At 53.4% G+C, this 121,896-nt stretch overlaps 4 protein-coding genes and 1 long non-coding RNA gene across 18 annotated transcripts; 2 read left to right on the top strand and 3 right to left on the bottom strand.

Annotated features, from left to right (window-relative positions):
* The first annotated feature begins 520 nt into the window (after positions 1 to 520).
* PGC (progastricsin) lies at positions 521 to 11,065 on the top strand. Its single transcript, XM_055264288.1, has 9 exons — positions 521 to 642; positions 3,106 to 3,256; positions 3,399 to 3,516; positions 4,514 to 4,632; positions 5,414 to 5,613; positions 7,319 to 7,438; positions 7,981 to 8,128; positions 9,949 to 10,047; positions 10,772 to 11,065. Exons 1-9 carry the CDS (start codon positions 584 to 586, stop codon positions 10,922 to 10,924), a joined length of 1,167 nt encoding a protein of 388 aa, XP_055120263.1. The 5' UTR covers positions 521 to 583; the 3' UTR covers positions 10,925 to 11,065.
* Positions 11,066 to 12,230: 1,165 nt separating this feature from the next.
* TFEB (transcription factor EB) lies at positions 12,231 to 65,107 on the top strand. Of its 12 annotated transcripts, none has more exons than XM_063632130.1 (10): positions 12,906 to 13,160; positions 15,711 to 15,872; positions 57,829 to 58,054; positions 58,138 to 58,392; positions 59,233 to 59,313; positions 61,019 to 61,139; positions 61,238 to 61,294; positions 61,892 to 61,967; positions 62,845 to 62,992; positions 64,008 to 65,107. In XM_063632130.1, exons 3-10 carry the CDS (start codon positions 57,851 to 57,853, stop codon positions 64,485 to 64,487), a joined length of 1,422 nt encoding a protein of 473 aa, XP_063488200.1. In that variant the 5' UTR covers positions 12,906 to 13,160; positions 15,711 to 15,872; positions 57,829 to 57,850; the 3' UTR covers positions 64,488 to 65,107. The 12 variants fall into 12 exon arrangements, with proteins under 12 accessions (XP_055118972.1, XP_063488200.1, XP_055118973.1 ...); XM_063632131.1 differs by lacking the exon at positions 12,906 to 13,160 and adding an exon at positions 14,466 to 14,857; XM_063632128.1 differs by lacking the exons at positions 12,906 to 13,160; positions 15,711 to 15,872 and adding exons at positions 24,604 to 24,867; positions 25,743 to 25,835.
* On the bottom strand, positions 56,876 to 57,950 carry LOC134735668 (uncharacterized). Its single transcript, XR_010119006.1, has 2 exons — positions 57,806 to 57,950; positions 56,876 to 57,723 (listed from the first exon to the last, which is right to left on the bottom strand). It is a non-coding gene; the product is annotated as an uncharacterized lncRNA (long non-coding RNA).
* A 16,510-nt stretch (positions 65,108 to 81,617) lies between the features above and the next one.
* LOC129473310 (nucleophosmin-like) lies at positions 81,618 to 82,566 on the bottom strand. The gene has a single exon (XM_063633240.1). The coding sequence runs from the start codon at positions 82,347 to 82,349 to the stop codon at positions 81,711 to 81,713; it is 639 nt and encodes a 212-aa protein (XP_063489310.1). The 5' UTR covers positions 82,350 to 82,566; the 3' UTR covers positions 81,618 to 81,710.
* Positions 82,567 to 95,135: 12,569 nt separating this feature from the next.
* On the bottom strand, positions 95,136 to 112,360 carry MDFI (MyoD family inhibitor). 3 transcript variants are annotated; one of them, XM_055263766.2, is made up of 6 exons: positions 112,105 to 112,360; positions 111,003 to 111,238; positions 110,553 to 110,639; positions 103,072 to 103,254; positions 99,511 to 99,735; positions 95,136 to 96,064 (listed from the first exon to the last, which is right to left on the bottom strand). In XM_055263766.2, exons 3-6 carry the CDS (start codon positions 110,626 to 110,628, stop codon positions 95,808 to 95,810), a joined length of 741 nt encoding a protein of 246 aa, XP_055119741.1. In that variant the 5' UTR covers positions 110,629 to 110,639; positions 111,003 to 111,238; positions 112,105 to 112,360; the 3' UTR covers positions 95,136 to 95,807. The 3 variants fall into 3 exon arrangements, with proteins under 3 accessions (XP_055119741.1, XP_055119740.1, XP_055119742.1); XM_055263765.2 differs by lacking the exons at positions 111,003 to 111,238; positions 112,105 to 112,360 and adding an exon at positions 110,726 to 110,910; XM_055263767.2 differs by lacking the exons at positions 103,072 to 103,254; positions 111,003 to 111,238; positions 112,105 to 112,360 and adding an exon at positions 110,726 to 110,910.
* Positions 112,361 to 121,896: the final 9,536 nt, after the last annotated feature.

Raw genomic sequence — 121,896 nt, 5'->3', positions numbered from 1 at the left:
GCAGTGCCTGGAGATATATTTGGTTGGCACAATGGGTGGACTGCTCCTGGCAGCATACCTGGTAGAGGCCTGGGATGCTGCTAAACATTCTATAGTACACAGGATGGGGCCCACAACAAAGAACTATTTGTTCCAAAATGTCAACAGCACTGAGGTTGCAAAACCCTGGCTGTAGATCCTATCTATCCCAGCACTCTGCCTCTACCTTTTTCTGACCCTTGTCCCCAAATGCACACATTATGCCTCTGGTTTGGGAACAAGATGTAATCTTCGCCACTCCATCTTAAGGCAACTTTCTCTCTTATCGCTTGCACCTCCTGGCCTCCGATGCTTGAACTAAAAAGTCAATAAGATGAAAGTCTATTGCGGCCACCCTCAAGAAGGAAAAATATACAGAAACAATTGATACACGAAGCACAGGGTACACCCTGGGTTGAAGTCATGGCTGCCCAGGGCAGGGAGGGGAGGCAGTGACTAGCCTAATCCTGGGCATATAAAAGGAAAGAGTGCCCAGGTCTTCACTCCACTGCGACTGCAGAACCCAGAGTGGCTCTTCCTCTGTGGCCAGTTGGGGACCAGCATCATGAAGTGGATGGTGGTGGTCTTGGTCTGCCTCCAGCTCTTGGAGGCAGCAGTGGTCAAGTGAGTCTGGGACCTGGCTGCTGGTGCAGGGATCCTGGGTGGGAGCCTAAAGCCCTGCAAAGGGCAACTGGGCCAGGGGATACCCTGCCTGTCTCTACTCTGGGACTTTTGCTAGGGGAAGGGAAGTCTCCCTTTGCTGATGTTGGACAGGACACATGGGTGGAAGGAGACACAGCCCCTGCCTTCAGGAAACTTCCCATCAAAGGGAAAAGCACAATCCCTTCCCCCATCTGATGAGGAAAGATGGACCTGAAACAGAGATGGTAAGGGTGACTACTGCCCAAGCAGCCCCTGAATGGCACGTGTGGATTCTTCTCACAGAAGGGAGCAATTCTTTCTGGATAAGGGATATCTTATCCAGAATCCTCTCTAAAAATTGCTTTAAGGCTGAAAATTTACTGGCAGATGCCAAAATCATCTAAGCAGAAACGCCAGTATATATAAATCTCTATACCTGAGGGGTCAGGAGAAAACTCTGGAGTAGATGGCATGGCTCACAGGCCATCAGGAAGGTGCCCAGCCTGCCATCTTGCCTGTTATTTCTCTATCCAAGAGTACTTCCTGAGGCCAAGAGCTGGCTCGTCTCAGAAACTTCTATCAATATGCATATTTGGTAGAAGTGGTTAATTACTCCTCATAGCTCGGGGTGAAGGGGTTTAGCAGAGAATTTCTGGAGAATGCAGAGTTCCCAGGGAATGGGGGTTAAGCAGAATTCTGGAGCCTAGAGCAAGGCCAGAGTGGACCCCTACGACTCCCAGGCAATGGCAGCAAGCAAGTCTGGGAAGGAGAGTGCCAAGGGGTGACTGAGCCCATAGGAAGGGACAGAAACCGTGATTTATAAGTTCCAACTCCAGAGCTGATCTGTGCTCCAGACCACACAGGCCAACTTCCCGTGGTCCTGGTGTCCTGAGAGGAGCAGTGATGGGGCCTAGACCATGCAATTAGCAGCTGGGACAGAACTAGGACTCTGTGTCCTGAGTCCCAGCTAGTGCTGTTGCCCTTACTCCATGCCCTGTCACATCCAGGTGGTGCCAGGTGCCTGAGGGCCGCCGTAGGAAGGAACTCTGGGGTGAACTTTGCCATCTCTGAAATCTTCTTTGTTTTGTTTTTTTTTTGAAACAGAACTTCACTCTTGTTGCCCAGGCTGGAGTGCAATGGCGTGATCTCAGCTCACTGAAACCTCTGCCTCCCAGGTTCAAGCGATTCTCCCACCTCAGCCTCCCGAGTAGCTGGGATTACAGGCGTGCGCTACCATGCCTGGCTAATTTTGTAATTTTAGTAGAGATGGGGTTTCACCGTCTTGGCCAGTCTGGTCTCGAACTCCTGACCTCAAGTGATCCACCCGCCTCAGCCTCCCAAAGTGCTGGGATTACAGGTGTGAGCCACCGTGCCCGGCCTGAAACCTTCTCTTAAAAATGTTAAAAATGTACATTTCCTGGGCTGGGCACGGTGGCTCACGCCTGTAATCCCAGCACTTTGGCACTTTGGGAGGCCGAGGCGGCGGATCATTTGAGGTCGGGAGTTCGAGACCAGCCTGACCAACATAGAGAAACCCCGTCTCTACTAAAAATACAAAATTAGCTGGGCATGGTGGCCCTTGCCTGTAATCCCAGCTACTCAGGAGGCTGAGGCAGAAGAATCGCTTGAACTTGGGAGGTGGAGGTTGCAGTGAGCCGAGATCAAGCCATTGCACTCCAGCCTGGGCCACAAGAGCGAAACTCTGTCTCAAAAAAAAAAAAAAAGGTACATATCCTGGGCCAGGCGTGGTGGCTCACGCCTGTAATGCCAGCACTTTGGGAGGCCTAGGCAGGCGGGTCATGAAGTCAGGAGATCGAGACCAGCCCAGCCAACATAGTGAAACCCTGTCTCTACTAAAAATACAAAAAATTAGCCGGGCGTGGTGACAGGCGCCTATAATTCCAGCTACTCGGGAGGCTGAGGCAGGAGAATCTTTTGAACCCAGGAGGCAGAGGTTGCAGTGAGCGGAGATTGTGCCATTGCACTCTAGCCTGGGTGACAAAAGTGAAACTGCGTCTCAAAAAAAAAAAAAAAGTACATATCCTGAAAAGGATAATGCCTGAAGTCCCTCTTCCTTTCCTGGGGAGGAATCTATGGGATATTTGACAGCAAAGGGCCAGGGAGATAGGAGGACCCTAGAGATGGGGTGAGGAGGGCATGCATGGTGAAATGAGCGGTTTTCTGAATCTTAGAGCAAGTGCTGAGAAGAGCTTTGGAAGAAAGAGGAGAAGAGGCAAAGGGAGGAAGAAACACACACACACACATACACACAGACAGACAGAGAGAGAAAAAGGCTGAGAGAGAGAAAAAGACACACACAAAAAGACAAGGGGGAACAGAGTGGCAGGGAGGTTGAAGCATGCAGTTAAGAGAAGGAGAGAGAAAGAGAGGACTGGGAAGAGAGGAAGGAGGGAGGGCCTTGCCTCATACGCAACCCTTCTGTAGAGTGCCCCTGAAGAAATGTAAGTCTATCCGTGAGACCATGAAGGAGAAGGGCTTGCTGGGGGAGTTCCTGAGGACCCACAAGTATGATCCTGCTTGGAAGTACCACTTCGGTGACCTCAGCGTGTCCTACGAGCCCATGGCCTACATGGATGTGAGTCCTGACCCTTCCTGGGGGTAGCCTTTTCTCTGGTGTGGGCTGGAGGGAAGGGGCAGGTCCCTCACTCCTCTGCCCATGGAGAAGCCTGGGGCCCCTGGATCCCTTTGGAACTAACAGCCTGCTCCATGGCCCCCAGGCTGCCTACTTTGGTGAGATCAGCATCGGGACTCCACCCCAGAACTTCCTGGTCCTTTTTGACACCGGCTCCTCCAACTTGTGGGTGCCCTCTGTCTACTGCCAGAGCCAGGCCTGCAGTGAGTGCTGGGCTGGGCAGAGAGGGGTGGTGGGCAGGGCAAGGCACTGATACCCTCTGGGGAGGGCCAAACTTCCAGAGGGAGCTCAGGACTGAGGGGAGCTCAGTCCTGGGGAGGACCAGGGACATGTGCAGGGCCACACAGCATGCCCTAGCCAGAGGAAAGAAGCTGGTTCTGCAGCTGGATGGCCCCTTTGCCTTCTCTGCCAATATGTATCCCTTTGCTTATGCCAGCCCCTAACCCCCCACTCCCTTTTATTCTACTGTCCCCATTCTGTTTACCCTGGGCAGTGCCATTCCATTCCACCTGACTAATTTCCAGTCCATTCCATCCCACTCCATTCTACTCCATTCTATTCTGTTCCACCCCAGTATTTACTAAGTTCTCACTGAGTGTCTCCAAGAGACACAACAGAACAATATAGGATGTGGGCTCCATACTATAGTGGTTTTGGGAGACAGGCAGTGTTTGCTTTCTTAAGGTTGCCTTGGTCCCTGCTGAAGCCTTGGCATTTGGGTCCTGACACCTTTGGCCCAAGGGGTCTCTTGATGTCCCCACCCTATGCTATGACTGGCTTCTTGATGAGTGAAGGTGGGGGGCACTTGGGGATGCCCTGGAGGGCTGGGGGGAATGCTGGGATGTGGTGCAGGCCCATTCACTTCTTCATCTGGTGAGTAATTACTCAGCACTGCTGTGAGCCAGGTGCTTTGCTGGGGACCACGGACTCAGAGCTGGGTTCTCTGCAACCCTATCCACAGGGAGGCCGCAGTCCTGAGGCATCCCAAGATTCTGTAAGTCAGAAGGGGCTTTGGGGACAAGGCTGGCCAGCTCCCATGGGTCTTCCAGTGCCACCCCTTGACTTGGCAACCAGGGATGCTGAGGTCCCAGGATGTGAGTGCAGCCTGAGCGAGAGGCTGAGGTGGGAACCTGGCAGGCCTGAGAGCTGGGCAGTCCCGCCCCGGCCGGCCTGACTCCGCATGCCCTGACTCCCCTGCAGCCAGTCACTCCTGCTTCAACCCCAGCAAGTCCTCCACCTACTCCACCAACGGGCAGACCTTCTCCTTGCAGTACGGCAGTGGCAGCCTCACCGGCTTCTTTGGCTACGACACCCTGACTGTGAGTGGGCATGGGGAGTGGAGGCTGGGGCTGTGAGCTGTAAGCTGGAGGGGACAGTTAGATGGAGTCCCCTGAAACACGGTGGAATGCTAGTGTTCTGGTGTGCAGGACAGGAAGGCAGGACAAGACAGGTCCATTCAGTCACTCCCCCAACACTCACTGGTGGCCACCATGTGCCAGGCACTGGGGCACCATACTGAACAAGAGGGACATGGTCCTTTTCCTTGAGAAGCATAAGGCCTGGGGAGCTCAGAGAAGAAGGAGATGGGTGAGGAGGTGAGTTGTGGCAGTCAAGGAAGGCTGCTCAGGAGAGGTGGCTCCTGCAACACCTGTCGAAAAGAGGCAGAGGTGGCTGGGTGTGGTGGCTCACGCCTGTAATCCCAGCACTTTGGAAGGCGGAGGCAGGCAGATCATGAGGTCAAGAGATCGAGACCATCCTGGCCAACATGGTGAAACCCTGTCTCTACTAAAAGTACAAAAAAATTAGCCGGGCGTGGTGGCGGGCGCCTGTAGTCCCAGCTACTCAGGAGGCTGAGGCAGGAGAATCTCTAGAACCAGGGAGGCAGAGGTTGCTGTGAGCTGAGATTGCACCACTGCACTTCAGCCTGGCGACAGGGCGAGACTCTGTCTCAAACAAACAAACAAGAAAACCAAAACAAACAAAAAAGAAGGGGGCAGAGGGGAGGAAGGGATGAACAGAGGCTTGAGGAGTCTCTAGGGGAACCTGGAGGAGGTGAGTGGAGTCAGACTCGTCACCTCCCCTCGTTTGTGTCCCCATTAGGTCCAGAGCATCCAAGTCCCCAACCAGGAGTTCGGCTTGAGTGAGAATGAGCCTGGTACCAACTTCATCTATGCGCGGTTTGATGGCATCATGGGCCTGGCCTACCCTGCTCTGTCGGTGGATGAGGCCACCACAGCTATGCAGGGCATGGTGCAGGAAGGCGCCCTCACCAGCCCGGTCTTCAGCTTCCACCTCAGCAAGTGAGCAACCAGCTGGCCAGTCCCCACCTCCCGGGGTGCTCCCCGGGCCGCCCTGGACAACTGAGGCTCAATGCTCAATGCTTTGGGGTTTGGAGACATCCCAGCGGGCATCTGGCTCCAGTCAGTCTTGCTCCAGGGCTTCCCTCCTGGGCTTCCTCTAGAATCCTCTCCCAGCCACCCGACCACACCCCACCCCTGCACCTGTCCCCAGTCCCCTCCGACTTGTCTTTGCATTCCATGGCCAGGAGGGAATCTCTTCCGCAGCAGCTGAACTTTGCCCTGAGTTTTGCTGCTCTGATTCTCAGCACCCCTTGGTCAGGCCTCCTGGTGGAGAAGCGGGTGGGGCAGTTCGCTCACTTCCTTCTGACTGAATGTTTTCTACCTGTATCCCTCTTTTGCATAGTAATGTATTGCTTCATCTCCTTTTATCTATTGTTCTAGCCTGGTCCTGGAGTCTTCTGGTCTAGGTCCACTGCTGACCCCTAGCAGGTTGTTATCCTTGCCAGTCAACACAAGCATGTGCAGGCATTTAGTGAGACAGGCAGTGGGTGGGGGTGAGCGGCCTGGGGCCTGCTTTTCTTTTTTATTCTTCAGAATTAGCCAGCAACTTGCTTTTGTTTCATTTTGTTTTGTTTTTTTTTGAGATGGGGTCTCGCTCTGTCACCTGGTCTGGAGTGCAGTGGCTCACTGCAACTTCTGCCTCCTGGATTCAAGCTATTCTCCAGCCTCAGCCTCCCAAGTAGCTGGGATTACAGGCATGCGCCATCGCGTTCAGCTAATTTTTGTATTTTTAGTAGAGACAGGGTTTCACCATGTTGGCCAGGCTGATCTCGAACTCCTGACCTCAGGTGGTCCACCCGCCTCAGCCTCCCACAGTGTTGGGATTACAGGCGTGAGCCACTGCGCCCAGCCTTAGCCAGCCACTTTCTAGAGACAGTTAGCTTCACTGGACTAATCTGGGGAATCTGAAGTTCAAGGACCTCACCCTGTTACTAATGTCGCTAACTTCCTCTCCACCTCTGTTTATGATTCCTCTGCGTGTAAACAGAGCAGCTCCACCCAGCTCCACACTCCAGCTACCAGAGAAGCCTCTGGAACAAACATGGAATATCCTTACCCCCCTTCACCAAGACCCTACCTGTCTCCAATCTCAGCAGAAAAGTAACAAGCTGGGCCTGGGTGGGGCTCCTGGTGACATGTCTACCAGAAGCAGGAAGCAGAGGGGAGAGGAGAGCAGAGTGTGGGCTGGGGGTCCCAACCACTAGGGGCTCCCCCAGAGGTCAGCATCATTCGGGAGCCTGAGGCACTAGGAATTCCAAGGCCTGGCCAGAAAGCCCCAGTCTAAGGGACACATCCCTGTCCCCAGGGAGCCCCAATCTAAGGGATACAACCCCATCCTCAGGAAGCCCCAGTCTGAGGGAGACACAGACTCGTCCTCAGGGAGCCCCAGTCTAAGGGACACATCCCTGTCCCCAGGGAGCCCCAATCTAAGGGCTACAACCCCATCCTCAGGGAGCCCCAGTCTGAGGGGAGACACAGCCCTGTCCTCAGGGAGCCCCAGTCTGAGGGGAGACTCAGTCCTGTCCTCAGGGAGCCCCTATCTGGAGCAGGGAAGGAGCTCTATTTCCCTGTGGAGGTGACTTCTCAGGAGGGAAGTCCTTTTCCATGGCGCTCCCTGACTTCCCCTCCACTTTCTCTCCTGCAGCCAGGAGGGCTCCAGCGGGGGAGCGGTTATCTTTGGGGGTGTGGATAGCAGCCTGTACACGGGGCAGATCTACTGGGCGCCTGTCACCCAGGAACTCTACTGGCAGATTGGCATTGAAGAGTGAGTCTGTGGTGGGGCCTCGGGGATGTGGCACTTCCTTGGAGTGGGCTTCCAGGCCATGTCACACACACACAGTCTGGCACTGCTCTGGGATGGGGCAGAGGACCGCTGAGGCTTACTCCTACAAAGCTGCAACTGCCCTCTGCAGGAGTGACAAAGCCCAGCTCAGCCGAGAGAAGAGAGTGGGTGTGGACAACATAGGGAGGGGCAGGACCTGGACTCCCGAACATGAGGGACCCTGCAGTCCAGCCCCATCATGGGCTTACAGATTAGAAATGAAGGTGTGTTAGCAACTAATTTGCTCAAAGTCCTTACAATGAATCAGTGGCCCTGGTTTTCAGTGTTTTTAGAAACTTCCTTGACACTTTTAAGGAATAGGTCCCATGGCATGATGCAGGGGAATAGCCAGACTGATCTTTGCAGGGTCCTCACTTTCCTCAAGAAAGTAGCTGTAGCTGTTTGTCCCATAGTGGTGGGGAAAGCCCGCCCCAGCTGCCCTGAACTGGGGGAGTCCTGAGGCTGTTTGTCTTCCCCCAATACAGGTTCCTCATCGGCGGCCAGGCCTCCGGCTGGTGTTCTGAGGGTTGCCAGGCCATCGTGGACACAGGCACCTCTCTGCTCACTGTGCCCCAGCAGTACATGAGTGCTCTTCTGCAGGCCACAGGGGCCCAGGAGGATGAGTATGGGCAGGTGTGACTGGTGAGGGTGTCTCTCTTCCCCAGGAGGCTAGTCCAGAGGCATTCATGATTTCTCCTGGGAACACAATAGCCAGCTGGGCGCCGTGGCTCATGCCTGTAATCCCAACACTTTGGGAGGCCAAGGCAGGAAGATCTTTTGAGCCCAGGAGTTTGAGACCAGCCTGGGCAGCATGGCGAGACTCTGTCTCTACAAGAAATACAAAAATTAGCTGAGTGCGGTGGCATGCGCCTGTAATTCCAGCTACTTGGTAGGCTGAGGTGAGAGGATTGTTCCAGCCCAGGAGGTGGAGGCTGCAGCGAGCCATGATCTCACCACTGCACTCCAGCCTGGGTGACAAAGCAAGACCCTGTCTCAAAAAAAAAAACCAGCCTAACTCTTGACCTCCATGCCTCTATCTGCCCAAGGCACTGGAAGCAGGGGGACCTGGGATGATTGGGGCTGGGGGCAGGATGGGGGCCTGGAGGCTTGTTCAGGCGGGGCCAGTTGCTTGTGCTGAAGGGGAGAGGGGGGTTACTATTAGGCAGGAATTTCTTCTGAGCTGCAGTCACTCAGCAGAAACAGAGGAAACGCTTGCTGGACTTTGGGATAAAAGCAAAATGACTGGAATCTGGGGCTGAGTATGTGAGCAACCAGGGCTGACCCTTTATCCTCCACAGGGCCGTGCCCCCCTGCGCTTGTCTGTCTTGAGTCCAGCCCAGGGTTTGTCTAATTAACCCAAGCCCACTACCACTAATTTTAATTTTGGGAGACCAGTGGGGTACTCATTATGCAGATCTGTGTTTTTCTTTTTTTCTGTTTTTTGTTTTTGTTTTTTTGAGACGGAGTCTCTCTCTGTCGCCCAGGCTGGAGTGCGATGGCGTGATCTTGGCTCACTGCAACCTCCACTTCCTGGGTTCAAGCAATTCTCCTGCTTCAGCTTCCTGAGTAGCTGGGACTACAGGTGTACGTCACCAGGCCTGGCTAATTTTTTTGTATTTTTAGTAGAGATGAGGTTTCACCATATTGGCCAGGCTGGTCTCGAACTCCTGACCTCAAGTGATCTGCCTGCCTTGGCCTCCCAAAGTGCTGGGATTACAGACGTGAGCCACCGCGCCCGGCCATCTGTGTAGTTTTTGTCGTTGTTGTTGTTGTTATTGTTGTTTTGAGACAGAGTCTCACTCTGTCACTCAGGCTGTAGTGCAGTGACACAATCTCGGCTCACTGCAAACTCCGCCTCCTAGGCTCAAGCAATCCTCCCACCTCAGCCTCCTGAGTAGCTGGGACTACAGGCGTGTGCCATCATGCCCAGCTAATTTTTGTATTTTTGGTGGAGGCGGGGTTTCGTCATGTCACTCAGGCTGGTCTCGAACTTCTGGACTCAAGCAACTTGCCTGCCTCGGCCTCCCAAAGTACTGGGATTACAGGCACGAGCCACCGTGCCTGGCCAGATCTGCGTGTTTTAAAATGCCACTTGCAGGCTGGGCATCATGGCTCATGCCTGTGTATGTGTATGTGTGTATGTGTGTATATATATATATATATATGGACTTGCAGAGAAAGAGCAGAGGTTCAATCTTTAATATGGGAAATTAAGGCAAGAGGAGTTAGGAGGCTCTGGGATCACTCCAAATCACACCCATTCTATGAGTCCATGGGTATAATGCCAGCATTACCTACACAGGACTTTCCCTTGGAGCTGCATTCTCTAGTCCAAAAACAGGCTTAGGGCTTGGGCCCGGAGCTCAGGCCTGGGATCCAGGGGCTGAGATGATGGGGCTGGTGGGTGCTATCAGGAGGAGGATGAGTTAACCAGGGACCTATTCCTCTTGCAGTTTCTCGTGAACTGTAACAGCATTCAGAATCTGCCCACCCTGACCTTCATCATCAACGGTGTGGAGTTCCCTCTGCCACCCTCCTCCTACATCCTCAGTGTAAGTCCTGGTCCCTGCAGGCTGAGCCACCATGATTGGTGGTGGGAGGAAGGGCTGGGGAGCCAGAAATGCTGAGTCTCCTGCCTTGTGCCATTTCCAACTCTGTGCTTGTACTCATTTATCTTCCCCACTCATTGATTCTAAACCCCCTTCTCTGGAACAAGGCTATGAAATAGAAGATTGTCATCTATGATCAATTATTATTAATTAGTGGGGAGAAGCACTGGGCTCTTTGTTGAGCACTTACTAGGGCAGACCACTGTGCAAAGCACTTTGCTTCATGATCCCATTTAATTGTCACAGTGTTTAATGAGGGAGATACTCATTTCTGTTTTACAAATGAAAACTTGGAGGTTCAGAGAGGGTGAGTAACTGACTCAAGGCGACACAGCTAAGGTTTGAATCCAAGTTGGTTTGGCTCCAAGGTCTAACCACCAGGCTGATCTGCTCCAAATTGGGAGCAGGAGGGAGGTCTGTGGGAAGAGAAGTTTCCCATCATGGGGAGAGGAGACCCTGCTGAGGACCACCGCAGCCTGAGTGTACCTGTTCCAGAAATCCTCCCACCCGCTCTGCTCTGGTGGCTCAGTTGGCCTATGAGCCCTCAAGGCAGAGACCCTGGCTCCCTCAGCTCTGCACTTGTGCTCCCAGCCCAGGGCTCAGAGCTGAGCAGGGCCCAGCTCATGTGTGAACAAATGAATGAGTGCTGCCTTTCTGTGTTGAGCAGAACAATGGCTACTGCACCGTGGGAGTCGAGCCCACCTACCTGCCCTCCCAGAACGGCCAGCCCCTGTGGATCCTCGGGGATGTCTTCCTCAGGCCCTACTATTCCGTCTACGACTTGGGCAACAACAGAGTGGGCTTTGCCACTGCTGCCTAGGCTTGCTGCCTCGACACGTGGGCTTCCCTCTTCCTCTTGACCCTGAACCCTCCCGGGGCATTTTATCTGTCTTTCCACTCTGGATTCAGCCTTCTTTTTCTGGACTCTGGACTTTCTCTAATAATAAAGAGTTCCTCTTTATGTTGATCATCCTGTTGTTTTTGGAAGGAAGTTTACCCTGAGTGGCTAGGAGGTTTCCTGGTGGGTCACTGTGATTCTAAGAGAAATGGGACCTAAGGCATGGCTTGGGATGGGCTCTGTAACCCTCAGAGCTTAAAGTTCATACTTTCCCCCTGGAAAGAGAAGACAGTGGTAGCGCCATCATGGGTGGGTGGGTGGCGAGCGGGGGGAGAGTGTTGCTGTGTGATGGGCAAAGAGGCCCTACTCTAACAACCTAAAATGCTCTGCTGGCTGGGTGTGGTGGCTCACACCTATAATCCCAGCACTTTGGGAGGCCGAGGTGGGTGGATCACTTGAGGTCAGGAGTTCGAGACCAGCCTGATCAACATGGTGAAACCCTGTCTCTACTAAAAATACAAAATTAGCCAGGCATGGTGGCGCACGCCTGTAATCCCAGCTACTTGAGAGGCTGAGGCAGGAGAATCACTTGAACCTAGGAGGCAGAGGTTGCAGTGAGCCGAGATTGCACCATTGCACGACAGCCTGGGCAACAAGAGTGAAACTCTATCTCAAAAAAAAAAAAATTAAATTAAATTAAAATAAATAAATAAATAAAATGCTCTGCTGACCCGATTTACCAAACTACCACCAGAACTACACCAGTGACACTGGGACCCACATGTATGTCTACTAGCAGTGTGACTAGTGGTCTAACACACCCTAGATCTAGGTGGCTGTCTCATCTGTTGATCAAATTTGAACTAGCAGTTTCTGAGGAATTCTAGATGCCTATGTGCACTTATAACAGTCATGGGGTCCTTTAGGAAGGAGGGCGATGCTGCCAGAAACTATTTCTTGGGGGGCTTCAGAAGGCCAGGGCTGTTAGGCTGATTGTATTTTTACCCAGACCCCTATGTCCCAGGATGTGTATTTGAAGAAGGGTTGCCTCTCAGCTGTGGAGAAGAGGGAGAGCTACTTGAGTCACAGAGAAATCGAGCCTATTTGCTGGAACCAACTCAGCAAGGGATCTTGTCCTTTTGGACTTCATCCCTGTCCTCCTCAGGAGCCTCTTAGCAAAAGATCCAGAGACCAGGAGCAACATGGTATATGGGGAAGGAGGAGAGAGAGGAAGAAAAAGAGGAGGGGAAGGAGAAGAAAAGCAGGGGAGGGGCAGGGGGAGGAGACAGGGAAAAAGGGGCGGGGAAGAGGAGAAAGTAGAGAATGATGCCTCCGCACCCTGTGAACTTCCAACAAGGGAAGGTGACATGAAAGGAGATCAGACAATTTCTGTCCAGCAACATGACAGCAAGCTCTGGCTGGTGAGTGGGGCGTGAATGTAGAACCCATAATGGGGGCAGGCTGCCTTCTACAGTCATATTTTACCCTGTCCTTCGCCAGGCTCACCCTGGCCTTGCCCCTTATGATCAGGGGCAGGGATAAAAGCGCAAGATCCAGGTCCTCCACCCTGCTCCTGAAGGGAAGCTGGAATTAGCCACAGGTGGAGTTTCTATGGCAACTGCACACCATCTGGGACCCTCTCTTTCTTAGACTGCCGAAGGACAGCTGGCTGCAGGTTCCTTCTAGGGGGTCGGACAGGCTACAGAATGTATCGTAGTGAGCCCTGGTTTGGGACATTACTGAGAGGAGAAAGAAAACTTGCAAAGAGGTAGAAGTGGATCAGAGGTTCCGAGTCAAGAGCCTCTTTCCCTGTAAGCCTTAGTCCGCTGAGCGGGACTACAAATCCCGGCGTGCCTAGCGGGACTGCAGCGAGAACTACGCTTCCCAGTGGGCGCCGCGGCAGAGCGGCTGAGAGGCGGGGCGGGTGCTGCCCTCTGCCGGGCGCGGAGGGAAGTGTGCGTGGAGTGACAGCCGGAGCCCGGGCGCCGGGCGCGGGGCTCGGTGACAGCGGAGGCGGCGGCCCGGGCGGGACGCAGGGAGCGGCCGCGGCGCCGACGGCGGCGGGAAGGGCGGACGGGGCGGGCCTCCCTGGTGGCGCGGGGCCGGAGCAGCCCGGGAGCAGGTGGCGGGCACAGCTTGCGGGCTAGGCACCCGAACTTGGGACAAGTTGCCGGAGCCGCGGGGCGCGGGCGGCGGACAGATTGACCTTCAGAGCGAGGTGAGCGGGACTGGGGAGCGAGAGGCGCAAGGAGGGCCCGGGACCCCCGACCCAGGCTCCCTGGCCCTTATCCCGTGGGTCCCCGAGACAGGTGGGCGGGTGGGGGATGCCGGCAGGAGAGGGAAGCAGGACCGTGCGCGCCGCCACCCACCAACAGTCCGTCCGCCCCCGGGCGCCCAGCGCGTGGCCCGAGCGGCGCTGCCCGCCGAGCCGGGAGCCCCCTCGGCCCCTCCCTTCAGGCGCGGGCCGGGGGCGGCTTCTCCGCGACCTTATGTAACCGGGCGGGAGGGGCCGGGCGGGCATGGGCCTTCCCGGCCCGGAGCTGGGAGTCGAAGGGGCGGGAGGCGTGATGGTGAACTCGCAAGAAGTTTGAGGGACGCACGGGCCCCGCGCCCACTCCCCCTCCACCGGACACGGCTGGGGCCGGCGATGCCGGAGAGGGGGTCGGATGTAGGGGAGGTGTGCGGGGGCCGAGTCTGGCCTGGCCAGCGGGGGAGTGGGAGGGCCGGAGCGGTGCCACGCCCCGGGGGCTGGGCTGATGGGGGGGCGGGTGGAAGTACCATCTCTCCCTTCCCGTCCCTTCCTCCAGCTCGGTCTCTTGAAGAAGCCGCCCCTGGCCCCGTCCCCGCGAGTCCCTGGGCAGTCTGCTTCTCCCCGTGGGTTATTCCATGACCCTGGGGAACACCGACCCCGGAGCGCTGCCTCCGTGCGCCGCGTTGTCTGCCTCCCCCCGAGTACCCAGCCGCCTGCCCGCCCCCCGAGTTTCCCCCTCCCCCCGTCTCGGTCTCGAATCCCGGAAAACACGCCCCCTTCCCCCCGATCCCCCGAGTCCGCGCCGCCCACCCCCGGGCTGTCCCGACCAGCTCTGGCCCAGCGCGTCCGCTCGCCTCCTGGAAGGGAACGGGCAGATGCCAGCTCGGCCCCCGCCTCTCGGCCCCCTCCCCGCGCGGGGTTCCGGCTTCACGCACGGCTGCCCCGAGCTGCTCCGGGCTGCGCGAGCAGGTTCGCGCCGCAGCCGCCTGGCGCGCCCCAGCTCCGCGCCACGGGGGAGGAAGGGAGGGAGCCCGGGGCGGGGCTTGTCTGCGGGAACCCTGCTGGGCCCAGGCCCCCGCCCTCCGCTCCCCGCCAGCCCCTGGCCGCTGCGCCTTCCCCCGAACCCCCCTCAGCTCCAGCCGTAGTTCTCTCGCCTGTCTGTTCTGGGGACGGTTCAGCGCGGAGCTTCTGCACTCAACTTGAGCGCAGTTTTTGGCTTAGAGCTCGCTGGGGAAGTGCAGGTTAATTACTGCCCAGCTCCCATCCCCTGCCCCTCCCCCCATCCCGAGTGAGGGGCTGCTTCATCCCTCAGGGAAAGGGACAAGACGGATGCAGGCCCCCAGTGACACCTCTGGGGTGTGGCCTCAGGCCCCTGCACCCGCCCTGGCCGAGATTCCATTGGCCCAGACCTGGCACTGTTGGGCAGCTGGGGATGAGGTGGGAGGCTGGTCTCTGGTTTCCTCCTGGGTGGACAGATGCGGATGCGCTCGGTTAGAACGCAGTTCTTGGTGCCACGACTGGGAGACAGTCCTCAGGCCCTCCCCTCAGGGAGCGCACTGTCCGGGGAGGGACAGCCAGCCATAGTTCCTGGCCGGCCAGGAGAGGCAGAGGCAGAGGAAGGGGAAGGGTCAGCTGCCTTGAGGTCCCTGCCTGCTAACCTGACGGTATGCTTTCACCATGCCGGTGTCCCCAGCCCCAGGACGATGAGCAACTCGCCTGGCTCCCTTCTTTCCGTCTGCCTCCTGGCCACGGGGCCCGGAGAGCTGGGAGCCAGAGGGTGTAAATGAAGGGCAGGGCTGTTTGGGTGACTCCATGCTCTGCTTCTCCCCGAGGGAAGCCAATGGTGCTTACCATTTACAAGGCCTGTTACAGCTGCAGGGTTATTTTGTCCTCAACTCAGCTCTGGGAGGCGGAGCCAAATGGGGACCCAGGTATCTTGGTTACGGGTGCCCTGGAAGGAGTTCAGGGGATAGGGCAGGGGACACCCTAGGTAGGCACTGAATCTAGGGAGAGCCAACTGGGCTTTTGCGGGCTAATGGCCTGGTGACTCACAGTCAGAGGTGGGCAGGGAGTGGGCCAGGGCAGGCAGGAGCCCTTCCAGGGTCCCACGTGCGCTGTCACAGGCCTCCTCAGCCTGTTTCTGGAAAGCTGAGAAGTAGGTGGAAGGGGACTCCCACCCCTCAAGCCTGGCTGCCCTTTGAGGGTCTAGCTCTTGGTCCTGAGCCCTCCTGGGGCTCTGTTTATGGCTGTAATTACATCATTAGCCAGAGTTGATAGAGTTACTTAGCACCTGCCCCCACAGGGAGTGGCCCAGCCACCCCCTGGGTTCTGTCTCTTCCTTTTCAAAGTCAACTCGGTTTCTGCAGGCAACAGGGGTTTCCCCAACCACAGCTGTCATGAAAACCAGGTTGGGCCTTTGTCCTGGGGATGGAGGGCAGTCAGCACTTGGGGCCCGGCTTGGGGCTGCCCTGGAGATGACCATGGAAATTGGGTTGGCCTCCTGTGATCGGAGGGCAGGAGTTCAGGGTTCCCAGAGCTGCCAGAGATGTTCACATCCCAGGACGCAGTGAACATATATGCATTTACGGTGTGGATCCCCATCTGAGAGGAGGGAGATGAAAACACACCCACCTCACAGGCTGTTGTGAGGACTAAGGGTGCAGCGGTGCCTGGTACATGGTGAGTACATGATGTTGCTTTCTGGGTTGGTGTGGGGTTTGTGTAATGGTTGTGAGTTTGTGTGTGTGGTTAGTGTCTAGGAATGTGGGTAGAGATGAACTGTGAATGTGTGTCTATGAGAATGTAACAATAAAACAAGATTATATTAATAGAATATTCATCTCTTCTTTTATGCTATACTGGAACAATATTATAATAAGGTTGATTATACAATAATTGCCAACATTTATCGTGTGTTTAGAGTGAGGTGGGAATTACTGTTTGCATTACACTTACTTACACAGAGAGGTTAAGCAAGTCACTTAAAATCACACAGCCTGGAAGTGACAGGATTGGAATTTTAACCTAGGTCCAATTGACTCCAAAGTCTGTGTTCTCAGTTCCTAGAGAAGACCACTTCTTCAAGGGGTTTCCCAGGAGTTCTCTCTTAAAAGGCGGGGGTGTGGTGGTTTGGGGACCTTCTTTTCTCTATCCAGGGTTTCCTGCTCTAAGCATGGGTGACCAAAGGACCTCCGGCTGGAACCTATCTTGACTGGCCAGGGAAGGAGACTGGTTCAGGCAAGACTTCCTAGGCTTCTTTGGAAGCCCCAGACACGCAGGAAGGGAGGAGGCATCCTTACTGATGGCCTCCTAGGTGCCTGGCTTTGTGCCATGCACTCCACGTCCATTAACGTACAGTGCAGCCCTCAGCAGGCCCTTGTTTAATCAGATGTGCAGAAGAGGCTGTGGGGATCACTGGGTGAGAATGGGACGGCAGTGAAAGTCATAAGAGCACTGGACCAGGAGTCGAGAGACCCCACTCTGCCTCTCACTGGCTGTGTGGCTGGGCAGGTCTCTGCTCTGTTCAGCCTCAGTTTCCATATCTGTGAATCTGGATCATCTGTGGGATTCCCTCCAAAGTGAACCTTCTACAAATCTTTGCCAAAGGCACTGGGGAGGAAGAAAAAGGAAGAGAAAGGAAGGGGTGGTGGGGGTGGGTTGTTAGGGGTGTTTGGGAGATGCTGCAGTCCACAGAATTGAGCTTTAGTTAAAGACTGGTCCTGATGAAGCAACCAGGAAGTTTCTCTTGGGACAGCCATAGCCACTATATATTGAGTACTGGACCAGTGTCACCTGGTCAGGGGGTTGTTGAGAGCATGGGCTCTGGGGCCAGGCTATGTGGCTTGCACAGCTCTGCCACTTAACACTGTGTGAGCCTCGGCAAGCTGCTTAACCCCACTGTGCCTCAGTTTCCACACCTAAAAAGTGAGGGTTCTTGCAGCACCCACCTACTAGTGCTGTCGTGAGGGCTGAGTATGCCGATATTGATGCACATGTAGTACTTAGAATAGCGCCTAATGAACTCTTATGACTCAGTGAGTTATTTATTTCTCATTCTTAAGTGAGGAAATAGAGGCATGGAGAGCTCTAGGGAAGGAATAAAGACCTGTGGGTTGCAAACAGGCCTCCCCATGTGTCTAACGTTCTATGATGTAACGCTTTACGTGGGGCTTCCCACCACTCTCTGTCCCACCACACCAGCCTGCTCTCCTCATTCAACAAGACGGTGCAGGGGGCTTGGCAATGCCTGCGGCATCTCTACTACCCCTACCCTGCCCCTTGGGTTTCCCTGGGTAGCATCTGGCCTGGCCACTGACCACGCCCTCCTAGCTGTGGCTGCCCCTTGCTCTCCTATCATCTGTCCCTCCTCCACATTGCACCAGAGTTACAGATCCCCTTGGCTGTGATGTCACTGAGGGCAGAGATAAAATCGCAGTGATAGGGTAGGATCTGGGACTTATCATGCCCACAGGAAATGCTTTGCTGTGAAGTGGCAAAGTGGTGGGTGAGAGCCAAGAGGAGCAGAGGCAACAGGCAGGGTCATCACCAGCTTTCCTTCCTGGCTCTTAAGTGTGGGCTTAAGGAGGAGAAATGAGGTCTGGCCACCCGTCTTTTGTCCAGCTTTCTTATGGGGATAGCCACCTGGCCCCATAAGATCCAGCACCTGCTTGCTGGCCATACAGGCCACCTGGTTGGCTCTTATGCATACAGCGGTGGTCCCAGAGTAAGATGTGGTGCTGTAGGGATTAATCCAGGAATTCCACTAGACTCTCCATCCAGAAACCCATGGCTCATATTCCTTCCTGTTAGCCCTTCCTTGCTCCTTCCCTATAAGCAAATCTTTCCCTCCATCAGGGCACACCTTTCAGAGAGACCGGGGCAATGTTCCATTGTACTGCAGCCTGGCTGGATATTATGATCACCTGCGGAGCTCTTAGACAACACCACTGCATCTGAATCTCTTGGGGAGGTGCCTAGGCATCTTTATTTAATTTTTTTTTTTCTGGGATGATTCCGATGCCCTTTCTCTAGGGCAGTGGTTCTCAAATTTGGGCATGCATGAGAACTCCCTGGAGGAATTGTTTAAACACAGATGCTGGGCCCCTCCCGGTGTTTCTGCAAATTCCATGTGGTCTAGAATTTGAATTTCTGACAAGTCCTCTAGTGATGATAATGCTGCTGGTCCCCAGAGCACACCTGGAAAACCACTGCCTTTGGGTCCTGCCGCTTTGCACCTACCGAGGTGAGAGCCGCCCTTCTCCTGGGTTCTGTGTCTCTGACTTTGGGCCTGGTAGGCCTGTCCCCTTTTGAAGGCAGGTCCCCAGGGGCACGGACTACTTCTGAGAAAATCTGGTATCCCCTTTACAATCAGTCCTTCCCATTTCTCCACCTGTCCCCACCTCCCATGAAACTGTCCACTGTTCGGCCTTGCAGCTCTTGGTCCCACTCTCTGGGACAAGTGCTTAAAACTGTGCACTGGTTGATGAAGGCAGGATGAGGCAGACAAACAAGGATGGCACTAGCTGAGGGGCCTCAAAACATGTGTCAGGGTCTGAAGCTGCTGTGAAGGTGCTTGGAGCTAAAGTAGCATTATTGCAGTAATTGGGGAGGTGTTCAGAGAGGACCCTCACTTTGTTGAAGGGAGGCTCTTAAAATACTTCCTGTTATTTCACTTTCCCACCCTATGGAGGGCAAGTATTTGATTCCAGCTTGAATCATAGTTGTTGTTAACAATAAAAATGATAAAGACACACACAGAAATAAGCTGTTCCCTTTTCCTTTCCTCTCCCAGACCAGAGATGCAGGGAGGGGAGGGGGAGGGCCCCTGCTGGAGGTAGTGGAGTCTCTGTCATCTTCTAGGAGGTCCTGGGCCTTGAGAGAGTGGTTGGTTGGGAGAGCCTGGGGGCTGGCCCCTGGGGGGAGGGGTGTGGAGTTGTTTGTGGAAACTGGAGGGAGTTGGGGTGAAGCCTGGTAGGAGGTGAGAAGAGGTAGCAGGTCCCACAGCCCTGCTGCAGGGGAGGCGAGGCAGGGCCGGGAGTCGGGGCGAGATTGGCATCTGAGCCAGCCAGTCCTCCGGTGACTGGGGACAGGGATTTGGTGTGTTTTGGTCCATGCCGTACCCCTAGCACCTAGAAGAGAGCCTCGTATATAGTGGCTGCTCAATAAATCTTTGTGGAATGGATGAGAGAATGGGATTGAGCCCCCATCGTGTGCCCAGAAATGTAGACACACAAAAAAAATGCTCTGTCTACCGTCTCTACCCTGCAGGCGCTTCACCAGCTGACACCCAGGGGCCTCACCCACAGGTCCACAAGGCGCCGAGCCCTCTGCCTCTGCCCTGTCTTCCTCCCTGCACAGTGATCCAGGCCCAGCCTCCTTCTGGTGTGGGTCTCACAGTCTGTTCCTGCCCACAGAGAGTCTGCCAGCACCTCCCCCAACCCCCCCTCCCCGAGTTCTACCAGTGGGTCTGTGGGGTGGGGCTCCGGTTTGTTTTCTCCTGTTTGCCAAGGGAAGTCACAGCCTGTCCTTTGCCTTGTTTATAATTGCTTTGAGGACAGCACCTGCCGCGGCCCCCCACAGTCCCTGAGGGGTGCAGAGTGGCCAGGAGGTGACACACTATACTGTCTACCCCCTGCCGCCTCTTGTCCCCTCCCAGCTCTAGCCAGGTGCACTTTCTGCTGCCTTGCCAGGACGGCGCTGGCTGGCCTTGCTTTGGGGCTAATTGGAGCCATAGAGCTGGGGGCGTCAGAGGGCAGCTGGCGCTGCCCCCATGTTGTCAAGAGGAGGGGACCGAGGCCCAGGGATTCAGCAGCACAAGGCCTTCAGTGTCAACAGGCATGTACTGAGCACATCAGAGGTACCTGGCACTGGGCTGGCCAAGCAGGGCGGGTGGGAACAAGATCACAGCTTCTCCCGCAAGGTGCCGATGTCCTAGCCAGGGAATCTTAGTAACCACAGAGGGCAGAGAGGAGCAGAATGCGAGAAGCTAGTGTAGACTAATGTACTAAACAACATAAGCGCAGCGATACCTGCCTTTGCCCTGAAGAGCATTCTCCTTGGGCCTCTTGCTGGCACAGAGACCTTGACTCAGCGTGGTTTAGGCCCTCAGCCCTTTCCACCCTCTGGGCCCCAGGAAGGGCAACTCTACTGCTCCCTGGGCCCTCTCACCTGGGGGTCACCTCTGCAGGCTCCGTTCTGGACAAGTCCTTCCTTCCAGGAGGACTAGAGGCTGCTGCAGCCTTTTAAAGGAGGCTCTGAGCCACCCACCTGCCACTTGGAAGCCCTGGGGCCATGGGGAGATGTGGTGCTGCATCAGGGCCGACAACTCAGGCCTCCTTGGACCTGCCTGTGACTGAGCCTCCATGCTTGGGCCTGGAACCTGGGGGCAGTGCCTCTGTCCCTCCCACCTCCAGAACCTTCTTTTTTGTTTGTTTGCAGACAGGGTCTGTCTGTGTTGCCCAGGCTGGAGTGCAGCGGCACAATCATGGCTCACTATAGCCTCAACCTTCTGGGCTCAAGCAATCCTCTTACCTTAGCTTCCCAAGTAGCTGGGACCAGAGGCACGTGCCACCACACCTGGCTAATTTTTAAAATTTTTTGTAGAGATGGGGTCTCACCATGTTGTCCAGGCTGGTCTCAAACTCCTGGGCTCAAGTGATCCACCCGTCTCGGCCTCCCAAAGTGCTAAGATTACAGGCGTGAGCCACCTCGCCTGGCCACAAGCCTTTTTTCTCCCCTCCACCCTCCGCCACCCTCTGAGCCTCCATCTAGTTCCACAGCATCTGCAGCCTTGGACTATCTCTCTCTCTCCTGCTCTTTGTCTCCCCTTCTCTCCTTCCTCTTTATTTCCTTCTCTGCCACCTTCCTTCTTTTGATGTGTTCAAATGATGACCAGGGCCCGCCCCACCAGTACCTTTCTCACAGTCAGCCTCCAAGTCCTGCTGTCAGGGGCCCAGAGGAATGGTCCACGGCAGGGTGAGTGGCTGCGAAGGTGCCCAGCCTGACCCAACCCCCTACCCATGGCCAGGAAGGGGTGTGTGGTGGCTGGGACATCCTGGGCAGGGTGGCAGGTGAAAGAGGCTAGAGTAGCCGGCTCCTGTGGGTTGAGGGGCAGCCAGCAGCCTGGGCCAACTGGGGGAAGGGACCCTCCCTAGACAGCCCCAAGCATTATCACTACTCCAGACCTGTGCCTAACTACAGGTTGTCAACCACTTCTTTGGATCTAATTATAGTGTTTTGCAAAACTAGGTATGGGAAGAAAATACTATATCTATTTACTTATATCTCATTCTTTTCTTTCTTTTAAAATTGTGAAATATAGCATAGTTGCTTAAAAAAGCATAAACATACACATATAATGTAGTAAATAATTATAAAAGTGAACCCCTGGCCGGGCGCGGTGGCTCACGCCTGTAATCCCAGCACTTTGGGAGGCTGAGGCAGGCAGATCACGAGGTCAGGGGTTTGAGACCAGCCTGGCCAACATGGTGAAACCTCGTTTCTACTAAAAATACAAAAATTAGCCAGATGTGGTGGCACACACCTGTAATTCCAGCTCGGGAGGCTAAGGCAGGAGAATCGCTTGAACCTGGGAGGTGGAGGTTGCAGTGAGTCACGATCGTATCAATGCACTCCAGCCTGGGCGACAGAGCAAGACTCCATCTAAAGAAAAAAAAATGAACCCCTAGGCAACCATCACCCCGGTGAATAAACAACAGAATGTAGCTTGTATGCCAAAATCAACTCATGTGCCCTCCACCCCCAGAGGTAATCACTATCCTGACTGTACGATAATCAGCTCCTTGCTTCTTTTATCACGTAACCACCTATGTCTGCATCCCTTAGCTGTCGAGTTTAGTTTTGCCTGACTCTGAATTTAATACAGATGGAATGGCACTGGACGTGTTCTTTTACGTCATGCTTTTCCCACCCAACAGTGTATTTGTGAGAGTCACTCATGTTGTGTATAGCCGTAGTCTGTTAATTTTCTTTCTTTTCTTTTTATTATTTATTTATTTATTTTTGAGATGGAGTCTCGCTCTGTTGCCCATGCTGGAGTGCAGTGGCATGATCTTGGCTCACTGCAACCTCCACCTCCCCAACTCAAGTGATTCTCCTACCTCGGCCTCCCAAAGTGCCAGGATTGCAGGCGTGAGCTACAGGGCCTGGCCTTTAATTTGTATTTCAACCTCAGTAAATAATTCTGTTAAATGGTTGTACTACTTTACTCCTTGCTAGTGGCCCATAGAGTTCCTGTTGCTCCTTAGCCTTATCAACACTTGGTCTTGTTAGACAGTTTAATTTCTGCCGTGATGGTGAGTGTGTAACATGTCTCATCCTGGTGTATTGCATTTTCATTCTCATTTTTAAAATATATAATTTTGGGGTATGTTTGCTGACATCTATAATATATTCATGCATCGGGGTATATATAAGCAATTTATAAGGAAAGAAGCATATATTGAGAGTGCTCAAAAGTTTTTACTGATAGGAATATATGATCAAAACAGTTGAAAGATGAGGGTAATATTGAATGCCAGGAAGGGGGTTGGCATGTAGCTTGGGAGTTGGAAGGTGATATTGGTCTTGTTGGGAGACCCCCTAAGTGGCAGTGCCTGCTGGGGATAAGAAGCCTCTTCCCAGAGGGTACTGAACCCACAGAGTACCCATCACCCGTCAGGCCCTCTTGCCTAGCACATCTGGCGGGGGAGAGGGGGAGACTCTCAGGCTAGAGCCCTCAGCAGGTGTACCGTTCAATTTGGAATTAGCAGGTGCCCATCTTTTAGGTGCTTCTAGGGCAGTAGTTCTCCACTAGGGGTGATTTTGTCCCTCTAGGGGACATTTGCCAATGTCTGATGATGTTGGCCAGGGATACCACTAAACATCTTAAAATGCACAGGACAGCCCCTATAACTAATTACCTGGCCCTGGGTGTCTGGTGTTGAGGTTGAGAAACTCTGATCTAGGAAAAGAGCCAGGAAACAGATTTGCCATAAACTTGCTGCATGGCCTCAAGGAAGTCACTTAAGTGATTTGAGCCTCAGCCTCCTTGGAATCTGAAAAGTGGGTAGCAAGCATTGCTGCCCCTCCCCTTCATGGGGCTCTTGTCAGGATGGGGGAGATGGTGAATGTACAGGCATTCTGGGGGAGGTGTCCCTGCAAAGGGGCCTTGTGGCTGTTGCGTTCCAGTAGAGCCAGGCTTTTCAGCACTGGCCCTTCTTCCTTGACTGTGTTCCCTGTCCACCAAGCTGGGGGCATCAGGTGACTGCTGTGAGCCTCAGTCCTGGTTCGTGCTGCTGCAGGGGCTGTGAGGCGCTTCCCCCACAGTCCCTGCGGGCCCCAGCCTTTTGATGAGGGCTGCAGAAATGAGGGGTTCTCTGGGAGCCTTGGGGCCCAGAACAAAAACATTTCCAACTTTGTCCTTAGCTGGATGGGAGTCCAAGGTTGTGGGGGTGATAAGAGGTATTTATCTTGTTCCTTATCTGAGGCCCCATTGCAGGTCTCGGGCAGCAAGGGATGGGAGCCAGAGGTCCTCCCTGGGTGCTCTGCACCCCCAGGCCTGGCTCCTACTCATCCTTGTGTCCTTCCAGAATTTGCCAGCCCAGGGAGGCCCAGAGTTGGACCAGAGTCTGGATCCATCCTCCCTGGGCCTCTCCGGCCTCCCTGTTCTGGGATTGCCTCACATTGCTGGCATCTCCTGCCTTCTCCAGGAGCCATGGCCTGCCTCATCTCCTCTCTGCTGCCCGCTTCCTTCCTGAAATCTGCACTCACGAAAGGGCCCAGCAAACTCATCCACCTTGAGACGAAGATGACCGATAATAGCTTAACCTTTCTTAATACAGGGTATTTGCTTATCAAAGATGGGAATCCCTTGGCCACCAGAAAGAAGCACTAAGTGAAATCTCTGCGCAGTCTCTTTGGCAGGCTGCTTAAAATAGTGCTGGGGGGCTGAGGAACCATTGAACTCGCATGTGTATCAAGAACAGTTTCTGCACAAGTGAAAAGTGTGCGGTGGTGTGGATCTTCCCGGAGCTGCCCAGGGCTCTGCTTGATCTCAGGCTCCATTTCAAGGTAGGCTGTAGTACGGCCTTGACCTGGGTGTCTGGAGGCCCCGGAAAAGCCCAAGGCCAAGGCTGCAGGTGTATGGCCAGTCAGGAAGATGGTGAGCTGTGGGGCTTCTGGCTAGAAGGACACATGTCTCTAGGAAGCAGGGCTGGGGTTAGGGTTAGGCCCACCCTGGACCTGGTGGGATTGGGACTCTGGTGAAATTCTTGCTGCTCAGTGTCTCTCCATCTGCCTAGGGCCCTCTGAGGTCAGGCTGGGGTCAGGGCGGCCATGAGAGGCCTCCTGTGGGAGGACCGAGGAGCGCCGTGGGCGCCTGGAGCCGGGGCGGGTGAGATTGGAGCAGTCTGTGTTGGGTAGGCTGCGGTGTGTGAGGCCGTCGGGGCGCAGTTCCCTCTGTGCTGTGAGTAATCCTCAGCCGCATTTGCAGCTCCCAGGGGATTGTGCAACTTCCTCTCGGGCTGAGGTGCAGGGGGCTGAGTGAGAAACAGCAGCCGCCGGGGAAATGAGGAAACTGAGCCCGGCCCTGGGGCTGGGGTGCGGCCCTGGGCTCCGGCCCCTGGAGGAGCTGAGCATTCCAGGGGCCTCCTTCCAGGGGGCTGCCCTCTCGAAGGTATGAGAGCACACGCGTGCATGTGTGTGAGTGTGTGCATGTGTGTGAGCATGTGTGTGAATGTGTGTCCATGTATGTGAGCCTGTGTGCATGTGTGAGTGTATGTGCATGTGTGTGGTGTCTTTGGGGAGGTGGGCGGGTAGGGATGAGGCCCCTCAGGCTGCACCGGCATTGGGATGTCTTTGGGGAGGGGTGGGGGTCTCTGAGCATGGCCAAGGCCAGGGTGAGGGAAAGAATGGGGAAGAAGGTGGCCAAGCTCCAGGGTGCGGGTTGGACAGCGTGGGAAATCAGGAGTCAGCCGGAGTTGTGCCTCGGTTTCCTCATCCCTCCAGGCTTGTTTTGAGGGTCTAGTGAGAAGGTCATGGACAGGATGTGCTTAGCATGTCACCGGCCAGGCCACAGTGAATACCCATTTACATTAGCGGCTAGGAGCATATGCTCTACATCCACCTGCTTGAATCCTGGCCCTGCCGTTTTGCAGTTTCTTGATGCTGGCAAGTTACCCTCCTCTGCTTCCTCATCTGTAACATGGAGATGACAGTTATAGTGCCCACCTTGTGAGTTCTGAAGAGTAAAAGACTTTACTCACGTGAAGTGCTCAGAATAGAGCCAGCCTCCCACTAAGTGCCTGCACAGGTTAACACTTCACCAGGACATAGCATGTTTGTGTGCAGATGGCAAAAAACTGCCCAGGGCTCCTGACGATCATTTTTGATGGTGGAAGTTTGAGCTGGAACTGAGATTGATAGTAAGAGCTCATGATTACCTGGCCTTATTCCATGTCAGGTACTGTGCCCAATGCTTCACCTGTACCAGCCCCTTCACCCTCACAGTCACCCCATGAGGGGGATGCTGCTATCATTCCCATTTTGCAGATGGGGACATGGAGGCCCAGGGGCTAGAGTGACTTGCTCCAGGGCAGCGACATCAATGAGGGAGAATGGCAGAATGGTCCACTCAGCCCACAGGTGGGTCCCTCACCCACCCCTGCCCCTTTTCTGGGTTCGAATAGAAGTATGGGAGAGGAGGAGGATGGAGGGTCTGCTGGGAGGGGTATGAGGGCTGGCCTTGCAGCCTGTGGGCTCTGGCCAGGGAGCCTTCTCTTTTTTCTGTGCCATCTCCAATTAAGTAATCAAAGTAACCCACAGCTATAAAGAATTAAATTAATATAGGGAATGGAGCCAGGTGCAGTGGCTCACACCTGTAATCCCAGCACTTTGGGAGGCCGAGGTGGGTGGATCCCCTGAGGTCAGGAGTTTGAGACCAGCCTGGCCAACATGGTGAAACCCCGTCCCTATTAAACTACAAAAAATTAGCTGGGCGTGGTGGCACGTGCCTGTAATCCTAGCTACTTGGGAGGCTGAGGCAGGAGAATCGCTTGAACCCAGGAGGCAGAGGTTGCAATGAGCCTAGATTGTACCGCTGCACTCCAGCTTGAATGATGGAGGGAGACTCTGCCTTAATAATAATGATAATAATAATAATATAGGGAATGGTTTATTAGTAGTTGGAGTTGGAAGAGACTTCCTAGGAGCGTGAGCTCACTGCCAGTGTGTAGTCTTGAGAGAGCAGTTGAAGACCACTCATTTGTGGGCATGAGGGTGCAGTGGTTCTGAATCTAGCTTCAGATTCACACAGGCCTGGTTTTCAGCTCTGTCTGAGCCAGTTACTCAGGCCTCAGGCTTCAGTTTCACCACATTTAAAATGGGGGTGATAGCAGTTCCTATCTCCTAGGGTGATGGTGAGGATGAAATAAGACACCATAGTAAAATGCTTAGCACAGGTCTGGGCTGGAATAAGTGTCTGACAGATGGATGCCATTATTAGACACCTGTTGTAGAGAGGGCGCGCCAGGCAGAGAGTTGGGCTGCACAGATATTTTTGGAGGGAGGTTTTTCGAATTGTGGATCAGGGCCACTAATTGGACCCTAATTCAGCCATGAAATCAATTTGGTGGGTCTCCATGAATATTTTTTTCAATGAAAGAGACTAGAAAATATTCAAGTGTATTGCTCAGTATCAGTAAGCATTGTTGTGTAGAACATGTTTCGTGTGTGTGTGTGTTTGTGTGTATTGTCAAATAAAGTATATTTTTCTGTGAGTCATGGTCCAAAACTTTGGCGCCACTGCATTAGAGATTCTGTCCCTCCTGTGCCATGTTTATAGAGCACCTACTGAGTATAAGGCGCAGCAGCAGTGCTATGGCCAGGGTGCCTGTCCTCAGCAAACCTCATGGTCTGACTGGAGAATCAGGGCCCAGTTCTTAGCAAGGTGGTTACCAAGACTGTGGGTCAGCAGAGGAGGGAGCCGAGTGGTCAGAGAGGGATTCCTGGGCGATGACCCTGTGTCAGGTGGGGACGATGAGAGGAGGTGATGTCTGGGGTGAATGGTTGGCCTGGGTCCTGGGGGCTGGGGCTGGGGGCCGGAGAGCTACCTGGAAAGGTGGGAGGCTGCCGTCAGTGGAAGGCTGCCGTCAGTGGAAGGCTGCAGCGTCAGGCCTGGCAGGAGCTGCCCATGCTCACTGGAGCAGGGGGTTGGGTGGAGGTTGTCTGGGGTCTCAGGATTATTCAAGAACATTACATTTATTGTGCACTTTATTTCTATGATTATTACATTGTAATATATGATGGAATAATTAATATGGGTGAGTGCTGTACCAGTCTCCCTGGCTGGGGTGGGGTGGGGTAGAGAAGGACTCGGCCTCACTGATGCCCCCTCCCCCAGCTTGCAGGATCTATAGTCACTGTGGGTTAGACCCGCATGGGCCTGGCCTGCAACCTGGCTCTCAGCTTGAGCCCTATCCAGAAGCCAGAAGACTTCCCACTATTTAGATCCCTGCCCTGGCAAGTGCTTGGCCTAGGCAGGGCCTCAGTTTCTCCATCTGTAAAGGAGGCACACTGTCCCCTGAGCAGCCAGCCTCCTGGGTGGTGATGCCCATCTTGTGACCTATTGTGGATGAACTGGCTGCAGGAAGTGTGAAGAGCTCTGGGTGGGTTATGATTGTCGTCTTTAAGGCTGGGAGGATTGGGGAAAGTCATGAGGACATCAGCTGCCTGTCTGGAGAGCCCCTGGCCTCCCTACCCTGTGACCTAGGGCGGTGGGAAGAGAAGCCTGTGACCCATGGTAGGCTGGGGATATCCCCAGCTTTGAGTGCAGGCAGCCCAGTAGGGGCCTCAGATGATGAGACCCAGATCTGGCCTAAATCTGGGAACCCCCGACCTCTAAAGCTCCACTCTTCATTGAGTACCCCAGGAGTCCCAGCTTGAGAGGCTGTGGTGGCGGGTGGAGAGGCAGTAACCTAGGACTGATTGGCAGGGGCCAGTTTCCAGGAGGCTGTGGGTGGCTTCCAACCCACTGAGCACAGAGCCCAGAGGCTCAGGCATGAGCTCCCACAGTCGAATGTGGTGTTTAATGACAGGTCACATATATTGGCACTCCTGTGTGCCAGTGCTGTGCTAAGCACTTTTATATATTTGCGAACTTTATACAATAACCGAATGCAGATCTTTCTATTATCCCATTTTACAGGTGAGGAAGCTGAGGCCCAGAGAGGTTAAATCTGTCACCCAAGGTTACCTAGCTAGTAAATGGGACAGCTGGCTTGAGGGCCTGAGTTCTGGATTCGGGATACTAGAGTTCAAATCTGGGTAGTGCCGCTTTCTAGCTGTGGGTCCTCAAACAGTGACTGAATCTCTCTGACCATTGGTTTCTTCCTCTGTGCCTTCCTCAAAGGGCTGTTGTGAGAGCCGTGTGAGGTAATGACTAAGTACATAGTACACAATAAGGGCCGAATAAATGGGACCTGCTGCATGACCTGCATGCCAGTAACTGCCTTGTGACCCTGGGCCGGGTGTCTGTCCTCCTAGGTCTCAGTCTCCTCAGTTGTGTGACACAGGGTACTGACCCCTTCCTTGCTCCTCTCAATAGGGTTGTTGAGGTTATTGGATGGGTCCTGAAGGAGACCTTCAGTGAAATAGAAGTGGTAGACCAGCGGTCCCCAACCTTTTTGGCACCAGGGACTGGTTTCATGGAAGACAGTTTTTCCACGGGTGGATGGCAGGGGAGGGTTTCAGGATGATTCAAGAGCATTACATTTATTGTGCACTTTATTTCTATTATTATTACTTTGTAATATATGATGAAATAATTATACAACTCACCATAATGTACAATCAGTGGGAGCCCTGAGCTTGTTTTCCTGCCACTAGACGGTCCCATCTGGGGGTGATGGGAGACAGTGACAGGTCATCAGGCATTAGATTCTCCTAAGGAGCATGCAACCTAGATCCCTTACATGCACAATGCACAACAGCGTTTGCACTCCTATGAGAATCCAGTGCCACCGCTGATCTGACAGGAGGTGGAGCTCAGGTGGTAATGTGAGCAATGGGGAGTGGCTGCAAATATAGATGAAGCTTTGCTCACCTGCCTCCCTGCCCACCACTCACCTCCTGCTGTGTGGTCTGGTTCCTAACCGGCCATAGATTAGTATGGGTCTGTGGCCTGGGGATTGGGGACCCCTGTGCTAGACTACTTGAATTTCCAGAGCTGTCAGGAATTCTTTAGGGTTTGCAGCTAACCACAGGTCCGGACGGATTGTGTTTGGGCCTGCTTCAGGCTTTCATGTTTCCTGGTTGGCCCCTGCAGGCATTTGAGTTGGTGGCTCCAAATCTATTCCAGGGTTTCCCAAGATGTTTTCTGTGGAAAGGTTTAGAGGTCAAGTAGGCACAGGAGACTGTAAGTCAAAGAAAAATAGGGGTTGGGGGAATGGAGAGATGATAGTCAAAGGGTACAAAACCTCAATTAAACAGGGGGAATAAGTTTTTTTCCTTGAGATATATTGTACGGCATGGTGAATATAGTAAATAGTAATGTATTGTATATTTCAAAATCATTTAAGAGTTAATTTTAAATGTTCTAGGCTGGGTGTGGTAGCTCATGCTTGTAATACCAACACTTTGGGAGACCGAGGCGGGAGACTTGCTTGAGTCTAGGAGTTCAAGACCAGCCTGGGCAACATGGTGAAACCTGTTACTATAAACAAAAAAATACAAAAATTAGCCAGGTGTGATGATGCATGCCTGTAGTCCCAGCTATGGGAGAGGCTGAGGTGGGACGATCAATTGAGCCTGGGAGGTTGAGGCTGCAGTGAGCTGTGATCATTCCACTGCTCTCTAGCCTGGATAACATAGCGAGACCCTGTCTTCAAAAACAAACAAACAGAATAAAACAAAACCACAAACAAAAAACCAAAAACAAAAATTCAAATGTTCTTACCACCCAAAATGACAAGTATTTGAGGTGATGTATATGTTAATTAACTTGATTTAATTATTCCACATGGTGCTCATAAATCATAGCATCACCTTGTACTCCATAAATATATACAACTACACAAAACCCCAAATGGTTTTCTTTGCTGTAGGACTTGCCAGAGCCTGTGATATGCTAATTTTTGTTGTACATCTCCAATATGTGGTCATGATATATACTCTAGGGTATCTCAAAGGCCTGGTGTTTAAAGCCCCATTTTCCAGATAGAGAAACTAAGACCTGGAATGAAACTTAGGAAGGGATTTTCCCAGGTTATGCAGTTACCTGTTACAGAGCTAGGGCCAGACTCCTTGCTCCTGACTCCACGGCCAGTGCTCTGCCTAGGATACCTCTTCCTCTTCCTTCTTCCTTTGTCCTCAGAGAAGTGTTGTGTGTGCTGCTGTTTCATTCCTGAGAGCTCCTTACCTTTTTCTGGCCCTCTCCCGCTGGCTCCCAGCATTAGAGGGTGTCTGTTTCCTTCTGGGCATTGCTATGAGATGGAGCTATGCCTAGTTTATGGCTGCTGGGAGATCCTTCTCAGACTAATAGATGGCAATAAGGCTTCATCCCAGCTGCAAGTTAATTCCATTTGCTGAGCCTCATTCTCCTCAATTGTATAATGAAACTCATCATCTTGTCTGTCTTCTAGAGTTTTTGAGAAGTTCAGCTATGATATCATACATGAATGTGCTCTACTAATTTTCAATCCATATGCAGATATCCATGAGTCTGACAGTTCTTATAATTTCTGGGGGCAGTGAGGACATGGGAAAAGGAGGCCCTGGCTGTGGGAGCTAGCATGGTTGGGGCCCTAAAGTTCTGATCCCCTCCCCAGGCCACAGTTGGTGTCTGCTTTTCAGTGTACTGCTGCCTCTCTCTGCTCTCAGTTCCCCTGAACATGTCTGAAGTGGGCCAGTCTAGCTGACTCGAGGGACCCATGTCACAGGTGAGACATGAAATGAAGCACGATTTTTGAGCTGGGGGCCCTGTTTTCCTAGTTTCCTGCTGGGAGTTGGTGTTAGAGTGGGGAAACAACTCAAGTGACTTGGTGCCTCAGTACAGCTCTGCCTGGAGCAGGGAGTTTCCACCAGCTTCTGCCCAGTCCTTTGATGTCCCCACCCTTCATGGAGGGTGGCCGGTCACCTGGCTTGTGGTGTAGGGTGCATGCGGGCATGCCGATGCTTCCATCAACACAGCAGTTAGGGTCAAAATGCTCCAGGTCCTCTGCTGGCTGTGGCGGACTCCGAGTGATGGGCCAGGGGGTAGGCCAGGCTGGGTTGTGAGGTGGGAGGAGGTGGTGGCTCCCTGTCAGAGAGTGTCCTCTCCTGGAGGGTGGTTTGCCCAAGTTATTCTTAGCACAGACTCATTATAGAGTCTATTTTTAGCTCTGTTTCTAAGTGTTGCCAACATCTGGTGCAGCCAGCACTAAAGGGGGTGGGGGTGGCAGGGGCTACTCTTTTGGACATTTCTGGGGACTGGAGCCTCTGGCAGGAGAGCAAGGACAGAATCTTCTACTTCCTGCACCTGCCACAGCTTGAAGCTTGGCATGCAGTAGTTGTCGTATTCATGCTTGTGCGTTGATTGCTCTCCCAGGATCTCATCCTTTCAGCTCTAGCTCCTGTGAGTGGGTGGGTGGCAGGGATGGTGTTACCACAGCTGGAGAGGATGAGCTGAAGGTGCTCATCAGATAGGCTTTCCCACATCCACCCCTCAGGGGTCCAGTTGGCCTCGGACCCCTGCAGAGAGGCCTCAGAGGAGGGAGGCAAGCCCCAAACTAGGGTGCTTGTGACAGCTACCGCTGAAGGAGGAGCCAGCAGACATTATAGGGAGGGGGTGTACCACTGGGGTGAGACTGCCTGGGGTTGAATCCTAGCTCGGCTCTTTCCTAGCTGCGTAAACTTGGGCAACTCATCAACCTCTGTATGCCTCAGTTTCCTCCTCTGTGAGATGGAGATGGGAGTGCAGTGTTGTGAGGATTAAGTAAGATAATACTGTATGAACTGCCTAAATAGAAAGTGCTGTATAATAGAGAGGTGGTGGTATTAGTAGCAGTGATAGTGCTATATTACTGAGAAGCTCCGTATGTGACATCCTGTTGGGGTGAGTTGGGTAGGAGACCTCTCAGCTTTTCTTTGAGTGAGATGAGGCTTGCAGTGGGGCTCAGAAGAAGTTGTTATAGCCAGGCATCACGACGGTGGTGATGTCTGCAAGGCTGCAGTGGGGGTCAAGAGCTATGTGCTGGGTTGGAATCTGGGCTTTGCCACTCACAGGTTGGGTGACCTTGGATGAGTCACTTAATCTTTCTGAACGCCCATTTCTTTATATACAAGAAAGAAATGATAATACCTGGGTCATAGGCATGATGTACATGGAGCATTTTGCCCTGTACTGGGAGCATGGGAGGACCTGAATCCGTGAGACTTTTTTTTTTTCTTAATTGAGACAGTCTCTCTCTGTCGCCCAGGCTGGAGTGCAGTGGCGTGATCTCGGCTCACTGCAAGCTCCGCCTTCTGAGTTCAAGCGATTCTCCTGCCTCAGTCTCCCGAGTAGCTGGGATTACAGGCATGCACCACCACACCCGGCTAATCTTTGTATTTTTAGTAGAGATGCAGTTTCATCATGTTGGTCAAGCTGGTCTCGAACTCCTGACCTCAGGTGATCCACCCGCCTCAGCCTCCCAAAGTGCTAGGATGACAGGTGTGAGCCACTTTGCCCGGCTCATGAGACTTTTTTGGGAGTGGGGGTGTTGCTGTGTCCCTTTCCCATGTGGAGGATGGGGTCCTGTTGTCTTGAGAGTCTTGGGAAATAGCTTGGCCTGGAAGCTGGGAGAGCCAGGGCTGTGGTCCTCGCTCTCCCTAAGCTGTGTGGTCCGCACATACTCCCTGCTTCCTCCAGGCTTCTGCAACATGGAGAGGCCAGAGAAAACTGTGGTTTTCAGATTCTTCCTCACGGTCCCAGAAGGTGCCTTGGGTACTGTCTGGGAGCGTGGGGGAGGCCCTGGTTGGAGGCCAGGTGGGGTGATCCTCCCCACTCCCCACGCTGCTCTCCTGCTCCTCATACTGACGCCTGGTGCTCCATGGAGCTGCTTCATCCTCATGTTTTACATATCAAGGGTCCAGGCCGACTTTGTCTGAAAATGGGAGTTCTGCTGCTAAAATCAACCTGGGACTTTCTGGTAGGTGACTCCCAGGCTCCTTGTCGTCTGACGTTTTGTGCCCTCTGACTTGGCATGGACTCCCGGAGGGGTGCCAACCTGTATATCAGGGTCTGGAGTGCTGTGGTCACTGGATTCCCTGAGGGCTGGAGTCCCTTGGGGTGTGAAGCGCAGAGGAGGCTGCCTCCAGGGCTTCTCTGGGGCCGGGCTGCCACTCAATCTTCCAGCGCTGCCTCCAGGGCCTCTCTGGGGCCGGGCTGCCACTCAATCTTCCAGCACTGCCCCAGTCTCCCCGCACCCTCGGGATGGGGGTCCCCTGAAGACAATAGTCCATCTCAGAAGCAGTGTCTCACAGGAGGGAGGGGTAATTTGGGCAGAAAGGCCCTGCCAGAGTGCTGGCATGTAGTAAGTGCTCAAGAAATATTTGAAATGAATGAATGAAATGATACCAGCAAGGCCGCACCTCTGATGTGGTGGTGAATTTCCCCCCGCCTCCCTTTTCTTCCTTCTCACCCCTGCTCCCTCTTCCCCATCCTCTGCTTTGTCTGACCAGCCTTAAGCTACCCCAGCCTGGGTTCCAGATTCAGCCTTATTCATAATCTAGAACAAAGACACTTCCCCAGTGTAAGTTACAGTTTGTTCATCTGGCAAATAAGCACGATGGGCTCAGGTTCCGAAGGCCCTTTGGTTCTCACCGTCTCTTTTCTCAGGGCATGGGGGTGATTTCTCAGGGTAGGGGTGGTAGAAGCACATGCATACACACACTCACACACACAGACATGCATGCACACACACGCACGCACACGCACGTGCACGCATGCACACACACGCACGCACACACACGCACGCACATGCACACACACACGCGCACACACACACGCACGCACATGCACACACGCACACACACACACATGCACACACAGGACTCAGTACAGTGGTCTTGGCTGGGAAAGGTCCTTGCCCTCTGACCAGGAAGGAGCCCTCGGAGCTGAGGTGCTCCCAGACTCAGCACTTTTTGGGGCCTACAGGATGTGGTGTGGCCCACTCTAGCTCAGGCTGGGGGGTTCCTGTGGGTGTCAGGGGATGGGTGGCCATCCAACTGTGTCCACTGGGTTGGGCCGCCACTGTGACTTTGTGTATGACCTTCAGGGAGTGTGGGTGGCACGCATCAGGACTCCTATCTGTGTCGTTATGACTGGGCATGAGGGAGGGTGCCACATGTCTAGCCAGCCAGGGAGCAGGGCCAGTTAGCTCCTGTTCCTGGGTGCCTCCTGGCTTTGGGGAGAATAGAAAATGATTCATGCAAAGGGGCCCTCCCTGTTTTGGCCACAGCCTGAGGAGTAAGGTGGCTTGGCTGTCTGCCTTTCCCTGCTGCCCACCAGGTGCCCGAGTTCTCCCCTCCTTCCTCGCCTCAGACCGCATTTCTCCCTGGGGGTAGGTGGCTGCCCTTCCCTGCAGCCTGACACCCTCTCAGAGACAATCAAAGGATTAGGCTGCCCATGCCTACAGCTATAAGAGTGAGTCAGCCTAGGGACCGGAGGGGATCAAGTCTCTCTGAATCCGGCAGCCAGACGGTCCCTGCACCAGAGGAAGTGGCCTGATGAGGCCTGGGCTGGGATGCTGTGGTCAGCACTGATACCAGCCGAGTGGCTTTCCAGCTTGAGAAGACCTGCCAGGGACAGGAGAGGACAAGCTCCACCTGCCCACCACCCGCCTCGCCATCCTGGCTGCAGCCAGCTGGTGACTCATTCCCCTGGGGAGTGAGCCAGCTCCTCTCCTGGGGTACCCCAGCACCCTGGTGCAGGCTGGGTGGCCAGGAGTCCTGGGTGCCTCAGAAAACCTGTACTGAGCCCAGGGCCATGGTAAGCTGGGGAGGGAGAACTGAGGCCCTCTGTATAGGGTGGGGGTCGCAGCCAGACTTCTCTTGCTCTTTCTCCCGGCCCCCGCAGACTTCACCCTCCCTCTGGCCAAAGAGGAGGCTGAAACCCCAGATTACATAATGGGTCCAAAATGCCTCGCAAGCGAGCAGCCCAGCCAGTGGCTAGACTCAGGAGTCCCCATTCCCCAGTACCTGCCACCAGGGCAAGTTCCCATTCCCTTCCTAGGCTGGGTGGGGGAGTGGGTGGTGCTTGCTCACCCCTGGAAAGAGCTGTGCTGCCTGGGAGGGGGTGGGGAGGCTTTCTCCAGAGACATGAATTCTTGGCCTGACCCCAGATACCAGCCTGCCTGCCCAGCTCCACTCCAGAGTAATGCTGGGTGCACACACAGCCCCATTGTGTGCCTGGGCCCCGTGCCTGCCCAGGGCCTGGCACCGGCTCTATCAACAGCAGTGGCTCCGTCAGCTCCTCAGCAGCCCCTGCCAGTGCTTGAGCCCTTGGGCCCCTGGTGAGGAGGAAGAGGGAGGACTAGTGATTAAGGGTATGAGTCCTGGGTGGGGTACCAGGACCTTTTGGATACTATCAACTATGAGAGATAAGAGCAGGGAGACTTAGCCCCGTTCCCCGAGGAGGAAACTGACGCCTGAGAGGCTTCAGTAACTTGCCCAAGGCCTCATGGCTAGTGAGAGGCAGAACTGGGATTGGAGCCCAGAGCTGTGGCTGAGCCCCTTACTGTGCTCGTCACCCCATCCCAGACCAGGACTCAGGAAAAGGCACGGTGCCCTCTTCCCACAGCCCCACTTTGGGGAGCCTCTTTCTCGAAAATATATGTCCCCAGGGTAGAAGAGGACCCTGGGACGGTAGGATTTGGAATCCTGTAGGACCCTGGAATGGTAGGATTTGGAGTCCTGTGTGCTTGTGAGAAACATGGGGGTTCATTTTCAAGGATGGTGCTGGTGGCCAGACAGGCAGAGCAGGTTTCCAGAGCTGGAGGACAGGCTCTGTGCCTCAGTTTCCCTGCTCTACCCATACTGTACATCCACTGTGCCTTCTGGGAGGGGATAGGAATATTGAGGTGAGGTATGGCTGGGGCTGGGGACTAGACCCCCACTCCTGAGCTCTACAGGCTGGTGCGAAGCCCCCTTCACCAACCCAGAACCCCACTTAATGCCTCATGATGCTTCTATTCTAAGTTGGGTCTGAGCCGTCCACCTCCTCAGCTTTCCCAGCCTGAAGAGGCCTCTGAGCTGGGTGAGCCTGCCAAGGGGGCGGCCCAGCTCGGTGCCATGAGGACCCTGCCTCTGCCGCAGGCCCGTGTTCCACCACCCCCCTGCCAAGGTGAGGGTGCCCAGACATGACCCTTTTGGGGCCTGCCCTGTGTTTTACTTTCCAGGCTAGGCTTATTCACTCAGAGGGGCTTGATCCCCTGGGGCTGGGGGGAGCTGAAGGGCTCCTCCCTTCTCCAACAGCCCACCCTTTTGTTCCCCTGTCTGTCCTGGGCATGAAGCCTGGCTCCCTCCTTCTACACCACCTCAGCGCTCTTAGCAAAGGGACAGGGAATTCTGCAGTGACTGCAGGATTGTGAAATGCCAAGGCTGGACCCTGGGGACGGGCAGGGAAGAGAGATGCTGGAAGGGGACACCGAGACTGTGTCCCTTCATACCCCACCTGGGAGGCCAGTCTCCTCTATTCTGCTGGCGCTCATTTTCCTGCATGTATACCATTCCCACCCACCAGTCGGCACACCTTCACCCAAGGCCACAGCAGTGGGGACGTGGAGCCCAGAGGGCCATGTCCAAGTGTCCTCTACCTGGAGCCTGTGTGGGAGAGGAGGAAACCAAGGGACAGCCCTCAAGGAGTTCACACTGCAGCTGAGAAAACCAGACAGGCGACTTCTTTGTACCTGTTTCTCATTTGTAAAATGAGTACAGTAGTATTTCCTACTTCCTAGTGTCATTGGGAAACCCAAATGAATTAATACATGATAAAGCCGAGGGCCTGGCACCGGCTCTATCATGGCTTTAGAAGCCATCCTTGATAGATGGTTTTACAACTCAATACAAGTTTTAGTAGTATCCATAGTGGTAGAAGAAATACAATATATGCTATCAGGTAATGATGTTTTTTCCAAGCTGGATTGTAAGAACCATAGGGCAGGGGCTGTCTTATTCATCCTTGTATTCCTGTGTCAGACACAGAACCAGGCTTGGAACAGAGTACGTAATTGTTCTCAAATGGTGATTAGAGGTGGGTGAAGTCAGGGTGTGCTGTCTGGAGGAGGAGGAGACCCTGGAGCAGGGCTTCCAGAGAGGAGGAGAAGTTGGATAATCTGTGGGAGAGGAACTGGGGGAGGGTCTGGGGGCCCAGATTGGGTTGGGGTGAGAAAGCAAGGAGGTACCCTTGGCTGCACCCAGTGCTCGTTTAGGGAGAGGGATCCTGCATGCTTTGGAGGCCCAACTAGAGCGCCTGGACTTTATCTGGTGGGTAGTGGAGAGCAACTGGGGGTGATGGAGCAGGAAAATGATCTTTCTGTGTTGCTCCGTCTGTTTCATTTTGTTTTTGCTCCCTTGTTCTCTGAGGAATATTTTCTTTCATTCATTTCTCCGAAGACAATAAATCCTCTGCTCTTCAGCCTCTTCTTTCTGATCCCTAGTCACCCCGTCCCAAATCCCTGCATTCTGTTCTTGGCTTCTTCTCCTTGGCCATCCTGGCCTGTTCTCCCTGCTGTGCTTTTGCCTGGCTTCCCCTTCCTTTATCTGGTCCCTGGCCCACCTTCTCTGGAATAGGAGCTGGGTGGAGTTGGATTGCTGAGAGGTGGGTACTGGCAGCATGACCACATGGTGGGAGCTGGTCTGAAGGCAACTGGGCAGGAGGATATCCTCTATTCTGCTGTAACTCTATACATCCTTCAGGGAATGATCCTGCCCCAGTTATGTGGCTAAGGTCCATTAGAAGGATCTTACTTTATATTTGTCAACCTGTTTAATGAAAATGTAGATTTCCAAAATAGATAAATTAGGGAGTGATGGGATCTTGTTTTCTCATTTATAAATTTAGTGGAAAGATCAGCACTTTGGGAGGCTGAGGCAGGAGAATCGCTTGAGGCCAGGAGTTCAAGACTAGCCTGGGCAACATAATGAGACCCCCATCTCTCCAAAAAATAAGAAAATTAGTGGGGGCATAGTGGCACACACTTGTGGTCTCAACTACTTGGGAGGCTGAGGTGGGAGGATCATTTGAACCTGGGAGGGTGAAGCTGCAGTGAGATGTGATTGCATCACTGCACTCTAGCCTGGATGACAGAGTGAGACCCTGTCTCAAAAAAAAAAAAAAAAAAATTTAATGGAAAGGGATATTGAACCAGATGGGAACAATGCAGACAACTAGTGCCTTTTTCATCTCCTTTTAAACATCCATCCATCTATCCATGCATACATCTATCCATTATATCCACCTTTTCATCCACTATATGCATCCATCCATCCATCCACCCACCATTATATCCACCTTTTCATCTGTCACCCATCCATTTATGCATGCATCCATTATGTCCTTCCATCCATTATATACATGCATCCATCAAATATTTATTGAGCACCTATCCTGTGCCAGGTACTGCATTAGATACTTTACGTTTAATCCTTACAGAAATTCTCCGAGATGGATATTGTCCTAATTTTACACATGAGGATACTGAGACCCTGGGAATTTAAGTAAGTTGATGAAGATCAGACAGCTAGAAAGTGACAGATCTGGGATTCAGCTTGACTAGGTTCAAAACACACACTCTTAGTGTTTAATCAAATGGCCTCTCTTGGTGTCACCAGTGCCTAGTTCTTTTTTTTTTTTTTTTTTTGAGACGGAGTCTTGCTCTGTCCCCCAGGCTGGAGTGCAGTGGCGCGATCTCAGCTCACTGCAAGCTCCGCCTCCCGGGTTCATGCCATTCTCCTGCCTCAGCCTCCCGAGTAGCTGGGACTACAGGCGCCCGCCAACACGCCCGGCTAATTTTTTTTTCTGTATTTTTAGTAGAGACGGGGTTTCACCGTGTTAGCCAGGATGGTCTCGATCTCCTGACCTCGTGATCCACCCACCTCAGCCTCCCAAAGTGCTGGGATTACAGGCTTGAGCCACCGCGCCTGGCCACCAGTGCCTAGTTCTAAGTGTGGAACATAATAGCTGTGTTATTGAATGAACGGGCATGCCAAGGTTCTGGAATGCTGGAGCTCTATTGCTCTATCCTAGGAGCAGCCTGGGGGCAGAAGGCAATGCTGGACTTCTAGTCCTGTTGGCATTTGCTACCAGCAACCTAATGTTGCCATCACTACCCCCGGTATGGAGGCTTCTTCTCCATGCAACTTGCAACTCTGGCAAGTCCTGTTTTCTTCTCTCTACCATCCCAGCTCTCCTTCTGAGGGCAGTCTTAACCTTCTGCCAAGTGGGGAAGTTCCAAGTACGCATTTGGCCATTGCATCCAGCTTGACCAGTCTCCCCAGTGACTGGTCTTCCCCTAGCTCACACCTGCCTCTCTCCTTCGCTGTAGGGTGGGCTAGCTTGCGTTACTCTGACCCTTTTATTGGCCCTTATTTCTAAGCTTTAGAGTTAGCTGTTCAATATCAGGTCATAACTGCCTCCTCAGGGCCCATTGGCTGAGGCAAGGATATGAGTGCAAACAGTTTATTTGGGAGGCTTCCCCAGGGAGCACCAGTGGTAGAGTAGGATTCATGAGACAGGAAGGGAAGGAAGCTGATAAAATGTGTGCGAAGGAGCAAGGTGACTGTGGGCATCTGAGGCTCACTGCCATTGGAGGCCTCTGCAGAATATGCTTTAGAGTTCCCCAGTCAAGTGATAGGTGTCTTTGGCTAAGGGGTGGTAGGGAAGGGAGGGTGCTAACTTCATTGGCTCAGGCACCAATTCAGGTGCTGGCACCTGGAAATCTTCAGGTGGGCACTTTTGACACCGTGAGGGCCCAGAGCATGTGGCTGGGGCCCTGATAGTTTTTGTCACCTCATCAAGCCCAGCCCTGGGGGTCTGCCAAACCCTCTTCTCACATCTCCCTTTCTGTGTCCAAGAGGCTTCCCCAGGCAGACCCTTCCCCAGTCGCCAGTTCCATGTTCACTGTGTTTCACAGATACTTAGGGAGCATCTACAAGGTGCCATGGACAAAAAGAGGAAGCTGTCAGGATGCCTCCAGGCGCTCACAGCAGAGGAAAGTGACCTGTGTGACTGAGGCGCCTGCCATGTGCCAGACACTAGCTCGCCCTTCCCAGGCCTTGTGCAAGGCCAGCAACACCCCTGTGGCATGGCATCCTCTCCTAGAGGGAGGTACAGACGTACTGGGCACCACAGAGCCTAGAGCTGTCTTCCACTTCCCTCCCAACTCTAGCATCCTGAGACTGTGATTGTAGTGGTTTTTCTGACTTCCTTTTCCTTTCTGTCATTGCCCCTGCCTCTACCCCTAGCCCCATGGCTGCCACGTGGCTGCCTTTTAGTCAGCCGGGAACTGAGCCTCCTAGTAGCCTCCCTCTGTGTCTCTGTCAGGAACAGGATACAATTCAGGGACATTTTGGTGGGGGAGTAATTTCGTGCAGTCTGCTCCTTGGAGAGAAGCCTTCTCCCCCTGGGCTCCACCTGTTCCCATCCCCAGCCCTCCCAGCTTCAGGCTACAGGTCTTGCAGGGAATGGGAAGAATTAAAAGAGGGAAGTGGCGTGTAGGTAAGGCCTTCTGGGGTGGGGGCTAGGGGAAGGGCAGGAGATGGGGATGGGGCAGGGGCTGGGCCTGGTGGTGTGCTCCCACTGGAGACAGGGTCCTGGGCCACAGGCAGGCACGCCAAGTCACAGCCCCTCTGACTTCTTCCTCCAGCCACCAGCCCCAGCCTTTCCCCTTGATGTTTCATTTCCAAACCAGGTTTGCTCTGGGTGCATGTGCTGGGGTGGCAGGGGTAGGAGTGTGTCTGCCTGTGCCATTCCCTACCCTGTGGGCAGGCCCAGCCATGGCAGCCCGAGTCTATCATCTCCCCACTCCACCACTTGGATAGGAAGGTGGCTGCACTCACTCCAGGGAGGTGTGTTGTTGGGAGGAGAACAGAGAGGATGGGTTCAGGCATTGGAAGGTGGGGTTTATGTCTCAGGTTTGAGCTCAAGCATCTTGGGTCCAGGGAGAAGGTGTAAGGCAGCTGCTGCCTGAGTCTCAACTCTATGGGGGAAAGCAGAGCAGCTCCGAGCCTTGGGGCTGGGCAGGCAGGAGGGCACAGAGCCCAGATGAGTGGAAGAGAATGATGACGAGACAGCAGACTTCCCGCTGCTCCTCCCCTGACCCCACCACATGCAGAGTTCAAGGCACCCCACTCCTCGCTCTGTCCTGGTAAAGGCAGAGTGCTTCTTATGGTGTTTAAGGACAGAAAGAGGGCTGGAAGTGTGTGTGTGTGTGTGAATTTTGCTTCCTGTTCCTTTCATACCTGGGTGTGGGTGGGGGGAGATGGGGGCAGGTCGGGGGGCAGCTCACTCACTCCATCTGGTGGGTGGGTGGGTGGCATGGTGGGCTGTTGGAATGTTGTCATAGGAGGCCATTTCTCCTCTGTCGGGGGGAGATGGTGGCTTCCAGTGCAGATCTTCTCCTCTGGCTCCCTGACAGAGATGGGGTGGGAATGCCAGTCGGAGTGCACATGGACAGGGCAGGAGCAAAGCTGAATTCTGGGTCTAGGGCAGCTGACAGCATTTGGGAATGCTGGGGTGGTCCCCTGTTAGCTCTTCCCAGAAGCCCAACTCTTGGGCAGGATGGGGGTTGGGGGGTGTAAGGGCGGTTGGGGGTGGGTGTAGATGTGTGTTGTGAGGGGAGAAGAGCCCCCGCTGAGTTCCTGGGCCACTGCCTGTGCTGTCTAGTGGCCTCTGCCAGCACTGGCTGCCCCGTCCTGCCCCCACCAGGCGTGACTCAGATCGAAAGCAGAAGCTGCCAGACGCTGCACAGGGTGAAGTGAGGCAGAACCAAATGTGCTATTTTGGAACCTGGTTAATTCCCCCTTCTGCCCCCCACCTCCCCGCTCTCAGGGCTCCCATCCCCTCCAGCTGTCTGGCACTTTAGCTTCCTCAAGGGGACAGTTGGGGCAGGCCTTGGTTTCCCCTGGCATGGACGTGGAAGGCCATGCTGAGGCCCCTGTCCTTGCTAGGCCCCTCTCCCTGGCTAGAGGTGCTGGATTCTGGGGACCCGTGCTCTGGGGTTGGGGAGGAAGGGCGCCCTCTCCTGGTGGGAACTCGTGGGCAGGGCGGCCCTGGCGAGATGACGGTCACCAGGCCTGGCACCCACTCTCCCTCTGCCCATCTTTGGCCGCTCTCAGGCCAGCTGTCAGCTGCCTCTCCCAGCGGTGTGAGCTGACGAGAGCTTCAGGTGGGAGCCTCTCCCGGCAGTGAATCTGAGGGTTGGGAGGGATTTCCGGACCCAGAGGGAAGATATTTTGGGGCAGAGGGCCTTTCCAGAACCCATGAAATCACACACCCTGCTGCGACCAGACCGACCCTCCCTAGTTGATGGCTCTTTTTTGGACATCCTAGGCCTGCTTGGGATTCTGGCCCCACGATTTAGGGTTTCTTTGGAGCCCATCTGAGCCTGGGGGGCCCTGTGGTGGTGGAAGAGGTCCAGGCTGCAGTGGTGAAAGAGGTCAGTGGGTTTGTGTTTCTGAGCTGAAAATGGGTGTGGAGTTGAGAGCTGTCACCTCTTCATGGACAGGGTGGATGAGGGTCCCTGGCCCTTCAGAAGCTGTGTCATTGGGAAGAGGGTGGACTTTACAGCTGTCCCGTGTGAGTGTACATGGGAGTGGGCACAGGCCCTGCGGTATGGCTGCCTCTCAGGGAACCCTGAAGTCAGAGCTCCACTCTGCTGATTACCCCCCAGCAACCTGGTGAGGAGAATGTTGGTGTACTGGGGGAGAGGGGAGTCAGCAGGCAGGTGACCAATTAAAATTTGGGTCCTTGCCAACCTCAGGTGAGCAGGACGTAGGTTTCTCATTGCTCAGATGGAGCTGGGGTTTAGGCAGGTGGGAGGCAGAGGCAGAGCCGTGTGGAGGAGAGAGTGGGCTCCTGGACCTGCTGTGGGAGCCTCCACACTCCCAGGCCTCCTGCGGAGCACACAGGCCCAGGCACACACTGTCCCAAAGGTTGTCTGCTCTCTTCTGGAGCCGCTCTTTGGGCAGGCAGGCAAGTCCTGGTGCAGTGTGTGTGTGATGGTGAGTGTGTATGTGTGGACAGTGGCTTATGTGCGAGAGGTGGTGTGTGCACGAATGGGTGTGTCTCATATGGTCTGTCTGGGTTACTTTTCCACTGGTAACCATCTCGGCTTTGAAGCTGTTTCCCCACTGACCTGGATTGTTTTCCCCTCCTGCGTGGGCCAGAGCCCGCCTGCAGCCTTGCCTTCTGGCCTCCACCTTGGCTCTTGGGCCTGAGAATCAGGCTGCTTAACTTCCCTGTGGGGCTCAGAAGGGCCCTGCCTGTCCTTTAAAATAGCTCTGTGCTTCCACCAGGGGCCTGTGCTTCCCTGCTGTGTCCTCCCACCCGCCACCAATTTTCATGCTTGGAACCAGGGAACTAAGTCCCCAGAAGGCAACAAGTAAAGTTTCTTTAATGTGCCCACACATCTCCCAGGGCAGTTTGTTAAAATGCAGATTCTGACTCAGTGGGTCTGGGTGGGGCCTGAGAGTCTGTTTCTAACCAGCAAACAGGGCGTGCAATGCCTTAAGAGGCCCTCTCCCATCTAAGGCCCTCACCGTCCAGCCAGATGGTCGGTGGTCACCCAGGCAGGGAGCTAGTACTCACAGACCACCTCCAAGGTGCTAGGCACATCACATATTTCCGTTCCATTTACCCCTTCACTGACTCTGAGGAAGGTGGCATTACTGCCATCCGGTTGTACAGATGGGGAAACTGAGGCTCTGAGAGGTTAAGCACCTGCCCCCAGTCACAGAGCTGACAAATGGCAAAGCCAGATTTGAATTCAGGGTCCAGAGCATATTCATGATCCACTAAGCCCGGCTGTCTTCCAGAGGGCGGACTCAGGACAGATGATGCGGTGGAGGTGGAGGCAGGGTCAGAGGCTCTGTTGGGGAACTGCAAGGGTAGTCCTGGGTGGTTTTGGGTGGAAAGGATGTCTTGAGGGGAAGGAGGGTTGCATGGGAGTAGTTCTAGAGGAAACAAGAGCTGAGGGGAGGCTGGTGTCCTGCCCTCACCTGCTTAGCCAAGAGCCCCTTCACTAATGGGCTCAAGACTCCCTACCTGCCTCCTCTGGCACTTTCCAGACAGACTCTCCACAGGAGCACCCAGCACACTGTGGGGAGACCAGGCGCCCCAGTTCCGCTACCTACCAACTGTGTGACCTGGGGCAAGTTTTCAGCCTCTCTGTGACTCAGTTGCCGCCTCTGTAAAACGGGATATGTGAACGCCTCCATCATGGTGAGGATTAAATCAGTAGTAACACATATCAACGCAGAACAGTGCCTGGTGCAGAGTAAGCACTCAATGTGCATAGTACTAATGCCTCTTGATTTGCACCTGAGAGAAAACAGGCCACCTTCTGTGAATTTAATGAAGTTGTCCATGCTTCTAGGTGTTTTTGTCCTTTCTTTCCCCATTCCCCTCTCCACTGTCTTCTTTTGTTTAGACCTGGCTACTTCAGTTGTACAGTGGTTGTTTCCAAAGTACTCAGAAGCAGGTTCAACTCTTAAAAACAAAGCCAGGGAGTCGTTCTTTACAGCAGACCAGCCACAGGGAGGCTGGGGAGGCTGGGGAGGCTGGGGAGGCTGGGGAGGCTGGGGCAGCTGGGGAGGCTGGGGCGGCTGGGGAGGCTGGGGCAGCTGGGGAGGCTGGGGCGGCTGGGGCGGCTGGGGAGGCTGGGGCAGCAGATGATGGAGGAGGAGCAGCCCCAGGAGCAGGGGCAGGAGCCAGGCACTGGTGGGATTGAAGTGCTTTGAGGACTTTGGGCCTGGGGCAGGGAGGGCTGAGGCGGGGGTGGCTTAGTCACTGGGACCCTGAGAGCCATTATTAGAACTCAGGACAGATGCAGGGGGTCCTGGGCCTGCGGCTGGGTTTGGGACCAGGAGCCAGAAGCTGCTCTGCGTGCCCGCTGTGTGCCCGGCTGTGCTCGTTGTGCCTGCCTCTTCTCACACTTGGAGTCAACGAGCCTTCCCTGCCCTAAACAGCTGGCAGCTAGCAGAAGACGCTGGAGTGTGGATTCTTTTCTCCTGAGGAGATGGAAAAGCAAAGTCTGGATCCTAAAGCTGCCATGGCTCTGGAGAGGGAGCTCCCCAATGCCGGGGTAGCCAGCACATGGGACAGTGAAACCGGTGCCTGGCTCTTCCCCTCCCAGCCCTGCAGGCCGATTCCACCGGACCAGCCCTCCACACATCCATGCTGCCAGAACCATCAGCACACCAGGCAGGCGGCGGGGAGCCTATGAGAGGTCCCACACAGCCTCTGCATGTTATTTGTGAGGGTCTTGAGGCCCGGAGAGGGGGACAGGACTTGCTCAAGGTCACGCAGCTGGGTGGTGCATACAGATGCAGGCCTTCCAGTCCCACTCTGGCCTTAGGGAGGCTTTTATGCTGGGCCCGTGGAGGCTGAAGGCGTCCTTGCAAAACAGACTCATCTCAGAGAGTCAGAGCTTGTGGGCCCCAAGTCCACAATGGCATGAACTAACCAGTCAGATAGAGTCTTAGGCCTCGTCTTCCCTGGGGAGGGACCTCGTTGACCACATAGGCTGATGTAGCATCCACGAAAACTTAGCTGATCTTCCCTGCAGGGGACGTGAGCAGGTTTGCTGGGGTGGGTCAGAGGGTACTTGGGGCAAGTGGAGTTTCAGTCTCTAAGCCCCTCTGTCACCCTCAGGCCCCTTTCCTGTCCTAGGAGCCATCTATGGCTGAGCCCCACTCCTCCCCTAACCCTTACCACCCTCACCTCACTATGGTCTGGTGCCAGGTCTCTGATCCCTGGAATCACATTTCTGTCTGACCAACTTCATATAGCCTCGCCTTCCGCCCCCTCCGACCCAGGCCCTCGGGTGGGCTAACCGTCTCAGTGAGGTTCAGATTTGTCACCCTCTGAGCCTCCTGGGCATGGATGTCTTGGCTATTTAGCAAAAAGTATCTGTGGGTGGGGTCTGGGAGAGCTGAGGAACATGCAGGCCTCTCTGGGGAACCTCTGTAGGATTCGCTGAGGGTGACATGGGATGAGGGGGGCGCAGGACTGAGAGTGCACGGGACAACAAGCCATCTACATGGGGACACCTTTCCTGTGGGCCCCAGGTTTCCTCTCCTGGGCTGGAGCTGGTGGTGGTCACATACCTGAGAGACCTGGGCTCAAGTCCCACTTCACTGTGTTCTTGCAGTGTGACCCCTGACAAGCTGCTTAACCTTTCTGTCTTTCTTTTTTTTTTTTTTTGAGATGGAGTCTTGCTCTGTCGCCCAGGCTGGAGTGCAGTGGCGTGATCTCAGCTCACTGCAACCTCCGCCTCCTGAGTTCAAGCCATTCTCCTGCCTCAGCCTCCCAAGTAGCTGGGACTACAGGCATGTGCCACCACGCCCGGCTAATTTTTGTATTTTCAGTAGAGACAGGGTTTCACCATGTTGGCCAGGCTGGTCTCAAACTCCTGACCTCAAGTGATCCACCTGCCTCAGCCTCCCAAAGTGCTGGGATTACAGGCGTGAGCCACTGCGCCCGGCCCTACTTAACCTTTCTGAGTCTTGGTTTCCTATCCTGCTGGTGTTGCTGTTTATCCCATCAAGTGTTTGTGGGGATGAATGCGACTGAACAGAGGCCCCTTGCGCAGTGCAGTGTGGGAGGGACTCGGAGCGTTTGCCAAGTGGGTGATAACTGAGTGTGTGGGGGTCACTGGACCAGCAGCCCTTGAGGGCCCTGCATCTCTTTCTGGAAAGTCTGATGGGTGGGATGGTGTGGAGGTTCTGAAGAAGAAAAGTGATTTCTATGAAACTTCCTTGTAGTTGAGGAGACTGGTAGGTGGCAAGGAAACAACTAGAGAACAAAGCATGGCAGACACAGGCAGGAGGCTGGAGTAGATGGAGTGCCCAGGAGGCAGGTGCAGGGGCACAAGGGGTAGGGGTTCAGTCCCACCACTCCCCAACCCAGGAGAAAGGTGGCTGCCTGCTAAGGGGATCCTTAGACTGCAAGCGGCAGCTGAGGGATGCGGCTACACGCGTGTGCACATGGATGTGTGTGCATGTGTGCGTGCATGTGTGTGAGAGAGAAGAGAGAAAGAGAGAGAAGCAGACACGGAGAGACAGAGGGTCCACATGGGTGGCTGGGCCAGTCCACGCATATCACAGGAGTGGAATCCTTTTCTAGTTTCTCCTTTCATGTTCCTCTTAGCTACGTGTCCCTCATCCCTGTCCTGCCATGCCCAGTGGCAGTCTTCTTTGCCAGGGCCCAGCTGGTCCCAGTGCGACAGGACAGGGCAACTCCCTGGTCTGCAATGGCCTTTGAAGCTGCTCTCCCTGTTGTCCCAGGCCAACAGTCTGGCCAGCCAGGAGGCGCCAGTTCCCACCCTTTCCTGTGGGATGTGAGCTGAAACTTGGGGCTGATGGGCCTGAGCTGTGGGAACAGGAGGCCATTAAGTGGGCCATGAGCTTGTGTGACCGCCCTTCCTCTCTCCTCTCCTTCCTTTCCCTCCTCCCCACCTCCTGCTGGTGCTCAGAGATTTACAAACAAGCCCCTGACTGCCCCCTGCCCCCAGCCCTGCAGTCTCCCGCAGCGCATCCCTGCAGGGGGTTTGGAAGAGGCGGTGCAGAACGCATCCTGGGGTCTTGCTCTGCTGCCACTGAAGCGAATTGTGCAGATCTCCCTTTTGGAGCCCCTGCTTCCTTATGTAATTCATTCTTTGTTTCTTGATCTTTGTTTTTGAGACGGAGTCTCGCTCTGTCGCCCAGGCTGGAGTGTAGTGGCAAGACCTCGGCTCACTGCAAGCTCCGCCTCCCGGGTTCCCGCCATTCTCCTGCCTTAGCCTCCCGAGTAGCTGGGACTACAGGCACCCGCCACCACGCCCGGCTAATTTTTTGTATTTTTAGTAGAGACGGGGTTTCACCGTGTTAGCCAGGATGGTCTCGATCTCCTGACCTTGTGATCCGCCGGCCTCAGCCTCCCAAAGTGCTGGGATTACAGGTGTGAGCCACCGCGCCTGGCCTCTTTGTTTCTTGATCTTTATTCATCACAAATAGGGGTTGGTCAGTCCTCAGTAGGTGTGAAGACCACATCCTGCATGGCAGCCTTTGTGTGCTGTTGGAGACCGGTAGCACTAAGCCATGGTGATGCAGGACAGGGTCCCGGAGGGAACCTGCCAGGGTGATGGTGACATTCTCCATCTTGATCTAAACAGTGATTAGACAAGGCCACACACCTGTAAAAATTCATTGAGCTGTACACTACCAATCTATGCATTTTGCTAGGATAAGTTACACTTCACTAAAAGGGAAAAAGACCAAAACATGGCATTAAAACTGTTAAAAGCATGTGCGTGTCCCATTGACCTCATTTCTGCTTCTGATATCAAGGATCTTCCAATCAAACAGTGCACACTTACCAGGTGTCTTGGGTTTGCTATGTTTCCGTATTGGAAGTTGCCAGCTAATATAATAAAAGGCTATATTATGAAGTATCTCCAGTGTGCCAGGAACTGTGGTAAACGCTCCGATTACTTATCCCTTAGAACCCAAAGAGGTGGACATTGTTATTGCTCACCTGCCTCTCTCATCTCCTGCAGTGAATGACTTGATATACAAGCTCTGGAAAAGAAAATCTTAGAAGACCCAAGGCTTTTGGAGAGGAAACAGAGGGCTCCTGGTAATAGGAAAAGCTGGTCTGAGGCCTTCCTACCCCTATCTAGTAAGGAGAGACTGAGGCTGGGGTTACCACTAGGCTGCTCTGTCCCAGTCTGGGCTTTCAGATGGTGTGTGTGTGTGTGTGTGTGTGTGTGTGTGTGTGTGTGTGTGTGTGTGAATGAATGGGTGAACGGATGGGACCCTTTCCCTAAAGGAACTTGTGCAGGGATGCCCCCAGTGGGCCTGGATGGAGCAACATTGAACAGTGACCAGAATGGTGAAACCTCCCCTCTGCCCACAAATTCACACCTGAGACAACTTTCACACCCAGCCTCCTCACTTAGAGCACAACTGCTCTGAGGGAAACGTGGCCCCAGCTGGCCATCCCTGCTTGACTGATGGGGAGACTGAGGCCATGCCTAGACAATTGAGTCCAGCCCAAGGCTAAGACTTGAACCCAAGCACCTGGCCTTTCTCACAGCATCATATGGGCAGGATTGCTGGCTCCTGGGAGTTGTAGGACACCTTTCCACCCCTCACCCTGTTTGGGTCTGGGCCATCTGATGCCCCCTCCCCAGGCCCTACAGTGACTCATGACCACCTCCGTAATTTGGAATGGCTTTGTCCATGAGGATTATGTGATGTCCTTGTTCTGTTTCCTAGTTCATCAGGACTTCCTCTGCTGCCTCCTCTGCCAGAGGGGGCTGAGAAAAACCCCAAGTTTGGTATTTTTTCCTCTCTTCCCTTCCCTAGGCTGAAAGGTTCCTAGGAGGCCACAAAGCCCTTCCTTTGCCTCCAGGAATCTCGCACCTGTTCAGGAAGCTTTTGTTTAGCGGTCAGTTTCTTTCCCCACGACTGACCGGGCAGCTCCCCCACAACCGAGAGTGTGTAACAGACTGAATCAGAAGGAAACTTCTTCCGACCACAGAGGTGCAGAGCGTCATAAATGGCTTAAACAGGCCTCCCAGCCGCTGGGCTTGCACACTTTGTTGTTTCAGCCGCCAGACATGTGTTTTTCTTGGAATACAGGAAATTATCTCTGCTCTTTGAGGAAGGGTAGAATTTTTTTTTCTGCCTGTGTTTGGGGATTCCAGACTGTTCCATCATCCCGGACACCCTCTGGCCCCTGGGCTGGATGAAAGAGATCAGCTGCTGAAACTCTTTGATCGCAGGGAGACTTCTTCAGTGAGAATTACTAAAACAAAACGTGGCCGCCCTCACCCTGAATGCAGGACTGAGGCCAAACTCCCAGCCCCAGGGTTGGGGTGGTGCAGCCAGACTGCCAGGGTTCAGCCTTGCCACTCATTAGCTCTGTGACCTTCAGCAAGTGACAACCTCTCTGGGCCTGTGTTTCCTCATTCCTTGAGTGGGGACAATAATGGTACCCACGTCACTCACATCATGAAATAATTGTGATAATTACATAAGGTGCTTTGAACAGTACCTAGCACACAGTAAGCATTCTATGAGCATTAGTTGTTAGCATAAAATATTTTTTTTTAATTAGAAAGATATACATCTTCATTCTAGAGAAAGAATAACATTCCAAAAGGCTTTTAAAACCACACAAAATACTTATGGTTACATCATCCAAAGAAGTCAGTAATAATTTTGTATATTTCCTCCCAAGAGGTTTTTCTATACATATTTTTACATTGTGATGATCAGATTTTATATACAATTCCCCCTACATCCTACATTTTGTCACCTGACATATCCTCATGTTATTTATTTTAAGTATAGCAGTCCATCAGAAGGGACACACCGTAATTTATTTAACTATCCTATAACTGGACATTGAGGTTAGTTTTGACTTTTTTCTGTATAATGTGAAGTGCATCTTTATGCACAAAATCCTTTTCTGCATCTATGATTACTTCCTTGGACTGGTGAATATTTTTCAAGGCTTTGACATATATTGCCAAATTGCTTTTCCAAAGAGGTTGTACCAAGGTATGCTCTGGCAGTTGTGTTGAAGGTGCCTGGTACCAAAGGCATTTTAAAGTCATAGACACACTTGGGGAAGGCGGAGTTTTGGGGAAGGGGTGGTGTTGGTGAAGGTAGTTTACATAACTCTTCTTTCAAACTATTTAACGTCTGCCCTCATTCTTTTTTTTTTTTTTTTGAGATGGAGTTTCACTCTGGTTGCCCAGGCTGGAGTGCAATGGTGTGATCTCAGCTCACTGCAACCTCTGCCTCCCAGGTTCAAGCAATTCTCCTGCCTCAGCCTCCCAAGCAGCTGGGCCTACAGGCATGTGCCACCACACCTGGCTAATTTTTGTGTTTTTAGTAGAGACGGGGTTTCACCATGTTGCCCAGGCTGGTCTTGAACTCCTGACCTCAAGTGATCTGCCTGCCTCAGCCTGCCAAATTGCTGGGATTACAGGCGTAAGCCACCGTGCCAGGCTGGTCTGCCCTCATTCTTATGTGATTTTAAAATGAGAGTATAACACACATACAGAAAATTATAAATTGTAAGGGAGCAGCTGTACAAATTATTGTAAGTATGACACTCTCATGGCACCAACACCCATATCAAATTACAGAACTTTCCTAATCCTTTTACCCACCAAGCCATCTTGTGTCCCCTCCCAGGCACTCCCCCAGGGTAATTAGGATCCTGAGTTCTAACATAATAGATTAATGTTGCATTTTTTTTTTTTTTTTTTTTTTTTTGAGACGGAGTCTTTCTCTGTCCCCCAGGCTGGAGTGCGGTGGCGCGATCTCGGCTCACCGCAACCTCCACCTCCTGGGTTCACGCCATTCTCCTGCCTCAGCCTCCCGAGTAGCTGGGACCACAGGCGCCCGCCAGCACGCCCGGCTAATTTTTTTTTTTTTTTGTATTTTTTAGTAGAGACGGGGTTTCACCGTGTTAGCCAGGATGGTCTCGATCTCCTGACCTCGTGATCCACCCGCCTCGGCCTCCCAAAGTGCTGGGATTACAGGCTTGAGCCACCGCGCCCGGCTAATGTTGCATTTTTTTGAACTCATATACGCAGAGCATGCTGTATATGCTTTTGTGCCTGGCTTCTTCCATTAACATTATGTCTGCGAGAGTCATCTATGTCATGTGTAACAACAGTGCATTTGCTGTCATTGCTTTGTAGCATTTGATTGTATGGATGTACCACCAGTTCAATTTATTTTATTTATTTTTTTTGAGATGGAGTCTCACTCTGTCACCCAGGCTAGAGTGCAGTGGCACGATCTCGGCTCACTGCAACCTCCGCCTCCTGGGTTCAAGCTATTCTCCTGTCTCAGCCTCCCGAGTAGCTGGGACTACAGGCGCACACCACCACGCCTGGCTAATTTTTGTATTTTTTAGTAGAGATGGGGTTTCACCATGTTGGCCAGGCTGGCTTCGAACTCCTGACCTCAAGTGATCTGCCCACCTCAGCCTCCCAAACTGCTGGGATTACAGGCATGAGCCACCACGCCTGGCCCACCACTTCTTTATCTATCTTTCTTTAATGGACATTTGGGTGGTTTCCAGTTTTGGTTCCTATACACGCAAACATTCTAGTATAGTGCTTTGGTGAACACGTGAGTGCTTTTCTGTTGGGCATGCATAGGAGTAGGTCCATGGGTCATGGAGTGTGTTTTCAGCTTCCTGCTCCAAGTTTTAAAGGATCATTTAGAGGGCAGGAAAATCCTCAAGGCAGTTCAGGCCTCACAAGCCACTGAATGGACTGGCGTCAGCTGAGAGTAGTTTGTGGGCACTGCATGAAGATGGTACTCCCCTCAGAAGCCCTTGTCTGGGGCTGTGGTAGAAACTGAGTGGGGCCCTGGCCCTCCAGCTCCAAATGCTCAGTGGCTGCTGGCCCTGGCTCTGTGCCTCTGCTGGCCACTTGGTGTCCTCACCCAGGGTCCGCGGCTGGCCTAATGACCACTGCACCAAGCAGGCCAGGGCTTGGGCCAGCCCAGGTGGAGCTGGGGGGATTCCTTCCCCTTGGCGACCCACCTTTGGACATGACTGGAAGCACTGGAAGCAGGTCGGGCCCCCCCATAAACCCCCAGAAGCTGCTGTACTGCCTTCTGTTAACAGAATCACACAAGTCGCACATATTCCCACCGTAAGAGCTGAGTGCTTCTCCAGTGGAACGAAGAACTATAAAAATCCCTCTTTATCCCTCCACCTCCATCACCCCTTCCCACTCCCCTCTGCAGCAGTAACAACTCTGAACAGTTTGGGGTGCTGGGAGAGCCCAGAATAGTAGTTAAAGAGTGGGGGCTGTGAGCCAGCCTGCCTGGATCAAATCTCCATTCTGCTACTTAATCAGCTGTGTATACTTGAGTGAGTTCCTTCACCTCTCTGTGCCTCGGTTTCCTCCCGGAAAAATGGGGACGATACTACTACTCAGCTCATTGGGTTGTTGGGAAGAAAAGACAGAATAAACATTAGGAAAAGCACACTGACCAGCCCTGACCCATGGCAATCATTCATGAAGCATTTAGCGGCTGGTACTATGATCTTCCTGTTGTCTACGCATATACCATTTCATGCTTCATGGGCTTAAGCTGTGCATTTTATTCTGCAGATTATCTTTTCCACTCAATGCTATATCTTTGATATCTTCTTTCCTATGTCTGAGACTTAACTCTTCCGGGCTCCTCTTTCTCATTGCCTCTGTCATGGAGACCAGTGATTTCTCCCTGTCTTTCTCCTTCCTGTGTCCACGTCTTCCCTCAGGTACGGCTCTGACAAGACTGGTTCATACTAAGGTGTAGATGACTGACAGGCAAGGCCCACACACAGGCTAGATGAAACCAGCTCTGGCCTGACCAGAGGAGACCGGGATCCCTGGTTATGAAGCGACTGCCACACACTTACCTTGAATCCTCCCAATGGCCCCAAAAGGCAGGTGCTGTGATTAGCAGGTGCTGCGTTTTACAGAGGAAGACAGCAAAGCACAGAGAGGTGAAGTAGCTTTCTGAAGTTGCCTAGCCAGTAGGGGCAGTGAGCCTGTGGGACTGCAGAACTCATTTTGGACATGACTAAGCTAGAACCCAGTCTGGGCTTTGAGGCAGAGTCAGCTGAGAGGCTCTGGGTGGGCAGCAGCAGGAGGCAGCTGGAGGGCCCTGGGGGTGTTGATGGGGGCAGCCATGCGATGGGGGAGAGGCAGGGATTCTCTGGGGCATCAAACCCTTCCTCTCAGGAGGAGGGTATTACCTGGGAGGGGCAGGGGAGAAGGCTCTCCAGGGAAATACCCCATCCCTGGTGTCTACATGCAGTAGGCACTCCAGGCCCCCAGTGTTACTGAACGTGCGCACAGTGGACCCTTTCCAGGTATGGTGGGTCTGAAGGGCCAGATGGTGGGAGGGGCCAGGGACATTTTGGTTCTCCCACTTCCATCCTCTTAATTCTTCCTGGCCAGACTGGGTGTCAGGGGAGGCTGTGAGTGGACCCTCAGGGTTTGAGAGTGAGTAGGCATGCTTGGAGGCTGAGGGTGGGGGGATTAGCATGTCCTGGACCACCCCCATTGCTCTCTGATCCCTTCAGGCCTCTCCCTTACCCCATACCCATCCCACCTACACCACACTCAGCAACCCAGGCTGGCAACCAGGGCCAGGGGAGAGGGCTGGAGCTTCACTGGAGGACAAGCTCTGTGGGTGTGACAGCTCCAGCAGTGGGGTTGGGGAGCCTCACTACCCTGCCAGCCTCTGTGAGGGGACAGTAGCTAAGGCTACTGACACCCACTGATGCACAGACACCTCGCTGTGTCCACTTCTCCAACGTCCTCTCCCAGGAGGCTCACCCAGATTCTGGCAGGGGCGGTGGGGCAGGGATTCCCAAGTCCATTGTGCGGATGAGGGAACTGAGGCTGGCCCAGCCAGCGAGAGGCAGGGTCCAGCCTAGGCTCTCCTCATAGCAAAGCCAGCTCCAGTCCAGGCGAGGCCAGGCCAGACGCTCAGCTCTTTGTCAGAGAAACAAGGGGACCGTTCTCCCCTAGCCCTCCCTGTGCCGGCTGGCACTGCCAGGCCCGGTGCCCACACCCCCACCAGGGCCAACTGAAGTCAGATTGTCCCCAAGGGTGGGGGGGGGGTGACCCAGTGTCGTGTGGGTGGGTGTGTAGGGGGTACAGCTGCGAGGGGGTGGGTTGGGCTGGGGTCAGAGCCTATGAGGTCTGTAGGGCTAGTGTGTGTGTGGTGGGCAGTGGGGGTACAAAGACAGGGATACCCCTCTGTAGCAGCATGGGAAGGGGGTAGGCGAAGGCATGGGTGGAGGCTGCAGCTGTGTTCCTGCTGCAGGATGGGAAGGGAGTGGTGGGCATCTGCTCCTTTCTTTCTGGGGACTGCCCCGTTGGGAGCTGGGTGGAGAGACCCAAGGGGCTGAGACAGCCCCTTGACTGATTCATGGTGTAGAGGGGCAGAGAAGGAAGGAGGGTGGGGTGAGGGCCACTGCCTGCCTTCCTACCTTGTCAGGAAGGCACAGTGATGGTGGGAGGAGCCCTGGCTGGCAGTCAGGTGGCATGGGCTCCATTCCTGGGCCTGGCAGCCAGGCAGCCTGCAATAAGCTTCCTCCCCGCTCTGCGTGGAGACCCTCTCCTCCCCAGCATGGGCTCAGAGGCCATGTTGCCTGGGGCTGGGTTCCAGCTCTGTCCCTTTCGCTGCTGAAAGACACTTAATCTCCTGTGCTTCTGTTTCTCCTTATCTATAAAAGGAGAGTAATATGCAGAACTACTTCATAGGGCTGTTTGAGGTGAAGGAGTCTGGAACATTGCCTGACATACAGTAAATGCTCAAATAAATGCAAGTTATTCTTATTTCTATTATCTGGTGATTTTCACTGAATGTTTGCCAGTTCTTTTTGCTAATGCTGACTAAGTCCAGTGTCTGGCATTAGCCAGAACATGAAAGCCTTTGCTGCTTCCCTTTGCCACCACCCGAGGTCTGGGCCTCATTGTTAGGAGCTTGAGACGCAGCTCTGGCCTCTGGTCCACACTGATCAGTTCGCCTGCCAGTCATGTGCCCATCCATGTCTCATGCGCTCAGCCTCCCAGGTGCTACATAATGTGCAAGACCTATTAATTTCATATAGTGCTCCAATCTTCTGAAGCAGAGACTGTTTACTAATGAGAAATTGACGCTCAGAGAGGTTAAGTGACTTGCCCAAGGTCACACAGCAAAGAAGTGGCAGAACTAGGATTCAAGCCCATATTTTCTCAGTTCAAAAGTCCTTGCTCAACCACAAAGTCACACTGCCTCTTGCAATATCCCCAGGATGGGACCCTCCAGCCCCTACCAGGACCTTCATGGGATCTGGACACACTCAGGAGCCCTGCACCTCTCAGAGTCTCAGCCTGTCTCAGCTGTGGAGGACCTTAGAAATTACTGGGTCCAACTCTTTCATTTTGTGCATGGAGAGATGGAAGCTCAGAGGGGGAAGGGACTTACCCAGGGTCACTTACCCAGGGTCACTCAATGAGCTAGGGACAGAGTGGGCCCAGCTGTAGGACTCATTCTTCCCTGTCTTTCCTTCCAGACTGGGCTGGGGGGCTTAAGTCACACCTGTCCCACTGAGACCTGTAGAAGGTCAGGGCTGATGTGCTGGTGAGAAGTCCTCTCTGGGCTCTGGCAGTGCCAGGTGCCTGGAAGTGGCCCTCCCTATACAGGCCCTCCTAAGCCTGTGGACTTGCCTTTCTCTTTATTACACTGTAGGCTGCATGAGCTCAGGAACTGCAGTTGTATCCCCATTGCCTGGCTCACAAATAAGATACATTTCTTCACACATGCATTCAGCAATTGCCATGTCCCAGGTCCTGGGCCAGAGGCCCATGGTATAGCAGTGAAAAGGACAGAAAATGCCTGCCCCGAGGGAAGTTTGCATTCCCAGTAAGAAAGAGACAGACAATGAATGAAATAGATAGGCAAAAATGCATCATATTTAAGATGGTGATAAGTGATATGGAGCAAAATAAAAACAGAAGGGAAGGGGCACAGGGAGTAGTGGTGGGGGGCTTTGTAATTTTAATAGGGTGGTCCTAGAAGGTCTCTGTAAGGTAACATTTGAGCCTTGGAGGAGGTGAAGGAGTGAGCCATGATGTCATCTGGGGGGAGAGCATTCTAGGCAGAGGGAACAGCAAGTGCAAAGGCCCTGAGGTGGGGGCATGCCTGGGATGTTTCAGGGATTTCAAAGTGCCTGGAGGATGTAGCCGGAGCAGATAAAACAAGAGGAAGAGCTGGCGGATGGGGTCAAAGGGGAACATGAGGTGGGCCAGATCCTAGGGGGCCTTTCCAGCCATGGTAAGGACTTTAGCTTTTCCCCTGAGGAAGGTGGGAGCCCTGGGGAGTTGTGAGCAGAGGGGAAGACAGGAGCTGACTTAGGATGTAACGGGACTTAAATGAGTTGCTCTACTGAGGTGCCAGTAGAATGGCCTAGGGCAAGCCAGAGGAGGCAGTCTGAACACTGGGCTGCTCCTGCGGGATTCCAGGTAAGACCCAGGATAGGCTGGGCCCACCTTGTGGCAGCAAAGGAAGATGGATCTGAGGTCGGATCTAACAGGATCAGGATGTGGGCATGACACAGAGAGGAGTGGAAGTTGACTGTTACAGTTTGGGATTTACCAACTGCAATGAGTGAAGAAGACAGAACCTTCGGTTTTGGTCCAGGAACCAGGAAACTTGGATTCATGTCTCAGCTGTCACCCGCTTGCTCAGCGACCTTGGGCAAATCTCTTCCTCTCTCAGGGCTCGGTGTCTTCTCCTATAAAATGGATGCGGTCCCAGTCATTCTGGCCTCCCCCTGCCAGCCCCTGTGCTTTGAGGAGGACACGTGCCTCATATACCTGCCGCCCCTTCTCGTCCACAGGGAGCCAGCACCGGCAGCCACCATGGCCTCACGCATAGGGCTGCGCATGCAGCTCATGCGGGAGCAGGCGCAGCAGGAGGAACAGCGGGAGCGCATGCAGCAACAGGCTGTCATGCATTGCATGCAGCAGCAGCAACAGCAGCAGCTCGGGGGGCCGCCCACCCCGGCCATCAACACCCCCGTCCACTTCCAGTCGCCACCACCTGTGCCTGGGGAGGTGTTGAAGGTAGGGCCTGTTCTGGCCTGCCCCCCACCCTGTCCCCACTAGTCCCAGCCTCCCCTAGAGCCCTTGCCTTTTCCCCCTCCCAGGTGCAGTCCTACCTGGAGAATCCCACATCCTACCATCTGCAGCAGTCGCAGCATCAGAAGGTGCGGGAATACCTGTCCGAGACCTACGGGAACAAGTTTGCTGCCCACATCAGCCCGGCCCAGGGCTCTCCGAAGCCCCCACCAGCCGCCTCCCCAGGGGTGCGAGCTGGACACGTGCTGTCCTCCTCCGCTGGCAACAGTGCTCCCAATAGCCCCATGGCCATGCTGCACATTGGCTCCAACCCTGAGCGGGAGGTGAGTGAGGAGCTGGCCAGTGGCTGTGCTGCTTGCAGAGCTCGTGCCCACTGCTGTGCTTCTGAGACTCGCAGTCTAATGGCAGAGGCAGGGGTGCCACCTTTAGGGAGCCTCAGTCTAAGGTGGGGACAGAGCCCTCCTCAGGGAGCCCCAATCTCAAGGGGAAGACACAGCCCTGCCCTCAGGGAGCCTCACAGAGGAAACGCCATCCTTACTTTCAAAAGCTCTGCTAGGAAGTCAGGTGCCGTGGCTCACGCCTGTAATCCCAGCACTTTGGGAGGCTGAGGCGGGCAGATCACTTGAGGTCAGGAGTTTAAGAACAGCCTGGCCAACATGGTGAAACCCTGTCTCTACTAAAATACAAAAATTAGCTGGGCATGGTGGTGCGCCCCTGTAATCCCAGCTACTGGGGAGGCTGAGGCAGGAGAATCACTTGAATTGGGAAGGTGGAAGTTGCAGTGAGCTGAGATCGCGCCACTGCACTTTAGCCTGGGTGACAGAGTGAGACTCCTTCTCAAAAAAGAAAAAAAGAAAGCTCTGCTAGGGAGAAACAGAAGACTTATCCGGGAAAGCCTAGCACACTCCCCAAGCCAGAGACAGAAGTGAGATCAAGGAAGCTCCCTGGGCAGGTAGGCTCCTTGGCAAGAACCGCAGCTTCATGTTGGGCCAGTGGGACCTGGACAGCTCATCTCTTCTCTGGGCCTATTTCCTCTTTCCTGAGATAAGTAGGTTGGGTGAGGTGGGCTCCAAGGTCCCTCCAGGTCAGTGGTTGTCCCAATGCCTCTTTCCCCTGCCCACCTCCTGGTGGGCCCTCCCCAGATGGACTTTTCTCTTTTCCAGTTTGATGATGTCATTGACAACATTATGCGTCTGGACGATGTCCTTGGCTACATCAATCCTGAAATGCAGATGCCCAACACGGTACTCCTGGCTAGGGTGGGGTGGGTGTGCAAGGGTTTTAGGGAGGGGGGCACCCACAGTGGCTCTGAGCCCAGAGAGAGTGGAGACAGGGTTCTCACTGGGCAGAGCTGGCATGTTTCTGTAGAGATGAGTCATTTTCACTAAATAATATGACAAGGGCCGGGGCCAAGAGGAATTATGAAGCAAGAAGGATGTGCCTCAGCCTCTGCGCGCCATGGGGCTTCGGAGGGGAGAAGGGGCTGGGGACATGGAGCGGGCCTATGGGGGGAGCTTTCCAGGTTGGGGAAGGGGCAGAGGGAGGCAGGGAGAGCACTGCGTGGGTGGAGGGGCAGTGTGTCTATAGGAAGGTGTGGAACTAATGAGCTCCTTTGGGGACCTGGGCCTCCCCTCCTTTACCAAGCCCAGGGCCCAACACGCAAAAGCCTGTCTGTGTCTCTTACTCCGTGGGGCAAGTGATCTGGGGCTGGCCTTGTCCCCAACCACAGGAACACTCCCTCTGGCAGCTTCCTGCGTCTCCTGGCAGAGGTGGGGTGGCAGGTGGGGAGGAGCTGGGCTTGGAGTCAAGAAGCCTGGCTTCTGGCTTTTGCTGTGACCTTAGAAAATCCCTCAAGTGTACTAAACCCCAGTTTTCTCAGCTGCAAAATGGGGGTGATGTTCTGTACCCACAGGATTGTGGGAAGATTAGATGAGGGAAGAAATTGAGGGCAAGCTCTGTACAAAGGTGGCAGGTGTGTGCGCTGAGCAGGTGGGATTGCCAGCGCCCCTCCCACCCGCTTTTCTTTGGAGCTCCTGAACCTCAGCTGCTTACTCCTGCCTTTGGGCATGAGCCTTTCACCCTGATCCTGGCCCCAGCCCATGTCACCAAGGGAAAGTCCCCAGTTCCTCTGGTGGTGAGTCAATCCTCGGTACCCATTGCCCTAGTGACATCGCTGAGTGGCTTAGTAGGAGCTGGCCGGGACTGGTTGGGTCCAAACCTACAGCTAGCAGGGGCAGCGAGGGCTGAGGAGGGAGGGAGGGAGGGTGCAAGTGATTGGTCCCTTTAGTAGTTCCTGTGTACACTGTGGGTATCTGGGCCTGTGATTTGTTCTGCGTGTTTCTGTGGCAGATCTTTCCAGAGCTCACATCTCTCCCTGTCAGACTCCTGCTTAAACTTCCCTTGGTGCCCATTCCAAAACTCCAGTATCTTTGCAAGTCAAACACTGTACTGGGGATCCAGGTACCTCTCCCCTGCCTGCAGCACCTCCACCCCCACCACTTCTGCCTCTTGAGCTGCTGGAATTGTGCCCTGCCAAGCCGCCCTGTCTGCTTGTGCCCTGGTGGCTGCCCGGAGTGCCTTGCCTCACATCTCTGCTCAAGACTGTTGAGTTCCACGCCCTCCAGGAAACCGCCAGAAACTCTAGAATTGATTAGATGACCTGCTCTAGGGCTTCCATAATGCTTGGGGCCTAATCCTATCACATATTATTGGTTGGATCACTCTCTCAGCCACTCTAGGCCAGGGGCTCCTTGAGGGCAGGGACTACATCTTACAATAGCTCTGGACTCTGCAGACCTTCAGGTTGAATTGCTGGGTGAAAGGGTCCAAGGTGAATTTTGACACTCCAGGTGTCCCCAGGAAGGACTGCTCCTGGGATGATAGGCCCTAGAGGGGGCTCCCCGTGGAGAGGGGGATACTCATGGGTCTCCTTCACCCCCCACCCCACAGCTACCCCTGTCCAGCAGCCACCTGAATGTGTATAGCAGCGACCCCCAGGTCACAGCCTCCCTGGTGGGCGTCACCAGCAGCTCCTGCCCTGCGGACCTGACCCAGAAGCGAGAGCTCACAGGTACTGCCTCCCTCTATCCCTGTGCCTTTGAATACCCGACTCCTCCCTCCTTTTCTCCCTCCCTCCCAGCTCCTCTGTCCTTCTCTTTTGGCCTCCAGATGCTGAGAGCAGGGCCCTGGCCAAGGAGCGGCAGAAGAAAGACAATCACAACTTAAGTGAGTCCTGCCCCGCCCCCTCTCCCTGCCTCCCTCTTCCTTGTTCTCACCTGGGCTGGCTAAAAAGCCACTCCCTGACCTGCACTGGTGGAAGGCTTCCCTGCTCAAGGCCAATTCACTTGCAGATGGCTTAAGCCCTCCCACTGCTGTCACTCAATGGTGCCTGGGATTATTAGTGCTGTCTTTCCACTAGACCTCTTCAGGAGTGGGTAGGAAGGATTCCTGTAAGGGAATATTCCTGAGGATATTCATGAACCCCCCAGTTTATCAGGTTGTTTTCTAGGTTAAGGCATGGAACCTGGGGCATCAGAGTTCTGTGTAGCAGGGGAGAGTCCTAACCCAGGCAGCTTTGCTGTGCTGCCAGCATCACCAGGGCTGATTCTACATTTCAGCGCTCTTAATTGTGTCTGGCCTTTGCCCTGGACCCCCTAATCCCTGTAGAAATCTCAATCTGTTGGTCACCTCTTACTTCCTGGAAGGATTAAATCTAAGCTGCAGGTTGCCCTGAAGCACCCCTCCCTGGGCTGGGTACTTCTCCCCGTGGGGTGAGGGGTCCCCATCCCTCTAATTGCTCCTTCTGGAATCTGTTACCTTTAGTTGAAAGGAGACGAAGGTTCAACATCAACGACCGCATCAAGGAGTTGGGAATGCTGATCCCCAAGGCCAATGACCTGTGAGCAGGTTTCTGAGGGGGAGGGTGATGGGTCTGTGGTGGGCAGCAGCTGACAAGTATTATCTGCCCTCAGCCTCATGCTAGTTACTAGGATGGGAGGAGAATTCCTTCTAGAAGCTCATCTATTTGAGAAAAGATCTCTCCCTCTCCCAAATCAGGAAAGCTCAAGACAGATGAGTTTCTGTCCTGGAAGTGAGGCTGAGGTCAAGGGAGGCTTCTTGGAGGAGGAGTCATGCTGAGAAAGTTTTCTTAAGGCCATTGGGCTGGCAGACAAGAGGCCAGGCTCACACCTGTAATCCCAGCACTTTGGGAAGCTGAGGCAGGCAGATCACTTGAGGTCATGAGTTCAAGACCAGTCTGGCCAACATGGAGAAACCCCATCTTTACTAAAAATACAAAAATTATCTAGGCACAGTGGTGTGTGCCTACAGTGCCAGCTACTCGGGAGGCTGAGACAGGAGAATTGATTGAACCCAGGAGGCGGAGGTAGCAGTGAGCCGAGATCTCACCACTGCACTGCATTCCAGCCTGGGCAACAGAATGAGACTCCATCTCAAAAAAAAAAAAAAAAGACAGGTGTTTGAGGGGCAGGAGGATTGAGAATCCAGGGTAGGCTGGGCTGGGGTCTTGGTAGTCTTGGGAACAAGGCTGCTCTGAATTGTCTGGTTTCATGAGATTAATGAGGTGGGCAGTGGCAACAGAAGTCACCAGGGAGGACCTATTCTGTGCAAACTGAGATCAGCCACCTCCACCTCCAGGTCTGGGGTTGCTGGGTAAGACCGGGACAGGCCACATAAGCTCTGCAACCAGAGCAGTGGCAAGGATTTGGCCACTCTTCTGAGCATGCACCTCTAATTTGCCTGGCCTGCTGCTGCAGGGATGTGCGCTGGAACAAGGGCACCATCCTCAAGGCCTCTGTGGATTACATCCGGAGGATGCAGAAGGACCTGCAAAAGTCCAGGGAGCTGGAGAACCACTCTCGCCGCCTGGAGATGACCAACAAGCAGCTCTGGCTCCGTATCCAGGTCTGGTCCTGAACTTGGACTTCTTTGGTAACTCTGACCCTTAACCTGGCTCCTGGCCCCAGGGGGCAGTGCTTATACTTCTGAAGTTGGAGACACAGGAATGGTGCCCATTAGGAAGGAGGATGTATCAGTTAGGATGTTTTGCTTTGGTAACAAACAATCCTCAACATTTTTAAGCAACACATACCAGTTGGAGGTTCTGTTCTGTGAGATCCTCATTCTGGGACCCACGCTGCTGGGACCCAGCTGTCTGATGGCACATCTAGAGCTGGCTCTTAAAGCCATTGTCACTCTTAAGGTGCCACATGTCACTTCTGTTCAATGGGCTTGGCCAATGCAAGCACACTCTACAAGTACTCTAACCTCAAGAGGCAGGAAAATGCAAACCTATCATGTGCCTGGAAGGTAGAGAGCTGGAATCATTTGGTGGGTGGCACTAGGAATCTCCACAGGGCCAACCTAAAGAACCAGGAGCTTGGCAGAGTCAGCCCTACCAGCTGGAACTGAGAGTTCTAGTCCTGGCTCTGAGTTGAGGGCCTCTTGTCCTCTTTAGATCTGAGGCTGGCCCTTTACACAAAGGACGATTGGACTGCATGCACCTTATTTCTCTTTCTTATGGTAGATGATACAATTTACATGAAAATCTAGCACACACAGGCACAAAGTGAAAAATCAGTTTCATGAAGGAATGCTCCGCTCGTCCTTAATAGATGCAATGCATTCTAATAATTTCTATTCTAGTCTAGTCTAGACAAGTCAATTTCAATTAAAAAAATAGAAAGCTGGTCAAGACTCACTACAGTGGCTTCACAACCCACTAATGAGTTACGACTTGTAGTCTGAAAAAACACGGGTCTAGACTCTAGAGCTACCCTATGCTTTCTTCCAGCGGAAACACTTTGGGTCTTGGGTGCCGTAGGGCAGGGGCAAGTGCTGCGATAGAGGCCCAGGGGAGGGGTCCTGGTGGCTGGTGCCCATGGGTGTGTTCCCCAGCCTTCTGTCTGCTCCCCTGCAGGAGCTGGAGATGCAGGCTCGAGTGCACGGCCTCCCTACCACCTCCCCGTCCGGCATGAACATGGCCGAGCTGGCCCAGCAGGTGGTGAAGCAGGAGCTGCCTAGCGAAGAGGGCCCAGGGGAGGCCCTGATGCTGGGGGCTGAGGTCCCTGACCCTGAGCCACTGCCAGCTCTGCCCCCGCAAGCCCCGCTGCCCCTGCCTACCCAGCCACCATCCCCATTCCATCACCTGGACTTCAGCCACAGCCTGAGCTTTGGGGGCAGGGAGGACGAGGGTCCCCCGGGCTACCCCGAACCCCTGGCGCCAGAGCATGGCTCCCCATTCCCCAGCCTGTCCAAGAAGGATCTGGACCTCATGCTCCTGGACGACTCACTGCTACCGCTGGCTTCTGATCCACTTCTGTCCACCATGTCCCCCGAGGCCTCCAAGGCCAGCAGCCGCCGGAGCAGCTTCAGCATGGAGGAGGGCGATGTGCTGTGACCCTGGCTGCCCCGTGCCAGGGAACAGGGGCCGGCCTGGGGGCTGGGAGGGCCGGGGGCAGCTCCCTCCCACTCTTTAGGCTGCACTGTGTGTGAAGTAGCCACCTGCCCTGCCTCCCTCGTCCCCGTTGGCCCCTGTTTGGACTTAGTGCCTGTCTGGCAGCCTGTGGGGTCAGGAGAAGCACCCCCAGGGCAGCCCTCTTGACCCGCCCAGTGGGAAGAGGCCTTCGGCCCCTCTCCCGGAGATGGAATCGCAGGGCAGGGAGGGGCAGGGTGTTCTAGAGGTGATAAGAGGGCCTGGTGGAGATGCCCTGTCTTCTGAGCCCGACCCCCTCATTACCAGTGAAGGACATGCTTGAGGGGTTCGGGAAGCTCCTCATCTGAGGCAACTGGTCCTGGGGGTGCCCAGGCCTGCCTTTTTGGGACTCAGATGGCAGGAGGTCCACCCCACAGCCTGGTCCTCGGCTCTCCCACAGGTGGGCACCCCCCACTTTGGTGCTAACAGCTCTCCACCAGGTGGTGTGAGCGCGGGGGCTGCCAGAAGCGGGAGGGGTCACTGCCGGAAGAGCAGCTGCCTTCCGACCCCCTACTTTGTGCCTTTAGTAAACACTGTGCTTTGTACTCGCTGGTCCTGTCTCTTTGGAGTGGGTCTAGGGCTGACAGCGAACGGGAGGATTCAACCCAGCGGGCCCCCTCCAGAGTGCGGATGCTGCCTGAAGGGGGTTGGGGTGGGGGGTACAGGGAAGAGGGAACACGCTTGTCACCTGGTGTCCCCACGCCTCAGCCCTGCCCGGGGAAGCCGAGGGGTTTGGGTGGTGATGGGGGCACGGTCCCTCCTCACGGCCACGAGGTGGCGCTGCGGCCACACCGGTCCCGCGCCTCCAGCGGCGGCCCGAGCGAGACTAGTTGATGTGTCTGGGTTGCTCACAAACCAAGTGCGCCGCCCTTAGCTGCTTATTTGGGGCACCCTGGGCCCGGGGTGCGGGGCATGCTTCTTCTGTCCCACCCCTGTTCTGGGGGTGACCTCCCCAGGTGGGCGGCCACCCGGCTTGAGAAGCTGTAGCTGGGCGCTCTGGAGGCGGTGCTCGCCCTCTGTCTGCCAGACAGGCTTCCTGGTAACTGAGGGGCTGCATCCTGCTAGGGCTTTGGGGAAAGGGACCCCCTGAGCTAGACAGGGAGGAGACGGGAGTCCAGGACGGTGCATGGGGGTTACGGGCCCGGGTTCCCCCCCCACGCTCTGGCTCTGGCAGCGAGGCCTGGGCGCGGCCTTTCCTCCGGGCTGCAGTCCTCGGGCCTCTGCTTGGAGACGTTGGTGTTTATGACCTCGCCCAGGAGGGGGACATTGGCTGGGGACAGTCAGGGTTCGAGTGGCGGCTGCTCGAGCCCCGGTGCCTGGAGGGAGCGTGGAGAGGGCTTTTCGGGCTTCATCCAGTTCCCCTCTGCTCTCCACGGCCGCTTCAGGCAGAGACCAAAATGGCTCCCGCCATCGCCCTGAGAGGCTGCAGGGGCCTAATTAAAAAAAAAAAAAAAAAAAAAAAAAAAAAAAATCCCGGGATGAAAATGGCTAATAGGGCAATTTCCTCTGTGCCGAACGGGAGATCAAATCAACGTTGAGCAATTAACGTGCGAGGGGAGAGAAGGAAAATGGGCCGGGCGGCTGGGCGCTGATGGTGGCCGGGCTGGCGCAGGCTGCAGGATTAATCTCAAGGTCAGGTGGAGCCGGGGATGACCTCGTGGAGCCTGAGCCAGCCGGGGCGCTGGCGCCTCCTCCTAGTTCCAGGTTCCACCCCACCACCTGGGACTTACCCATGCCCTGGAAACCCCTCTGAGCCCCGTCTGGGTCAAGCCCGGAACTCTGTGAGACGCCTGATGGTCTAGGCTTGGGCTGCCTTGGCCGGGGGGTGAAGGCTCCGGGAAGTCCCAACGCCGGTCCTTCAGGCCCCTGAGAAGTCTCACCCGACCCCACTGGCTCTTCCACTTCACCCTGGGGATCCACCTAGTGGAGTGGAGGGCTGCCCACCTGCTTCCTCTCACAGCCCTTTAAGATCACGGATAGCCCTTCCTGCCAGCAGAGGTCTGCTAAAAAGAAATAAATATTTAAAACATTTTTAAGAAGGAAAAAAAAAAAAAGATCACTGATATCCCCGCCTCCACCTGCCTGCTGGTTTCCTGCCCCTGGGCTCCTTCAGCCTGGCCACTACCTCTGGCATTGGCCAGGCTGCACATTCGACAGGACAGAGGGTGTGAGTGGGGTTCTGTCCACAAGAGGGTGCCCTGGGCCAGGACTAGGCAGCTGCCGGCCGCGGCTGGTGGGGGTGGAGGAGTCTCAGCTTCATTGTACATTCCAAGCTGTCTGCCTGGGTGGCTCCCATCCTGCCTGGGAGTCCTGCAGTCCTACCGATTTGGCTGAGGCTGGCCCAGGGACTACTTCCAGTATTTCAATAAGCCACCAGAAAGTGTTCCTGTTTCTGAGACCAGCCTGAAGGAGCCTCACCTTGTGGCTGGAATGGAATCTGGCTGGTGCTTATGTTCGACTCTGATTCAGTAAGAGGGGAATGCATCCTTTAGCAATATTCATTTGGTGGACAACACCTTTCCAAGTGTCAGGTCCATGGAGGAGATTCTTTTTTTTTTTTTTGAGATGAAGTCTCACTCTGTCTCTCAGACTACAATGCAGTAGCACAATCTTGGCTCTCTGCATCCTCCGCCTCCCAGGTTCAAGTGATTCTCCTGCCTCAGCCTCCTGAGTAGCTGGGACTACAGGCACGCACCACCACACCCAGCTAATTTTTTATTTTTAGTAGAGACGGGATTTCACCATGTTGGCCAGGCTGGTCTCAAACTCCTGACCTCAGTTGATCTGCCAGCCTCAACCTCCCGAAGTGCTGGGATTATAAGTGTGAGCCACCACACCTGGCCTTTTTCCCCCCTTTTTTTTTTGAGATGGAGTTTTGCTCTTGTTGCCCAGGCTGGAGTGCAATGGCGCAATCGCGGCTCACTGCAACCTCCGCCTCCCAGGTTCAAGCAATTCTCCTGCCTCAGCCTCCCAAGTAGCTGAGATTACAGGCACCTGCCACCACGCCCAGCTAATTATTTTGTATTTTTAGTAGAGATGGGGTTTCATCATGTTGGCTAGGCTGGTCTTGAACTCTTGACCTCAGGTGATCTGCCCTCCTTGGCCTCCCAAAGTGCTGGGATTACAGGCGTGAGCCACTGTGCCCGGCCTGGAAATTCTTTTTTAAAAGGCAGAGTAGGGCCAGGTGTGGTGGCTTGCACTTGTAATGCCAGCTACTCAGGAGGCTGAGGCAGAAGGATTGCTTGAGGCCAGGAGTTCAAAACCAGCCTGGGCAACATAGCAAGACCGTTAACTCTAATTTTTTTTTTTTTTTTTAATTAGCCAAGCACGCTGATGCACACATGTGGTCCTAGCTGCTCAGGAGGCTGAAATGGGAGGATTGCTTGAGCCCAGAAGTTTGAGGCTGCAGTAAGCTATGATCATGCTATTGCATTCCAGCCTGGGCAATACAGCAAGATGCTGTTTCTAAAAAATAAAAAGGCAGAGTAAGGACACTGGCTGGTGTGGACACAGAAGGGATGAGCCTGTCCAGCCCCTTCATTTTAGGGAGGCTTAGAGAACAAACAGACACGTACAGTGGGAGAGGAAGCAGAGAAAGAGGTCAAAGCTAGGCAGGAGAGGAAGAGAAGCAGTAGCTCCCTCGGATCCCTTGTGGGGTCCCCAGCAGGAGCCAGGCTGCTGGGGTAGCAGAGGTGGTGAGGGTGGAGGATGCAGACAGAGCCCCAGCCACTGACCCTGCTGTCTTCAGCTCCATTTCCTGCATCTGTCTGTCCCCACCAGCTGCTCGGCCTGCCTTAGTACCTACCTCCTCAGCCTTAGGAAGTTCTGCATGTCCAACTGCATCTGCTGGGCGGCCGGCTCCACCATCTGTAGAACAGGGCCTGGGAGGCGAGAGTTGGAGTGGCAGCCCGGGAGGGGGTTGCAGGGCCTTGGAATGTGCTGCTTGGAATGCCATGTTTCCATTATCCATGGTTCCTTTAAAGCAGAGATTCTTACTTTACTATTTGACGCCATTAACTTAGATGAGAGTCTGATACACGCTACACACCTTCTCCCCAGACACACACACACACATAGCCTCCTAAAAACTAACCTCAGGTTCAACACTCGTGCTCTCAACCCATGCGCTGTGCTCCATCTCAAAGCCCATGCCCCTCCCCTGTCTTTCAAGCTGCCTGGCTCAGCTGGAGCTGCTAGAGAGCCCCTTCCCAGGCACCTGGGTGTACCTCCCGCCCCTCACCTCCTGGGACTCCTACCTCTCGGGGCTCCGGCCCCATCCCCCCTCAGACTTCTCCAGCCTCATCTTTTTTCTTTGCTCTGTTCTTTCCGAGGGGGGCAGTGGAATTTATACAATATTTAAGCAGCCAGAGCCGAGTCCGGGAAGATATTATTAATGTAAAAGGGACGGGCTGCAAATGCTTTTGGACCTGGTTACAATTAGAGGGTGATTTTTCTAAAGGTCAATGAATTCAGATAATATCCACAGGGGGGAGAGAAATTTAATACCTTTTTAGTGAATTAATTAATTATAATATTATATCGGCTTGGGGTTCTTTTCCAGAGTGATTAAGGGAGCGATCTGTCTTCTGTGAGGCCAGAGACCGGTGCCTGCTGCCAGCGAGGACCTGGCACAGGGCTCAGGATGGGGGCCCTTCCCTCTCCTCTCACCCCTGCAGTGGCCAAGGAGCTAGGGGCTTGTTAGGCATGAAAGAAGACAGGCCAGACCTGGTCAGGGCTGAGGGTGGTGCGGGTATTGGCCTTTCCCCTTGGCCTGTCTCCTCCACCCCCGGGTCTGGCCCTCCTGCTGCCATGTCACCAAGCCTCATGCCATGGTGTCCTGAAGAGCTGAGATGTGGGGTATGGCCTCCTTCTTTACACTTGGAGAAACTGAGGCTCACGGGCTTCAGGGACATGCCTTAGCCCCACTGTGGGCTAGGACAGACTGAGGTGGCAGAGCTGGCTGGAAATACCGAGAAGACAAGAAGGACCTCCCTAATACCTCCCAAACCAGGCCTTCTGGAAAATCTCCACCAGGCAGAGGTCTGTGGAGCTGCCTGGGAAGCTTCTCCATCTCCAAAAGAGGATCCTTCAGGGTGTATAGTGTGCCCAGCCTCTGCTTATAAAATGAAAATGCCCCAGGAGTATTGATACCTCCAGTTGCTGTGAGGCCTAAGATTTCTGTCCCTGGAGGGATCTGAAAGTGGCCAGGGAGTGGTGCTTTGCACCCATTTATTCATTTATTCATACTCAGTCAAATGTTCATTCAACAAACATTTGTGGCACACCTGCTCTTGTGCCATCGGAGAGACCTAAATATCACCTCTTGAGCCCCTGCCCACTTCATCTTAAGCCCCAGCTGCTCATCTAAGCAATGGAAGGTGGGGTGGGGAGACCTCCATGGTCCCTTTCTGTCCAGACAACAGTCCTAACTCAACCTGAAGGCAAGAAGACTGGCTGGGATGCGGTGGGTTTGTGGAGCAAAGTGGGTGCTCATTCACTCAGCACACCCAGAACACCCACTTTTAGCTGGCCCTGTGCTGGGTGCTGGGGATATATGGGTGGATAAGGGCCAGCTGGTCCTGATGACAGAGTGGGCACAGGGAGGCAGACGTGAGCCTGCAATCATGATTCCGTGTGGGTTCAGAAAAAGGAGTAGAAGTGACATTAAGCTGGGTTGTGAGGGACCAGACTGACAAGGGGAGAGGGAAGGCGCATGGAAGGAGAGGGAGGGGCATTCTAGGCATTGGACACAGAGTGTGCAAAGGCCTGACAAAGGGGTGTACCTGCAGATAAGAGGTGATGGTGGGACAGTAGATGAGGCCGAGTGGGCGGTCACCTTCGTCCCCACCCACGGGCCCAGGCATGTTGACAGGAAGACAAGGCCATAGGTTGGGTCCAGGAAGGCAGGGAACAGCAAAGCCAAACAGATTTGCTTTTTTTCCCTTGTTTTTGAGACAGGGTCTCGCCCTGTTGCCCCGGCTGGAGAGCAGTGATCATACCTCACTGCAACCTCAAATTCCTGGGCTCAAGGTTTCCTCCTGCCTCAGCCTTCTGAGCAGCTGGGACTACAGACACACACCACCACACCTGGCTACTTTTTGTATTTTTTGTAGAGATTAGGTTTCACTATGTTGCCCAGGTGGTCTCGAATTTATGGGCTCAAGCTATCCTCCTGCCTCAGCCTCCCAAAATGTTGGGATTACAGGAGTTACCCACCATGCTGGGCCCAGATTGCATTTAAATGTTGGCTCTGCCATGACTTGTCGTGTGATGGAGCCTCTCTGTGCCTCAGTTTCCCTATCTGTAATGGGAGCTTGCACTGTCTACCTCCTAAGGATGTTGTAGGAATTAAAGGAATGACTGAAGGGAAGAGGCCGGCCCTGCATTTAGCACAGGATGTGGCTCCAGATATCTTAGCCTGTACATGGCGCTCAAGAGGGTGCGTGGGTCAGGGCCATGCCTTCTGTTGTGCCCGAAATTCCTTTTTCCTCTCAAGGGGGTGCCAGCAAAGGCCCTACCCTGGGGACATTTTTTTTGGGAGGAAAATCAACATTTTCCTCCCCTCATGGCTCAGCCTCATCTTTCCCCACTCCCTGCCTCTGTCCCTCTTCTCCCTTCATCCAACACCCCCTCCGCCCTGACTCCCCCGCAACAGCCTCCTCCCCCACCCTCTCCTCTCTCTCCATGTGCGGCGGGCCGGGGAGGGCCTTTCCATTGTACTATCTTTGGGCCCTAAATTAAAATTGATGACATCTTGAAATGAGCAGTGAGGGTAATTTTGCTTCTGAGCCGGGATGCTAATGAGGCCCCTTAATGGTGCAAAGGCGGAGTTGACGGGTTGTGTGTCACGCGCCGCCGCAGTGAGGGGGGTAATGGCCGCGGTAAGTGCCCGTAATTACACCCTGTCTTGCTGTATTTTGGCAGGCCTGGTGGGAGAGTGGGGGCTCAATCACCGTTGGCAGGGGCACCCCCCACCCAGCACGGGACTGACAGCCAGAGATACCCACTTCCACCCAGCCAGGCCCCTCGACTCCAGCCTCACCTAGAATGAGGGGCCTGGGCACAGCCCCCTTGCCCCATGCACACATGGCATGCAAAACACATAGTCACACATGCCGCAGTCAGACCATTGTGCACCCCCACCCCCACTCCACACATAACTCCACAGCCTGGGCACTCCCCCAGTATGCACAAAGCACACGCATAGACACACACACACATGCATAGACACACACACACATGCACACTCACCCGTTATGCTCCCCCGTACACTTCTACACTCTGCAGATACACACTGCTCCATATACACAGCCTGCACAGCACACACACATGCACGTGCACACAAATACATTCTCAAACAGCACACACGCGTGGAGCGCCTACTGTGCCCTATGAGCTCTATGTCTGCCAACTCTACTCCCAAATCTTCTGAAATAGGTGTTATTCTCATTTTATGACACAGAAACTGAGCCTTGGGAGATTCAGCAACTTGTATAAGATCACACAGCTAGGCAGCGACAGAGACAGGACTGGAATCCAGCTGTTTTTACTTTGCAACCTTTCCAGCCCCCGTATTTCCTCCTATGTATGCATGCATATACACCTCTCACTGTACAAACACACGCATGCATGCACATGTGCACAGTCATCACCCGCAGATCACGTAGATCCTCTGTGCACCCAAAGACGCATACAAAGGCATTGTTCAAATACCTACGCGTTGCTGACACACATACGCAAGGTGTGCTTGGTGTGTACACACAGATGTGCACTTGTGTCACATGGTGTTTGCACTCCTCACACATGGTGAGCAAGATCTCATGGAGAAGGAAGCCTAGATTCCTACATGGGGAACTAGGCATATAGCCTCTCTAGGCTTCGGCATCTCAATCTCTAAAGAAGGGGAAATAAATACTACTCCACTTCCCTCCCCAGCACTTAACTGTTGTTAAGGCAGAATGACAGTCACACAAAGGACTGTGACGTGCCCTCCTACAAACCCCCAGCAGAATCACACACTGGGTGCACATACATGCATTGCACGAGTGTGCGTGCACTGTCCAAGTGGCATCTAAGCTCTCTGTACACACAGCATTGTATTTAGACACATCTCTGCACATACACTGTACACATGCTGTGAATACACATCACAGCACCTGTGCAGTACCCTAAGTGTACCTGCCAGTGAAACTGGAAACCCCACAAAGCCCATGGGTGCTGGTCATGTGTATATACTACATCCCTCCCTCCTCCCCCCAAAAATGTGTATCAATTCTATGATTACGATAGAGGTTAAAAGTATAGACTTTGGAGTTTGACTGCCCAGGCTCTTGGCCTGGGTCTATCACTTTATTTGCTGTATGACCTCAGGCAAATTACTTAACCTCTCTGTGCCTCATTGTCTTCCTCTGTTAAATGGGGATAATAATAGTATATCTGCCTCAAGGGATGCTGTCAGATTAAATGAGTTGACAGATGTAAAGCACTTAGTGCCTGGCATGCAGTAAGCCCCAGTGAGTGTTGTGATAAGGTGGACAACTACACCAAAGGAACATACCTCAGGGTGTGACAAGCACCAAGAAGCAGGCAGTGGAGGGCAGAGGAGGGAACACTCATATACGGCTGGGGCAGTCGAGGAGGGCCTCCTGTAGGAAGAGTGATTAGGGCTGAGCCTTGAAAAACTGTAGTTCCGTTTACTGAGTTCCTGCACTGTGCCAGGCCCTGTGCTACGTGCTTTACATGAGTTATCCCAGTGAGCCTTCTGCGAACCCTGGCAGGTGACCATGGTTATGTCCATGTTAGAGATGAGGAGGAAAAGGTGCAGAGAGACTCGGTAACTCGTCCAAGGACAACAAGGGCCTAGATAAGAGAAGGAGAGGAGGCGCAGGAATTCCAGGCGGGATGTGCAGCTTGTGTTAGAAATAGAGCAACAGATGGGAAACACACCCAGAGGGCCTTCCTTGCTACACTGTCACAGTTTCCAGTTAATGAGAAGGGGGTGAGCATCTGGAGGGGGCGCTGACCTAATTGCTGTGTCTCTTGCAGTGACAACAGGGACCTGTAGGGGGTGGGAGTGGCTGGCACTGCCCACAGCATGCTCAGGGCAGGGGCCAGAGCTGGGCATCTGATTCACCTCCCTTGCCCCCTCCCCTACCAAGAGCCAGGGCTTGACCCAGTTCGGAAAGAGGTGGGTGCTCCCGCTTAGGCCCTGGAGACCAGGCCTGGATCCCTGGAAAGGGACCTGGACAGGTGAGAAGCATGGAGGAGTTGGTGAGGGGTCAGTGAGCAAATCTCTGTCCACTCCACCCTGAAGCCAGCACCACCGCACCCCAGGGCTGGTTCCTGGAGACGCCTACATGAGGAATAAGCTGTGGGCCAGGACACTGAGGCTCCCCTCAAACTGGCCTTAATATCCCTGTTGCCTCATGTCCATTAAACTGTGCAGGGCCTGACAAGCTCATTCACCACCCCTTGAAGAGATCATGGACTTTTTTCCCCTCAACGTTTTTCATGGGCTGTTCCTATTTGTAGTGCAGTTCTTGACATTCAGCAAACAGCTCCCCACAAATAGCCTCCTGTCCCCCAACCCCACAAATAACCTCTAGCCCTCCTCACCCACGCGCCCACACTTTTTTCTTGCTAGCATACAGAAGGGGGCTAGGTGTGGAAGGAGGGGAAGGGTCATGGCTTCCGAGGCCTGGGACGTGGGTTGGCATCCCACCTCCTCCCCTTCCTAGTGTCGGGGCTCGGGGAAGTCCTCCACCCTTATCTCTGTGCCTTTGCTTTTTCCTCTTTGGTCAGGTGGGGACAAGGCAACCTCCCAGGCTGGGGTGTCTCCAGGGTTGGTGTGAATCACATCCAGCACAGCACTTGGCCCATGCTGCGGCGGGGGTGGTACCCAAGGAGGGATCACAGCATTTATTGTCCAGATCAGGAGACTCTGAAAGTGGAAGGGGACACTTTTAATGATCACACCAGGGCAACACATGACAACTGGGACTGTCTTGGGAGCAGCAAGACGCATGATCACTGGTCTATGAAGTGTCTGCAGCCTTTCTGTCCACCCTACCTGGTGGGATGGGCTGGGGCCTCTGTGTACACACATGGAATGGCTAGGGCTGGGCCACCTTGGGGAAGCACAACAGGCTGGGTACGGAGGTGTATAGAGAGGTGGGAGCAGTCTCAGGAGCCAGAGATGACATCCTAGACACAAGGAAGGCGGAGCTGTTGGGAGTGGCCCCCAAGGCTAGACAGAGGAGAGGAAATCTGAGGGTGGGAGAGAAGGGTGGGGGGACTCAAATCTGCAGACAGGCTTGGAGGTATGAACAACCTCCATTCCAGATCACAGTGGCAGCCGCCCTCGTGGAGCACCTGTTTGGCAAAGAAGGCACTGCTCTGAGTACTTTTCACGCATTTGCTCATCCAATCCCCACAACAAGCCTATGGAGAGGGTACTATCCTTGTCTCCATTGTACAGAGAAGGAAACTGAGACACAGAGGGGTTGAGTAACTCGCCCAATGCCACACTGCTAGGAAGGACAGAGCTGAAATTTGAGCCCAAGCAGCCTGCTCCTGTTCCCTGGGGGCCCTCCATTCTCCTGCCTCTGCAGAGAAGTTAAGCTGTGTTGCTGGGGGGCAGATGGCTCCATGGAAGGGGCAAGTCCGCTTCCCAGCCCAGGTCCCAGTTTCCAACACTGTGGGACCCGGGAAATTCTGCAGGAGGCTGCCGGGCCAGGGGAAAGCAGCTTGGCTTTGGAGACGGCCTGCTTGGACCTGGCTCCACTCCTCACTGGCAGTGCGAACCTCCCGGGTATATTTGTCAATTTTGTGGAGCCGGTCTCCTCAGCGTGGAAGAGGCCTGTTCCGTTGGGCGTCGGGAGGTTCAATATTCTCAGCGGTGGGAGGCGACTGGCGTGAGATGGGCCTTTCAAGAAGGCTAGTTCCCTCTCCCTCTCTGAGCTGGGCCTGTCCTGGGCTCCCCTCACCCCAGGAAGGAAGAAACTCAGCGCTCTGGAACACCTGCTTTACTTCTCATCTGGGCCAGGGGTTTGAAGGAGGAGGGCTGCAAAGGCCAGGATCCAAGATGCTCAGTGATCATTTGTGTCTCGATTATGGAAGGGCAGCTAGCTTCAGGCCAGGGCGGTGGGTGCTATTCCAGCCGAGGCTCTGGAGCGGGCTGGGCTTATGCACTGGGCTGGGTGGTGGGGCTGCCACCAACTGCGCCCCTCAGGTACCTTAGCTGGTAGGTCCTAGGAAAGGGGTGGGGGACAGAGGGGGCTGCCTCCTAATGAACAATTAGTGTCTGCTGCGTGGCTAATCATGTGGTTCCGTGTAATTAAGAAGTTAATTAGTGCTGTGTCAATTAAGGTTTAATTAGTCCCCTCTTCAGAGAAGCCTGAAAGACCCTCCTGCTGGAAGCTTCTGGAATGGAAGGTGGGGGAGCGGGAGGCAGATGGAAGAGGGGACAGTGGGTGTGGAGGGGGCCCCACTTCCTTTTGTGCCCCTCCCAGTTCTGGGATCAGTGACTTGCTGCCCCCAGCCCCACCTGACTGGCCCTGGTCATGACGACTTTGGGGCCCTACAAGGCTCTCTTCTACCGCCAGGGCTTGCTCACCCCAGAGCGATGCTACCCTGTGGCGCTCTTGTGGAAGGCCCTCTTAAGCCACTGCACCCGGTTCTCTACATCTGCTTTTGGGTAACTTTCTTTTTCTTTTCTTTTCTTTTTTATTTTGAGACAGAGTTTCGCTCTTGTTGCCCAGGCTGGAGTGCAATGGCATGATCTTGGCTCACTGCAACCTCTGCCTCCCAGGTTCAAGCGATTCTCTGCCTCAGCCTTCCCGAGTAGCTGGGATTATAGGCATGCGCCACCACCCCCGGCTAATTTTGTATTTTTAGTAGAGATGGGGTTTCTCCATGTTGGTCAGGCTGGTCTCGAACTCCTGACCTCAAGTGATCCACCCACCTCGGCCTCTCAAAGTGCTGGGATTACAGGCGGGAGCCACCATGCCTGGCCGTCCCTACTCTTTTTTACCACTCCCTTCTTCCATGATGGACATCATTGAACATAAGACTTTCAAGCACATCTTGGATAATTTCTTTAGGACACGACTAAGAGAAAAGATGAGGCTTTTGGTTTGATCTTCTACTAACCCTCCTCTGCCCTTGCCATCTAATCAGTTACTTGGGGCCATCGCTGCCCTGACAGCCTCTTTTCTCTAGTGTCTGTTCAACCCACTGCAGCTGCCACATGCCTGCTTCCTCTGCCTTTCATCTTTTTACTCTTGATGGTATGAGCACAAATTGGCTCCACCTTCCAGGAAGTTCTGACCTGGACAGTTCCCTGGTGCTTCCACGAGGAAACCCACAATCCTTGGTGGTCCCTGTGTCGTATCCCCAGCCTGGCCGTTGGCTACTTCTCTGAGTTCCCCCAATCATTCAGCTGGACAAGGCTCCTCTCCTGTCCAGAGGTGCCCATCTCTGACCTTCTGCAACTGCTTCTGTTGGATTTTCCTCTGAACTCCACATATCCCAAACCAAACACCAGCTGCTCCATGAAACTCTTCCTGATTCCCTCCACTCAGAGGGATGTTTCCAACTTCAGAGCAACAAAGGATGAAGGAGGCTGGCAGAGATTATGCCTCCTGCTTGACCTCCTGCCAGGTGTGCGCAGGATGGCATTGCTGGGCCATGGCAGCGTGTGGTCAGTGAGAGTCGTGCAGTAAGCCCCTACTCTCTGAAGGGAAGAAGGCACTGAGCACCGTCACTCTGACCCAGAGCCATCCTTGCATTTCAACAATCATTTCTAAGCATTTTCTGAATACCAGGCCCTGATCTAGGTCAGGAAACAGACAGATGAATAAGACTAACCCTTGCCTATAGTTTAGTAAACAGCCCCTTAGGAAGCAACATGGGGAGTGCCTGGGGCTCCTGGGAATGCAAAGGAGAGGCCTCCAGCACCACCTCCAAGGTGGGCACTGCTGGTGTGACTGGCACGAGACTTCGTCTCCCTCCTCCCATCCCCCAACCCCGAAGGGGTAGCAGGAAGATCCACTGGGGGAGGGAAGCAGAGAGATTTGGCTGGAGGAGGGAGGAAATGAAATGGAGAACAGAGATAATTGTTCCCATTTGGCAACTTTTTCTAATTAGGGACCAATTATGTCCTTGGGTACCTAATCGGGGACCTGGTAGATTCTCTAATTTGCTAGGTAATTACTGGCCAGTAGTTCTACCAGCATGAAATTTTGGGGAAAAATACGTGATCACAATTGAATTTTCTCTTGTTTCAGACGCTTTGCCCAGAAGACAAGCTGGGTGCTCTGAGCTCTCTTTTGCCTCTGTTAACACCGCTTCCCGCCACCTGTCTGTCCTCAGGCTTCCACTGGGCTGTGTACCCTTCCTGGTCTCTGAGCTCTAGGAGCTGGCAATCTAGCTGGAAACCATCAGCCAACACCACAGGGATATGGGGACATCAGTGTTTTTGTCTCCCTCGAATTCATCCAGCTTTTGGTAACACGGAATTACTAGGTGTGGGAAACTGTTCTAGGTAACACACATACACAGGCACAGACAGCTTTATTAAATTCCACAACCCACTGATATGGGCATCATTGTTCATCCCATTTTACAGATGAGAAAACTGAGGTACTAAGAGGTCAAGTTAAATATAGGAATTTACCCTAAAGAAATGATCCAAGATGTGCTTGAAGGTTTTATGTTCAAGGATGTCCATCAGGGTGTCATTTATAACATCCAACACAATCGGAGCTAGGGCAGACAGTCCGGTCTTCAGTGCTCACACGCTATTCCATATTGTACCTTTCCATTAAATTGCTCTGCCTCAGTTCTCCTCTGTGAAATCATTCCTAACCACAATGCAATACCACCTTACTCCTGCAAGAATGGCCATTATCGAAAAATTAAAAAATAATCAAAGTTGGCGTGGATGTGGTGAAAAGGGAACATTTTTACACTGCGGGTGAGAATGTAAACTAGTACAACCACTATGGAAAATGGTGTGGAGATTCCTTAAAGAACTAAAAGAACTGGCTGCGTGCAGTGGCTCACGCTTGTAATCCCAGCATTTTGGGAGGCTGAGGTGGGTGGATCACAAGGTCAGAAGATAGAAACCATCCCGGCTAACATGGTGAAACCCTGTCTCTACTAAAAACAAAAAATTAGCTGGGCGTGGTGGCACGTGCCTGTAATCCCAGGAGCTTGGGAGGCTGAGGCAGGAGAATTGCTTGAACCCAGGAGGCTGAGGTTGCAGTGAGCAGAGACAGCACCACTGCACTCCAGCCTGGGTGACAGAGCGAGACTCCATCTCAAAAAGCAAAACAAACCAAACCAAACAAACAAACAAAAAGAACTAAAAGAACTAAAAGGACTAACATTTGATCCAGCAATCCCACTCCTGGGTATCTACCCAGAGAAAAAGAAGTCATTATACGAAAAATATACTTGGACACACATGTTTATAGCAGCATGATTCACAATTGCAAAAATGTGGAACCTGCCCAAATGCCCATCAGTAAACGAGTGGATAAAGAAACTGTGGCGCATATATATATATATATATACACATATATGACAGAATACTATTCATCCATAAAAAGGAAATAATTAATGGCATATGCAGCAACCTGGAGGGATCGGAGATTATTATTCTAAGTGAAGTAACTCAGGAATGGAAAACCAAACATTGTATGTTCTCACTTATAAGTGGGAGCTAAGCTATGAGGATGCAAAGGCATAAGAATGACACAATGGACTTTGGGGACTCTCGGGAAAGGGTGGGAAGGGGGTGAGGGATAAAAGACTACAAATTGGTTCAGTGTATACTGCCTGGGTGATGGGTGCACCAGAATCTCACAAATCACCACTAAAGGATTTACTCGGCCAGGCGCGGTGGCTCACGTCTGTAATCCCAGCAGTTTGGGAGGCCAAGGCGGGTGGATCACGAGGTCAGGAGATCAAGACCATCCTGGCTAACATGGTGAAACCTCGTCTCTACTAAAAATACAAAAATTAGCCAGGCATGGTGGCAGGCGCCTATAGTCCCAGCTACTCAAGAGGCTGAGGCAGGAGAATGGCGTGAACCCGGGAGGCGGAGCTTGCAGTGAGCCGAGATGGCACCACTGCACTCCAGCCTGGGCGATAGAGCGAGACTCTGTCTCAAAAAAAAAAAAAAAAAAAAAAAAGAATTTACTCATGTAATCAAATACCACCTGTTCTCCAAAAACCTATGGAAATAAATTAAAAAAAAGAACTAAAAACATGCTATGTACAGAAAGAAAGAAAAAAGTCTACTTCATAAAAAATAAAATAAAATGGCTTTATTGAGATATAAAGCCATTTATTGCACATATTTAAGTGTACAATTTGATAAGATTTGATGTATGTATCCACCCATGAAGCTATCACCACAGTCAAGATAGTGAACATATCCATTACCCCCAAAGGGTTCCTTATGATCCTTTGTGATCCCTCCCTTTTGTTTCTCCCTATCCCACCTCCAACCCCAGGCAACTACTGATGTGCTTTCTGTACAATAGATTAGTTTGTACTGTTGAGAATTTCACAAAACTGGAATCATAGAGAATGCACCTATTTTTCTCTGGCCTCCTTTAGTAGGCATAATTAGTTTTGTCTGTGAATAATGAGATGCATAACTGAGACACATTCATGTTTTTTCATGTATCAGTATTTCTTTCCCTTTTAATGGCTGAGTAATATTCCATTGTATGGATATACCACAAGGTTTTGTTTATTCATTCAAATTTAAAGACATTAGGTTGTTTAGAAGTTTGACTATTGTGAATAACACTGCTATGAACATTTGTCTACAAATATTTGTAGGGACTAGTGCTTTCATTTCTCTTCAGTAAATACCTAGGAGTAGAATGGCTGGGTCATGAGGTGGGTGTATGTTCAACTTTTTAAGAAATTGTTGGCCGGGCGCAGTGGCTCACACCTATAATCCCAGCACTTTGGGAAGCCGAGGCAGGTGGATCATTAGGTCAAGAGATTGAGACCATCCTGGCCAACATGGGGAAACCCCGTTCCCTAAAAATAAAAAAAAATTAGCTGGGCATGGTGGCAGGCACCTGTAGTCCCAGCTACTTGGGAGGCTGAGGCAGGAGAATCACTTGAACCCGGGAGGTGGAGGTTGCAGTGAGCCAAGATTGCGCCATTGCACTCCAGCCTGGCGACCGGGTGAGACTCCGTCTCAAAAAAAAAAAAAAAAAAAGAAATCGCCAAAATGTTTTCAAAGTGATCATATCATTTTACATTCCCACTAGCAATATATGAGAATTCCAATACTTCCACAGCCTCAATAATATTTGGTGTGGTCAGTTTTTAATTTTGGCCATTCTAATAGATATATAGTGATATCTCATGGTGGGTTTAATTTTAATTTCTCTAATAACTAATGATGTCGAACATCTTTTCATATGTTTACCTGTATCTTTTCTTTGGGGGAGTGTCCAAATCTTTTGCCAGTTTGTTGGCTTGCTTGTTTTCTTTATTGAGTTTTGAGAGTTCCTAATGCATTCTCGATACAAATCTTTTATCAGATATCAAATCCTTTGCCACTTTCCTGGTAAGGAGTTCAGAGAGCTCCTCCATTTTTCTCGCAGAGAAACTAATGCTAAGGGAAGGAAGCACATCAGTCAATACGTTTCCAGCTAAAAATAATAGAAAACCCAACTAAAGTGCTTAAGAATGATTCTATAACAGGATGTTCAGAGATAGTGTGGTTCCAGGGTTGGTTAATTCAGTGGTGAAGATGTCATAAGGAGTAGATAGTTTTCTTCTTTCCACTCTGGAGTTCTTGAGAGTTTGTCTTGACCTCATAGACTGACTCCCTTCAATAGGCCCAAGATGGGTCTTTTTAAAAAAAATTCATTCAAATATTTTTTTGAGCAGTTAAGGAGATACAAAGGTGATTTAAAACATGGTCAGAGGTGAGGCAAATGCACAAGTAATAGAAAGCGAAGGGCAAGATTCACTGAATCACAGCAGTCAGAGAAAGTGCTTTTGGGAACCCAATTGTTTCCAGCCTGAAGAGCCATGGTGGCAAATCAAAAAAGGGGATTGAGATTAAAATAGAAGACTTCAGTCCGGATTGTTGGTGACACTCAGTATGGACTATATTTGTCTCTCCTTTTCCTGTCTCCCCATCTTTGGGCTTAATTTACCAGTAGTGCCCAGGACTGTTCCATGTGCTTTTTCTATACTTGCTTGCATTTTTGTTTTAATGTCTTCTACAGAATGAGGTCCTTTGGGTGTTTTAGGAGTCTTTTCCTGTTTTTTAAAGGATTCTTGTCCTTTTGATCTTGGTGTTGATGATGGTTTTGAGACTTTTCCATTCTGATCTGACTTTTGTGCATTTCTGGCTGGAGTGTCTTGTATAGATTTCTTCACTGGCACTTCTTCAGTTTCCTCATCATCAAAATCATCTTCATCATCATCATCATCACCATTATCATCTTCATCAGCAGCAAGTTTTATTTTTATTTTCTGTGGAATCTTGCTACCACTTCCAGGGGCAGACTGCTTTCCAGATATACTTAAGAGTTTCACATCCTCCTCCTCTTCACCTTCTGACTCTGCATCTTCCTCCACAGCTACTAAGTGCTGTCCACTAACATGCACTTGCCCTGAACCACACTTCAACCATAAGCCCACTAGTGGTGTTATTTCAAAGGCCCCAAGGGAAACCATTGGTTGTGCAGACGTTTTCAAAGTTGCTAGTGTTACTTTAATTGGACTGCCTTTGTAATTCATTGCCTCTGCTTCAACAATGTGCAATTCATTCTTTGCACCAGCCCCTTAACTGACTGTTCTTAAAGATAACTGGTGCTCATTTTCATCATTATCCACCTTAAAGTGATCATCTTTGTCGGCCTTTAGTTCACAACTGAAAAGATAGTTCTGGGACCTCAGTGGGCTCATGTCCATGTCCATCAAATCTTCCATCAGGTGGTGCCACGCACTTAGGTGGGAGAGAAGGCAGATGGAGATAAACGACCACTGCTTGAGAGAACAGCTGCACAGGACAGAGTCACACCAGGGCGGCTCTATTTTTATAATCAGAAAGTTATAAAATAATTTTCAAATATTTTATACGAGACTGTGACTTGTTTTTTCATTCTCTTAACAGTGTCTTTTGGAGAATAGAAGTTCTTAATTTTGATGAAGTTGAATCCATCAATTTTTTAAAAAGATCTGTGCTTTTGTTGTTCCATCGAAGAAATATGTAGCAAACCCAAAGTCACAAATATTTTTCTCCTTTGTTTCTTCTGGAAGTTTTATAGTTTTAGATTTTGCACTTAGGCCTATGATCCATTTTAAGTTAATTTTTGCATATGGTGCAAAGTATGGTTCTCTTTTTTTTGCAGATGGATAGCCAATTGTCCTAGGACCATTTGTTGAAAAGATGATCTTGCTCCATTAAATCATCTTGTCACCTTTGTTGAAAATAAATTGATCAAGGCCGGGTGTGGTGGCTCATGCCTGCAATCCCAGCACTTTGGGAGGCTGAGGCTGGTGGATCATTTGGGGTCAGGAGTTCGAGACCAGCCTGGCCAACACAGTGAAACACCATCTCTACTAAAAATACAAAAAATTGGCCAGGTGTGGTGGGTCATGCCTGTAATCCCAGCACCTTGGGAGGCCGAGGGAGGTGGATCACCTGAAGTCAGGAGTTCAAGACCATCCTGGCCAACCTGGTGAAACCCTGTCTCTGCTAAAAATACAAAAATTAGCTGGGCATGGTGGCAGGCGTCTGAAATCCCAGCTACTCGGGAGGATGAGGCAGGAGAATCACTTGAACCCAGGAGGCAGAGGTTGCAGTGAGCCTAGATGGCGCCATTGCATTCCAGCCTGGGTGACAGAGCGAGATCCCGTCTAAAAAAAAAAAAAATATATATATATATATATATATACACAAAAAATTAGCCAGGCGTGGTGGTGCACACCTGTAGTCCCAGCTACTTGGGAGGCTGAGGCAGGAGAATCACTTGAACCAGGGAGGCAGAGGTTGTAGTGAGCCAAGACGGCACCACTGCACTCCACTCTGGGCAACAGAGTGAGACTCTGTCTCAAAATAATAATAAAAGAAAATAAATTGATCATATATGTATGGGTCCATTGCTGGACTTTCTATTCTGCAAATCTATTTGTCTGTCTTGATTACTGTAGCTTTATAAATCAGGTAGTATAAGTCTTCCAAACTTCTTATTTTTCAGAGTCTTTTGGCTCTTCTAGGTCCTTTTTCTCGGCATATAAATTTTAGAATCAGCTTATTGACTTCCACATAAAATCCTGCTGGGTTCTAACTGGGATTGCACTGAATCTATAGATCAATTCTGGAGAGAATTGACATTTTCACAATGTTGATTTTTTTATTAATAAACACAGTATATCTTTCCATTTCTTACTTAATTCCGCTCAGCAATATATTTTATTTTTCCAGTGTACCCAGTCTTACACATCTTTTTTCAGATTTATTCCTGAGTATTTAATAGTGTTTGATGCTATTGTAAATGTTTTTACAGGTAATTTTGGATTGACTAGCAGTTTATACATTTTATCGATTTTTCTCAGAGAATTGGCTTTTAGTTTCATTCATTTGATTTATTGTTAGTCTGTTTTCCATTTCATTGATTTCTGCTCTGTTCTTCAATATTTGTTTTCTGCTTATTTGGGGGTTTATTTGCTTTTCTTTTTCTAGTTTTGTCAGGTAGAAGTTTTGATCATTGATTTGAAACCTTTCTTTTTTTCTAATAAAAAGATTCTGTGGTACAAATTTCTCTCTAACTACTGTTTTAGCTGCAACCTACATTTATTTATTTATTTATTTATTTATTTATTTATTTATTTATTTTTTGAGACGAAGTCTCGCTCTGTTGTCCAGGCTGGAGTGCAATGGCATGATCTCACCTCACTGCAACCTCCACCTCCCAGGTTCAAGCGATTCTTCTGCCTCAGCCTCCCGAGTAGCTGGGATTACAGGCGCATGCCACCACACCTGGCTAATTTTTGTATTTTTAGTAGAGATGGGGTTTCACCATGTTGGCCAGGCTGGTCTCACACTCCTGACCTCAAGTGATCTGCCCGCCTCGGCTTCCCAAAGTGCTGGGATTACAGGCATAAGCCACCACGCCTGGCTACAACCTACAAATTTTGATATGCTGTGTTTTGCTTTCATTTTCATTCTGCCCAAAATATTTCTTGGCGTGTGTTAGTGGTGGGGGTAGAAAGCCATGAAAGGGCCTCCCTCCCGCAACCCTGTGCCGGCACCCCGGACTGCCCCCTCCTCTACAAGGCCCCCACTTCCTCCTTCCCTTCCCCGCAGCTGGATGCTGGGGCTTTGGCAGCAACCCTGCCAGCCCAGGCTGGATCTGGAGACTACAGAACTATAGGGTGATCCTGGCTGGGAATGTGTATGGTAAGGGCCTTTCAGAAGATGGGGCTCACATGGGACTTTCAGGAATGTGCAGACACTGTAGTCACTCAGGGGCTCTGAGCTTCCAGAACTGGGATGTCAGCAGGCTTCGTGAAAATGATTCTGGTGGCCTCTGCAAGGCAGAGGATCTGATGGGGCCCCGTCTTAGTCCATTTGGGCTGCTGTAACAAATGAGTGGCTTATAGACAACAAAAATTTATTCCTCACAGTTCTGGAGGCTGGAAGTCTGAGGTCAAGTGTCAGCATAGCCAGGTCCTGGTGGCGACCCTTTTCCCAGTTGCAGACGGCTGTCTCTTACTGTAGCCTCATGTGGTGGAAAGCAGAGAGCTTGCTCTCTTCCTCTTCTTATAAGGATGCTCATCCCATCATAGCGATCCACCCTCATGACCTCATTACCCCCCGAAGGCCCCACCTCCTAATACCATCCTATGATGGCTTAGTGTGTCAACATATGAATTTTGAGGGGACACAAACGTGTGCACCGCAGGTCAGTTGGCCATTGTGTCTGTCATTTGCCTATGTATCCTCAGACACATTCCTTGCCCTTTGTCTGCTCTGCTCTGCACCACAGGGACGATGGTCCTTGCAGCCTCTGTTTCTGGGGCTCCTATTTCAGCTGGCTTCCATCTGAGTTCAGCCAGTGGGGCCACTGGAGGGAGTTCACAAGCTAGAAGGAAGGGAGAAGCCAGGGAGTTTGTCTCCCTTTCTTTGCCTTGGGTGGGCTCTCCAGAAGCAGCTGTCTCCTCTGTGGCTCCAGCTTCCCCAGGCCGCCTTCCACAATCACAGCTTCTGCTAGGCAGCCCCCTCACCACTGTGGTTTTAGCTCTTTCCACATGGTTCTGGCTTCTGGGCTCTGGTAACACCTAACACTACCTCCTCCTATTTTCTCTCTATCCCTTGTTGGTATTGCTAATCTCTGGGGTGCCTCATCATACCATTGGCATCTTGGTTCTTCCATCATTCATGTAATCTATTCCCTGTATTAACTGCCTCTCCTACCACCACACACACACACACACACACACACACACACACACACACACACACACACACACACACAGAATTTGGAATACACTGAATTGTCCTAACTGGCTCCAACTGATAGATTCATCATCCAAAATGGAATGCCCCCTTTGGCTAGAGTTTTAGGAAAAGATCCCCAAGAGGTGGCAGGCCTCCTTTATGGCTGAGTCACCCATCTGCAGTCCAAGTTCAAGGTATTATCAAGTTCAGGGATGCCACATTGTCCCACTTCAAGGGGCACCATTCACATAGAATTGAAGCCCTTCTCTGGGTAGCAGGGTTGCTTTCACTTAATATACTGGCAAGATGCAAGGCACATTTTAGTAGAAAGAATCACTTGGAGCCGGGCACGGTGGCTCATGCCTGTAATCCCAGCACTTTGGGAGGCCGAGGTGGGCAGATCACCTGAGGTCAGGAGTTCGAGACCAGCCTGGCCAACATGGTGAAACCCCGTCTCTACTAAAAATACAAAAATTAGCCAGGTGTGGTGGCGGGCGCCTGTAATCCCAGCTACTCAGGAGGCTGAAGCTGGAGAATCACTTGAACCCAGGAGGTAGAGGTTGCAGTGAGCCAAGATGGCGCTGCTGCACTCCAGCCTGGGGGACAAGAGTGAAACTCCGTCTCAAAACAAACAAAAAATCACTTGGGGCCTCTGTCTTTCGGGGAATGAGATGTGTCTTGAGCATCTGTTTTTGTTTTGTCCTCCCAATGCTTCCCTGCTTCTTCTGGAACAGTATACCCCACACTTTGGGAACTGCTCCTCTCCTCCTCCGTGTGGTTCTGATGAAGCCATCAATTACCAAAGCTCCTTCTCCAACAGAGGTAAACAGATGACCCAGGCTTGACCAATCAATGTATCCAATGAAACACTGATTCATCCAGAGGATGGGCATGTGATCCCAGAGAGCCATCCAGCGTCCTGTCCTGGGACTGAAAAACTATGCAAAGGGTCCTTTCTCTCACCAGGGTTGCTAAGATTTCTGGTTTCTGTTCATCTTGTTTTCTCCCCACCCACCAGTGTGGAGGAGATCTATCTTCAATAGGAGACATGGAAGCCATCACACAGGGAATCTCAGAGTTGAGACAGAAGGAAGAAGACAGAGAGAGAATCCCAGTGGCTCTGGGTCCCCAGCTCCCATCCTGATTCCTGAAGCTCTTTCTTTAATTTTACAAATACCAGAGTGTTCCTTCCAGCCATGAGAGCCAATAAATTCCTTTTGTGCTTAAGTTGGTTTGCACAGGATTTCTGTCACTAACATGGTAGACACAGAGCTCTCTGAATTCCTTACCAGGAAAGTGAGACTTTAGGGCAACTCCTCCATTCATCTCACAGAGAAACTAATGCCAAGAGATGGGAGTGCATCAGTCAGTACGTTTCTAGCTACAAACAGTAGAAAACCCAATTAAAGTGGCTTAAGAATGATTCTATCACAGGAAGTTCACAGGTAGTGTGGCTCCAGGGTTGGTTAATTCAGGGGTGATGGTGTCATAAGGAGTAAATAGTTTTCTTCTTTCCACTCTGGAGTCCTTGGGAGCTTATCTTGACCTCCTAGACTGGCTCCCTTCAATAGGTCCAAGGTGGCTTGTTCTGTCTGGGTTACGGACAACAACCGCTTAGGGTAGAAATGGGAATATCCCTGTCTGATGTCCTAGAAGCCTCTGGAGAGTTTTACTCTTATGTTTCATTGGCAAAGATGGTGTCACATGCTTATTCCTAAACCAGGCACTGATGGGGGGATGAGACCACCGTGGTTGGCTTAGAGCAATCATGGTTCATCCACTGGAGCTGGGTTCTGATCTCTTTGAATCTCATGGCTGCTTGGAGAAGAGTAAACTAAATCCGAGGTCTGTTAAAAAAAAAAAAAAAAAGGAAGAAGGCGAGGTACAGTGGCTCATACCTGTAATCCCAGCATTACAGGAAGCTGAGGTGGGAGGATCCCTTGGGCCCAGGAGTTCAAGACCAGCCTGGACAACATAATGAGACTCCATCTCTACAAAATATAAAAAAGTAGCTGGGTGTGATGGTGCACGCCTTAGTCTCAGCTACTTGGGAGGCTGAGATGGGAGGATCACTTGAGCCTGGGAGGTTGAGGCTGCAGCATCACTGCACTCCACCCTGAGGAACAGAGAGATTTTGTCTCAAATATATATATATATATATATAAAATAAAAAAAGAAGAGGCAAATGGCTGTTGGGTAGGGTAGTTGAGACAGCTAGCTGTCCCCTCATATCTAGTCACCCTTTCTTCCACAGTAATAGAAATTTCAGCTGGGCATTTGGCCACCCAGAATAAAGATGACATTTTCTAGCCTCCTCATATCGTTTGGCTATGTCCCCACCCAAAATCTCATCTTGAATTGTAATCCCCATAATCTCCACGTGTCAAGGTTGGGACCAGGTGGAGTCAATTGGATCATGGGGGCAGTTTCTCCCATGCTGTTCTCGTGATAGTGAGTGAATCTCCTGAGATTTGATGATGAACATGTAAGCATCTGGCATTTCCCCTGCTTGCACTCACTCTGTCCTGCCGCCCTGTGAAGAAGGTGCCTGCTTCTCTTTTGCCTTCTGCCATGATTGTAAGTTTCCTGAGGCCTCCCCAGCAGTGCGGAACTGTGAGTCAATTATCCTTTAAAAATCTTTTCTTTATAAATTACCCAGTCTCGGGTATTTCTTCATAGCAGTGTGAGAATGGACTAATACACCTCCTTTGCAGCTGAATGTGGCCATGTGACTAAGTTCTGGCTAATGGGAAGCTCGCAGAACTTTCACACACTGGCTTCCAGGAATCTTCTTGAAGAGGGCTCTGACATGAACCTTCCAAACAGGACAGGGGCTGAAACGCACCTTCTCTATGTGGTTTGTTCCCATGTTCACCTCACACTGAAGCTCATTCCCTGTGGCTGGCCCAGGTAGTAGAGTCCAAGGGAGAGTAGGTGGGGAGGGGCTCTGTGGCAGACCCTGGGGCTGAGTCCCCAAAGGTAGCCCCCTTTCTCCCTGCCCAACAGTGAGTTGAGTTTGTCTGGCCATCAATCATCACTTCCCTTGGTGGGTGAGGGCAGGTTCTGCCAATGCCTGCCTGTTCGCTGGTCCTTCTCAGGGAGGGGCACCCTGGCCCCCTTCTGCCTCTGGGGGCTTTTCTTCCACAGCCCAGCAGGCTAGGAGCGCTGGAGAACACTCCCCGCTGGGAACAGTCCCCAACCGGCGACCACCGGTTTGCTGTGTAAATATTGCAGTTCCCTCAGAAGCACGCGTCCAGTTGCCCACAGTGGTAACCAGCTTGATAACACTCCTCACTCCCCTACTGGTGTTTCCTGGAACCCCCTCCTCAGCAAATTATTTGCACTTCAAATTCTCGTTTAGACTCAGCCTCTGGAGGAGTCCAACCTGAGATGGAATATGATCCAGTGTGGGCAACGATGTAAGCAGAAGCCTGTTGGGGCTTCTGGAAACTGTTCCCTCCCTGCTCTGGTAAAAGGTGAGGGAGGAGAAGGCCCCCTTTTCCACCTGCCCTTTTTTTTTTTTTTTTTTTGAGACAGAGTCTCGCTTGTCGCCCAGGCTGGAGTACAGTGGTGTGATCTCGGCTTACTGCAACCTCCGCCAGGTTCAAGGGATTCTTGTACCTCAGCGTCCCAAGTAGCTGGCACGCACCACCATGCCCGGCTAATTTTTTGTATTTTTAGTAGAGACGGGGTTTCGCCATGTTGCCCAGGCTGGTCTCGAACTCCTGAGCTCAGGCATTCCACCTTCCTTGGCCTCCCAAAGTGCTAGGATTACAGGCATGAGCCACTGCGCCCAGCCCACCTGCCCTTTTTGTTCTCGAGGGATGCCATGTGTAAAGACACAATGCTTGGGGCTGCAGTAGCCATTTTGTGACTAGGAGGGGAGCCATGGACCACATTCTGGGCATGACGGAGCAGGAGGTTGGAAGCCAGGATCCTTGATGGTGTCTTTGACTTTCCTGATCAGCTCAGGGCTCACCCTCTTCTGCATTTCTAGTTAAGGAGACAATAAATGTCCTTATAGTTGAGGCCATATTTATTTGGGTTCTTTGCTGCTTGCTGCCGAACACATCAATATTGATACAAGCCTTGTCCCAGAGGTGTTACCTTTGAAATCAGCTCCTTTCACTACTACCTTGAGCCCTTGGGGTACAGCAGGAGGCAGAGGGGGGCACAGGCTTGAACTCCACAGGTGGCTGCGGGCCAGGGGTCCTGGACGGGAGAGGAACATGGGAGTGGCTAGTGTCTGGAGTCCCAAGGATAGGGGTGGGGAGGGCAAGAAGGTAAGTCCTCCGTTAATCCGGGCCAGGACAACCATTGTTATTGTTATTATCGTGAAGCATCTCGAGGCTCACACTCGTCCTGGCCTGGCTGGGCCCCCCTAATGGTCCCATAAATCCCAGCCATAAAGAGTAATGGGGGGAGACAAATGAGATAATTAGGAATAAATCTCAGCGCGGTCTCTATTCATCAGCGTCCCTAGAACTGGCCAATCTTCCGAGCCATTAGCCAGGTCCTAATTAATGCTGAGCTACCCAGCTCTGCGGAGGCTCCATGCCTGGGAGGGACCCGGGCTAAGGGGCATCACTGCCCCCACAGCCCACAGCGGGCGACCTTGGGAGGGGCCGGGGGCTGTGTGCCTGCAGCCTGCTGCTTCACCTTTCCATCTCCAAGGGCCTTACTTTGTCCGCACCCTCCTGTCTGCCTCCTTGTCTCTCTCCTTTTCTTCATCTTACTCCATCTCCCCGACTACCTTCAATCCTGTGTTTCTCTCTTATCAGATGGCCGCAGTCTATGTTGTTAGCTATCGAAGATCTGAGTTAGAAGGAATTGTGGGGGCCACCTGTAAAAACGCTCCACCATCTGTCCTTTCTGCCACCCTATCGATACCTGGGCAGGGACCTAATCTACACTGGCTCCCCCACGACAGTCCTTGGAACAGGGATGACCCCTGCCCTGCCCACTGCTGTGGCGGTCCCTCCCTCCTGGGGCAGTTCTTGCTAGCAGAGTATTCTCTCATTCCTGGAGCTGGGAATGCTCTTTCTGTTATGTCTGCTTCTCGGTCTTACCCCTACCTGCTGGAGGCTGAAAACAAGCCGCACTCTCCTCCTCAAGCTTCAGGTACTTGAAGGCCATTCTTGCCTTCTCTTCTCCAGCTAAATGTGCTGAGCTGCATGCGACAACTCGAGATTTCAAGCCGGGTCTCCTTTACTCAGGGACTTCTCTGTACCACCCATGGTAGTCTGACCCCACGGTAACTTCTGTTGTTTTAATCTGTTAGCTTTCTCCCCGTTTTTCTTGTAGCACCCCTACCTCTTTGGGAGGCTTCCCTTCCTTGATTCTATCAGGGTCTGGAGGGGTGGCCAAGTAGCCCACTCTCCCAGGCCACAGAGGCAGCACACGATGAGGCCTGGCCAGCCGCAGCCCTCCATCCCCTGGTACCGTGATTGGCTCAGGGATGAGCCTATTGCATGTGTGGGGCCAATCAGATTGCCTCCCTGGCCTTTGCTATGTGGCCCCAAGGCAGTAGAACTGAGATGGTGCCAGGTGGACAGTGTGTCTACCCCTTCCCACTCCACGTGTATCTGTCTGCAGTAGGAGGAAATGTGCCCCGCACCCAGAAAGAAGCAGACCCAGAGATGGCAGGGATTGTGAATGGGAAGATGGCTATGGCCTGGGGAAAAGCTGTGAAACCAGGTGGGAGGCAAGGAAGGGCTGGGAGATGGCTTTTCTCCAGAGGAGGCTGCGGTGATAAGAGGGCTGTGACTGTGGGTGCCATCCCATACCATGTGTCCCCACCATCCTAGGAAAGTCAGAGCAGAGGATCCTCTGCACAGAGATGACAAGGGACCGGGTCTGTGAGCTCTGTCCCCATGACCTGCTACTGCCCCACTGTGGCCCGAGCCTCCTGTTCCTGCTTCTCCCTCACCTCTCTTTGCCCAGGGCCAGCCCCAAGGATGACTAAGCTGTTTTCCAGCTTGGTCAACAAGTGGAGTCTCGCTGCCCCGTGCTCAGTCCTGGGAGTGTGTGCAGCAGTCGGCCTGAAAAGCCCAGAGACCAGCCCCAGCTCCCACGACTGGACCATCACCCTGGGGAGCAGGTGAAGCCGTTGAGGGTGACGGCATGGGGCAGGGGTGGACCTGCTCAGCCCAGTGTCAGAACTGCTTAGCGGTGTTCTGTCCTGGCAGCTCTGGAGCCATGGAGGCCACGGGGCCTGAAGCTCAGTTTGCCCTGCTCTGAGTATGAGAACAGGCTATGCCAGTTAAGTTCCAAATACAGGGAGAAGCTGATGGAGATTGTGGAGGCAGAGGGGTCTGGCTGATTGCCCTCCCCTCACAAACCAGCCCCTGGCTCAGCTACTTGCTGTGCCGTGGGGCCACCCCTCCTAGGTTTGGCACACAAGGTCACTGAGTGGTCATGGACAGTACTAGCCACGGATGGCTTAAATGGGACTCACCACCTTCTCTCCCACAAGCAGGGGGTGCTCACCTTGGTTTAGACAACCCAGGGGGTGGGATGGCCTCTTAAGATGTCTCCCGGGCAAAAATGGCCTGATCTGCTGCTCCAAAGGTGAAAGAAGACTGGAGAGAGGCAGGTGTTCCCTGGACACTGTGGCCACCATTACGGCTGCAGTCTACCCGCTCTTCCGTCGTACACACAGGGAACTAAGGCCTGGAGAGGAAAGCGCCTCTTCCCCGGGGCCCACAGCACAGCCAGGCCTAGTACTGTCTCCTGGCTCAGCTCAGCTATTGGAAAGCAGAGCCTGGGAGCCTGTGGTAGACCACGAGGAGAGGGAAGGGCCCAGAGCCAGGGCTTTTGCCATTTGCTGCCCGGCAGGGATAAGGGCCACCTGGGCAAAGACAGGGAGGTGAGGAAGGCAAGGCAGGCGTGGGACGAAGCTTGAATGGATAGGCATGAGTCTCCACAGCCCAGCCTCAGGCTGGCCAGGGGTGGCGGCGGCTGCAGGCTGTGAAATGTGTGAGTGTGTGTCTGTGTGTGCATAGATGTGGTGTGAGTGTGTGTGTGGGTGCGGGTGATGGAATGCATGAGCCTGCGGAATGTATGCGAATATGTGACTGTATGGAGAGTCTGTGTGAGTGTATGTGTGTGCGCGTATAGGGGTGAAGTGGGTGTGTGTTTGGAGTGTGTGTGTGTGTGTGTGTGTGCTGGGGGGGCTGGCTAAATCCTTCCCCTGTCCCGCCCCAACCCAGCTTAGCCTCTAGGGTTTCAGCCACTGTCCTAAAGAAAACAGCCTGGAGCCTGCAGCAGGAAATCGCTGTTTGGATTGCAGAGGCGCCTCTTCCTGCCACAGCCCTGCGGAGCGGAGAGGGCCAGGAGCAGGCCTTCCTGCCCACCTGGACCAGATATCGAGCTGGCCAGGAGCCCCTTCACCCCCTGATCTGGCCTCCCTAACACCCTTCGGACCCCAGCCTTGAGGACTGAATGGGAAAGTCTCCCACCGTTGTCTCTCCAGGGCAGTGGGAGAAGTGGATGCCCCCCAGGCTGAGTGAACCGAGGCTGGTACTCCCTCACAGAGGACAGCCGGGCAGTCCTGTCAATGGTAGGTCCAGCAATCCCACATCCACTAATGTTCTGCCAATACAGCTCATTCATGCAAAAGGGTGTGCCTTGCTTAGCCTTGTTTGTAACAAAGCACTTGGGAGTGGATTAAGCAGACCTGGGCGTCTCTGGACTGTGGCGCATCCATCCAGGGCAACTCAGCCAGCTCTCCGTGTGCTGGGAAGGAAGCTCCCCAAGACACGGCCAGGTGGGAAAAACAGGGTACAGGACAGTGTGTACAGGATCCTCACATCTTCGTAAAAAAAGAAAACACATACACGTAAATGCTTGTGTGTGCACAGATTAGTCTTTCAAACCTTCCGTACCTTGGGCAGGCAATAACTAAGAAAATATATAAAAATACGCACAAATAGATACATGAGTGCTGGGGGTGCCTCAGGGACCCTCTACCGGCTTGTGAGACCCCAGGCAGGTCCCTTCGTCTCTGTGTCTTGAATTTCTTGTGTGCTCTCAGAGGTCAGAAAACCTTGAAGATGGTGAAGTGAGGCGTGTAAGTGGGGATGGAGTGCGGGGCTAGTTCTAGTTGCCTGTTAGAACCTCCTCCTCCTGCTGCAATGAAACCCACTCCCAAGGCCATAGGCTGCTCCCTCCTGTGACATTCCTTAAGAGAGTTTGGATTTCATCTGGCTCTTTTCCCCAGTCCCCCCTCCTTCCTTCCAGAATCCCTCGGAACCACTCCAAGCCTTCATTCCTGGAAGCAGTGCCCACTAATACCCCTGCGGCCCCCGTCTCAAGGCCTTCATCAGCTGAGTGTTCTCCAAGTCGCCCTGTCTCAGAGCCTCTCATGTCCCCTGGACCTCTCCTGGCCTCCTCCAGGTCCAGGATGTGCGTGGGGGGTGCTGGTCCAGCCGGCCCCCTACATCGGGGTCCAGCTGCCCCCAGTGCGGCCCTGCAGCCCTCACAGCCGCCATTGCTTCTCAGGCCCCTCCCTCTGCACACCATGGCCGCCCCACAGATGGCCGTAGGGGCCCATGCAGTCCTGACAAGGCTTCCTTCTTTCTCAGATGCCTGGCAATAGGGGGATGCCTGAGGCTGGGTGTGTGACCCCCACTGGGCCTCCAGTGAAGCCCAGGGGCAAGCTTGGGCTGCCCCGGGCCTGGAGTAGCCAGCCACCTCCTAGGCACTCCTCTGGCACTGACATGGGCATCACCTATGCCTTGGAGCGACTTCATGGGGAAGAGCTGGAGAAGCTGGAGTTAGCAGGAGATTAATTAATCAAAACCCGAACACATCTGCTGTTAATTAATTCCATGCCAAGGTTAACTCTTCCCTCTGGGCTTCCCCTCCCTTTGGTGGGAAGAGGGAAATAATGGTGGGAGACGGCACCCCCCTTAACTTTCTTCCCTTAGTGGGAAACATGAAGGGAGGGGAACGTGAAGGGCAGGGCCCCCAGAAGGCAGGGCAGCCTCGTCCATGCGGGTGCTTTTTAGGGGTGGTAGGGGGCGTTTGCTTTTGAGAGTCAGGGTCCATGGCAATTAGTCATGAGTCCTGAGGAAATCTGAGATGGACAAATATCTTTATTTACAGCAACAAATAGAACAGACCCTCCCTCCCGTCCCTCCCTTTCCCCTTCCAGTCTTTTCCATACTGTTCCCCCTCCCGCCCCACCCCAGGCTCTCGCCTAGCCTTGCCCTCTGGGGTCACTGCGTAGATTAGGCCCCCACAAAAGCCTGGGAAAGGAGACTGGAGAGGGCTGGCTGAGGGTGGGTGGGGTGTCTCTTTTCACATTTTGCTGTCCTCTAAGCCCGGGGTGGAGGAGAGAGGTGGGCACCAGGAGCAGGGAGAGGTAGAGAGCCATGGACCCACCGGCCCACCCTCCCCAAGTAACTTTCACAGTGTTCTGCAGCCCTGGCTGCCCCCCGCGGCCCCCACCCCAGCCCTGCCCCTAGGTTGTCCTGTCAGGTCCTCAGCAATGTATGAACCTGGTAACCCAGTAAAGAGTTCAGGCTTGTCTGCCATGGGCCCACCACCCACGGCTGAGGAGGTGGCCCCTCTGAGTCCCCCTCCACCATTTTCAAGGCTGGGGTTCTGAGAGGACATGGGTGGGTAGGAGAGGACCAGGGAAAGGGGGCTTCTCAAGCCTTGTTTGACAGTCCTGGGCCTGGCCCCACTCAGAGGGACCCTGCTGGAATCTGCAGGGGTGCCAGGCCGGCCTAGCCCCCGACAGAGGCTCAGGAGGAGAAGCAGAGCCCACAGCACTCCATGCAGATCTCCAGGCAGTCCGCGGACTCGCAGCAGGCATCCAGGATGCCACAGTCCAGGTCGCAGGGCAGGTCGCAGTCAGCACACTCGCCGGAGCCGCAGCAGCAGCAGCAGAGGCACGAGTCCTCTGAGCTGCAGGAGCCACAGGTGGCGCAGTCCAGGACGATGTTGCACAGCGTCAGGAACTCGCAGAACAGGCAGGACAGGATGCAGTGGACACAGCAGTCTGCCGGGTGGGTGGTGGAGAGGGGAGGGGTGAGAGAGGGGAGGGGTGAGCGTGTGTGAAATAGCCAGGGGCACGGGGGCCCGCAGCAGCGGCGGCAGCAGCAGCAGGGACGCTGAGTGTTCACTGTGTGCCTGAAGCTCACGTATCTGTCCCCACAGCTCCATTTTCTAGGTGATGACCCCGAGGCAGACAGTTAAGCACATCAGAGCAGGCAGTCTGGATCATCCTTGCTCTTAGCCACCCTCTGTTTATTTGTTTAACCAACATATGGAGTGATACATGTTCTAGGCACTGTTCTGAGTGCTGTGCATGAATTACATTCATTTAGGCCTCCAATGACTCTATGAGGCAGGGGCTATTACTAGCCTCACTCTACAGATGAAGAGACTGAGGTTAAGAGAAGTTGGCCGGGCCCAGTAGCTCATGCCTGTAATCCCAGCTCTTTGGGAGGCCGAGGTGGGCGGATCACCTGAGGTTAGGAGTTCGAGACCAGCCTGGCCAACATGGCAAAATCCCATCTCTATTAAAAATACAAAAAATTAGCTGGGCGTGGTGGCACACGCCTATAATCCCAGCTACTCACGAGGCTGAGGCAGGAGAATCGCTTGAACCCAGGAGATGGAGGCTGCAGTGAGCCGAGATCGCGCCATTGCATTCCAGCCTGGGCAACAAGAGCTAGACTCTGCCTCAGAAAAAAAAAAAAGAGAGAGAGAGAAGTTAAGTCTACACCCAGAATCCTACCACCTGGCTCATCTCTCACCTGGACACCTTCAACAGCCTGCTTACTGGTCTCCCGACTCCCTGGCTTTGACCACTGCCACCTGGCATCTTCACTCCACATCGCAGCCAGAGGGATCCTTTAGAAACACCTGTTGGATCCTGGCCCTCCTCTGCTCAGACCCCTCCCATGGTTCACATGTCACTTGTGATAAAAGCTGAAATCTTTGAAGTGGCCTCTGAGGCCCCCTGTGGTCTGGTCCCTGTGCCCTCTTAGTTCTCTTCTCCCACTCTTCTCCTCCGGATCACTCTGCTCTGGCCATGCCAGCCTCCTGGCTGCTCTTTGGCCATGCAGGTGCTGATTCCTCTGCCTGGAACAATCTTGCCACAGGCAAGTGCTTGGCTGACTCCCTCATCTCCTTCTTTGCCCAAATGCCACCGCTCACCGAGGCTTTCCACCACCCGCTTCAATACTGCAACTGGCTGGCTCTGCCTCACACCTCCCTGCCCGGCCCTACCTGACGGCCTTCTTCCCTCAGAGGACATCACCTCCCACTGTACCACAAGGTTTTCTCATATTCATTGTCATCTCCTTCTACTGGATATGTAAGCTCCAGCAGGGCAAGCATCTTTGCCCATTTTGTTCACTGAAAGATTACAAGCCCCTAGAACAGCGCCAGCCACATAGAGGTGCTCAGTGAATAGAACAGAAATGCACGAAGCTGCGCTGGGCACCAGCTGGGAGGTGGTGGAGCTGGGACTTGAATCCAGGCTGCTGGCTCTAGAGCCCATGTCCTGCAGCCCTCCATGTGCTGGGGCCAGGCCTTGGGGCACAGCGTGCAGCTCTCCTGCCGGGGGGCCCCCTTGGAGGCTCACTGTGCTGTGGAGGGTCTAACCCTGTTCTCCTGCATTCCTGTGTGGAGGGACTAGGGTCTTGTGATCTCTCTCCAAACTGGATAGGGTAGTTATCTTCAAATGTAAATCTAATGAGGTCACCACCTTGTTTAAAACCCTTCAGTGGCTCCCTACTGCTCTCCAGATAGTCTAGGTTCACTGCCTGGTTGGTAAGGACCTCCCAGGACCCCTGCCTGCCAGGAGTCTCACCTTTGGCAGTTCACCCTCCAGCCACATTGGCCATTTCTCAGCTCTGTGCTCATGCTTTCCTGGCTGGAGCCTCCTTCTGGTCTTTGAAGGCATGTTCAGACATCGCCTCCAATCCTTCCCAGGATTCCCTCCCCAGATTTCTGGGCTGGTGTGAGTGGTCACCCTGTGTTTGCATAATCCTCTGCATGAATTTATCACTGCACTTATCACATCGTATGGCGATTACCTATCTACGTCTCTCATGAAAGCTCTATGAGGTCATGGACCAGGTATCCAGCACATAGCAGGTGCCTAGAACATTTCATTTTATTTTTCTTTGAGACAAAGTTTTGCTCGTGTTGCCCAGGCTGGAGTGCAATCTTGGGCGCGATCTCGGCTCAATGCAACCTCCGCCTCCCGAGTAGCTGGGATTACAGGTGCTCACCGCCACGCCCGGCTCATTTTTTGTATTTTTAGTAGAGACAGGGTTTCACCATGTTGGCAAGGCTGGTCTCGAACTCCTGACCTCAGATGATCCACCCGCCTCGGCCTCCCACAGTGCTGGGATTACAGGTGTGAGCCAATGCGCCCGGCCAGGACATTTTAAATGAATAAATGGCTCTTTCATAAATAAAACTTTTGGGACCAGGCTCGGTGGCTCACACTGGTAATCCCTGAACTTTGGGAGGCCGAGGCAGGTGGATCACCTGAGGTCAGGAGTTTGAGACCAAGCTGGCCAATATGGTGAAATCCTGTCTCTACTAAAAATACAAAAATTAGCTGGGCATGGTGAGACGCACCTGTAGTCCCAGCTACTCAGGAGGCTGAGACAGAACCCAGGAGAAAGAGATTGCAGTGAGCCGAGATCGCGCCACTGCGCTCCAGCCTGGGCGACAGAGCGAGACTCCATCTCAAAAAAAAAAGACTGTTGGGCAGAATCTGCTCTGCAGAGTGGGAAGATTTCTGAGCATGTTATGTGCAAGTGTGTTTTGCAGATGCCCAGGCCAGGGTCCTTTCACATGGACAGGAATCACTGGAACATTCTGCTGTAAAGGTCAGGCCATCACTGAGCTCAGGCAGCTGTTAGCCATGTTCAGTTGATGGCTGGTAAGGAGGGGACTGGCTGCCCCCGTGGCCCTGCAGAGCATCTTTGTGTTGCAGGCGCATCGGCTGGCTGGGTGTCTGGATCCTCTGACCTCCCACTGCACCTTGCAGCCCTGCCCTGGCACTATTTTATTCTGCTACATGTTCTTTTTTCTTCCCTGAACAGAAAATTTCTGTTTCCAGAAACAGAGTGGCTTAAGCTGGATCAACCCAGGTGGCTCCGTTCCTTGTCACAGCGACTCTGGGAAAGCAGGGATGGGGAGCGGTTTGGGGGGTGGTGGGGAGGTGGCCTTGAGAAGGCAGGTACACCTTTACCCAACAGGTGTACTTTGCAAGGTTCTGAGATTTGATCATGCATCAGGTCCCCCGCAGGGCTTGTTAAGCTCCACCAGAGATTCCAATCCAGTAGGCGTGGAAGGAGGCTGAGATCCTGCATTTCTAAGCAGCAGCCTGGTGAAGGTGCTCCTGTGGGCCCATGTGCCATGCTTCGAGGAACTCGGCTTTGGAGGCCTCTTCCAGGGAGAGATGGGATGGGTGCTTACCTTCCTGTGCCTGGAGGGGGATCTGGGAGGCGGTGGATTTGCTGCTGCTCTTACTCTTCTTGCTGCCCTGGCTGGCAAGAGATGGGTGTGTCTGCAACTTCCGGTGGGCCTTGGGGCCACCGAGGGCACCATTCCCCGCCCGTCTGGTGCCACCCAGCTCTGAGGGGTGGCCAGAGCCATTCGGCAGAAGTGGGGTGCAGCCCAAGGGGTTCCCCTGAGGCTGGCCTGGAGAGATGAAGAGAAAGCATGATGGGAAAAGGGTAGGGGTCATTCAGCCCCCAGAGCTATGCTCGAATCCTGCCTGCTGCATTCTTACATACTCCCCAAAGCACCCAGCCAGACCTGTATCCTGCAGATGGGGAAACTGAGGCCCAGAGAGAAGAAATGACTAGTCCAGAGCCACGCCATGAAATTGAGTTGGGCCTAGCTCCTGACTCTCAGTTCAGTGCTCAGTCCAGAAATGACAGAGGTACAAGGGCAGGGGCTCGGAGCCCTGGACCTCTCCTTTGTTCCTCACACAAAGTCCATTCTCCTGCTCTTGTCATCCTGGGGTTTTGGCAGAGTGGTGGCAGTGGTGGTGTTGGGGAAGAGGGGTGGTTTGGCTGGGGTTGGGAGCACAGCAGTGAAGCAGTTAATCTTCACCTCGGCCTCTGCCAAGCCCCCAGCTGTTATTGCCCTTGGCGCGCTGGGTGATTTATTGGAAACATCTGTTTGGAGATGAACGCCTGGCTCTGGAATCCAGGGGCTCCTCATTGCAGCCCCTCTACCTCCTGCTCCTTCCTCCTGGCGCCTCCACTCAAGCCTCTGCCCTCCGCACCCCCAACCTCATCCAGCCTCTATGGGCAGCTGGCAGAGAGTTTGAGGAGGGGCCCTTGGGGTCTGGGAGAGGAAGGAGGGAAGAAGGCAAGAGGAAGGGCAGTGGGGAGACCCCTGAAGCCAGGACCCCTGGGTCCCCATTACAGGCTGAGGGACCAGACTTCAGCTTTATCAACGGGGTACAGGCAAGGTGACCCTGGAGACCCCCCAAACCCCGAATTCCTTCCTGCTCCTCGCTCAGGGATGTGCAGTTCTGGGTGAGAACCGGTTGGCTTAGTTCTGTTCTCAAGAGATGAGGGGAGGTGTGTATGGTGGGGGGAGTGAGGAGGGACCGAGGAGGGGTCACTGAGAGCTCTGGGACCCCTCAGCTGTGCAGGGGTCCTGACTCCTGGGCAGGACCGTGTGGCCCCAAGGACCCTCTGTAAATGTGGGGCACTTCAGTCCCTCAGGAGCTGGGATCTGGATCCCCATCTCCCTCCAGGCCTGGTCTGTGTATGTGAATTGTGTAGGAGGGAGACGTCTTAGGGGCCCTGGAGCCCAAGGAGAGGGGATGGTGGCCTCGGTGCCTCCCTTGGCTGAAGAGGCCGGGTCTTCCAGTGATGGCAGCAGTCACAACATCGCACACTGCATGCTTCCTGCACGCCAGCCCTTCTAAGTACTTGCTGCTCACGGATCCCCTCAGTATTGCTAGTCTTCTTTTACTGATGAGGAAACTGAGTCCCGGAGAGGTAGAGGTACAGTAAGTTGCCCAAGGTCACACAGCTAGCAAGTGTCACAGGTGGGATGAGCTTAGAGAGTAGGAGCTGGGGCTCAGAGGGCAGAGGCCAGCATGGGGGCAAAGGCTGGGAGACAAGCGACTGAGGAATAAGCTGCTACTATCACGATAATCACTACCCTCATAACTGGTGGCGTGCATATTTCCGGCAAGTATTAATTTCCGGCAAGTATTATGTACCAAGCACAGTGCTAGAAGTGCTAGAAGCTTTAGGTGGAGCAGCTTCTTTTTTTTTTTTTTGAGACGGAGTCTAGCTCCGTGCCCAGGCCGGAGTGCAGTGGCGCAATCTCGGCTCACTGCAACATCCGCCTCCCGGGTTCACGCCATTCTTCTGCCTCAGCCTCCCGAGTAGCTGGGGACTACAGGCACCCGCCACCACGGCCGGCTAATTTTTTGTATTTTTTAGTAGCGACGGGGTTTCACCGTGTTAGCCAGGATGGTCTCGATCTCCTGACCTCGTGATCTGCCCGCCTCGGCCTCCCAGAGTGCTGGGATTACAGGCATGAGTAGGTGGAGCAGCTTCTTTAGGCACTGTAATAGATCTACTACTGGCCCCATTTCACAGATGAGAAAACAGAGAACCAGAGAGGGGAAAACTTGCCAAAGGTCCTGTAGCTGGGAAGTGGAGCGCGGAGGGCATGAAGATTGGGAGAAAGGAGCTGAGGACAAGGTGGGGGGTCGGGGGAGGGTGGGAAGCAGGGTTCTGGAGAGGCTCCATGCTGGGAGCCTCCAGCAAGAGGTGTGGCTGGTGCTTGCATCTGGGTAAACAGGGTTAAGGCTATGGGAAGTGGCCAGGCCTGAATCATCAGGCTCCCACCTCTTGGCCCCACACAGGGTGACTGGGCCGAGTCCTTGGCCAGCTTCGGTGCCCCTTGCCCTTCTGCCTAAACATGGGCACAGTGACCAGAGGGCGGGAGTGTGCGGTGAGCTGAGGGATCTGGGGGATGTGGACAGACACAGAGCTTGCCTGTGGCCATGGCCGTGGGGGCTGAGTCACAGAGCAAACACTCAGGGCTCACAGACACAGGAGTGTCTGTCCCATTCCCACCAGGCCCCCTCCTCCACGGCCACGGCGCTGACCTCTTTCTCTCAATTCTGCTGGTGGGTGTGCTGGAGGAGATCGAGGGCCGTGCACTGGTGGGATTAGTAACCCTGACTTCCAGGGAGTCCAGCTTAGCCCCCGATGCCCTGGTTGGAGGCGGCTCCCAGCTCAGCCATGCCAGCTGGGCATGCAGGCAGGCACTGCAAAGAGTGTTGGGCCGGGAGACCTGAGTTTCCCAGCTTGGGACCAGGGTGGGCCGTTCTCTGTGCCTGTTTCCTCATCTGTAAAACGGGCTTCGCAGTAGCCATCCTGCTGCCTCATTGCAGGCTGATTAGGAGAGCAAGTGAGCCCATTCAGGGAAAGAAAGTTGGAAAGTAAAAATGTGTCTAAAGATGTGGGCAAATCTTCGTTAGTTATAAAATGATCCCAGCTGTTGCTTCTCCTGTTCTTGAGGGTGAAGGGGGAAAATTCTCTCCCTCCCAGGACCTCCTTGGAGAACTCGAGCCAGGCCTGAGAATGGAGCTGAATTTTGTTCCTTTCGCCCTAGAGCAACTGGGGGCTTCTTTCTTTTACCCGTGATTCCCGGAAGGATGGAGATCCATCAGGCTCTGGCTCCCTGCCTGACCCCAGCCCGTAGCTCTCTTCCTGAGGCAGGGGGTGCCTCTCTCCAGGTAGCCGCACGCTCTCTGTCCTGAGCCATTTTGCCTGGAGCCTGCCCACACTCCCTGCTTCCTAGTCACTTTGCAGTGGAGGTCTTCCCCTTGACAGAAAGCACAGTGACAGCGCCCTTCCCCTTTCTGCTGCCTGTGCTGCCACCCTCAAGTTTCTGGCCAAGCAGGTGCACCCATTTTTGCCAACCCATTTGGGTTGAGTTCCCTGGTGCAACCCTACATGTTGCCATCCAACCTCCTGGCCCCCTAGGACTCACATGTCACAGCTTCTGTGGGGACGTCGAGGTCAGTGCTGTCCAGGGCCTGGGGGATGCCAGGGCCATTGCCTTGGGGCATGGGGGTTGCCGCCTCCTCCAGGGAGCCCTCCTCTGGTGCTGCCTCCGCAGGGTAAGTGGATCCTGTTACTACCTCCAGCCCAGGAAGGAGGGATAGGGTCTGGGCTAGGAAAAAAGGAGATGACTGAGGTCCATTTTCCTGGGGCCTTCCTGTTTGCCCAGCCGTGGGCCCCGCCCCACAGCCCAGCATGCCCACCGAACCCTCATTCTTTGTCTGTCTGCATCAGTTATGCAGCCCTTACTCTAGCTGACAACAGCACCAGGCTCCAAAATAGAAAGCTCCCAAACCACAATCTGGGAGTGAGCAAGGGTGTGCATGCATTTGAGGGTGTGCACGTGTGCATGTGGTGTCGGGAGGGGCAGAGATGGCAGAATATAAAGAGAAGTAGGGAGAGAAGGCAGAAACACAACGCAGGGGAGAACAGACAGATGGTCAGCAACGGAGAGATAGGGACAGGCATCGAGAGTGACAGGGAGAATCAAAGGGACAGTGAGAGGTAGAGGTAAAGGGAGATAGAGCATCGGACTGTGAGAGATTGGGCACGGAAAAGAGATCCACAGCGACCCAGTGACAGACAACCTGGGACGGGAGCGAGACGCAGCAATAGCGCGGAAGTCAGTAACGAAGAGAAAGATAGAGATGGGGCAGGGGCAGAGGCGACAGAGAAGGTAGCACTGTGTGATACAGAGCGCGGAGGGAGACAGGGGAGAAACTGGGTCGGAGAGGGCGATGGCAGAGGAGTGAGAGGAACCTGGGGGTGAGGAGCAGGGAGGGGCTACAGTCAGGAGGAGGACAAGGAGCCGGCCGGAGCACTGGGGAAGAGGTGAACCGCAGCCACATGTAATTACAGTGGCTCTGTGCAGGGGCGGCAGGAGGCAGAAATGGAGCCACCTTCAAACCCACAGCTCCCCAGCCTGCAGGACTAGGGCCCCTAGGCTCAGGGGGAAAAAGGGATGGGGGATGGGAGGTGAGGGAGGGAGGAAGAAAGGGGTCCGAGCTTCCACGCACTCAGCCAGGGGTCAGGGGCGGGCCCAGGCTGTGGCAACGAAAGGGTGTAGGGTGCAGCCTGGGCCTCTCATCAGACCTCAGCCTATGCAGTTAGTTGGAAGGACAGGGGTCTAAAGAGGGTGGCCTTCCACCTGCCCCCTCCCCACATATCATGTTGGGAGAAGGAGCAAGGAGACACAGAAACAAGAGACTCAGAGATGCAGAGGCCAAAAGAGCACAGGGAGAGGCAGGGTGACACAGAGGGGGACACAGGGAGAGGCAGGGTGACACAGAGGGGGACATGGGGAGCGGCAGGGTGACACAGAGGGGAACATGGGAAGAGGCAGAGTGACACAGAGGGGGACACGGGGAGACGGGGAGAAGAGGAGAAACAGCAGGGAAGCCCAGAGAGTACACACCCCACAGAGAGACCAGAAAGAGACACATGCAGAGACAGAGACACAGAGAGACACAGGGTAGTCTTGGGAATTGAAATGGAATCAATTACAGAGAATAGTGAGGGGTTGACACAGAGAGGGAGAGAGCAGGGGTGGGGGAGAGAGGCAAAGAGAGGGAGATGAGAGATGAAAGAAGAGAGGAGGGAGGTAATTAGAGGGATCAGTGGAGGCTTGGGCATGCAGGCCTGGGAGATGGGAGTTGGAAGCATGTTGAGGAGAAGATCCTGTGGCCCAGCTGCCTCCCTGGGTCCAGAGCACAGCCCTCTGTGGCCATGACCCTCAGTGACCCTCATGACCCTTGTTCCAAGGGGTCTGGACCCCCACAGCCAGGGGAATGGACGCCCCAGAGGCCCCACGTGGGAAGCACAGAGGGCGGCAGGCCCAGCAGGCATGCTCTCACCTGCCCAGGGAAAAACCACAGGCCTTGCCTGGAGACAGGAGCTGGGGCAATGGGAAGGGAGGGCTGGTGCTCCTAGGATTCGTGCAGGGCAGGAGAGTTATTTGCTAGGAACCCTTCCCGGGGCCCATGGCTCCATGGAGGCAGGCGTGGGTTCCTTCCAGCTCCATCTGCTCTTTGGGCCTGTTGAGAGCTCCCCTCATAGCTGGGTTAATCATTGGGAAATCAAATGGCTTTTGGACAATCAGAGGATTTGGACAAGGGGGAGCAGGCAAGTGGAGACGCTGGTGCTAGATGGTGCCTCTCCTAGCCCCGAGCCTGGTCTACACCAGCTCAGATATGGCTCTTGAAGGCTAAGACCAAGTTGCCATGACAAGGGAGGCTCAGGGTCCTAATTTCCAGGAAACCAGGGGCCTGCCTAGCTCTGGACCCTGGCCCCCAGAGGCATTTTGCTATGGCCCTAGGCCCTGAACTGGGAGACCTGACTCTCCCACAGGGTGTAATGAGACAGAAAGACCTGAGTGAGGAGCGGAAGATCCAAGCCCTACATTCACCAGTTACCAGCCTGGCAAATTATCAGAGTTGGGTTACTTTGCATGGAGAGGGCAGTCCTAGTGCTCATGCCACAGGGTTTCAAGGAGGAAAGAAAATGCTCATCAGGGGGTTGTTCGCGAGCCTTTCACCCACAGCCCTACTACTCTTCCCTCCTTCCCTTCCTCTCTTCTTTCCTTCCTCCCTCCTTTCTCTCTCTCTCTCTTTTTTTTAATGAGTAGTTTGGCTTCTGACCTTTCCCCCTTTCATTAATCCCTCCCTCCCTCTCTCCCTCCCTCCCTCCCTCCCTCCCTCCCTCCCTCCTTCCTTCCTTCCTTCCTGTGCTGTGTGGTTTAACACTTATTAAGCACCTATGAGGCACCCAGCAATATGACAAGTACTGGGTATACCCGAGTGAGAAAGACCAGCTCACTGCCTTGGAGTTATCGGTTAGGGGAGGGGTGGGCTGGTGGCTCTTACATACCCAGAGGTGCAAGAGTTACACTGGGGCATCTGGAAGAATGGTGGAAGCACAGAAGACGGGCACCTAGCTCAGATGGGTGAGTGTGGCAAGCAGGCTTCCTGGGGCAGGCAATACTCACACTCAGTCTTGACCAATCAACAGCACAGAGGGGGAGTTTTGAGAAGAGCAGCAGGAATCAAAACCCCCGAGTGAGCCGCTACAGAGTGAGCAAGGAAGCCACATGCTCTGGGGTGGTGTTGAGGCTGGGAAGCCTAGAATGATAGCTGGGGCATGACAGGCCTTGTGGTCACTTCCCAGGCTTCCTGCTGAGGTCACCAGGGCTCACAGAGGTGACACTGTGAGTCCTATGGTAGAGAGAGCCAGGACTTCTGCTCCCTGCCCTGCTCCCCCTCCTCCCCGCAGTGTTAGAGAGGGAGGAAGGCGAGGAAGAGGGTTTAAGGAGCCTGGAGTTCACATCTCCACCTGCCTTACCCAAAGCGTCTCCGCTCTCTGGGCAGCCTCTCCTGACAGTCACCTATAGGGCTGGTGACCTTGGATCTGGTGGGAACAGGAAATCATAGAGTGCAGACCAAGGCCCGAGGAGGCCCATCCCGCAGGAATCCTATCAGGAATCAGACCGTGGAGGAAAAATGAGGGAGGAAAGAAAACCAAGCCCAATAATCCTGACCTGAAGACACACAGAGGGACAGAGAACCTCCGGAGCCAGGAGGGGCCGCAGAGGGGACCCAGCAAACCAGCACTGAGGGCAGAAGAGGGAGCTGTGCCAGATATCCAGAGACAGGGAAGCAGAAGGAAAAGGAAGAAGCAGCTGCAGGAAGACCTTGTCTGCAAAGGAGACACTGCCCAGGTGGCCCAGACCCCTAGGTGTGGATTGAGAAGCAGCTCCTGCTTGGAACAGATGGGGCAGAGGCGCCAAGAGCCCAGTTTTCCATTCTGTAACCAAGAGACACCACTGTCCAGCCACAGAGGGGAGAACATCTCAGGGGAGAAACTTCTGAAGGGTGGAAGAGTGGGGCGGCAGGAGGCAAGGTGGTGGCCAGCAAAGGCGAAGGAGGCCCTCTGTGTGGATGTGCAATTCATGTCCTGCAGAAGGTGACTGCCAAGGGGGTGAGTGGATGTGGCTGAAGTCCTTGCCCTCCTAGTAGGTGCCATCTGCTCACCCAACTGCACACCTGCTCCATCTGACCAAGGGGGTACCTTTTTCTAATCTGCACCTGGTGCCACACATGCTAGCTCTGAGCAGAAGCCCCCAGCCCTGTACCCCTCCTCTCAAGGATGGCTATCTACAAAGGGGAGATACGGAAAGGCAACAGCCCCTTTGCTTCAATACACTCTCATTCCTAATGCGGGGTAAGATTCTGGTAAATGCCTGGAGCTCTGGAAAGACTCCCCAGATGGGAGTGGGAGAGTCATGTTTAAATCCATAAGCCCAAGAGGAAAGGCCGAGACTCACACCCTCAGCAAGGACTCTGTGGGCTCTCTCTGCTTGCCATCCACCAAGTTGAGGGGTGGTCCTGGACCAACAGCGAGTAGGGGGGAACCTCTTTCACGTGGGATGGGTTCAAGCCTGCACAGTGCCCATGGGAGTTCCAGCCAAAAGATCGCTGGCTGGCGTGGAGAGAGGACCATGTTCCAGAGCTCCACTGCCTGGTGCCTTAAGTTTAGCCCTCATCATTGTCTTTGTGGACGGTGGATTTGGGCTTCCTCCTTGGAACTCTGACCATCTCTAGAGAGGGAAGGCCAGAACTTCATATGGTTAGAGAGTGGTGGCTGGAACCCCACACTTTAATCTTTCCTTGGCTTGGCATTTAAGGCCTCAGTCTGGACCTTCAATCTATCAATGTACCATGATCCCGTGTTCCAGGCAGACTGTCCTCTCCATGGTCCGGGCCATTGCCGGATCTTCTGACCAGTCCACCCATGCTTATATTGTTCCTGTTGACCAGAAGGTCCCACTCCTCCCGCTCTCCAACTCATCCTGGACCAAGCTCAAACCTCACCTCTTCCTCTAGTCAGCTTTCTCTGACCCAGTTGCTGAGAACTTAGCTCCAGTGTCCCCTCTTGTTAATTATAATTTGTTAGCGAAGTCCTGGCTTCTCAACCAGACTACAACCCTCCCAACTCACTCCCTTGGAGTGGTGTCCATATTCATCTCTGCATCCCCAGGGAGCACTCGGCAAACGCCTATTGGGGAGTACTTTCTGGAGTTTGGAATGCCCCTGTCAGGGGAAGGAGAAAGAGAAATGGATGAAGACTAGGGGTGGCATCTGGACCTGAACCCCAAGAAAGTCAGAGAGGGTGGACTCCTTTGATGCACACATGGTTGATGCGAATCCAATGGTCACAGTCCCAGGCCACCAAGCTGAAAACTAAAGAGGGCCTGGGCTAGCCAGTTAGTCTGGGACAAGTTGGTTTTATTTTAGGTCTGAAGGCTCCAAATCCCCAGGAAATTCAATTCAGAACCATGAACAGGAATGTGACACCCCAGTGCTGGGCAAATGTGCCTGTGGGCTAGGAAGCCAGGCTCCCAGGGCTCTCAGGGGTGGGTGGGGAGGAGGCCACTAGGAGAGCCAAGGGTGTGGGGGCTTGGCCACCTGCCCCTACCAGATCTGCCCTGAGTCCCCTTGTGCCCTGTCTGCATCTGGGGTGGCTGAGGGAGGGGGCCGACTTGCTCCCTGGCTGTCCTGCCAGCAGAGCCCCTGGGGCAGTGCTGTGGCCTTGCTGTTCTGTCAGCACTCAGGGAGTAAAGCGTGGGGGATTCTGGTCTCAAATTCAGGCGTCTGTGGGGTTTTGGCTGGGTCTCCTGCGGTTTGGGCTTCCTGGGCAGCAGGCTCATTCTCCCAAGGCGGTGGCAGAGTGAAGCCTTGAGTTATGAAAGCCGCATTGTCTGGCCCAGCCCAGGCTGGGGAGGGGGTCTGCTGGGGCGCTGGTGGGCCTCAAGTTACAGCCCAGGGCTTCACCCTCCCAGTTGCCCACGCTGGCCCCAGTTCTGTGCAGTTAGCCCTCTCCTCTTGCTGCTGGAGCTGAGAATGGCTTCAACAAGGAAGGGGATCTTGGAAGGAGGTAGTGGAGGGAGAGCAGAGAAAATGGATAAGGGGAGGGAGAAAGCTGGAAAGAGTAAGAGGACAGGAGAGCAGGAGGCTGAGGAAGGGAGGAGGCAGGAGGGAGGCCCAGCGGGACAGGGAAGGTTCCCAGACACAGAGAAGGACCCTTCCAAGTGCCCTGCCCCCAGCTGTCCCTCTGGGCTGAAGGAGTCCAGTTCTTGGAGGCGCTCATCCTGCAGAAGGCCCCGTTGTAGGGGCCCCACAGAGACAGCAGGGAATTTGAGGCTTGGCCAAGATGGGCTGTAGACACACTAGCCTCATCTATGTGCTGGCTGTTGGCCAGACCTCTTCCACTTGTCCTCATTCTGGTTTAGAGGACCCCCCCGCCACCTCCACAACTAGGCATCCATACCAAGTAGGTGGGGAGTGGAGAGGGGCCTCCTCGAACAGGCAGGCAGGCCGGCTGCGAGGACGCATGTGGAGGCTGAGGCCAGAGAAGGGAAGGAGCTTGTCCAAGGCAAGGCAGGGAGTTCGTGTCAGAGGTTCAGGAGCAGACCTTCATTATTCAGAGTCAAAGAGGGGAAAGGGGGAATGGGGCTGGTGGGGAGGAAAGCAACGACTTAGACAGTGGAGATTCCATTTATGATATCCGGGTCCACACTCCTGCACGCGGTTCCCCTGGCCCTGAACACATCCCAGAGGTTCCTGACTTCTCCCTGACCCGGACTTCCATTTGGGAGCTTCGGCTTAGGCATCTGGCCAGTGAGGGGAAGGGACTGAGAACCAGGGCCCGGCGAGGCCCCTACCCCAAACCCCTTCAGGGAGTCACAAACTGTCCTTGGCCTGAGAGGCTCCCCCAGGGATCGCGGGTAGGTTACAGACGGCGCCAGGCGCGGGACGGGGCATTTCAATCGGGCTGTAGACACTGGGTTGGGGTGCGTGTGTGTGCACAGGGCAAGGGCGGCGGGGAATGGCCGGCACGAGAGGGAAGGAAGGCGAGGGAGAAGGGATGGCAAGAAAGAGGGGAGGGGCCGGGTCCTGCAGCCGCTCGCGGCAGACAAAAGTTTTCGGGAAGCGCTGGGCTCTGGTTGGGCTGGGGGAAGGGAAGTAGAGAAAGATTCAGACAACGCCCCCTCCTCCACACCAGGCTCCCACAAATATTTACACATTGGGCAGAAACAGTTGAGACACAAATCCCAGACGGACAGACAGACACCGCGGAGTGTGTGTGTGTTTGTGTGTGTGTGTGTCTGGTGTCGGGAGTTGCGGGGAGTTGGAGCCAACTTGGCACAGCCGCAGCCTCTGTTCAGGGCCCTGCCTTCCTCGCCCAGCCCCTACTCTCCTAGGACCAAGTCTTCAAACCCAGACTTTTCGTCCCTACCCCCACCAAGCTCCCCGGAACGGTCTCCCCGCGTCTGGGGACGGAGGGGAGAACTAATAACTGGCCCCTTCAGCCGCCCACCAGCCCCTGTCCAGCTTCGCTCGCCACTCCCGGTCCTACCTGGGCCCGGGGCTGCGCTGGGGGCTCCATGGGGCGCGTCGCAGCCAGAGGGGCCCTGGCCGCTCACCTGGTACATCGGCCCCGGACCTGCGGAAAACAGGGCTCAGCGGGCGGCGCCGGAGGCGGGCAGGAGGCGATTCCCCCGCAGATGCTCGCCTCCCACGTCCACTCACTCGTGCGAGCCGCGCTACGCTCTCTTCCAGCCGGATTCCCGCGCGGGGCCCGCCATGCGCGCCTGCTCCGGGAGCCCCCGCCCAGGTCCCGCTCGCTCCCGGGTGCTCGCCTGGCGCCCCCTCCCCTCTCACTCGCTGCTTTCTCCCATTTCGGCGCCAGCTCACGCCGTTCGCCCCTTCCTTCTTCCTTCTCTCCCTCCAGCCCCCCTCGCTCCTCCCCTACTCGCCTCTCCCCTCCCCTCTTCCCTGGCCCACCCTCTCCCCGCCCCCTCCTCGCCTTCCCAGTCGCCCCTCTGCGGGTCCCCTCCCCCGCGCCGGGCTTGGCCCAGCCCGGAGCCGGACACGTCTGTCCGCGGGGCGCCCGAGGCCCGAGCCCCCACAGGAAGCCGGCTGGGCGCGCTTCCTCCGCGCTCTCCGAGCGGGGCCTCAGTCTCCCCAAATCCCTGCTCTCTAAGGCCCGGAGATCCGCGGGCTGAACGTTTTCCTTTGCCTGTCCAAACTCTGCAAAAGTTTCTGGAAAATCAGGAGAAAGAGAGAAACCTCAACCACTTCGTGGAACTGTCTGAATAATTGCGGCCTCCAAATCTCTTTGCCCCCGAAGATGGGCGCGATCAAGTTTCTCAGTCACCTTTTACCCACCCCCTCGGTCTCCGCCCGGGGTCCTAAGCCAGGGACAGGGATCTGGGCTCCCAGGCCACCCGCCCACAGCGCCAGAGTTGTCTGTCCGGGAAATCCGGTTAGTGACCAGCCAGCCTCCCCTGTGCCGCAGCAGCCCCGAGCATCCCCGAACCTCCTGCCCCATCAGCTGTGCGTGGGAATGTGTGTCAGAAAACTGACTTTGGGGGCAAAGAGAGGTCCTCCGAATTCAGCCCTTCTTTGGGATCCAGACTGAATCCGAGGGCTTCTAAGATGGGGGTTCGGGGAGAAAGGGGAGGGAGGGAGCCTCTCCCGGTGGGGCCAGCCGGGCGGCGCGTCTGGATGGTGAGCCCTGGTGGTAGGAAGGAGCCGCTGCCAGGCAGTTCGAGAGGGTTCAGGGACCCTCAGCGCGACCCCGGAACCTGGTCCCCGAGAATGGGGAAGACTTTGGAGCCTGCAGCTCTCCAGGTGGGGCTGGGCGGGCCCGTGGGATGATGCTCAGGTGGGGCAGCCCCCCGGGGTGACAGCGTCTCAGCCATACTTGTCTAGGGCCGCCTAGGAGCCGCGTCTGGGCTCCCCGCCACGAGGGCCAGTGAGCACACTGGAAGGCAGCGGCGGCACCAGGCCACCTTTTCTAGTCTCGCGTCCAGCCGGGTCTGGAAGTGGAGAGCTGGGACGCAGGAGGCCGGGCGTCCCAGCTCCCCACTTCTTGGACTCTCCCAGCCCCCATAGTAGCTACTTACGGCTATCGCAGGTCCTGAGGCGCCGTCGGGGCCAGGACCGCGATGGCCGCCACGGCGCCGGCAGCGCTCTCGGCACCCGCGGCCACGTCCCAGCGATGGGCTGGGGTAGTTGAGGCCCGGAGGAAGGTGGGGCGGGACAAGAAGAGAGTGTTCCGCCCCCCAGGCAGGGCTGCTAGCTGCGGGGGTCTGTCCTAGTGCCCCAGGAGCCGGCCGGGATCCGGCTGCTGTCCGGGAGCTCTGGAGAGCTGAGCCAACTCCCCTTTCCTGGCACGGGCTGAGTCACCCGGGACGCGCCCGCGCCTGGGCCTGGCGGCTGCTGCATTCTTACCTGCTTACCTGGGCGCGCACGATGGGCCTCACCCCACCTCCAAAGGCAATCCTCACCGTCTCTCTCCGTTTCCTCCCGCGTATAGGGCCCCCTCCCGAACCCCAGACCTCAGTGCTGCACCCCTTCCCCTGCTTTCTCAGTCTCAATCCAGGGCCCTTAAACTCTGCATCAGCTCAGTCCCGGAGCCTTACTGTTCCAAGTCGCCTGCTTGATCTCAAAAGTCCTCTGAATCTGGCCCAGTACTAATGTCTGTTTTGTTGGAAATGTAAATTATGCTTTAAATTTAATCCCACATGCTGGTTATACAGGTGTGCTCATTTTGTAAGGATGCAGCAAGCTGAACATTTATGATGCAGGCACTTGTTTGTATGACTATTATACTCGAATAAAAAGTTTTTAAAAATCAACACATTAAAATCAACATTCCAGTTCAGAGCACGATAGGGTATGATGGCCAGGCTGGAGGCCTGGCATGGGAGCTCAGATTCCAGACCCACCATCTACTATATTTCTTTGGGGAAATCCCTTTGCCTCTCAGCCTCAGGAGGGATGAGCACTGGGGCCCAGGACCAGGACTGGGGTGAGGTAAGTGAGACACTCACCTGGTGTGCAAGATTTCAGGGATGCCAAGATAAGGATTTTTTTTTTTTTTTTTTTGGAGGCAGGATTTTGCTCTGTTCGCCAGGCTGGAGTGCAGTGGTGAAATCTCAGCTCATTACAATCTCCACTTCCCAGGTTAAAGCAGCTGGGACTACAGGTGCTTGCCACCACACCTGGCTACTTTTTTTATTTTTAGTAGAGACGGGGTTTTACCGTGTTGGCCAGGCTGGTCTGGAACTCCTGACCTCAAGCGATCTGCCTGCCTTGGCCTCTCAAAGTGCTGAGATTACAGGCATGAGCCACCGTGCCCAGCCTGATAAGGAATATTTTAAGGCAATATTTTAATATGCCAAATGGGCAAACTACAGCTCTTTGGGACAGCTGCCTTGTTTTGTAAATAAAGTTTTATTGGAAACAGGACCAGGATTAAGGTAATTAATCATGCAAGTTCAGGGTCAGATCCTGTCTTTATCTAAAATGTTGGCATTTTGTTTATCATAGACTTTTTGGCATTAATTTGGATTTTTATACATATTGCAGGAAAATATTGTTTTATCTTAATTACTGAGTTTTTTGATGCCCCCTTAAGTTTTGAACCTGAGCCAAGTGCCTCATTCACTCCAGGTTTCACATGCCTCACCCTAGTCCCGGCCCTGTTACTATCTCTTCCTGAAGGACCTGTACAGGAAGCCAGGGTAAATGAGGGGAGATCAAAGGTGTTCCCCCACCCAACACTCACACACACATATATGCACAGCACCAAGTGGGCTCTGCACCCAAGCCCAGGCCCAGCTTCCCCGGGGCCCACTGATCAGTTCAGAATAAAGCGCAAAGTCCCTTAGTCTCCATGAACTGGGCCCCACCTGCCTTGGCCCTCATCTCCCCTTACTTATTCCCTGCCAGCCATGCTACTTCCTTTTCTCGGTTAATTTGCCAGGCACCTTCTCACCTCAGGGCCTTTGCCCTTGTCTTCCCCCTGCCCAGAATGTGCATCCCCTAGATACCCACATGGGCCCTTTCCTCATTTCCTCTGCTTATGTCAGCTTCTAAGAGAGGCCATCCCAGACTTCTCACTCTCTGCCCCCAACACCATTTTATTATTCTACCCAGACTGTTTCACCACTTGGCCTATTCTGTATTTGCTCATCTGTTGGTGGAGTGTAAGGCCCTGAGAGCAGGGACTGGCTTGTCTGCTAGTGTATTCCCTAGAGATGGGTCTGCCACAGAGAGTGCAATACATTTTCCAATTTCAGAGGTGGGAAAACAGAGGCCAGAGAGGGGAAGGAGCTAATGCAAGTCATGCAGTGAGTTAGTGGCAAAACCTTACCAAATCCCAGCTTTCCAGACTCCCACCTCAGTATTCTTTCCTGCCCTCCTGGGCTTATTCCCCACTCTCCACTCCAGAGCCTTCCAGGCAACAAAGGGCACAGAACTGCCTTGCGTGGGCTCTGCCCCTCACAATAGCCTGCAAAGCGGAGCAGGCCAGCGCACAACTCCTCCCTTGCAGTCCATTCCGCATGACCAAAAGGTCTGGCCCAGCTCCAGCCTCTGGCGCCCACCCCTCCTCAGTGGCCAGCAGAACGCACAGCTCTTCCCCCACTTCCTGTCTCTGGCAGAGGGCCGGTCTGCTGGGCTGGCTTCTGCAGCTGGACCACAGCTGTGGTCTCAGCGCCTGGAGAATGGGGTCAGGACACTGAGAAAATGGGACCCTCCCAGAAGAGGGATGCATAAATTGGGGTGTGTTTGTGTGGGGTGAGGAGATTGAGAGCCCCAGCTCTTTCTTTCTGCCCCCCTCCCAGATGGGCACTGAGCGGAGAATGGGGCTCTAACCCTCCCCCTTCCTGAAGAAAAGAGTGTGCAGTAGGATGAAGGGTGCTCTGGGCCCCATGCCTGATTCTAGCCCTCCCTGCTACCCCTGGTGATGGAGAATGATGGTGGTGTGTCAATTTCAGCAGTCGTGTGTCGAGCATGTTCTATATGACGAGCCTTCGCCAGATACTTCTAGACACTTGATCTTAGCCAAAAGGCCGAGAAGCGATCGCCAGATACTTCTAGATTTGTTATTTCCTTTAATGCCTACAACAGTCAGCATAGTTATTATCCCCATTTTACAGATGAGGCAACTGAGGTACAGTGAAGTGATGTGAAGAGACTTACTCACTAGTAATGGGTGGAGCTGGGACTTGGACCATGTTTTCTGAAGCCAAACGCAGCACTCATCCCAATCCCAGGCATGGCCTTCAGCGTGTAGAAAGGACTGTGATGTTCTCTTCCATGTGCTGCCCCTCTCCCCAAGCTAGTTGCTGAAGATAGGGACATGGCCCTCTGCATCTCTCCTCTGTCTCATTGTGTTGGGGTACCAGGAACTTGGCAGGGTATGTAGGAAGAATGGGGCTGGGATGTGTGTCATGGAGACCAAATTTGCATCCTGGCTCAATCACTTCTACAGCCCTATGTGATTTTGGGCAAATCACTTGAATTCTCCAAGCCTTTAGTTCTCCTGTTTAAACGTGGCAAAGGCATTGGCTGTCAGCAAATGGGAACTCTTGCCCACCACGTCCCTCCCCAGGGGAGGGAAGCTTCAAAGGGCAACATTTCTGTTGTACTGAGTTTTATTTACAAACCCTTAACCTCATACTTACGGTATTTTATTTTATTTTGTTTTATTTTATTTTATTTTTTTAGAGACCTTGTCTCAATGAGCTACAGGTGCATGCCACCATGTCTGGCTAATTTTATTTTATTTTACTTTATTTTTGTAGAGATAGAATCTCACTTAGTTGTCCAGGCTGGTCTCAAACTGCTGGCCTGAAACAATCCTCCTGTCTTAGCCTACCAAAATGCAGGGATTACAGGCCATTTCAACAATTTTTAAGTGTACAATTCAGTGGCAATAATTATATCACAATGTTGTGCAAGCAGCGCTACCATCTACTTCCAAAACTTTTCACCACCTCAAACAGAAACTAACTATTAAGCAATAACTCCTTCTATTAATTTCTTAGGTCTGTCATGACAAAGTATCAAAAACTGGGTGGCGTAAACTGGTAGCAATTTATTATTGTCTGATAGAGTTGGAGGCTAGAAGTATGAAATGAAACTGTGGGCAGGGCCGTGCTCTCCCTGACAGCTCTGGGGGAGAAGGCTTCCTTGTCTCTCCCAGCTTCTGGGCCTTGCCAGCACTCCTTGAAGCTCCTTGGTTTGTGGATGCATTGCTCCAGTCACATGGCTGTCTCTCCCTGTGTGTCCTCACATCAGTGTCCCTCTGTATATGTCTGTGTCTGAGTCCACATTTTTTTTTTTGAGATGGAGTCTCTGTCGCCCAGGTTGGAGTGCAGTGGCGTGATTTCCACTGACTGCAACCTCTCTACTTCCCAGGCTCAAGTGATCCTCCCACCTCAGCCTCCCAAGCAGTTGGGATTGCAAGCGTGCACCACCACGCCCGGCTAACTTTTGTATTTTTAGTAGAGATGGGGTTTCGCCATGTTGCCCAGGCTGGTCTCAAACTCCTGACCTCAGGTGATCCATCTGCCTCAGCCTCCCAAAGTGCTGGGATTACAGGCGTGAGCCGCCGTGCCCGGTGTGTCCAAATTTTTATAAGGACACCAGTCGTATTGAATTAGGGATCCTATTAACCTGGTTAAATCTGCAAGGATTCTATTTCCAAATAAGGTCACATTCTGAAGTACTGGGAGGTAGGACTTAAGCATATCTTTTGGATTTTTATACATATGCAGGAAATTACACAATTCAATCCATAACACTCCCCAGAAAAAGCTGGATCAAAGTAGAAAAGTAAAGAAGTGAGATAAAAAGTAAGTGTAAATGAACCTAATATAAATAAAAGTAAATGTAAATATATGTTTCTTCCTAAACCCCACTATGGAGACAGTGATGTGCTACTCTTTCTGAAGGAATATATGTATTTGACAAACAGGCTTGCCTTATCCTACTGGTTAAGCTTTTTCCGGAGCCCACATTTCTTTGACAATCTGATGAAAGCTATAAGCACCCTCTCCAAAAACCTCCCCCTTAAGTAAATGTAGCATTTCCAATACAAGTTGGGGAGATTCCTGGACACCCCAGAAGGCCCCATTGAAGATTATTTGCCTTAATTGGAAGGACTGCTCCAGGGGTGGAAACTCAGGCATCTGGGGAGTGGCATTGGGGATGTGAAGAGAGAATTGTATCCACCTCTATAGTCCTGTTTCCAGTCTGTAGGTGTTTTTAAATTATTTATTTATGTATTTATTTATTTTTTGAGACGGAGTCTTGCTCTGTCACCCAGGCTGGAGTGCAGTGGCGCGATCTCGCTTCACTGCAAGCTCTGCCTCCCGGGTTCAAACGATTCTCCTGCCTCAGCCTCCCCAGCCTCCCCAGTCGCTGGGATTACAGGTGACTGCCACCATGCCCAGCTAATTTTTTTTTTTTTTTTGAGATGGAGTCTCGCTCTGTCACCCAGGCTGGAGTGTAGTGGCGTGATCTCGCTGCACTGCAAGCTCCGCCTCCCAGGTTCATGCCATTCTCCTGCCTCAGCCTCCTGAGTAGCTGGGACTACAGGTGCCTGCCACGACACCCGGCTAATTTTTTTGTATTTTTAGTAGAGACGGGGTTTCACCGTGTTAACCGGGGTGGTCTTGATCTCCTGACCTCGAGATCTGCCCACCTCAGCCTCCTAAAGTGCTGGGATTACAGGTGTGAGCCACCACGCCCAGCCTCAAGTCTGTAGGTTTTTTAGGGTAATCTAACGTTATTGAAGACAGTAAATAAGGCAAAATTGATGGGAAGTATAGAAAGTGAATTGAGTCGGATAATCAGAAAGCACTTCCTAGTAGCCAAGAGAATAAGACAGGACTGTGGGTGAGGAGGGAGGTGGAGAGTGGGGGAGAGCGTTGGGTGGGTTTTTTTGTGTATCCTCGTCTCTGAAGATGCCCATGAACTCTAGTTAGGGTGACAGGTGGCCTGGCCTAAAGCAGTCAAGCTGATGGGTGGGATGATATCAGATTTCCATTAAGGGGGAATCACTGAGAATTTGGGTTTGGAGTTTCCTTTCTGCTCTGGCCCTTGCAATAAGAAGAAGCAAATAAGTTTCACATTAATTAACCCATTTATTGCCCTCTATATCAGAGCCCAATCAGGAAAATAGAAGGCAGTCTAGGCACCTCAAGGAGAAGACTGTTTAATTTAGGGAATTGGTTACAAATGTCTTGGAAAAATGAATGAGCAAAGGGAGAAGGTGATGCTCTGAGTTGAGGGAGCTGCTACTGCCTGTGGGGTGGAACCAGAAGCACACACTTGCTGGTGAGCAGCTGGAAGCACTGCCACTGCCGAGACAGGACGCTGCCACTGCCGCCACTGCCGCCACTGCCGCTGCCGAGACAGGACACTGCCACTGAGCCACAACCGAGGAGCCTGCACTCCCAGGGATGCTGCTGGAATGCCTACCCTAGGGCTGCCACGGCTGCTGCCACTGTGGAAGTCACCTCCAGAAGCAGAGAAAGCTGCTATTCCCTTCCTCACGCCTTCCCATCTCTCACCACTTTATCCCATTGGCTGAACCTAACTGGAGTTCAGGAAGTGTCATTTGCAGGCTCCCAGGCCCTGCAAAGGAGAGAAGGGAAAGAATGAATCTCAGAGCCAACAGGCAAAGAACCAGCACACTCTAGTAGCTAAAGCAGACCCCAGCCTCTTTCTCTCCTCCCTCCCCCAGATTACTGTCTTTCAACCTAACTGCTTCACAGCCTTTACACTAGAAGTAAGTGCATCATTTGCAAGTGTGTTTTGTGTCTCCCCTCACTAGAATATGATTGCCTTGAGGACGGGATTCTATCTTGTCTTCTACACTTTCTCCAACACTTAGAACAGGTGCCTGAGCCAGTGCTCAAAGAAATGTTCTCCCTGACTACTTTTGTCCTCTCTCAAGTAGAGAGAAGACAGAGTCTAACCCTGTCGCCCAGGCTAGAGTGCAGTGGCACGATCACAGCTCACTGCAGCCTCAACCTCCAAAGCTCAAGTGATCATCCCACCTTGGCCTCCCAAGGGACTACAGGTGCACGCCACCGTGCCCAGCTAATTGTTTTTTTTTTTTTTTTTTTGTAGAGAGGGAGTTTCGCCATGTTGCCCAGGCTGGTTGCGGACTGCTGAGCTCAAGTTCAGCCTCCCAAAGTGCTGGGATTACAGGAATGAGCCCATCCCACTCTCTACTTTTAATCTACAAAGAAACCAAGATCTAGAAAGCTCTGACTTGCCCAAAGGCATGCAGCTGCCATGACATGTCCTGCTGGGAGCCTCAGAAAGGTCTTGGGTGAGGACAGGGCTGACTTGGCAGCTGCCCACTCCCTGCCATATCTCTGGGATCTGGCTGCCCCGAGCAAGCTGTGAGCCACGACGTTGATGCCTTTTTCATGTTTCCATGTGCTCTTGGAGCTGAGGGCAAGAAGGGGTGACTCAGCCGTGACCTCCTATGGGCTGGTAACTTCCTTCTCCTCCAAGAAATAGGGCATCCCGGTGGCTCTGCCAAAAGGGCCATGATGGAAGTCAGGGCATAGCAACTGAGGCAGGGACTGAGAGACAGGTGTGAGGCCTGTGCTGGCCCCTCCCTCCTCAGTTCCCCAGGGTGCAGCGCTCAATGGCAGAGTCACTGCTATACCTATACTTATGGAGACCATATTTCCGAAACCAAAAATTCTTACATGTGGTTAGACACATATGACTGTCCCTATGAGGGAAACAGGAGAGAGAATTAGACATAGGGTCTATCCTAGGGTTTTTCAACCTCAGCACTATTGACATTTTCCAGCTGGATGATTCCTTGTTGAGGGCTATCCTGCTCATTGTAGGATATTTGGCAGCATTCGTGGCTGCTGCCCACCAGATGCCAGTAACATCCCCAAGCCCCAGTCATGAAACCAAAAATGCCTCCACTAGACATTGCCAAATGTCCCCTGGCCTCGGGGGGAGGCAGGGGTTCAAAATCACTCCTGATTGAGAAGTACTGGTCTGTTCTTGAAACACAGCGTGTATTCTATTCTGGACTGTCTAGGGGCCTGGAGATGGTGCCCAGTCTGATAGAGAAATATGGCCCTTGTCCCTCAAGGGAGAGAGGCACAGCCCTGTCCCTTGTATAGAGGTAGAGTCCTGCCCTTGGGGATCTCCTGGGCTAATGGGGGAGATTAGACAGTAGTCCCTAGACAGGTTGAAAACACAGTGGTCAAGAGCATCGACTTTGGTGCTAGAATGCCTCAATTCAAATCCTGGGTCTGCCATTCATAGCATAAGTTACCTCTTTGTGCCTCAGTTTCCTTATCTGTAAAATGGTCATAGTGATAGCATCTTTTTTTTTTTTTTTTTGAGCCGGAGTCTCTCTCTGTTGCCCAGGCTGGAGTACAATGGCGCGATCTCGGCTCACTGCAACCTCCGCCTCCTGGGCTCAAGCAATTCTCCTGCCTCAGCCTCCTGAGTAGCTGGGATTACAGGTGTGCGCCACCATGCCTGGCTAATTTTTGTATTTTTAGTAGAGATGGTGTTTCACCATGTTGGTCAGGCTGGTCTTGAACTCCTGACCTTGTGATCCGTCCACTTCGGCCTCCCAAAGTGCTGGGATTACAGGTGTGAGCCACCCCGCCCAGCTGATAGCATCTGTTTTTAGAATTTTATTACATTTAAAACTTTTTGTAACAAACTTTATTTTTTAGGACACTTTTAGATTTACAGAAAAATTAAGAAGTACAGAGAGTTCCCATCTATGTCACCGCCAGTTTCCCCAATTATTGACATTTGTTGCAATTAATGAACCAATATTGATACATTATTAGTATTGTTTTAAAGCCCCTAGTTAATTCATATTTCCTTAGTTTTTACTTGATGTTCTTTTTCTGTGTCGGGCTCCCATTCAGGACATCACATCATATTTAGCTGTCATGTCTCCTTACGCTGCTGTTGGCTGTGACAGCTTCTTAGACTTTTCTTACTTTTGATGACCTTGAGAGCTTTGAGGAGCACTGGGCAGGTATACTGCAGGATGTCCTTCTGTTGGAATTTGCCTGATGCATTTCTCATGATTAGACTGGGCTTATGGGTTTCTGGGAGGAAGACCACAGTGGTAAAGTACAATAGTCATGGGCCAGGCACGGTGACTCACACCTGTAATCCCAGCACTTTGGGAGGCTGAGGCGGGCAGATCACGAGGTCAGGAGTTCGAGACCAGCCTGGACAACATAGCCAGGTGTGGTCGCATGGACCTGTAGTCCCAGCTACTCAGGAGGCTGAGGCGGGAGAATCGCTTGAACCCGGGAGGCAGAGGTTGCAGTGAGCTGAGATTGCACCACTGCATTCCAGCCTGGGTGACAGAGTGAGACTCTGTCTCAAAAACAACAACAACAGAAAATAATAGTCATCAAATCATATCAATAGCACATCCTACGAACATGACTTATAGCCACGGATGTTAACCTTGGTCACTTGGCTGAGATCGTGTTTATCAGGTTTCTCCACAGTCAAGTTACCCCTCTCCCCTCCAAACTGTACTCTTTGGAAGGAAGTCACTATGTGCAGCCTATGCTTAAGGAGTGGGGAGCTCAGAGGGTTTTGGGGCATGTTGAATAAGGTTAGAAATGTAAAGTCCTTAGGGCAGTGCCTGGCATGTGGCAAGCCCTATATAATGATTTACTGTTAGTGTGATGATGCCGAGACAGTCTGGAGGGGAGATCAGTGTCCACATAGAAAACATGCTTAGGACAACTTGATAGATAGTGTACTGCGTTAGGCAGAACAAGGGTCCCCCCAAAGATGCCCCAGGAGTTTATGAGTATGTTACCATATAGGGCAAGAGGGACTTTGTAGATGTGATGAAGGGCGTGGAACCT

Source organism: Symphalangus syndactylus, chromosome 23, assembly GCF_028878055.3.
Source record: "Symphalangus syndactylus isolate Jambi chromosome 23, NHGRI_mSymSyn1-v2.1_pri, whole genome shotgun sequence".
Classification (NCBI taxonomy): Eukaryota; Metazoa; Chordata; class Mammalia; order Primates; family Hylobatidae; genus Symphalangus; species Symphalangus syndactylus.
This window is presented reverse-complemented; position numbering and strand designations above follow the sequence as displayed.

Coding starts and splice junctions, on each gene's coding strand:
- PGC (XM_055264288.1), top strand. CDS start 584: ATGAAGTGGATGGTGGTGGTCTTGGTCTGCCTCCAGCTCTTGGAGGCA. Junction 4,633..5,413: donor TTGGCTACGACACCCTGACT/GTGAGTGGGCAT, acceptor TGTCCCCATTAG/GTCCAGAGCATCCAAGTCCC. Junction 7,439..7,980: donor TGGCAGATTGGCATTGAAGA/GTGAGTCTGTGG, acceptor CCCCCAATACAG/GTTCCTCATCGGCGGCCAGG.
- TFEB (XM_063632128.1), top strand. CDS start 25,798: ATGAGGGAGAATGGCAGAATGGTCCACTCAGCCCACAG. Junction 59,314..61,018: donor AAATGCAGATGCCCAACACG/GTACTCCTGGCT, acceptor CCCACCCCACAG/CTACCCCTGTCCAGCAGCCA. Junction 61,295..61,891: donor GAAAGACAATCACAACTTAA/GTGAGTCCTGCC, acceptor TGTTACCTTTAG/TTGAAAGGAGACGAAGGTTC.
- LOC129473310 (XM_063633240.1), bottom strand. CDS start 82,349: ATGAATTACAAAGGCAGTCCAATTAAAGTAACACTAGCAACTTTGAAA.
- MDFI (XM_055263766.2), bottom strand. CDS start 110,628: ATGTACCAGGTGAGCGGCCAGGGCCCCTCTGGCTGCGACGCGCCCCAT. Junction 103,255..110,552: donor CAGCGCAGCCCCGGGCCCAG/GTAGGACCGGGA, acceptor CTTTTTTCCTAG/CCCAGACCCTATCCCTCCTT. Junction 96,065..99,510: donor CCCCCTCCAGGCACAGGAAG/GTAAGCACCCAT, acceptor CCCACCCGGCAG/ACTGCTGTGTCCACTGCATC.